The 140,915-nt window shown below is 37.9% G+C and overlaps 1 protein-coding gene across 6 annotated transcripts; it reads left to right on the forward strand.

The window, feature by feature from the left end:
- The first annotated feature begins 30,594 nt into the window (after positions 1–30,594).
- DDHD1 (DDHD domain containing 1) lies at positions 30,595–120,028 on the forward strand. Of its 6 annotated transcripts, XM_068545390.1 has the most exons (14): positions 30,595–31,639; positions 69,278–69,451; positions 76,984–77,085; positions 79,334–79,462; positions 80,548–80,695; positions 89,858–89,964; positions 95,175–95,281; positions 102,436–102,698; positions 104,210–104,285; positions 107,524–107,673; positions 110,071–110,323; positions 111,333–111,524; positions 114,120–114,203; positions 119,151–120,026. In XM_068545390.1, exons 1-14 carry the CDS (start codon positions 30,784–30,786, stop codon positions 119,330–119,332), a joined length of 2,823 nt encoding a protein of 940 aa, XP_068401491.1. In that variant the 5' UTR covers positions 30,595–30,783; the 3' UTR covers positions 119,333–120,026. The 6 variants fall into 6 exon arrangements, with proteins under 6 accessions (XP_068401491.1, XP_068401496.1, XP_068401497.1 ...); XM_068545395.1 differs by lacking the exon at positions 114,120–114,203 and having other exon boundaries at positions 119,151–120,025; XM_068545396.1 differs by lacking the exon at positions 76,984–77,085 and having other exon boundaries at positions 119,151–120,023.
- The last annotated feature ends 20,887 nt before the right edge of the window (positions 120,029–140,915 follow it).

Consider the following 140,915-nt stretch of genomic DNA (forward strand, 5'->3'; position numbering starts at 1 on the left):
TTCACACTCAGCATCTTTTAAGTCATCCCAGTGTCATCTTATTCTATCTTTTCCATCCACTTATTTTGCATCTGAGCTTTCCTCTAATATATGACCTATTATACAATCTTACAATAATGTAAATTTCTTTGCAAATTCCTCTTTATTTTACCTAGGCTTTCAAAAGTCTTTAAAATGTCTCTCGGGTCAGAGTGAGACTAGGGAATAAAATCAACCACAAGTGATTTTTCCTGCTCTCAGTTAAGGGTTAACTGGTGTTTGGGGGGTTTCTGGCTGCCCAAGAGAGAAGGGGAGCCTATCAGGAGATACAGGGGCAGAGGGAAATGGAGGAGTAGAAATAGTAGGATAAAGCCCATTAGATTATCTCCTGATTTGTTTAGATTACTTTATGTTTTTCAGAGTTTTGTTTTATGCCATGGTCAAGCAATCCTTTCAGGAAGCAATTTTGGAATCTGAATTTCTTCTGGTGCTTCTTCATAACAACCAAAAAATGTAGAACCTTGGATGTTTTAGATTTTGTTCTCTTTTTATTCTAAGGCACCTCTAAAATGAACAATTTTGTCCATATCAAAGGGTCCCCAAAATAGCCACTGTAATTCTAAATTATCATTGATGAAATTGTGCATTTAGAAAGATAAGTATACAAGACTGTGTTATAGCTTAAACGTACATAAGAAATAGGAATCTGGCTCAAAGAATGTATTAACTCAAGTTTAGACCAGAGTGGGCAGCTCATTGGCTACTTATATAAATAAAGTTTTATTGAAACACAATCTTGTCGATTTATTTACACATTGTCTATGGCTGTTTTAACAGGACAGTGGCATGGTTCAGTAATTAGAACGAGACTGCATGGCTTACAAGTCTGTAATATTTGCTACTTGACCTTTTACAGAAAAAGTTGGCAGGTCCTCAGTTAAACTAATTTAAACCCACAAGAGCCTGGAAATGGTCAGCTGTCATTGCAATTAGGGCTTCCCTGGTGGCGCAGTGGTTGAGAATCTGCCTGCCAATGCAGGGGACACGGGTTCGAGCCCTGGTCTGGGAAGATCCCACATGCCGCAGAGCAGCTAGGCCCGTGAGCCACAATTACTGAGCCTGCGCGTCTGGAGCCTGTGCTCCGCAACGAGAGGCCGCGACAGTGAGAGGCCCGCGCACCGCCATCAGGAGTGGACCCCGCTCTCCACAACTAGAGAAAGCCCTCGCACAGAAACGAAGACCCAGCACAGCCATATATAAATAAATAAATAAAAATAAATAATTAAAAAAAAAAAAAAGTGAATGGGAAAATTCCTCTTAAAAAAAAAAAAAAAAGAAAAAGCAGAGGATGACCCCAGATCCTGCATCTCTCATGCAAATCACTAATTACTACCTCTGATATCTTCCCCACTTCCATTCTCAGTCATTTTGTGGGGTAGACAGATGTCACCTGGTTAATGGACGGACAAACAGGACATGTTGGACTGACTGCCTTCAGACAGTTCCTCCAAAAACAAGGATTAGACTCAATTACTGGAACTAAACTGGGAAACTTAAGGCCTGCCAGGTGACAATTACTGTACATGGAGGTGCTGTCAACCTGTGCACTGGACTGAGGTAAGTCACACTTGGAGGAACCTAACAACCATAAACAACATTTTCCCTCCAGACACACCATGTGAGCCTCCAGAACTATATTTCTTGTGCAGAAGCCAGGCATTAACTTGCCTCTCTCTCAAAATCAGGGTGACTTTGCCCCTGAGGGGTTGTCTCAAGCGACCTTTGGGTTTTTAAGGAAACATCACCAGTAGATCATGTAGCCCTCAGATGACTGTGAAGATCTGTCCAAAAAAGAGGCTGCCCTTGCTTACTGGGAGGAGTCTCCCAGAGGGATGACTGACTCGTTTCTTACGTGCATCCTTTTAGGCATTATCCCTACAAGGGGTATCATTGAATTAGAAAAGGTTATGTAAAATTTGTCCCAGACTTTAGCTGACATGATCAGTGACAGGCCGGGGTTGAGGCTGTAGACCCCTATGGCCTGTGCTCTTTCCATGCAGGGTGGCGCTGCTGACCTTGCTGGCATGAGGGGTCCAAAGGTTGTGTGCTAGGAGGTCTGACCTTATTAGCAGGTCTGGGATAAAAATCACAACAGGTAATATTTAGGAGGTCCAGGTGTGCATAGAGAGAGAGAGCTGGAGGTATAAGTTCATGAAGTTGGCCAACTAGTAATGAGTCAAGGAATCTTCCACCTTGTAGCAAAGCCAAGTACAATGAGTATGTTGAAACGTTGCCCTTGACCTGGCTGTCCTCCTACAGAGTGTGTTCATATGCTAAGGCTGAACAGCTCTCCCAAGTCTGTCTATAGATATTGTAGGCATGTAGCTCATCAAGGTACTGGTCAGTGGCTGCATACTTGAGAGAAGAGACTAAAAGAATAATAATGCAATCCATAGTTTTAGTAGAAGGATTTGTTCTAGGTAAAATTATAGAGAGAATCACAGATGGGTAGCGGGTGATTCATCTGGCAGGGAAGTAAGGTCTAGTACACAGGCACTCCTCTACTATGTGGTTAAATCCATTTTTCTCCAGCAACTGGACTGGGGGAATTATGGTAAAAGAGTGGATATGTATTTGGGAAGCCTTGAAACTGATCTCCAAAACATGACTAAAAATTAGAGATCCTGGTCTTAGATGATGGAGTTGGGGAAACCAGTGACTTGAAAGACCTTTGATAGGATCTAGCCATGATATCTAGAAGTTACAGGGTTATCAAGCAACAAATGTGGCCATTCTGACCAATTCGTCAACAAAGACCAGGTTGGCATTGTGGCCCTGGCCTGGGCAAAGTGAACAGAGAATGCTTGCTCTCCTCTTCTCTCTGGAAATCTGCTGGAGGTTCATCTCAGAGAGCTCGGACCACCAAGGCAGTCATCACAGTAGAAGCTGGTAGTAGAAGAGAAGATCCAGGCAGAAAGCACAACCTAAGATAACACTTCCTGGCAGACTCCATCCTACAGCCATGAGGGCTGTGAAAGAAATCCTGAATGTTACCATTTCCAAGTAGGGAGCTGGAAGTGAGAGCGAGTGAGCCTGCCATGGGCCATGTGAGGAGGCCCTATAGCTGAGGCTGCAAAGGGCTGGCCCCAAACCAGGACCAGGCTGGAGTATGAGCAGGGCCAGGGCTGCCCAGTTAGCTGGGGAAGGCTGACAGCCTCCCCTTGAGCAGTCTTGCTGCATTGTCAAGGCTGAAGTCATAGACAAGTACAAGAGCAGTGGATGTCAGCAAAAGGAGCAGCCACAAACCAGACACACACACACACACACACACACACACACACACACGCACAGGCACCTGGAGTAACCCCTTAAGAGACAGCAAGAAGGGAGAGAGAGGGAGACCTGAACATGCCTGGGTCCTAAGACTAAGTTTAAACCAGGAATGACTAAGTACACTTAAATGACACAGAACCATCAGAGGAAAAGAGATCAGAGAGTAAAAGACAAAGTCTTGGCTGTTTCTTGAACACACCAGGCACATTCCTGCCCCAGAGCTTTGCCCAGATTGCTGTCTCTGCTCTTTCCCGAGGTATGTACACAGGACTAACTTGCTGACCTCCCTCAGACTTTGCTTAACTATCACCCTTATGGGCCCACTCTGATCACCCTGTTTAAAACCAAGGTCCTCCCATCCCCTGAACTCCTCATGTGCTTCAGCCCGCTCTAGTTTTTCCGTGGTACTTTTAACCTTCTAACATACTATGTCATCTACTTCTTTATGGTGATTATGGTTAATTGTCAATCTGCTCACTCCCCAAGAGCAGGAAACTTTTCTGGTTTTTTTTTCACTGATATATCCAAAACACCTAGAAGAGGACCTGGCACATCACAGGTGCTTTAAAAATATCTATTGAACAAGTAAAGAACTTTAAAAAGTACCTGGCTTGTCCAAGTCCATCCAGGCTGCTATAACAAAATACCACAGACTGAGTAGGTTATAAACAACAGAAATTCATTCCTCACAGTTCTGGAGGCTGGAAGTCTGAGATCAGAGTGCCAGCATGTTTGGCTGAGGGCCTTTTCTGGTGGCAGACTTCTCACTGTGACCGCACGTGGCCAAAGGGACAAGGGAGCTCTGTCAGACTTTTTTTTATATGGATATTAATCTCATTCATGAGGCTCTGTCTTCATGACCTCATCACCTCCCAAATGCCCCAACTCCTAATACCATCACTTTGGGGGCTGACATTTCGACATATGAATTGTGGGGCAGGGGGCCACAAACATTCAGACTATAGCATGGCCCATAGTCAGTGCTATGTAAGTGTTAGTTCTCAAGGAGGAATATCTAGAGGAAAAGAAAGAAGAAGAAAGAATTTTTGAACATAAAAATAAAATTCTCAGTTGTTAAATTAGCAAACCTAACCCTTCCTTAATTCACTTTAATTTAGGAGAAGCCAGTTGGTAAAGTTACATTTGCATGTAATTTAAAAGAGTTTTGTTTCTTACAACCCTAAATAACAATTCTTTTAACAGAATGTCCAGGCAGCAGTTCCTCTGGATCTGCCTTAATGACACATTTTAATTAGCAGATATTGGCATATAAACAGGAACAGAGTCAAAGCCCTTCATAACATTCCTCTTCAGATACAGAGGAAAAGTTGATATCTTAAAAACATCATCTCTACAGCTACTCTAACCGTGTTAGTTTGCTAGGGCTGACATAACAAAGCACCGTAGACTGGGAGGCTTGAACAACAGAAATTTATTTTCTCACAATTCTGGAAGCCAAAAGTCTGAGATCAGGGTGTCATCAAGGTTATTTTCTTTTGAAACCTTTCTTCTTAGCTTGTAGATGTCTGTCTTCTCCCTGTGTCTTCACATGATCTTCCTTCGTACGTGTCTGGGTTCAAATTTCCTCTTCTTATAAGGATACCAGTCATATTGGATTAGGGCCTGCCCTAATTTTAACTTAATTACCTCCTTAAAGACTATCTCCAAGTACAGTCATATTCTGAGGTACTGAGGGTTAGGGATTCAACATATAAATTTTGGGGAAACATAGCTCATAACACTAGTAAAATTTAAAAAGAAAGATATTTGTATTGACAAGGGATAAAATTAAGCAAGATCTATGCTTAGCTAAGCCTAAGAGGACAAAGAATATTAGGTACAACACAGGGCTCTTTTGAAATCTGTTCAAAGTAGTCAACTTCAAAGTACATATTTGGAACAAATATAAAATTTCTTCCACATTTTTTGCCTTTTACTGTACATTGTACCTAGGCAATGCTACTTTTTAGGAGCATTATTTGAGCAGCTTCTGAAATTTTGAAGAAGGGACTGTTATTTGAGGAAGAGAATGCTTTTTGTAAATGCCATACAGTTTTTTCTCTATTAAAAAATAAAGAAAATGGATGATTTTGAAATACCACTGTTTCCTGAGTTTACACACTTTCATAAGAAATCAGGCATTTTAAAATTATCTTTTGATTCAAGAAGTGTGGTTGTCTTTTTTAAAGTCATTATTAGTGAGTAACATATCTTTAGCCCTCTAACCATTAGTGATCCGTAATCTCTAGAGTAATTATATATACTTCCCTATAATGAAAGGAAATGACATAATAACTGTATAACTGTAGTGAATCCCTATTTGATCGTCTGCCCTGTCCAGTCCCCTTTCTTGGAATTGCCCTTTTCCCCACTTCACATGGTTACACAGGGAGCAATTGCCAGTGTTGCTTTATCATCTGAGAAGTAGACAGCTGTGCAAACTGAACCAGTGATCTGGCATCTGGATCAAAAGTCTATTCAGGGGACTTCCCTGGTGGCGCAGTGGTTAAGAATCCGCCTGCCAATGCAGGGGACACAGGTTCGGGCCCTAGTCCAGGAAGATCCCACATGCCGCGGAGCAACTAAACCCGCGAGCCATAACTACTGAAGCCCGCACGCCTAGAGCCCGGGCTCCACCAGAAGAGAAGCCACCACAACGAGAAGCCCGTGAACCACAACGAAGAGTAGCCCCCGCTCACTACACTTAGAGAAAACCCTAGAGAAAACGTTGCACCTAGAGAAACACCTAGAGAAAATGTTGCACGCAGCAATGAAGACCCAACGCAGCCAAAAAAAAAAAAGTTTATTCAGGTGTCAAGAAATAAAAAGACAACCCCCAGAATGGGAGAAAATATTTGCAAATCGTATATCTGTTAAGGGGCTTGTATCCAAAATAAAGAGTTCTTTCACTCAACAAATATCCCATGGGAAACAGATTTCTATAGATATTTCTCCAAAGAAGATATACAAATGGCCAATAAGCACATGAAAAGATATCAAACATCATTAGTCATCAGAGAAATGCAAGTCAAAACCACAAAGAAATACCATTTCACACCCACTAGGATGGCTATAATCAAAAAGACAACAGTAACAAGTGTTGGCAAGAATGTGGAGAAATAGGAACCCTCATACGTTGCTGGTGGGATTGAAAAATGGTGCAGCCACCTAGGAAAACATGGATAAACCTTGAAAACATTGTACTAAATGAAAGAACCAAGACACAAAAAGCCACATATTGTATGATTCTATTTATACGAAATGTCCAGAATAGGCAAATCCATCCTTCCTATTTTTAATTTTCCTAGAGAGAGTTAGGGAGCTTCTCTTAAGAGCTTTCTAAAGCACTAGGTATATCTCCTTTCAAAGTCCCATGACATGACATACCAATTGAAAGAAACCTGTTCCCTCCTGAAGCATCTGCCTGATTGCTATGTAATGTGAGAATAGTTCCTTAATGAAACTGGTACGTTCAAGCCTCACATGAATATTTTATGCCACATCCTTTATCAAGTAGTGACTCCCCTCCCCTTAGGTTGATCTTAGAGATGGAATTTTCTGATACTCCTTTATGAGTACCTACTATGCACAAGGTACCAGATTAAGGGCTATGGGAGCTGCAGATGCCTAAATGTACTGGCCACAATGCATTTATATTACACAGTGGAATTAAGAGTACAAAGTAGAAGATGGCCTGTGGCATTAGGAGGGCATGGGCAAAATTCTATCAGGGTCTGGAAGTGGTCACATTTTGAGGAGGGAATTGTGGATAACTTCATTGCGTGGCTTTTTTTTTTCCTTAAGGTTTTGAGCTTCTGGAAATTTGGCCCTCTGTCACCTGGTGTTTAGTGCTTTTTATGATATTATGAATGATTAATCTAACATTAAGTATAACATTGTCTCTCTAAGAAATAAAAACAGAGATAGCTGCGTAGGACCAAAGAAAGCAAAGGGCTACTTACCAAATAAGAACTGGGAAGTGATAGTAAGGTAACTGGTTACCCTTAGTAGTTCAGTGGAACTCCCTTTTCTAACTTTGTCTCTTCCTCTTCCATCTCTCTCACACACACCTCCACCCACATTGACAGTTATCAGCTTATCCATGGGCTAAGCTAGCTGGGCAATTTGCAGTTTTAGAAAGGCCAGAGAAAAAGAGCATAAAAACACGTTGCTCACCTTATAATTTGGAGCTGTTGGAACAAACATACTTGCAATTCCACTGTGACCTGCGTTTACATTTAGTGTTAGAATAAATAGCATTATGCATACCAGTCTCGAGTATTTCAAGACAGATATAAGTAAGAATGTGTGTGAAATCCAAACTGTGACAAAACTTTCCACTTAATATGTATTTAGTTCAGTTAGATACAAGTTTCTGATCATACTTAAATCTGAGAAGGAGGGAAAAGTATCTTAAACTTTTTAATTAAGATATAATTGATATATTTAAAGATTAAATATCTTTAATTAAGATATAATTATATCTTTAAGATATAATTAAAATTGTATTAGTTTCAGGAGTTCAACATAATGATTCAAAATAGGTATATATTGCAAAATGATCACCGCTGTAAGTCTAGTTAATACACATTACCACACAGAGTTATAACCTTTTTTTGTGTGTTGAGAACTGTTAGAACTTACTGTCTTAGCAACTTTCAAATATACAATACAGGATTATTAACTGTAGTCACCATGCTGTACATTGCATCCCCAGGACTTATTGATTTTATAACTGGAAGTTTGTACCTTTGACCCCTTTACCCATTTTGCCCCTCCCCCACCCCCCTCCAGAAACCGCCAATCTGTCCTCTGTACCTATGAGTTTGTTTGTTGTTGTTTTTTCAGATTCTACGTATAAGTAAGATCATATGGAATTTGTCTTTCTTTTTCTGACTTATTCCACTAAAAGTATCTTAGATTATTTTAGCAGCAGGTGGGGGGAAAAAGGTACTTATACCAAATTATTATAAGATAAGGAAAATTTTAAATGCGCTCTTAATACACAATGCTATGTTTTTTAAAAATTTTATTTAACTACTCTATGTATATTTCATTTCAAAAGTCAGAGTAGAGCAAAAGAGACTGTAGTGTGATAAATCGTTAGTTCTGTTTTTTAAACCAAGTGAATGATCTTTCAGTTTCCTTTTAATTCCACATCCTGAGAGACTGCACCAGTGTACCCCAGTCTTTTATTTAAGTGATTTTTTGAGGCATTTATGATCTTACCTCCTAACTGCTGCTTCTGATTAGGCATACTGGTCCATTCAGAGCTAAGCTTCCCTCTTATACAACATCCAAGAAGAAATTATTTTTTTTTTTAAGAAGAAATATTTTTAAATTATTTATAGAGCTGTGTCAATGGAATTGAGGCTACGGTAACCTTTGCTGAAATATGGAAATCTATGTGATATAATAGAAGGCACAATACTAAGTTCTGTCACTAACGAGCTATGAGACTTTGAGCAGCTCACTTCAAATCTCCGGGTCTTAGTCTCTTCATCTATAAAATAGAGTGACTGGACTTCATATGTGGTTCTGAGCTAGAATCATCTGGAGAGCTTCTTAAAAGCATCCATGCCCAGTCTCCCATGCCTAGCTCCTATACTCTAGATCACCCCATCCAAGTCCAGCAGGTATGTTCTGAAAAAGCTCTCAAGGTCATTCTGGATGGTCTTCTGGATCCTCCCGCCTCCCTTTTCTAGGATTCTCCAAGGCTATGAAATATATCTTTATTTTTTCTAATTTTATCTCAAAGTGGAGCCAAGTAAGAGAAACACTTAAAGCACTTCAATAAAAACTTGGATATTTATTTTTAAAAGATGCCTTCCTGTCTTATTTGGATTGAAACCTTAGAATTTCAAGCTCCCAGAGGCCATTATAAATGTAGGCTACCCCCAGAGCTTTAGAAATGAGACATAATTCTATATTGTTTTAAAACTGTCCAAACTTTATTGGCCTTAACACTTGGCTTATTTTCATACTGGAATGTCCTCTCTTTTTTTTCTTAACTTTGTTAAGAAAAAGAGTATCCTTTCTAGCTTGGATTTAACCATAATCAAAATAACATTTGTTAAATACCCTTTTGTGTCTGATACAGTGCTAGAGGATACGTAAAGCCAGTGAGAAAGAAATCATTGCTGCTCTCTGAAAACACATTCCAAAATCAGTAGCATAAATAGCAAACCTTGAAGGTTTATGATTTCATGACTCAGGTATAGAATTTTGTCTTGACCCATCATGGATTCCTTATTTTCCAAAACACTTGAATGTTTATAATCTTTTTTTCCCCACAGATCAATAAATAAACTAAAATTTATTAGTTTTTTTTGATAAATAAACTAAAAAACAGGTCCTAGTTTTGTCTTGCAGGTTCTTTAGTTGTGGCCTGTGAACTCTTAGTTGCAGCATGCATGTGGGATCTAGTTCCCTGACAGGGATTGAATCCCTGCCCCTGCATTGGGAGCACAGAGTCTTATCCACTGTGCCACCAGGGAAGTCCCTGGATCCCTTGTCTTCTGTGAGCAACTTGAGTTCAGGAAATGTGGATGATCATTGTAGCCTCAATGCCTAGCGCACTGCCAGGCACAAAGTAGGTGCTCGATAAATGTTTGAATCCATGATGTGTTGCCTCCTTCCTCCGGCCAGTTCTCCAAGGCAAAGGTAGGGGAAGCAATTGAAGCAGCAGGTTGCCTTGACTGCTCTGAATCTTCACACAGGGCACCGGGAGGGTGAGCAGCCACTTTTCCTCGGTCTGAGTTCCTAATTTCTGGGGTTTCCTTCCAAGTGGTGATGCTTTGAAAAAAACAGGTGAGATACTATGGATAGGCAACCACATGACTGATTATTTTCATTGACTTTGACTTCAAGGATTCTTTTAATTGCCTCCTGATCTCTGGGGCTGCTCAACCTTGCTTGCTTTTGTAGCAACTGCAGCAGTGACAGCTTTGGAATAATTCACAGCTGCTAACTGCTGTTCATGCCTACTCAGCTTTGTACACCTGGCATCTCACAGAGCGCCTGTATTTAGGATCAGTAGGGTTTAATAGATGTTTGTTAAATTCAGTTGCAGAGGCTGCTGTGTCTGAAAAATACAGATGCTTGGTTCCCAATTAAATCAGGTTCTGGTTTAATTGGGCTTGAGTGCCGCCTTGCATCAGAATGTTTAAAAGGTTTTCAGGTGATCAGAAGACCAAGGCTAAGAACTATTCAACAGACTTCCCCCACGCTGCCCCTTATTAAGAGATGAGTTGTTCATCAAAAGCCACAGGGTGGGGACTTCCCTGGCAGGCCAGTGGTTAAGACCCCGAGCTTCCACTGCGGGGGACACGGGTTCAATCCCTGGTAGGGAACTAAGGTCCTGCATGCTGCGTGGCATGGCAAAAAAAAAAAAAAAAAAAAAAAAAGCCACAAGGTGTTGAAGAGAGATTAGCACCTAATAGGAATTTTCTCTTTGATGGAGTCAGAATTCAAAGCTTAGAAATAGGGGTTGGTACAGAGAGAAATGGTCACCATTGCCACACCCTTTAAGTACACCTCTCAAGGGCATCATGTTGATCCTGAAATAAGATCCCAAATCCTTAGCATGGCCTGCAAATCTACCAGGACCCCAACCTGGCTTTCCCACCTCATCTGGTGCTCCCTCCTCGCTCACCTTCTCTGTAGCAGCCTTCTTTCAGCTCTTGACTACCACACCTCTTCTCACTTCAGACCCTCCCAGCTCTTGTACCCTCTTCCTGGAATAGTGCCCTCTCCTCATCCTGACTCCCAGCCCACCCATCCACTCATCCCTTTGCCTCGCTAACTCCTACGCAGTGTCAAGGCTCACAACTGAACTCACTTTGTCAGGGAAGAATGTTTTCCTTGACCCTCAGACTAGAGGTCATGTGTTCTCAGCACCTGGCAGGACACACCTCACAGCTGTCATCAATCATTTATTTAGTTAATTGTTCAATATCTGTCTTCTCTCTGCAGAGCTGGGATGGAATCTATCTGGCTCACCCTTCAATAGGGCTCTGTTGGCCAAATCATTCTGTAATTTTTGGCATATTATTTAACCTCTTCAAGCTTCAAGTTTCTAATTAGTAAAGTGATAGTGTCAATAGTACCCATCTCATAGAATTGCATAGGAATTAAATGAGGTCATTAGTGCAGAGGCTTGTGATCTGGTGCCAGTCACGTAGTAAGTGCTAAGAAAAATGCTAAGGATGATTATTTTGTGCAAGTCTTTAGCTTAGATGTGGTTCCAGATGACCTCTTAAGGTTCCTTCCAAATTCCCTCTTACAATTGTATGATATCACGCAGTGCTGGAGTTTAGGGACTAAATAAATAAGAGCTCCTTTCTTCCTTTCCAAAATCTGCAACCAAATAAGAAATAAAACCCGAGACAGAAACATAAATATCTGTTAACTTTATAACAGATAAAGCTGATAAAGTGAGTTTAGATATGAAGCCAAAGGGGTTTATAAGACCCTCCCCAAAGTGAATTTACCCCAACTCTGAAACAGCAGACCTCGTCTCAGGTGCAGAGACGCCTCAGTGAGTGAACCACAGAGAAGAGCAGAAGAGGTGGGCATCCCGGAGACAGACTGGCTCTGAAAGATAAACCCAAAAGGCACAGAGCCAAGCCAAGCCCCCAATGGGGCAAGTTATCCCATCTCCCTGGGGGAGGAGTTGGTGGTGGGGAGCAAAAGATAAAAGGAGTCCTGACATGACTATTCCTCCTGGCAAGGAAGTGGATCATCCATCCCTGTGTGGAAATATGAGGAGTGGGAAATAAGTACTGTCTCCCTCACAATAGAGTTTCAATGCCAGAATGGTGTTTTTCACAAAATAATTGCACACTTTACTTGGAAAAAAGTCAATTCCAAGTGCACTATGGGTGGTATGTAAAAAGAAGTTTGGTGAATGACTGCTTTTGTTTGTCTTTTAAACCAGTTGGTGTCTCTTTGTGTCTATAGGTATAGCAATATTTGAAGATAGCATCAAAAGTCTAAAGTTGAGGCCCCTCATGGAGCTCAGGCCAAAGCCTACACTGGCCCCCTACTCTCACCACCCACCTCTTGCCCCTTCCTTGAGAGATAACCTGATTTTTAGGCGAGAGCAGGTCTGTGACCAGGTTTTCATCTGTTAATATCAAAATCAGAAAAATAAGTTATGTAACCTTTGTTTTTTTTTTTTTTAGTAAAACTAAGTCTTTGTGAGGACTTACCAAGACTTATCACATAGTTTTTGAAACCATGGACTCTGGAGAAATGAATCCAAAGTCTACCCTTCCTATGTTACTTTAGACACATTACCTCTTTGTACCTCAATGTCCTCATCTGTAAAATCGGAATAATAATAGTATCCATTTCACAAGGTTGTATGAATAAAATAGTACATTCAAATGGCTTAGAACAGTACCTTACACGTAATAAGTGTTTAATAATTGTTATTCACTGTTATTCACTTTGAAAGACCATTCCTTATTCTGAAATGATATCCACCCTTTTATTTTGGTATTCAGATGTCTTTCTTCATGAAATGATAACAATAGTTTATAGTCAATCTCATTTTTAATTTCCTCACTTGACAAATCTGCGAAAAAGTTAGTATCCTTATATTAGTCCTTCCAATTCTTGTTTTTAAATTTAACTGATTCATGAAAAAAAAAATCTAGAAATCACTAAACTATAGTACCCTATCTCCCACTTTCCTTTTTTGAAGACCTTTAAGGTAAAAGGATAGAGAACTATATTTTTTAATTAAATAACTTAGAATATTACCAACTCTCCTGCCCCTTTATCTACATAATTTATCTTTGTTGCAAATTAACAAAGACCCATTTGGCTATTTACACTAGGGTCTGGAGGGCTCTGGGAAATTATCTGTGTGTTAAGCAGGCTTGACCCATGGGCAATTTTTCGCCTATCTGTCTTGCCTTGGCATCGTGCAGTGGTGAATTTATGATAAATACTACTCAGTGGTGATGGTGTCTGGAGTGACAGTGATTCTGATATTTTCTGTCACTCGACTTGAGGCAGCAGAGGCACTGAATGAACAAACTATTCATACACGACTGACTGAAAGACAGTGGACGACATCGAGTGAACACAAACCTCATTTCTGTCTCCAGGCCTGACCTTATGAAATCGCTATCACCTTGATGGTCACTAGTAGGAGGTAAACTCTTATATTAAAATAAGTTGGTAATTAAATAAGGAAATGAGAACCCATGTAGTACGGAAGTGAGAATCCATGTCAGCAATAACACCCAGAAGTTCTACACATTCTCTTGAGATAAATTTGAAAAGTCCAGGACACTTTCCCAGGACCCCCTATTTGCTTACACTGCAGCATTGCAGATTAAAATTGTGATTAACGGACTTCCCTAGTGGCGCAGTAGTTAAGAATCCACCTGCCAATGCAGGGAACCCTGGTTCCAGCCCTAGTCTGGGAAGATCCCACATGCCACAGAGCAACTAAGCCCCTGTGCTGCAACTACTGAGCCTGCGCTCTAGAGCCTGCGAGCCATAACTACTGAGCCCACGTGCCACAACTACTGAAGCGCACATGCCTAGAGCCTGTGCCCTGCAACAAGAGAAGCCGCCGCATTGCGAAGCCCGTGCACCGCAACGAAGAGTAGGCCCCGCTCATCGCAACTAGAGAAAGCCCACGCACAACAACGAAGACCCAACGCAGACAAAAATAAGTAAATACATTTTAAAAACAAAACAAAACTGTGATTAACTCTGGCCATAACCACACTTAAGGGGTAATATTTATCATACAAACATATCAGCCTTTCCTTAAAACTAATGTGTGGAAGTATCCACTACTGTGAAACTATCTGGGCTCCTCCAGCTAGCTCTGAACGCCTGGCCCGTCTCCACAAGTGAGCAAAGGAGTGATGCCAAAGCAGCAGGCACGTTCATTCAGTGTCCCCCTTGTTTGAACTCTTGATCTGCCTTCCCTGACAGCCTTCTTGGAGAGGAACAGAGAGATAAGGGAGATGCCTGGCTTCTGGGAATGTGACAAGTGACAGTTTCTATCAGCATTTATTGGTACTTGGCAAAAATAAGGGAAGTCTAAAAACAGACTTCTGTGGAACATGCTGGCAATCACAAACCACTCTGAGCTGTGCCTTCGAATCCAGGAATGTATGCATTTCATCTGTCATAACCAGGTAACAAGCTTTATGAGCTACTGCAATTTGACCTTCCTTCACTGAGATAAAAGCTGTCATTTATCAACCAACAGATTTATATGCATTATCATTAATCACTACAATAACCTCTCACATGAGTATTACTATCCCTGTTTTCTGGCTGAAGAAAACCAAAGCTGAAGAAGATTTGCTCATCTCACACAAGAGCACACAGCTGGTAAACTGGAGGGCTCAAAACTTCAACTCAGGCCTGTCTGGCTCCCAAGCTCAGACTCTGTCCACTGTGCTAATGGACCTCTTGCTGTCTGAGTAAGCCTGGGTAAGGTAAGACTGCTCTCGGCAAGATAGGACTGTGTTTGTGAAACTTTCTAATTAACCTCTGTCCTGAAATGTTTCTCAGAAAGGACCACACCATCAGGGATTCTTGTTTGTTTGTCTGTTTTGTTTTTTTGGCCGTGTTGCATGGCATGTGGGATCTTAGTTCCCTGACCAGGGATAGAACCCACGTCCCCTGAAGTGGAAGCATGGAGTCCTAACCACTGGACTGCCAGGGAAGTCCCGCCATCAGGGATTCTTTTTTTAAAAAATTTTATTTATTTAATTTATTTATTTTGGGCTATGTTGGGTCTTCGTGGCTGCATGTGGGCTTTCTCTAATTGGGCGAGCAGGGGGCTACTCTTCGTTGCGGTGCGTGGACTTCTCATTGCAGTGGCTTCTCTTGCTGCGGAGCACGGGCTCTAGGCACACAGGCTTCAGTAGTTGTGGCACGTGGGCTCAGTAGTTGTGGCGCAGGGGCTTAGTTGCTCTGCGGCATGTGGGATCTTCCCGGACCAGGGTTCGAACCTGTGTCCCTTGCATTGGCAGGGGGATTCTTAACCACTGTGCCACCAGGGAAGCCCCATAAGGGATTCTTAAGTATTTGGCTTGCTTGTTAGCTCCTGTCATTTTGCAAAATCTACAGCTAGGAATAGTGTGTGTATTTAATTCAGTGTATCCATTTCCTCCTTGGTCTGAAGTTGATTCATCTTAATTCTCACCTCACCTCAAGAGAGTCTCCCAAGCAAGGTTCGTCAGCCTTCAGTCAATAATCCCTCTTGCTAATAATTCTTAAGAAGCACTTGACTCTAGGGACTTCCCTAGTGGTGCAGTTGTTAAGAATCCGCCTGCCAATGCAGGGGACATGGGTTTGAGCCCTGGTCGGGGAAGATCCCACATGCCACGGAGCAACTAAGTCCATGGGCCACAACTACTGAGCCCACATGGCACAAATACTGAAGCCTGTGTGCCTAGAGCCCTGCTCCACAACAAAAAGAAGCCACCGCAATGAAAAGCCCTTGCACCGCATCAAAGAGGAGTCCCCGCTCGCCGCGACTAGAGAAAGCCCGTGCACAGCAACAAAGACCCAACGCAGCTAAAAATAAATAAATAAATTTATTTTTTTAAAAAAGGAGCATCTGATTCTAAAGGTGTATTCTGCTGGCTTGTCACCCAGAAAAATGGAAGCAAAAAAAATTATTTGTTTTATTTTAGTTAACTAACTATCAGTGATGATAGGACTACAAATAAATTATTGAAAAGAAGTTTTGTAGGATTACAGTTAGTATCCCAAGTATAGTATCTTTTTCAATAACTGAAGACAAGTAGGGGAAATTCAATTATAGCTTAAATGTATTTATTTGGGTTCTACTCCCAATCCTGCCCTCCGTCATACTAATAAATTTAATCAAGGTCCTCATGTCTGGACAACAATATACCAAAGGGTGGCCCTGGGTCTTGGCACATGCATCCAGATCTGGCCAAGAGTGAAGACCTGCAGTCAGGAAAGCAGGAGATTGGTGCCAGAGTCCAGAATCATAAGCAGCCAATCAGCTGAGGGTTGACTAAACAGACACAGATGCATTGGGACAAGCTAAGTCTTGTAAGGAGACACTGAACCAGGTGTGGGCAGGTCAGGCCAGACTGTGGGAGCCTGACAATATTCTAGGTGATTCCTTGTGTACTGACCCTGGCCCACTTTGCTGGGCCAAAGTTGAAATGAAAGGATCCAGCTACACTGGAAGATCTTAGAAGTAAGACTTTGTTATGGACTGATTGTTTGTGTCCCCCTAAAATTCATTTGTTGAGATCCCAACCCACAATGTGACATATTAGGAGATGAGGCCTTTTGTACGTGATTAGATCATGAAGGTGGAGTCCTTATGAATGGGATTAGTGCCTTTATAAAAGAGGCCCAAGAGAGCTCTCTCACCCCTTCTACCATGTGAGAACACAACAAGCAGATGGATGTTTATGAACCAGGAAGCAGACCCTCACCAGACACTGAATCTTCCAGGGCCTTGATCTTGGACTTCTTGGACTCCAGAACTGTTAGAAATAAATTTCCATCATTTAAAAGCTACCCAGTCTATGGTTATTTTGTAATGGCAGCCCAAAAGACTATGACAGACATTTTTTTACAACTTTTGCAGAGAATATAGGTAATAAGATACATCTGAAAGCCATTATATTAAGAACTTTGCTTGGTACTTAAGGAATATGCCAAGTACCAGCTCTTGAAAATGAATTCTGACTGTATTACAAAACACAGGAAACAGGACACTTGCATGGTAGGGACTTTCCAAGAACACTAAAGAGAGTCTACTTCCCACATCTTTTCGTCATGATCACTAACCAGTCTGGCTCTGTATCTTTAAGCCCACAGCAAACGTCAAGCACCACATAAAGCAAACATCTTTTCTCATTCTGAGTTTTAGACTGACTCACCTGGGAAACCCTCAGCCCCCACCGGTACTTCTCAACCCATCCTGATGTTCCAGTGTACCAGCCAGGTTCCATGCCTGCCTGTCTCTGATTGGCTCCTTCTGACAGCAGCCTTGCAATTCTGCCCCCTACAGCCTTGCAGGTACTCCCTCACATCAGCTCATTCTGCCTCCAGGGCTGCTCCTTTATCTGAGTTTTCCTCCCTTACCTGATTTGTCCCCGCCTTTCAGTGAGGGAGGAGAGAGTACCCATTCCTTTCCCCTGAACCATGGAATGGTCACTCCCGTAGTGAAAAAGAGGTAAAAATCTCTCCCCTATGATTATCTTAAATTCCACTTATGGTGATCCATTCCTTTGTGTTAAACATTGACTTATCTCTACTACCCTTTTTAAAATTTTAAATACTCCTACGGACAGAGACTTTCAGCATGAATGATCTCATTTTTCCCCTGTAACAGAAGAAATCAGATAGCAGAAGCAATTCAGAAGAGGAAGCACTGAAAGACAGAAAAAGAGAGAAGAAAAGGAAAACAGAAGCACCAGGCAGCATCAACCCTTTGTAAAATCACTGTTACTGTGGACAGCATTGGACTTTTGAATACAATATCCTACCTTAGCTACATCTTTAGAATGAAAAAGTCAAAATAGTTTATAGGTTTATTATTGTTGTGCCCCAACTCAAGGATTAAATATAGACTCATTAATATTGATGTAGTGGGATAATATTTTGCGATATTAACCTAGAGTTCTCCCCCTTACTCTCACCCCTCTACCCCTCCCCCACCCCTCCACTCAGTAGTGCCTGGTATCCCGAGGCCCTTCCCTGGGCCCTGCAGTAGGTCCTTCTACATTCAATGTCTCCAGGGGTACCTAGGGAGCCTGCTAGGTCCTTCACCTCTGCCCACTTGGCCTAGTGTGGGAGAGTAGAAATGGCTGCACAAGGTCTCCCCTTGCCCAGAGGGCCTGAGACAGCTTCGCAGAGTTTTCCATGTACCACTGTGGCCTTCAAGCTGAACAATGCCCAACATACAACTGAGAGAGGACCAGCAGGCCTGAAGATGCCTTGAGACTGGGACAAAGGAGACACAAGAGTGACCCACTGACCAACCGTCAAAGATCAGAGAGGAAAGCTGACAATCTTGGCAGATGCCAGGATGGATAAATGATGACAACATAAAACACATGTCCCGGCTCCCCACCTCCAGTCTGGCGCCTGGCAGAGGTGAGCACCCCAGAACTCAGACCCTGAGATGAATTTTGACCACCTGGCAGAATAGAGAAAAAAGAGGGTACATCCCTTGCATAACTGCATATGTAGCCCGAAATGTGTACACTCTACGTTGGTTAATAGAAGTTGCAATTTAAACAGAGAGAGAAGTGTTTTTAAAAAACAAGGAGATAGGGCACAAGGTTAACATGGACAGAAGCAAATCGAGAGCCTCTACCTCATGCCGTGGGAGTCACATGGCACTTGTACTTGGATGACAGGTATAAGGGTCCTCTCCAGAACCCCAGTGCCAGGAACTCCTCTAGGGGCAGCGCCACCCACACTCACACTCCAGAGGCTTTGCCCAGTGTGAACTGATGCATGAAGTTGGCCAGGATTATATTTCATTTAGCAAGAGTTACAATATGACATTTCTTTCAGACCCTGAATTCTGAAAATTCTTTTGCAAGAACACTGAAACCTGAATACTGTAAAGGAAAGAAAAGGGACAGAGTTGGGAGAGGAATATAAAACACTGTAAAACACAAGAATAAGGTAAGAAAAGAATGAAAAAATGAGAGAAGCATAGAGAAGAGAGAGAATACATAAGACCATGTAAGCAGTTACTAAGCCACATCCAATGTCCCCCCAACCTGTGAGACATTTCCACTATTTCAATAGCTTTAGTTCCCTCTGGGTGAACATAACATATCAGTGTAATTGCTTACATCTTGGTAGGTGCTAATAATGGCATGCCTGATGCCCCCATTTGGCAAAAGAGCCAAAAATCTTATGTAGTCATAGACACCGAATTTGGGAGTAGGAAAAATAATCATAGAGGATCATAGCTAGAAACAACCTTAGCTCTATTTCCTCCTATTGCATATCAGAAAAGTCACACCCTGTGAGACTAAAAGGGTTGCCAGAGGTCACATGTCTAGCTGGTGGCAGACCTGAGTCTAGAATCCTGGTTTCCTAATTTCCTGTCCCATGCTTGTTCCACTCCTTCATTCCCATATGCTGCTATTCACTCTACATCTTGAAACAAAGATGCTTTCCCTGATCTCTGTTAATAGTACGAAATTTTTTCCTTCCATTTCTATGAAGGACCCTGCTAAGGACTTCCGGGATCCACAAGGCCAACTGTACCCACCTACAAAAAGAAAGAGAAAGTTACTATAGCCCAAATATTATTTTTCCAAACCCAGAGCTCTTCCTGGAAAAGTTCTGAAGAATACTTCCATGCAATAGTTATTAAAACAAAACAAAAACAGTTAACTGGCTCTCTAGTCACTTGAGTACAGCTGATGGGCCAGATGACAGCAGGCCTCCATTGGGCAAAGGGTAAGCCATCATTGTATCATCATGTCCTTGGTGAGCTGTGGGGAACATAGTTAAAACATAGGAAGTAAACAGAAGAAATCTAGACAGGAAAATGGGGCTTTGCTTAATGTTATTGCCAATCAAACAGAATTGCTGTTCTGTTATTTCTTTGAAAGAAGGAAGCAATATTTATGTTCATTTGGGGAAGGGCATCTTCTAAGAAGGTTGCAGTATTTGTTAAAATATGTATCTGAAAACTCTTTGTTCTTGGAGTGAAGCCAAACTTAAGGAAGCCTCGTTAAGGTAGGCTATCTTTGCAATGAAGCAGGACGATTAAAAATGGATGGCATAGCCATTTTAAGGAGGCCTAGAAAATTGTTCCTCATGGGTCATGGACATTGAGAAGGAAAAAAAAAAAAAGCACTTTCTGAAAATGGAAATCCCCTAATTCTTGATGCTGATGCCTCCTAATTTTTGTGGAAGGACAAAATTTCTTTAAAAGGACACCTCTGTTCAATTTGAAAAAACTGAGTTCTGGGCTGTTCTTGTGTGATATCCACTTATACAGAGACTCATGATACATTAGCATCACTTATCAAGCAGCAAGTTCTACTGAGAGACAGTACAATGGATGGAAGAAGTCAGTGCATAATTCAGTCCTTTCTCATGGGTTTTGCCAAAGCTAGATTTCCAACAACATGCCTGTGCAGATCATTTCTAGAACTGTTCCTTCATCTTTACAATTATGGTAGGCAATCTCATTTTCTCTAATCCATCCTACACCCCACTGACTAATTAATCTTCCTTTTAAAAAGAGGGAAGGGGCTGAGATGATGTTACTCTTCTACTAAAAAAACAGTCTGTGTGTTCCTAGTATTACAGAATAAATTCTAGCCTCACGAGCATGGTACTGGCTCTGGGGCCTCTGTGATCTAGCACAAACAAACTTTGCTTGGCACAAAATAGAATACAAATATTGTTTCACTTTATATTTGGTTTTGTTAATGTGCCAAATAAAACTTTTATCCAATTCTTTCAACCATTTTTAAGTTTTCTTTCCCTCTTCAGCTAATTTTCTGTTCATAACCTCTGCCCAGTTTTTTGACAGGGGTTTATTAGTTTTTCCAATCTATGAATAGGAACTCTTTATCTATTAAGATTTATAATCTTATGTCAGTCATCTTTATGACAACTTTTTCAGTTTGTTGATGATACTAACTTAAGGGTGAATTTAGAAATTCAAAACATTTATCACTTAATTGATAGGGCCAGAGTTTTTCTTCCACACAACTCATGTCTAGAATCTCTTTCTGGAAGTTTTTCCTCTTACCCTCTGTCCTTCCTGTTTTCTACCAGATTCATATGGAACTACCCAGTGTTTTCTGGCTCCAACTCTTTCATACACTGACATTGATTGGTCTTAAGAGTTTTAACCCTTTGTGCCTTTACCAATCTGATAAACTATTGTGACTTTATTGGGTTAATGGAGAAAAGCTATCTTTTTCCTTCTGGATGGCAGAGCTTCCATTGTACACAGGATGCCCTAGCTGGGCCTGGGCCTTAAGAGTTTTCAAACCTGGGTGAGTGGGAGACTATAGAAAATACAAAATATTAGAAAATACCAAAATATTGGTCCCTGCTGCCAGCTCCTGGCACAGAGCTCCTGAAACCCTTGTAATTTCCTAGGTGATAGGAGTGTCTTTTGTTCTAATGAAGTGACTCTGATTCAGCTCCTGGATGGCTTCTGGGTGAGGGCTGGTTACCCTAAAGACCAAGCCTTGATTGGAAGCTTAGAATTTTCAGCCCTGCCCCCTCCCCCCCATTCTCTTGAGAAGGGAGAAGGAATGAAAATGGAATTAGTGATTGATCATGTCTGCGTGATGACGTCTCCATAAAATCCCAAAAGTATGCGGTTCGGAGAGCTTCCCAGTTGGTGAACACATGAAGGTGCCGGGAGACTGTGGGCCCATAGAGGGCACGGAAGCTCTAGGCCCTTTCCCACATCCCTTGCCCTATGTATCTCTTCATCTGACTGCTCATCTGTAGCCTTTATCATATCCTTTAATAAACTGGTAAAAGTAAGTAAGTGTTTCCCTGAGTTCTGTGAGCCACTCTAGCAAATTAAAACTAGGAGAGATTGTGGGAATCTCCATTTGCAGCCAAGTTAGACAGAAGTGGTGGGTAACCTGGGAACCTACTACTTTCAGTTGGCATCTGAAGTGTGGTGGGAGGGGCAGCTTGTGGGACTGAGCCTTAACCTGCAGGATCTGACACTATCTCCAGGTAGATAGTGTCAGAATTGAGTTAAATTGTAGGACACCCAGCTGGTGTCATGGAGAATTTCTTGGTGTGGGGAAAAACCTCCACGCATTTGGTGACCAGAAGTGTCAGAAGTGAAGTGTTCTGTATGAAGGTAAAGGAGACACACAGGGGAAAAAGGCAGTAGGGAAGAACTGGGTTTTTCCCTAACAGGAGGAAGGGGAAAAGTTGCGGGTTTTCCTATACAGTGAGTATAAGTGAGAAAGTTGTCATTTAAGAGTTGTAGTTTCTTTTGTACCCAGAAGCGGAGACTTCTTTCTTTGCCTTTGACAGAGACTATTCCTTTGTTCTTGGGAGAAGCTATTAAGGTGCTTGACCTTTTCAGTGTATTAACTTGACCACAGATGCTAGATGTTCCAATCTGAGCACATACTGTTCTGTGCTAGTTGACCCCAAGCTTTATCTTCATCTTTTATGTTGGGAAGGGGAAAGACAGGAAGAAGAGGGGAGCTGAGAGTTGGCCCTGGGGACTGGAAATTGAAGGGAGAGGTTGAAGGGGAAGCTTTGTGACTCTAGGCAGAGTCTCTAAGTTTCAGGTGAAAGGTGTTGCTCAGAGCCCAGAAGAGGGCTGATCTCTCCTCCTCCCAACTCAGCCTGGCACTACTCTGGCACCTGGATGGTGGAGGTTCGGGGAGAGTCTGAATACAGCAACTTGGCAAAGCTACTGCCAATATCAGGAGAGGATGGCGCCACTAGCAAGGTGACAGTGAGGTTCCTTCAAGATACTTGGAGGCCAGTAAGAGCACGTGGGTAGACACAGTGCTACCAGAGCAGTAGAAATAGAATGTGGTGGGCGAGGATGATTATTGTAGTGGACAGAACAGATTGTGAGCAGATGTAAGCCATCATTTTGGGGACAACAGAAAACACTTGGGAAATGTTTGACTAGCAATCAAGTCAGTGGGAGCTCAAGTAATAATTTGTGCATTAAAAACTTAATATGACCTCATTTATACTTAGTGAAAAGCCTGGCCATACCAGTTACACACATTTTAAGGGTACATATACAAGAACAATACTCCTACCTTTATTATATAACTCAAGAAAGTGCCTCAAATTACGGGTGTATATCAGACCAGGTAGAAAGGAATGACTCACCATCGCAGGCTGTTGAAGAAATATCAATATTTTGAAGCAGGTTGAGCTTTGCAATGTCCTTCCCATCAAAACTGAACAAAGACTTACACAGGATAAGCCCCTGGTGGGACCATATGAGAAAGATGATAATATCAGTACAGTAATTTTTTAATTATACAAGTAACATACAAATGTATGCTTATATAAAGTTCAATTAATATAGAACTTAAGGTCCAACTTCATTTTCTTTCCACCATACAGAAGTAACTATGTGGGTCATTTGCAGCTTATTCTTTCAAACTTTTACCAATTATTTACACAGATGTAGGTGAATATATACAAACATGTGTCTATATACACATATAGAGTGTGGGTTTGTGTTTTTAATGTAAAAACGCAATCAAACCATAGATAATTCTTCTGTAACTTGTTATTTTCACTTAGTAATACGACTTGGAGATCTTTCTGTGCCAATACATTCTTTTTAATTGCTCTTTGCCTAATGTTCCATAGTTTCATAGATGTACGATAGATTATTTAACCATTCTGCTATTTTTATTCCAATGCCAAGATACTTCCTACTCTGGGTTAGTTTTTTGTTTTGTTTGTTCTTATTGTATTGTTTTCAAAATAGAGATAATACAGTTTGAATTGTATTTTCTAGTACTATGTCTCTGTAAGGGTTTAGGAAAGATACTCTATCCCATTGCCCACCCCCCAAAATGTTCTGTAGAAAACCCATGACTTCTCTGAGAAATTTCGGAGAGGAATATCCATAGTAAAGTATTACAATAATATATTTATCATCTAAAATTCTAAAGATGAAAATAAGTAATTCCCTTTGCTAAATAATGTTTTATTTCCTTGTTTATATATAAAGAAAGATATCAATAACTGTTTCATTTTATCAAGACCATGGATCATATAACTAATATACTGGAAAGCTCAGAGCCAAACTGTGGTCCATCTCTATTTCACAAATACATGAGAATTTATCCTGTATGTTTTATTTGCTGACTTCTTATTTGTCTAAACTCACTTTTCCCCTTTATCCAATTTTTTCACTTATATTCATTGTTTTGAATGTACTTCTAGAAATCACCTTAAATTCTTTTTGAGTAGGTGAGAAGAGGAACAGATAATTGGATGGGCAGAGAATGGAAATGGCCGAATGAGTCAAAAGCCACTTTTTCTGGAGCAACCTCTGCAAATATCATTTTTGTTTTGTAATGAATAACTGCCCTTACTGTAGTAAACATTTTGCAAAATCTCCTTTGTACCATATGCTTTTCAGTATCTGGAATGTTGAAACTCCCGCGTCTGTATTTATGATTTTACACTTACCATTTTAATTTACATATACAAGAGTTCTCCGAGTAAAAATTAATCTAATCATTGTTTGTATATATGTTCAACAAAGTTGTTTAAACACTTGTGTTTGCATATTCTAAAATTCTTGTCCACCTGGAACATTAAAATGTGACCCTTTTTGGAAATAGAGTCTTTGCAGATGTAATTAATTAAGATGAGGTCATACTGGATTAGAGTGGGACCTAACTCCAAAGACTAGTGTCCTTATAAGGAGAGGACACACAGCGACACAGACACACAAGGAAGAAGTGTGTCTCTGTGATGACAGAGGGAGAGATTGGAGTGATGCAGCTATAAACCAAGGATTGCCAGCAACCATCAGAAGCTAGGAGAGAGGCATGGAACAGTTTCTCCCTCAGAGCCTCCAGAAGGAACCTACACTGACTTTGGACTTCTAGCATTCAAAACTATGAGAGAATAAGTTTCTATTTTGTTAAGCCACTCGGTTTGTGGAAATTTGTTATGGCAGCCCTAGGAAAATGATACGCTGTCCCTCTATGCCTTTATTAAAATTATCTCAAGAGCACCTGTGGATTATAGTTTCTAACCTGGAAGTACAGTTATATGAGTGATCAAGGTTTATCATTTCTAACTTGAGAAGCATGGTATATGAATAATCAGATGAAGGACTATGTGTATGCTCTCATCGATGATTAAGTATTAGTTTGAATCAAACTAATCGAACAGAAGTGAAGAAATAATGAGTGTAAAGGCAAGGCCGTTGTTACTTGTTTCTTGTATTCAAAATACAAGCTGTTAAATCTTGAAGAAGATTGTATTCCTGAAGAACTTTGCTTTCCTACCATCCCATTTTAATTCATCAATGACCTTACCCTAACAGCTGTTTAGTGTGGTTCAAAAAGCCGGTGGGAAAGCTGTGAAAGAGCTTTTATCGGTGGGCTTGTGAGTCTAGAATTATATATTATTCAAACTGAAACCTTATATTTGAAATGCTGACTTTATGGTGTAAGGATAAACACTCTTAAGCAGCAGTTGCAAAAACAGCGAATCGATTCTGCCATTCAGTCCTTTAAAAACTCTGCGAATTACCCAGAGTTGCTCTAATGGAAATCCCTACTGAAACATAACTTCTTTCTTCTCTCCTTTTTCTCTTGTTATATGAAAACCAGAATAAACTACACACATACATGATGCTGCTTTTAAGTCTTTCTCAGCCTAATATTATGCTTATCAATTACTTTGTGTTGAATGAAGGCCCATATGAGTTATATACTATATAACTGCTGTATTTCCAGTTTATATACTAAATTTTCAGTTTAGCCCCGGGGTGAGATAGGAAAGAATCCTGAAGCACAAAAGTCATCAAATGCATCTATAATGCATGCATAATGTAGACCTCACAGCAGCCTGTGATTATGGTCCAACTCACTTTTCTATAATGAAAGGTCAGGGAGATAGCTAAATCTGCTCTTTCTGATATATAAACAAGCTGAGGATTTTGTGACTGCCTCCACTGAGCATCAGTATTGTATTGATTTACATTTTCTTTCATTTGAATATAAACCTTCAATACCATTGATCTTTATTTCCAGAAGGAATATAAAAAAAATTTTATGAGGTTTTGATAAATACAGTTTAGTGGGCAGACTTCTTGCAAATCTTTAAGTCAATGCATTTAGTAATTCTACATCTTAAGTGTGACTTCAATTAAACATAAAAACAACAAACCATCAGCAAAATAGCACTAGACAATAAATATTTGTTGAAAGAATAAACAAAAGGATGAATGACTTTATTCATTATGTATTCCTACGTTATTTCTGCTTGCCTAGCTACCTTTTGATTGTAACTTGGCTTCCTCTTTTGATTTGTCTTTAGGGAAAGAATGACTCCTGTGGTCATTCTGGCATTACAGTTATCAATATTTTCCTCACAGGAACTAAAAAGTTGGCATTCTGGGTTTATTTAAAGATACCTCTAGATTGTTGAATGCTTCACTGCAGGGCCTAGGATAATGCCTGAAACTCTGTAGACATCTTATACAGGTTCAATGAATGTTTCCTGCTTCAGGCTAGGTTATCATTCCATTTAGTCTATGACCAAAGACACTGTCTGCTATGGTCTGAATGTTTGTGTTTCTCCAAAATTCATATGTTGAAATCCTAATCCCCAAGGTGATGGCATTAGGAGGGTAGATCTTCATCTGTGAAGATCTTTGGAGGATGATTATGTCATGAAGGCCCTTATAAAGAAGCCTCACAGAGCTCCTTAGCCCCTTCCAATAAGTGAAGACCCAGTGAAAAGATAACCACCTATGAACCAGGAAGCTCTCACCAGACACAGTATCTGCCAGCACCATGATCTTGAACTTACTAGCCTCCTGAGCTATAAGAAATAAATGTTGTTTATAAGCCACCCAGTTTATTATATTTTGTGATAGCAGCCTGAGACTAAGACACTCACATTTTAAGAAACTAAATAAAAAGTAATCCTAAAAATAAAAAATTTAAATGTAGCAGATGGCTTATCAAATAGGAAATACAGCAGACGGAGGGTATTGTTATATGACTTTCTTCACGCTAAACATTCTGCCATATACTTTGGACATAGCCATTTCAAGTGCAGGTGTGGGTTATTGGCTCATAATAAATTACACGGCATAAGGCTAACCCTAATATTTTTACACAGGTGAAAATGGATTAAAATGGACAACAGGGACAACCTTTAAGAGAGAAGAAGAGGGAAGGGTAGCACAAAATTGCACCATGTAACTTTTGAGAGGTGGCGAGGGGAAGATGGCTGTTATTGCTAGATAGCCCCTGCCATGTGCCCAATAGTAAGTGGAGGATGGCAGGATGTGCAGCTGAGATGCTTCAGTCTCTTATACTACAAACCAGCTGGCTTTGCCTCTTTTTCTCTCCCACACCAATGAGAACTTTCCAGGCTTGGCTCCACATCCACCTGGTTATTGCAGCAGCATGGGTCCACAAATGCCAAAAGTCTGAATCGATCATACTTATTTGGCTCATGTGAAGAAGGCTTGGTCTTGGGTAATTATTTTTAAAAAATAGAATGCTTTGCATACAACCATGGAAGTTCAGATACTGCTGTGTGAATCGCATACACTAATAATGTAGAGTGGCGAGGACCCACCTGACACCTGTTCCAACAGGTTGGGACTGGAATAGAGGAACCCTTCCCCCTCTTGCCAGGATCATGTGATCTGAAAAGATGCTCTAGAAAGCAAAGGTAGGATAGTGGTAGCAGGAAGAATCAGATAAAAGATGACTTCTTAAAGCAGAAGACGTTGAATAGAGCAGCTTTGTGGCTTTTGCCTTGATATGGCTAAGGAATAACAATGAAATAAACACATACAGTTATGTGAAATTAGGTATTATACTTTCAAATATCTTTTATTCACTGTCAGCCTGAGGTTGGCTACATGGCTCTGTCCTTCTGGTCCCAGCTCATTTCCAAGGGACAGAGGCAATCTTAACTAACTCCCACAAATACTGATTGATATCTGCCCTCACCAAGGTCTAAATCAAGATAGTGAGGTCAGGAGAGAACCTGAGGTTCCCTACTCCTGCCAAGTGGATAGTGATTTTGTTCATCATCTCCGAGGAGCAACATTTTCTACAAGAAAGATCATGCTACCTAAAAAATTGTGGCCTTATGCAATGATCCCCAAGAGGATAATCTTCTCAGCATAACCTAATAAGCACAACATTTAAACAATAGGAACATTCATTCAATACAGGGAAGGGAATACTTTTTTTCTTTTTTTTTTCTTTTTTTTTTTTTTACAGAGGATAATACTCATTAGTGGGAATTGTACTGTTCTTAAGAGTTAGAATTTGGCTAAAATACTCTGACCAGGTAGCTGTACAGGTAGTCCATCAAGAAACCTAAGGGATAGAGATATTTTAAATGTTGTGATATTCCTTATATTAAATAACCTTTATAGTACTTTGCACGCTGTACTATAATGTATCTGTTTACTTGTATGTATCCCCCACTAGTCAGTAATGTCCTTGAAAAAGGAACTGAGTCTCTCCCATTCTCTTTTGTATTGGAACCTAGCACAGAGATGCCTGGCACATAGGTGACCATCAAAACACTGTAGAATGAATGCTGTTATGGTTAGCAAATAGATCAAAGCTCAGACCTAATTTCAGATTCTGAAAGTTGTCCATAGAAAGACTGGAGAAGAAATTGACATGCAGGTACTCAGAAAGTAATATAAACAGAAACAAGGGCTCTGATCTTACGTGCTTTGAGTCAGGGCTGCAGTGTCCAGTTGGGCGGGTTGTTCACTGTGCAAGATTATCCAGCCAAGGGCACAAATTGGAGCAGAAATCCAGCCTATGCTCTACTTACCAAGCCATGAACCCCAACAGCGTTTTGTATCTGCCCATGGGAAGCAATGCCTTTTTTCAAATGCATACAACCTAGAGATTGTCCTTTTTTTGTTGTTTTGTTTTTTTTATTTTTGGCGGCGTTGGGTCTTCGTTGCTGCGCGTGGGCTTACTCTAGTTGCGGCAAGCGGGGACTACTCTTCGTTGCTGTGCGCAGGCTTCTCACTGCTGTAGCTTCTCTTTGTTGCGGAGCACCGGCTCTAGGCGTGTGGGCTTCAGTAGTTGCAGCACACAGGCTCAGTAGTTGTGGCTCGGGGGTCCTAGAGTGCGAGGGCTTCAGTAGTTGTGGCATGTGGGCTTAGTTGCTCTGCGGCATGTGGGATCTTCCCAGACCAGGGATCGAACCCGTGTCCCCTGCATTGGCAGGAGGATTCTTAACCACTGTAACACCAGGGAAGTCCCAGACTGTCCTGTTTTAAATAATGGCAATCTCTGACAGGTTAGATCCCAGCAGCAAGAAAAAAATGCTCTATCAATCTGATTCCACCACAAATGGAGGAAAAAGAAACTGAATATTGTCTGATCTTGAACTGAGAATACTGACGTTGGAGATTGTTTTTCTCTGGATTTTTAACATAGGGTGATTGGCTTATAAAACTTTTTTTGTAATATAAAAGAACAGCATAGGGGAGCCTCAGCATTCAACCTGATCCCAGGAAATAAGCTACAGAATCAGAGATGCATGGAGAACAGGTTCGGGTTCTGCAGGGGGTCCAGGTTCTATCCTTGGTTAGGGAACTAGATCCTGCATGCCACAACTAAAAAGATGCCATGTGCTGCAACTAAGACCCGGTGCAGCCAAATAAATAAATAAATATTAATTTTTTACAAAAAGGTTATAGAATTCCATTGCTATAAGAGACTTTAAGAGAGCATCTAGTCCAATAATCATTTAATTTTACAGATGAGGAAACCAAACAGATGGAGATTAAGTGACCAGCCTACATTTAGTTATCAAAACTAAGTCTAGAACCTGGTTTTCTGGTTTTCAATCCAGTAATCTATCACAGCTGGCTGTGCTTGACACCATTATAATCAACACTGACAGTGCATCCACTGTGTGGGAGAGATTGAGACATATAGACTTTGTCTCCAACAGAGGCCTTACAATGAGGTTGAGAAAACAGGAAATAAGTATTGCAAGACAAGCAGTAATATGAGATGGCATATGAAGGGCGATTTAGACTTGGGTTTGAGTGGGAGTGGTGGCGCCACATTAGCAATCAGTGGGCAAGGGGTGGAGTGCCCTCGCGTGGGCCGACAATTCTGGAGGGACCAGAACCAGGTGATTGATAAGGTCCAGCTGGGGCTGCAGGCAGGCCTAAGGTCACAAAAGCAGTGTCAGGAGAATCCAATTTCCCAGGGCCCTCTCGACGGGTAGCTTAATTAAGCCTTTGGGCTCGAGACCCGCATTGCAAGGATGAGTCGGCTAAAGCTTCTCCACACCTGGGCTCTGACCCTCATAAGGGCGGGGTCCGAGGCAGCAGCACCGCAGGGAGAAGGGAGAGGAGGCGAAGGGAACTGAGGAATCATGAGCTGACCCCTCCCCCGCGGCAGGAAAGGCAAGAAGAGCGGCTCCCGCACTGCTCGGGCTGAAAAGGAACTTCCGGGACTGCACACGCGGCCGGGGGGGCGGGGCTCCGGGCCAAGCACCACCTACGTCGAGCTGCGTGACAATGGGGCGGGCGGCGGAACACGACTGCGGCGGCCGGGGGCCTCGGCGGGGGGGCGGAGCCGCTGCCGCTGCCGCCGCCGCCGCAACCCCGGTCGGGATTTGAAAGATTAAACACTCCTGGTGGAGAGGGCGGCGGCGTTGAATGTGTGGCGGAAGCGCTGGGGGCCACGGCTCGGCGCCGGGCCGGGCAGCCGGCAGCATCTCCACAGCATGAATTACCCGGCCCACGGGCCTCCGCGAAACCCCGAGCATAACGGCCGGGGCGGCGGCGGCGGCGCCGCCGCCGCTTGGGAGCTGGGCTCGGATGCGGGGCCGGCGTTCGGCGGCAGCGTCTGCTGCTTCGACCACCTGCCCGCCGGGGACCCGGGCGACGACGAGGGGCCCCTGGCCCTGCTGCGCGGGGAGGCCGGTCTGCATTTGGCGTCGGGAGCGGAGGACCACAACCACCACCTGGCGCTGGACCCCTGCCTCAGTGACGAGAACTATGACTTCAGCTCGGCCGAGTCGGGCTCCTCGCTGCGCTACTACAGCGAGGGCGAGAGTGGTGGCGGCGGCAGCTCCTCGTCGTTGCACCCGCCACAGCAGCAGCCGCTGGTCCCGACGAACTCGGGGGGCGGCGGGGTGGCCGGAGGGGGGCCCGGGGAGAGGAAGCGCACCCGGCTTGGCGGCGCGGCCGCCCGGCACCGCTACGAGGTGGTGACGGAGCTGGGCCCGGAGGAGGTGCGCTGGTTCTACAAGGAGGACAAGAAGACCTGGAAGCCCTTCATCGGCTACGACTCGCTCCGCATCGAGCTCGCCTTCCGAACCCTGCTGCAGGCCACCGGAGCCCGGGCCCGGGCGCAGGACCCGGACGACGACCATGTGGGCGGCCCGGCCTCCCCCGCGGGGCCGGCCTCCGGCTCCGTGGAGAACGACGCCGAGGACCGCGTCTGCGGCTTCTGCCCGCGCATTGCGGGGCACGGGCGCGAGATGGAGGAGCTGGTGAACATCGAGCGGGTGTGTGTGCGGGGCGGCCTCTACGAGGTGGATGTGACCCAAGGAGAATGCTACCCGGTGTATTGGAACCGTGAGTAGCCGGCCGGGGGAGGGAGCGGGACGGGCTGCCTCTGCGGGGGCCGACACGCACCCGGGTGGGTTTGGAACTTGACCGCGGGGAGAGCGAGGCGCGTGAGGCCTGGCGTTTGGTCCGAGTAGGGTGGAGACCGTTGCAGGCAGCGTCGGCAGGTGAAGGGTAAAGCGAGCAGATGGCAAAACCCCAGCTGCCTGGGGGATACTGCCGGGGTAGCGCCCCCTGGGTCAGCCGGGTGCTGCTGCCATCCCCTGGAGGTGATCCAGGAACGGATGGCCAGCGCTAAAGCTTTAATTTCGTGATCCTACCTGAGCTTCGTCCACCCCGGGATCTGATTCGGTCTCATTTACCCTGAACTGCCTATGATTTAAATACCAGTCTGCCCTCTGGATTGGGAACGTTTGAGAGAATCTGAATCAGCCGTTCAGTTACGGACTTGGGAAAAGAAAATTAATCCCTGCCGGGAAGGAGAAGGAGATAGGTTGTTCCCAGTGGGTGCGTTCGGGAGAGGTGGAAAGCACTGGTCGAAGCGTTTGTGGCAAGTGGAGTCCGCTCACTCTCTCTATGTGGAATACTCGTTTTTCTCTCTCAGGTCCTTGTTTACATCTTTTAATTTTTGCCTCTTAACCTTGAAAAGGTACAAGGTTTATGCCTTGGTTTTCTCCTCTGTAAAATAGGGATTACTGTATCTACTTCGTAGGGTTGTTGTGGAGATTAAATGAGGCAATATACCTAAGGGCCTTGGAACTGTGCTTGGTACACACGTGTGATGTAGGTGTTAACAGTAAGTCCTTATTCATTAGACAACAACACAGTTAGGCTTGTAATTAGGTTAAGGAGGAAGACCGTCAGAAATATCCACCATTGCATGTAGCAAATGTTTTATATATATACATGTATATAATATTCTATAATAGCAGAAGCTATTGGCCCCCAGTAATTTGTAATATATAGCTATAATTTTTTTGGTGCCAGTGCTCTAGCTCAGATGTCTTCCGTACATCTTACAACATTCTGCCTTGTATTAATTATATGTATTGATGACTTAGCTTCCTTTCTGTATGTTTAGCATCTTATGGGCAAAGTCCATCACCTTTGTCTTCATATTCTCATAGGGCCTAGTGCAGAAAATATTTTTTAAAATAGGTATTGAATTGCATAAGCGATTCTATAATGTTAAAACATTCACGTTAAGCATGAGTCACTAAGATAGCAGTTACAACATGTATCAAATCACCAAACAAAATAAGCATAGCAGGAAATTCAGTTTCTTACTACACTTTAAGATGACACTGAAGGCATTTGTTACCACTTTCACAAGGCCAGATTCATATGGGACCTGTCATATCACTCACTCCTTTTGATTATAAGCTCACTAAGGACAGGATATGCTTGTATTCACTCATTCATTCATCTTTTTCCTTTTTACCAGTATTTGTGCATCACGCAGTACTCTTGTGAAGGCAATAGGAAAGGTGAAAAAAAAGGACAATCCTTACCCTTGAGGAGCTTCCCACTAAGTCTTTTCTTCAGATGACCTAGACATCATGATAGATTTTTTTTTTTCCTTTGAAGATAGAAGCACAAGGACTTAATTGGAGTCATAAAGTTGGATAAAATGCAGGGCATCCTTGGAGAGGCCTGGAAACCAAGAGATGAATCTTAACTTTAGATCAACTGAAGTATATTCACCTAGAATACTGTGTGCTCTTTTGGTTTATAATAAGATTGTTAATGCTTACACAGTGCTTGACTGTCTACAGAGTGATTTTTCACATTCATTATTTCATAGTGATAGCAGCAAATGAATGCTAATGTTCTTTATATGAAGAAGCGGGCTCAGTGAAATTAATGAACTTGTCCAAGGTCACTCAGCTAGAAAGTGGTAAAGCAGTTCATAGTCTAGTGGGGGAATACAGCCCAGTGTCCAAAGAGCATCAGACCCACCTAGGGATGAGGATGTCAGAAAAGCTTCTCAGATTATGTGAGACTGAGTCTTCAGGGATGAATTTAATCAGACAGAAGAACCAGGGAGATGGAGAGAAAGGCATACCAGCCAGATGGAATAACATATGCAAGGGTACAGAAGCATTAAACCTTATGGCACTTTGAGGAAATTAGGGCTATACCTGCAGGGGTCAAACCACACAGCTTAGGTTTGGGATTTGACCACCACAGAGACAGACGTGTTTGATTAGGGACATGAGGTGATTGTGAAGGAAGCATCTGCCTGTGAATGGTGCATTTGGGAGAGTAGCTAGAAAAGGAAGAGGGTAGGCATACAGTGCTAAGGAGTTTGGACTTTACCCTGTATCTGGGAACCAAACACTTGAAGGTTCTCTATTACTTAGATGATTAGTGACAACACAAGGTTGAATTGGACAGTTGGAGAATATCATTAGAATGCTAGTGTCATAAATCGAGAAACAGTTAGGGCCTACAAAAATTAACCGGAAAGGAAAAGTGGACTTAGTCTTCTCAAATCTTCTTTCCTAAATCAGATCACCAATAGACCAATTATAGCTTACAATTTAATTTTTGTTTACTGGCATAACAGCAACACCTATTTTGACTCCATTTTAGCATTTTCTAGATAGTTTTCTGCAAGATACAATCCTGTGGGTGTCCCAAGCCTCCGTATGAGTTGAAAGGAAAATAGTGCTTTTTGTCCATAATTTACTACTTCTTACAAAATCCCACGTAACTTTGTTCTAATTGGCTCTTCAGGTCTTTTTGTATTATGTAAGTTTTCACACCCTCTCAGGAGGGTTCAGTCCCAGTGTGGTCTCTTCAGCCTTTCTTCAAATGGAAGGACTCTCATGAACTTTGCAGCTTTTCACCGTCCTCCTTTTTACTTTTCTTTTTAAACCTTTCTGGAAATTTTCCAAATAGTGGTAATGAAAGGTTAAAAAAGAGTCCAATATGTTCCTACATATAATGGTGGTAGGATTCCAGTGACTTTTGTGACCTAAGTACACTTTATCTGGGTATTGAAGCCAATACGTTAGCTATCTATGCCTAGTCTAAAAGAAAGACGTTAATTTAATTTATATTTACTTTTCCTTTTGAATTCTTACTAACAGATAAAATTTGAACCAACTTGGGGTACATGAATTGGAAGGGGAATAGAATTTTTGTCTACCACAGCTAGGAAGCCAATATTATTACATGTGAAAACTTTAATTATAGGAAACTTATTTTTGTTTATTGACTGTTCAGATATTTTTCTCAATGCATGTGGACATTTTAGATAAAAACTGATCATTGCTGATAATGGCTAAGTGAACTCCCTTGCTCCCTGTGTTTTAACTAAGCTGCTTGTAGCCACCTTATAGGCTTGTTTTGAGAATTATTATTATAACATGCTTAGAACAATAGTGACACAAAGTACTAGGTGTTAACTATATCTGTGTGGATCTCAGAAAACTTTATACCTTACTTGTAGAAACTCACACGAAGGTTAATAAGACTGGGTATTCAAACTGTTGAGTACCCGGGGTTTGTTGTCACTGACCTTTACCTCATCACAGGTGAAATGTTTGTCAAGAATAATAACAAGAAATGGCCGAAGCATTTAGTAGTATGCTATGGGAAGGCATTTGGAACATTATAGAGATATTTGATGAGTTAAGAATAGTTTTAAAGCAATTTTGATAGCAGTGATGTGTGCAGTGTGCACTAGGGAATATGTAATATCCATTCATTGACTAAATTAGTTATTTTTTAAACTTTATTTTATTTTTATTTTGGCTGTGTTGGGTCTTCATTGCTGCATGCAGGCTTTCCCTAGTTGCGGTGAGCGGGGGCTGCTCTTCGTTGCGGTGTGCGGGCTTCTCATTGCGGTGGCTTCTCTTGTTGCAGAGCACGGGCTCTTGTCGCACGGGCTTCAGTAGCTGTGGCGTGTGGCATCAGTAGTTGTGGCACACGGGCTTAGTTGCTTTGCAGCATGTGGGATCTTCCCAGACCAGGGATCGAAGAAGCCGTGTCCCATGCATTGGCAGGCGGATTCTTAACAACTGCGCCACCAGGGAAGTCCTAAATTAGTTAAGTTATTTAATTGACCAAATATTTATATGAATGTGTAGTTTCCAGAAGCAGTCATTAATTATAAGCCACAGCTTCCCTCACCCCTGCCCTTCTCCCATTTTGTGTACTATCAGGCCTATGTACGTTATTATAATTCTAAACCATTTGCAGTTTCAAACACTTCAGAAATTAATCAGTCTTCATGATATGTTGAAGAGAAAATATTATCCCAATAAAATATTGGGAAGTGTTATCCTAATAGAAAGGTAGAAAAATTAGGGCTTTTTCTGCAAGTACCCAAATTATATGATTTTTATTAACTTGGCATAGGTGTAACCATCTCTTACGTCTTTTTCATTCAAGGGTTAATAACCTTAATAAGTAATAATCCTTTATGAAACATAAGGCATCAGGGGAAAGTAATAGAGTCCAAGCTGGTAGAAAGTACTCTTTCTTGATCAGCTTCTACCTTCAGTAAAGCAGAACTATAGGGACTAGAGATGCCTGACTCTGAAACACTTGGGAGACTTTTATCTTTTACTCTTTTTAACTGCATTATCCCCCACTAGCTCAGCCTGGAAAGCAGCCTCCGGCTGCACTGGAATTCTGACTGTTCAGGTTTAGAACAGGGTTCAGAATTCAGGGTTTAGAATCTTCTGAGAGCTCCATTCCAGATCAAGCCTGCTTTAGACTTTGTTTCAGAGACCTACTGAAATAGCACAAAGATATGAATGACTAGTGGGTGACTTGTATGGAGGGCAGGACTTGGCACTACCTGACCAAAGCATTCAGGACTTTTCTTTCCCTTTGCATTGTACCATTAGTTTAAAAACTGATCTAATATCAGTTATTGATCCACCTTGTTTGTGTATGGCTCAAATGTGATAATGCATGTTGTACAAGTTACTTTATGTAAATGTTCAGAGTGATTAGTATGCTTTTCTTTCCTCCATCTGTCATCACCCTCTTGTTTCCTCCTTTACTATTTTGCCATAAAAAAAGACTTTTTCTACTCTTCCCTCTTCCAAATTTTATTTCCTGGGTCTTTTATCTTCACATTACACCCTGTAATTTCTGCTTTGCTAAGATATTTGATGTCTGAAACCTTACGGCTGATTCTTTTCTGTAGAGAGCAAGGAAAGGCTGGATATTGCTGTGCTGGTCATGGAATCCTCTGAGAATTATGGTCACTGGGTGAGGAGAGTAGGGGGATAAAAAGGAGAGAGGGAAGTATGGAATGTGTTCACAGGAAGCCTAAGATGAAGATTCCTGGCAGAAGAGATGGGGAGGTAGCCAGTTCTAGAATCCCTGATGGTTGGGCAATCTGATCCAAAACCTTTATCGTTTCATGAGTCTGATGAAATTTAAACTGCATGTTATCAAGAAGAACTTCAACACTGATGAAGGGTATAGATACAGTCTCTTCTTTTTTTTGCCACAGTACATTCCTAAAAGCTCAGTTAAAAAGTAAAACAAGGAAAAACATTTTTACAGCCACTATATTTAACCTACAGTTCTACTCTTTTGAGTTTGCCTTGGTAAAGGGAAATTGTGCCTACAAAAGATGTTGAACCACTGACACGAGAGTGGATTAATGGGCTGAAAAGCATAATACAGATACTTTTTTGATATCCCTGGATTAGGGGACATGTGGAATTCAAAGTGGTGAAAAGTAGAAATTGCCTGTGCTAGAGAACTAAGGGAAAATGGTAGAAATATTGATATGATCATATAAAAGTAATTCTATGTTGTGTGCTGCTTTCTAATTTTGCCAGATTACCATATGATAAGAATAAACTATACAATCATTAATATTTGTTCTAATATCTTGTTACATTTAACTATATCTACATAATCTTTATAATCATTACACTTGTGTTTTCAAATAAACTCTCTTCACTGACTGTTGGGGGCAAGGCCAGTCTTTGGAAATTACAATGTTATTAGTATTTCTGTACCTAAGGACCTCAGATATCTGGAATCTTTGAGAAATATAAATTCCATCTGAATGGATGGCTTTTCCAAATAGTTCAGAGTTAAGCTTTTATTTGCTATCGTATAATTTTAACTATATGAACAGAAAACTCTCTAATATTACTATTCCCCTTTTGGCTACTTCTCAGTGAACCATCATTCTGAACATCGATGCAGATAGTCCTTGGGACACATGATATAGGACAAAGAACTGGATGAACTATGCTAAAACATAAGACTCTAAATCACATGCCGTGGAAGGAGCTGCAAAAATAACTTTAGGTGAAGCACAAGGAGCAGAGTTGGAATTACTTCTGAGCCTTGATATACACAGTTAAATGCAATCCCACCTTGTATTTTACTACTTGCTACAGATAATCAACTTTCAGTTAATATTTTATCGACTGAATACATTATTTTCTTCTCATTCTATAGAATTGCTTATAGGTAGGCCCAGGGTATCCCATTTCTACACCCATGTAGATCTTCAGGAAAACTTGCATTTTAACAGCTGATACATATTTTAATGTTGAGTGCCCCCCACGTTTGTTTATGGTTTGGAAAATGAAATCTTTGCTGTGAATCCAAAAATATTGCAAGGAGAGTCTACTTCAAAGAGATTGTCGAGGACCACTCAGCCTGAGAAAAGCACAGTACACTGCTCAAGCGCTTGCAATGGCACTCCGTCTTCCATGCTGGCTCTCCAGTACTGAAATGAACCCGTATATATGTCTGGCACTAAATGAGACAGGTGTACGTGTCTGTAATGTTTATGAATAGATTCTTGCCTTTGCTCGACATTTTCATTGTATAGCCACTGTGCTTACTCTTCTTGTTTAAGACTAGCACCACTACCCATGGTTCTGCTCTTTGCCTTTCACTAGAAAAAAATTGGGACCTTATATTTTAGAATATCTTTGAATATAGTTGCAGTTTATTCTTTAATCTGCTTACTATTTAGCCTCATATTATTTTGTGTAAACTACATTATCTGTTACACTTTTTTGATGGGGGAGAAGGGTGTAACTGTACCTCATATATAGTGAATGTCCCTAATCCTAGAATACTGTATTGAATTTTTTAGAATTATGCTAGCCTGCCAGGATTCTGTCTTTTATGGACAGACCTAGAACCCATCAAAGTGTATGGTAGATCACAACATAAAGGGTGGACCTGATTCACAACATTTGTTTTCGGATCAGCTCTTACCCTACCTCAGCTCATCAATTTCATCTCTGCCACCTCTGTTTCAGTTCATACCAGTTTTTCTAGAGAGGCAGTGTTGTATAGTGATTATGAATGTAAATAACCACTGGAGGCAAACTAGGTCCAAATCGCAGCTTTTCTATGTACTATCTGTGTCACTTTGGGCAACTTAAATGCTCCATGTTTCTTCTTCTGTAAAATGTGGATGAGAGTACCTGCCTTTTAGAATTGTTGTAATAAGTTAAAATATTTGAAGATCTTGAAACATCCATGAAAACAGTAAGTTATATATAACAGCTGTTTTTATGTCTTCATTTTCCTGCCTCTTCTATCCTTTCAAATTTACAACTCACTTGTCATTCTTGACTTTCAACTCTCCTGTTACAGTTTGTAGTCTCTTTCCTGACATAGCAATTTCTTGGTCTGCTATCTTGATAATCAACTCTGAGGTACAGCCCTAGAACTTGTATAACTGTTGCCTTCTCTTGTGAGAAACTGTGACTGATTTTTGCCTAGTCTTTCAGACCCGTGAAAGAGCTGTACTATCTTTAGTCTTCCTGGCTTGGACCCCAGAGAAGTGCACCAGTCATTCTCTTAGAAAGCTACTGCCTGTGTAAAAGGAAGAATTCTTTCCCATAAAAGCATTCTAAATTCTTAAGCATCTACTATTTTTTAGTGTGCAGATCTTGTCACCAGATGTAGGGAGTGCTGAGTCCACCCCAGAAGCTCATTTAAAACATCTACCAGCTATCAGGATTTTTGATACACTAGAGAACTTTACAGCTTTCTTAAAGGTGGCTCAGTTTTCAGTCAAGGCAGAGCTAGTAGTGTTCTGGATTTTCTGCCACATTGACAAAAAAGAAGTGGCCCATAATTCCTCTTACAGTGCAGACCTCAGCTTGAAAACTTTGAGGAATTTCTCTTAATTGACCTGCAGTTGAACCAGCAGTGGTAGGGATGGCAGCTAGATTTTGGCACCTAGTACAAGTTCTAGCTTCAAATATGAATCTACCCTTACTCCAGGGGTCTGAAGTGGCCATTCCTTACCCAGCATTAACAGTAAAAGCCAAGTGGGCTCAGAGAAAAGATCTTTGTTGTCAAATTCCCTTAGTTTGAATCTTTGATTTACCGTAACTGTATGACTTTGGGCAAATTATAATTGCTGTGTGGCCCAGCTTCTTTGTAAATGGGGATAATAATTCCTGCTTCACAGGGATATTTGAAGATTCTGTTGAAATACACATGTAGAGCGCCTAGCACAGAGCCTGGCTTTAATACGTGTTAGCTGTTGTATTTAAGTCAGGCTGGTATACTGGCTCTTGAACTAGAAGCCAAGCCTAGCTTCTGGAAATTAAAAAGTGTGTGGTTGACCTGTTGTATTTTTGAAAAACAAGAGTAGGAGGCTATGGTTCTACCAAAATTACTTCAGCCTAAATTCGATGACCATATATGCACATGACACATACATACACACATATTCCTCCCCCTCCCCCCAGCTCCCACCCCCCTCTATGTATACATCTATGTGCTCATCTTAAACCAGCTTTATCAACCCTGAGAGTTCAGGGAATCACAGTGAAGTATCACACTGCAGAAACCTTAATTCCTTCTGTAGACTCTGAGGTTGAACAATATGAATAACTTTCCAGGTGAACTAAGGACAGCGGAATACTCTTCAGCCTCTGAATCACCTCTGCTGGATTCCCTTGCCAGTGGAATGGCATCCTGTCTTAGACTAGTAGTTTGTAGATTTCATTGAGCCTAACGGTCACTGGGAGGATTGTTAAAAATGTAGATTCTCAGATCTCATCTTTGGAAATTAGATTCAAGAGATCTGAGCCTGGGGCCTAAGAGTCTACCTCTTTAATAGGCATCCCTAGTAATTCTGATTGAAGAGGGTTATAGACCTCACATTGATGACACTGTTAGTTCATTAATTCCTCCAGTCTAAATGGCTCAAAGCTGCCTCACCTTGAGTTGTCTTCACATACACTCAGAAAATTACCAGTTCAGCCAATCCAAAGTTGCATTTGAAAGGGTTCTAGAGGAAGTAGCCCTCAACCCACATTTTGTATTTTATTTCATCTCTGTTTTCCTTTTACCTACTTATTTTTGCTGTCCTTCCAATTTAAAACTTCTGTGTCCTTAGTGATTTTTCTATCTACTCATTCTATAAATTATTGAGACAGAGGATGAAGTCCCCCACTGTAATTGTCGATTATTTATTCATTTTAGTTATATTGGTTTTTGTTTCATGTCTTCTGTGGGTTTAAAAAAAATTTTTTTTATTGAGGTATAGTTGATTTACAATATTATGTTAGTTTCAGGTGTACAACATAGTGATTCAACATTTCTCTAGATTATACTCCATTTAAAGGTACTATAAAATAATGGCTATATTCCTTGCGCTGTACAATATATCCCTGTACCTTATTTATTTTATAAGTAGTAGTTTGTACATCTTAATCCCCTACCCCTATCTTGCCCCTTCCCGCTTCCCTCTCCCCACTGGTAACCACTAGTTTGCTCTCTATATCTGGGAGTCTGTTTTTGTTTCGTTTTATTTGTTTGATTTTTAGATTCCACATGTAAGTGATAACAGTATTTATCTTTCTCTGTCTGACTTCAATAAGCATAATACTCTCAAGGTCCATCGATGTTGTTGCAAATGGCAACACTTCATTGTTTTTTATGGCTGAGTAGTATTCCATCGTGTATATGTGTGTGCATGTTATTACTACATCTTCTTTATCCATTCATTTGTTGATGGACATTTAGGTTGCTTCCATGTCTTGGCTATTGTAAATAATGCTGCTGTGAACATTGGGGTGCATGTACTTTTCAAATTAGTGTTTTTATTTCCTTTGGCTATATACCCAGGAGGGGAGTTGCTGGATCATATGGTAGTTCTATTTTTAGTTTTTTAGGAACCTCCATACTGTTTTCCACAATGGCTGCAACAATTTACATTCCCACAAAATGGCTTCCTTTTCTCACATTTGCAATAAAGTTTGTTATTTATGATCTTTTTGATGATTGCCACTCTGACAGGCATGAGGTGCTATCTCATTGGTTTTGATTTGCATTTCCCTGATGATTAGCAGTGTCGAGCATCTTTTCATGTGCCTGTTGGCCATCTCTGTGTCTTCTGTGGAAAAATGTCTGTTGAGGTCTTATGCCCATTTTTTAATTGGGTCTTTTTTTTTTTTGATATTGAGTTGTATGAGCTGTTTATATATTTTGGATATTAACCCTTTATTGAGCATATCATTTGCAAATATTTTCTCCTATTCAGTAAGCCATTTTTCATTTGTTGATGGTTTTCTTTCCTGTGCAAAAGCTTTTAAATTTGATTAGCTCCCATTTGTTTATTTTTGTCTTAGGAGACAGATCTAAAAAAATATTGCTACAGTTTATGTCAGAGTGTTCTCCGTATGTTCTCTTCTAGGAGTTTTATGGTTTCAGGTCTTACACTTAGGTCTTTAATCCATTTTGAGTTTATTTTTGTACATGATGTGAGAAAACATTCTAATTTCATTCTTTTACATGTAGCTTTCCATTTTTCCCAGCACTACTTATTAGAGAGACTCTCTTTTCCCCATTGTATAGTCTTGCCTCCTTTGTTGTAGATTAATTGACCATATGTGCATGGGCTTACATCTGGGCACTCTTTTCTGTTCCATTGATCTATGTGTTGGTTTTTGTGCCAGTAACACTGTTTTGATGACCATAGCTTTGTAGTATAGTCTGAAGTCAGGGAGCATGATTCCTCCAGCTCTGTTCTTCTTTCAGCTATTTGGGGTCTATTGTGTTCCATACACATTTTAAAATTATTTGTTCTAGTTCTGTGAAAAATGCCTTTGGTATTTGGATAGGTGATTGCATTGAATCTGTAGATTGCCTTGGATAGTATAGTCATTTTGACAATATTGATTCTTCCAATCTAAGAACATGGTATATCTTTCCATCTGTTTGTGTCATCTTCTTTTTCTTTCATCGACGTCTTATGGTTTTTGGAGTACAGGTCTTTTACCTCCTTAGGTAGGTTTATTCTTAGGTATTTTTTTCTTTTTGATGCAATGGTAAATGGATTTGTCTCTTTAACTTCTCTTCTGATCTTTTGTTGTTAGTATATAGAAATGCAGCAGATTTCTGTGTATTAATTTTGTATCCTGCAACTTTACCAAATTCATTGATGAGCTCTAGTAGTTTTCTGATGGCATCTTTAGGATTTTCTATGTGTAGTATGTCATATGCAAACAGTGACAATTTGACTTCTTCCTTTCCAATGTGGATTCCTTTTATTTCTTTTTCTTGTCTAATTGCTGTGGCTAGGACTTCCAATACTATGTTGAATAAAAGTGATGAGAGTGGACATCTTGTCTTCTTCCTGAACTTAGAGGAAATGCTTTCAGTTTTTCACCATTGAGTATGACATAAGCTATGGGCTTGTCATATATGGCCTTTACTATGTTGAGGTATGTTACCGCTGTACCCACTTTCTGGAGCATTTTTATCGTAAATAAGTGTTGAATTTTGTCAGAAACGTTTTCTACATCTATTGAGATGATCATATGGTTTTTATTCTTCAGTTTGTTAATGTGGTGTATCATATTGATTGATTTGCCAGTGTTGAACCATCCTTGCATTCCTGGGGAAATTCCACTTGGTCATGTATTGTTCGATTCATTGTGTTAATATTTTGTTAAGAATTTTTCTATCTATGTTCATCAGTGATGCTGGCCTGTTATTTTCTTTTTTTGTGTGATATCTTTGTCTGGTTTTGGTATCAGAGTGATGGTGACCTCATAGAATGCGTTTGGAAGTGTCCCTTGCTCTGCAGTTTTTTGTTTGTTTCTGTTTTATGGAGACCTTTATAAGTCTCAATTCACCTGATCTAATTTTCAAGGCTTTTTTTTGGTGATTAGTTTTTAAATTTTTATTTTATATTGGAGTATAGTTTTTTGGTTTTCTGGGGTTTTTTTTTGGTTTTTTTTTTGTCTGTTTGTTTGTTTGGCTGCACTGTGTGGCATGTGGGATCTTAGTTCCCCGACCAGGGGTCGAACCCGCACCCCCTGCAGTGGAAGTGTGGAGTCTTAACCACGGACCACCAGGGAAGTCCCTGTATTGGAGTATAGCTGATTTACAACGTTGTGTTAGTTTCAGGTGTACAGCAAAGTGATTTAGTTATACATATACATATATTTTTCAAATTCTTTTCCCATATAGGTTATTACAGAGCATTGAGTAGAGTTGCCTATGCTATACAGCAGGTCCTTGCTACTTATCTGTTTTATATATAGTAGTGTGTATATGTTAATTCCAACTTCCTAATTTATCCCTCCCCCTCAACCTTTCCCCACTGGTAACCATAAGTTTGTTTTCTAAGTCTGTTTCTGTTTTGTAAATACGTTCATTTGTACCATTTTTTTAGATTCCCATATAAAGTGATACCATATGATATTTGTCTTTCTCTGTGACTTCACTCAGTATGACACTCTCTAGGTCCATCCATTTCACTGCAAATGGCATTATTTCATTCTTTTTTTATGGCTGAGTAATATTCTGTTGTATATATGTACTACATCTTCTTTATCCATTCCTCCACTGATGGACATTTAGGTTACTTCCATGTCCTGGCTAGTGTAAATAGTGCTGCAATAAACATTGGGGTGCGTGTATCCTTTCAAATTATGGTTTTCCATAGGCAGAACACTGTATGACATAAATCACAGCAAGATCCTTTTTGACCCACCTCCTAGAGTAACGGAAATAAAACAAAAATAAACAAATGGGACCTAATGAAATTTAAAAGCTTTTGCAGAGCAAAGGAAACCAAAAACAAGATGAAAAGACAGCCCTCAGAATGGGAGAAAATATTTGCAAACAAAGCAACGAACAAAGGATTAATCTCCAAAATATACACGCAACTCATGCAGCTCAATATCAAAAAAACAAACAACCCAATCCAAAAATGGGCAGAAGACCTAAATAGACATTTCTCCAAAGAAGATATACAGATTGCTAACAAACACGTGAAAAGATGTTCAACATCACTAATCATTAGAGAAATGCAAATCAAAACTACAATGAGATATCAGCTCACACTGGTCAGAATGGCCATCAAAAAATCTACAAACAATAAATGCTGGGGAGGGTGTGGAGAAAAGGGAACCCTCTTGCACTGTTGGTGGGAATGTAAATTGATACAACCACTATGGAGAACAGTATGGAGGTTCCTTAAAAAACTAAAAATAGAACTAACAAATGACCCAGCAATCCCACTACTGGGCATATACGCTAAGAAAACCATAATTCAAAAAGAGTCATGTATCACAATGTTCATTACAGCACCACTTACAATAGCCAGGACATGGAAGCAACCTAAGTGTCCATCGACAGATGAATGGATAAAGAAGATGTGGCACATATATACAATGGAATGTTATTCAGCCATAAAAAGAAACGAAACTGAGTTATTTGTAGTGAGGTGGATGGACCTAGAGTCTGTCACACTGAGTGAAGTAAGTCAGAAAAAGAAAAACAAATACCGTATGCTAACACATATACGTGGAATCTAAAAAAAAAAAAGAAAAGAAAAATGGTTCTGATGAACCTAGGGGCAGGACAAGAATAAAGTCACAGGTGTAGAGAATGGACTTGAGGACACGGGGAGGGGGAAGGGTAAGCTGGGACGAACTGAGAGAGTAGCACTGACATATATACACTGCCAAATGTAAAATAGATAGCTAGTGGGAAACAGCTGCATAGCACAGGGAGATCAGCTCTGTGCTTTGTGACCACCTAGAGGAGTGGGATAGGGAGATGCAAGGGAAGAGGGAGGGGATATGAGGATATATGTATACATATAGCTGATTCACTTTGTTATACATCAGAAACTAACACAACATTGTAAAGCAATTATACTGTAATAAAGATGTTAAAAAAATATATATGGTTCTCTCCAGATATATGCCCAGGAGTGGGATTGCTGGATCATATGGTAGCTCATTTTTTTTTTTTTTAGGTAATCTCCATAATGTTCTCCATAGTGGCTGTACCAATTTACATTCTCACCAACAGTGTAGGAGGGTTCCCTCTTCTCCACAGCCTCTCCAGCATTTATTGTTTGAAGATTGTTTTGATGATGGCCATTCTAACCAGTGTGAGGTGATACCTCATTGTAGTTTTGTTTGCATTTCTCTAATCATTAGTGATGTTGAGCATCTGTTCATGTGCCTCTTGGTCATCTGTATGTCTTCTTTTGAGAAATGTCTATTTGGATCTGCCCATTTTTTGATTGGGTTGTTTTTTGTTTTTTTGATACAGAGCTGCATGAGCTGTTTGTATATTTTGGTGATTGTCAAGTCGCTTCATTTGCAAACATTTTCTCCCATTCTGTGGGTTGTCTTTTTGTTTTGTTTATTGTTTCCTTTGCTGTGCAGAAGCTTTAAGTTTAATTAGGTTCCATTTGTTTATTTTTGTTTTTATTTTCATTACTCTAGCAGGTGGATCAAAGAAGATATTGCTGCCATTTATGTCAGAGGGTGTTCTGCCTATGTTTTCCTCTAAGAGCTTTAGAGTATCCAGTCTTACATTTAGGTCTTTAATCCATTTTGAGTTTATTTTTGTGTATGCTGTTAGAGAATGTTCTAATTTTATTCTTTTACATGTAGCTGTCCAGTTTTCCCAGCATCACTTATTGAAGAGACTATCTTTTCTGCCTTGTATATTCTTGCTGCCTTTGTCATAGATTAGGAGACCATGGGTGCATGGGTTTTTCTCTGGGCTTTCTATCCTGTTCCGTTGATCTATATTTCTGTTTTTATGCCAGTACCATACTGTTTTGATTGGGTGCATATATATTTACCATTGCTAAATCTTCTTGTTGGCTTGATCCTTTGATCATTATGTAATGTCCTTCTTTGTCTCTTGTAAAAGTCTTTGTTTTAAAGTCTATTTTTTCTCGAATAAGTATTGCTATCCCAGCTTTCTTTTGATTTCTATTTGCATGGAATACCTTTTTTCATCCTCTCACTTTCAGTCTGTGTGTGTCTTTAGATCTGAAGCAAGTCACTTATAGGTAACATATATATATGGGTCTTGTTTTTTTAATCCATTCAGCCACTTTATGTCTTTTGATTGGAACATTTAGTTCATTTAGATTTAAAATAATTATTAAAGGTATGTACTTACTGCCGTTTTGTTAATTGTTTTGGGGCTGTTTTTGTAGTTCTTTTTGTTGTTGTTGTTCCTTCTTTTGTTCTCTTCTCTTGTGATTCAATGACTATCTTTAACGTTATGTTTGTATTTCTTTCCCTTTTTTTGTATGTGTATGTATTATAGATTTTTGGTTTGTGATTACCATGAGGTTTATATATAGCCATATATACAGAGTGTGTGTGTGTGTGTGTGTGTGTGTGTGTGTGTGTGTGTGTATGTGAGATTATTTTAAGTTGCTGATCTCTCGATTTCAAATGCATTTTAACAACCCCCCATTTTTGCTCCCCTCCCCTCACAATTACTGTTTTTGACATATTTTCATCTATTTGTTTTGTGTTCCCCTTAACTACTAATTGTGAGTATAGGTGTTTTACTACCTTTGTCTTTTAATCTTCCTGCTAACTTTGAATTTTGATTGGTTTACTAACTTTATATTTGCCTTTATAGATGAGCTTTTTCCATTCATAATTTTCATGTTTCTATTTGTGGCCTTTTCTTTTTCAGTTAGAGAAGTCCCTTTAACATTTCTTGTAAAGCTGGTTTGGTTGTGCTGAACTCTTTTAGCTTTTGCTTGTCTGTTATATTTTTGATCTCTCCAAATTTGAATGAAAGCCTTGCTGGATAGAGGATTGTTGGTTGTAGGCTTTTGCTTTTCATAACTTTATGTATGTACTCCCTTCTGGTCTGCAGAATTTCTTTTGGGAAATCAGTTGGTGGCCTTATGAGAGTTCCCTTGTACATAACTTATTGCTTTTCTCTTGCTGCTTTTAATATTCTCTCTTTATCTTTAATTTTTGGCATTTTAGTTACAGCATATTTTGGTGTAGTCATCTTTGGTTTGATCCTGTTTGGGAATTTCTGTGTCTCCTAGTCTTGGATCTGTTTGCTTTCCAGGTTAGGAAGGTTTTCAACTATTATGTCTTCAAATATGTTCTCTGCCCCCTTCTCAGTCTCTTCTCCTTCTGGGACTTCTATAATGCAAATGTCAGTACACTTGATGTTGTCCCACAGGTCTCTTAAACTGTTTTTATTTCTTCTTATTTTTTATTTTTCTGTTTAGCATCAGTGATTTCCACTACTCTGTCCTCCAGCTTGCTAATTCTTTCCTCTGTATCATTTAATCTACTGCTGATTCCGTCTAGTGTATTTTTCTTTTCAGTTACTGTATTTTTCATCTCTGTTTGGTTCTTCTTTGTATTTTCTAAATATTTGTTAAAAATTTCTAACTTCTTCCTCTGTTCATCCATTCTTCTCCTGAGTTCTTTGATCATTTTTACAGTCATTACCTTGAACTCTTTCTTGGGTAGATTGCCTATCTCTACTTTACTCAGTTTTTCTTCTCAGGTTTTATCTTGTTCCTTTTTTTGGAACATGATCCTGTGTCACCTCACTTTGCTTGATTTCCTTTTTGTGTTTTTATGTATCTGGTAAGTTGGTTATGTTTCCTGACCTTGGAGAAGAGGCCTTTTGTAGGAGACGTCCTATGTATCTCAGCAGCTTACTCCCTTCTGGTTACCAGAGCTGTATGTTCTAAGGGTGCCCCCTATGTGGGCTGTGTGGGTCCTTTTTGTGTGTGATGGGCTATTGTGGGCAGTTTGATATGCATGGCTGGCCCCTGCCTTGTGCAGAGGCTGCCAGCCACTGGTTGGTGGGGCCAGGTCACAACACAACTGGCTGTGGAACAAACCCAGGGGGGCCCTGGGTCCCAGTGTGTGTGAGACTTTGTGTGAACCCTTTAAGAGTGAAGTTTCTATTTTCCACAACTTTCTGGATCTCCTGAAAGTAAGCCTCGCTGTCCTTCAAAGCTAAATGTTCTGGGGGCTTTTCTTCCTGGCACTAGATCCCCATGCTAGGAAGCCCAACGTGGGGCTCAGACACCTTGCTCCTCAGGGAGAACCTCTGCAGTTGTAGTTGTATGAGCCTTGACTGTACTGCAGCTCTGTCCTCCTACCCATCTCGTGGTTGTTCCTTCTTTATATCTTTTGTTGTAGAGGGCCTTTTCTAGTAGATTCTGGTCCTTCTCATCAATAGTTTCTCTATTAATAGTTGTGATTTTTGTTTGCCATGAGAGGAGTTGAACTCGGGGTATTCCTACTCCACAGTCTTGGGAACTACCTTGTTTCATGTATTTTGAAGCTCTGTTATTAGGTGCATACACATTTAGGATTGTTATATCCTTTTGATGGAATAATGCCTTCATCATTTTGAAGCATGTCCTTTTATCTCTGGTTTATTTTTTGTAGTGAAGTCTACTTTTATACTAACTTTGTCTCTCCTAACTTTCTTTTGATTAGTATTTGCGTGTTATATCTATTCCTGTCCTTTTACTTTTAAACTTGCAAGTGTCTTAATGTACCTATTGGATGTTGCTTTTTAAAATCCATCTGACAATCCCTGCCTTTTATTTGGTGTTTTAGGCCTTTTGTATTGAATGTGATTAATGCCACATTTGAGTGTAAATTTACCGTCGTCCTAGTTGTTTTCTATTTGTCCCATTTCTCTTTGTTCCTTTTTCTCCTCTTTTGCTGCCTTCTTTTGGATTGAGTTATGATTCTTTTTTATCTTCATTATTAACTTCTGGGGAAACCTTTTTCATATTTATTCTGGTTTGTGTTTTCTGAGCTATTTGTGTCTTAATTTCACATATATTAGATCTTATGATACTGTTCCCCACCTCCTGCATGCTCTGTTCTGTTTTTTAATTTTTCCACTGCTGTGTGTGTGTGTGTGTGTGTGTGTGTGTGTGTGTGTGTGTGTGTGTGTTTCAGTTTGGGTAACTTCTTTTGATTTACTTCAAGTTAACCGATTCTTTCCTGTGCTGTGTTGAGTCTACTGATGAACCCATCAAAAGTATTCTTTTATCTCTCACTTTTTTAATTTCTAGCATTTTTGATTTTTGTAGTTTCCACCTCTGCTGGAATTATCCATTTGACCATGCATGTTGCCCACCTTTTCCACTAGAGCCTTTACCATATTAATCATAGTTATTTTAAATTCTCTAATATTTCCAACATCTGGGACGTCTCTGGTCTAGTTCTGTTGATTGATTTGTCTGTTGATGGTCTGCTTTTTTCTTTTCTTCCTCTTCTTTGTACATCTCAATTATTTGCGGAAAGCTGGACATTTCATGTTGGACAGTAGAGTATTTATGCCTAGAATTAGGCACACCTGGTCTTTTGTTAGGCCTTTAGTTGGGGAGGTTGATCAGTCTAATTGGGGATTGAACTGGGTTTGGATCTTATTACTACAATAGTTACAATCAATGCACTACAGGCATAAAATTGCCTTCTTCACCTTGTGTTTAGATTGGTGGCTGGTTTACCAAAGGGTTTTTTTCCATGCGCTTACCCTTCCCCAGCAGTAGATTGAATGTTTGCTGTATTGATGATAATGGTGGGAGTGGAGAAAGGGACATTCTCTGTTGTTCTGATGCATTTTCATTCTTAGGGGCAATATGTTTGAGTCTTAAGAGTGAGGTCTTCTCAGTGGTTTTACCCCTGCCCCAGCTGTAGGATCTAGACCCAGGACAGCATCCTGCCCCTACACCAGCGGTAGTTTTTTTTTTGTTTTTGTTTTGTTTGTTTGTTTCTGTTGCCTTTTCCCAACTGATATGAGTCTTCATCTGTACCCTAAACACAACAGAATTTGCTGCCCTTCTAGCAGCAGCTTAACATTTTTGCTCTATAGGTGAGATAGGAAGGCTCCAGGCAAGGCTTCATATCTTTCCCCACAACTACTGGTATCCCTCTCCCCTAGGCTTGCACCGTGAAAGGATACTTTTTCAGGTTTCTCACCCTTCCCCCAGTCTTTCTTAATGAGCTCCTGGTGAAGTTTTTGGAGAAGGGGGTGCAAAGGGTGCAGTTTCCCTTTGTGTCCCTTCAGATACAGTTTCCTTTTGTGTCTTCCAGGGGTTCTGTTTTCTTGATGTAACCCACACTTGAACTTTTGCAATTTGTTAAAAATTTTAGCTGAAATTTTTTTACTGGCTTGTATGGCATCTGGTGTCTACCCTCAGTAAGTAAGTGCTCACATTTTGTTTCTCCCTATTTTTCCTTAGATATTGTATTAGTTAGTTGCCCTGTGTCCTTAGGTCTCTGAAGGGTGTAAGAAGACATAATGTTATAAATGTGTGTTTTTTTGTTTTCAGGGTAGGAATAACTGTCTTTCAGCTTTCTACATCCTAAGCAAAGGCTGAAATTCAGTTGTACTTCTTTGTATATATGTGGTTGCTTTAGGATTTTCACTAAACATCTTTAATTTGTCACAGTCTAACTTCAAAAGTTATATTTCATTTCACGTAGAGTACAAGAAAAACCATATTATTGTACTTCCATTTATTCCCTCATAGCCTTTTTGCTATTGTTTTATACATTTTACTACTACATATGTTATAAACAACAAAATATTTTTGCTTTAAGCAATTTTTAAAAGAGATTTCTTTAAATGAAAGGAAAAGCCTTTTTTAAAAAAAATTAATTAATTAATTTATTTTTGGCTGTGTTGTGTCTTCGTTTCTGTGCGAGGGCTTTCTCTAGTTGGCGGCAAGTGGGGGCCACTCTTCATCGCAGTGGCTCACGGGCCCAGCCACTCCGCGGCATGTGGGATCTTCCCAGACCAGGGCTCAAACCCGTGTCCCCTGCATTGGCAGGCAGATTCTCAACCACTGCGCCACCAGGGAAGCCCAGGAAAAGTCTTATATTTACTAAAACTTATCATTTCTATTATTTTTCATTCCTTTTTGTAGCTTCAAATTTTCATCTAGTTCTTCTGCTTAAAGAACTTTTTTTTTTGTTTCTCATACTGTGAATCTGCTGGTGATAAATTCTTTTAGCTTTTATTTAAAAAGTCTTTATTTCTCTCTCATTTTTGAAAGATAATTTTGCTGGATATAGAATCCTAGGTTGACATTTTTCCTTCAGAACTTTAAACGTGTCACTCCACTGTCTTTCACTTGTGTAGTATTTGAGGAGAAGTATGCTGCTACTTTTATCTTTCTTCTAGATGTCATTTTCTTTTTCTGACAGCTTCCCCCACTCCACCCTTTCCCACTTTATTGACGATTTTCTGCAGTTTGATTATGATGTGTCTTGGTGTGTTTTTTTTTCTTCCTGCATTGGGTCTTTGTTGCTGCGCACAGGCTTTCTCTAGGTGCGGCGAGCAGGGGCTACTCTTCATTGTGGTGCACGGGCTTCTCTTGTTGGGGAGCACAGGCTTTAGGCGCGTGGGCTTCGGTAGTTGTGGCGCGCAGCCTCGGTAGTTGTGGCTCGCAGGCGCTAGAGCGCAGGCTCAGTTGTTGTGGTGCACAGGCTTAGTTGCTCTGCGGCATGTGGGATCTTCCCGGATCAGGGCTCAAACCTGTGTCCCCTGCATTGGCAGGTGGATTCTTAGCCACTGCATGGGAAGTCTGGTATATTTTTCATTTCTGATGTATTTTCCATGTCTAGAAGTTCAGTTTTAGGTATTTTTTTGTCCTCCATTTTCTTCCTCATTAGGTTTGTTTTCCTCTGCCTTCTGGAATCTAGGGAGTGTGTGACTGTTTTAACATCTTTGTCTGATAACTTTACCATCTGTGCTGTTTCTGAATCTGTTGCTGTTGACTGACTTTTCTCCCTGCCTAAGGGTTGAATTTTCCTGCTGCTTTGAATACCTGTTCTTTCTTTTCTTCTCTTCTCTCCTCTCCTCTCCTCTTCTTTTCTCCTCTCCTCTCTCCTCTCTCTCCTCTCTCTCTCCTCTCCTCCCTTCCCCTCCCCTCCCCTCCCCTCCATTGGACTTTGTTTTAGTACACATTTGTCACTTCAGATTAGTTTGATCCTATCAAGGCTTTCTTTTGAGCTTTATTAGAGTGGTGAGAGCAGCCTTTAGTTTGGGGATAATTTATCCCTGCTACTGAAGCAGTACCTTTCTGAGAACATTACTCATTTCCCCATGGAATAGGTCTTTTTTGCTCTGGTTGATTAGAACTTGAACTGTTCCTAGCTCTGTCTGAGCTCTGGAGATTGTTCCACCTACCCCTTTCCAGTGGTCCTTTTCCCTGACCTCAGGTAGTTTCCTCCCATGCATGCATAGGTGAGTATTCGACCAAAGACTCAAGGGAACTCCTCTTGAGAATTCCAGCACTTTCTTTCTGGATAGCCCTTCACTTTCCAATATTTTGCCTCACACATTCTAGCTATCTTGACCTCCCTGAACTGTGAGCCATTTCACTACTGAGCAAGACCGCTAGACCCTGTGGGTTACCTCTTCCTGTGCTGTAGCCTGGAAACTCCAGGCACAAAGCTTGGGCAGTTGTAGGAGTTCTCTCATGATCACTGTCCTCCCCTGCCTATTGTGCAGTATCTGAAAACTCATTGTTCCGTGTGTTCTGTCTGATTTTCTAGTTAAGGTAGGATAGTAAATCCAGTATGTGTTGCTGGAAGTAGTAGTCTACTTCATGGCTAGAAGTAGAAGTCTGTCCTTCCAATTTAGCAAACTGATTTAGTCTCTCACTTCTTGATCTTTATTTCTCTTTTCATTAGGCACAACCTACTACTCTCATATCCTGCGTGCCTTCCTTCCCAGGAATGTTGGAATGGACAAAGATAATACCTTTAGTAAGCTAATATGGATCAAGTGGCTGTTTGTCACACAGACTAGAATTAAGATGTCTTCTGCAGCTGTTTTTATGGGCTGTAGAATAGAAGTGATTTGTACATCCGAACTCTTTGCTGTTGCCTCTTTTTGCTGGTATACCACCTGTAGCCTAACAAACCGGTTGTTGCATTTAATTTCTCATGCATCCTAGTCTCCACCTTTCTTTTACCATCTTATTTCTTCTAACTCAATGTAAAAACAGACTCTTGAGGATCTGTTTTCACATTCGAAGGACACACCTTTTATTGATATCACCAGGAAGTAAATTGGAACACTGGATTAAGCTGCCAGTCACGTGTGTCTGTGATCTTATCTGCAGGTCTTAGCTTATACTTTGTTTTTGGTTTTCTTTTTTACATATATATATATATATATATATATATTTTTTTTTTTTTTTTTTTTTTTTTTTGGCTCTGTTGGGTCTTCACTGCTGCGGGCTTTCTCTAGTTGCGGCGAGCAGGGGCTACTCTTCGTTGCAGTGTGCGGGCTTCTCACTGTGGTGGCTTCTCTTGTTGCGGCACACGGGCTTCAGTAGTTGTGGCACGTGGGCTCAGTAGTTGTGGTCCACAGGCTTAGTTGCTCTGCGGCATGTGAGATCTTCCCAGACCAGGGCTCGAACCTCTGTCCCCTGCATTGGCAGGTGGATTCTTAACCACTGTACCACCAGGGAAGTCCCTAGTTTTTGGTTTTCTGAGCCTGCTTTTCTGGTTGTCATAGTGTGAGGTTTTCATTTTGGTAGAGATGATAGGGGGAAAAGGAGATTAGGTAAATCAAATGGCTGAGGATTCTAGAAAGCTAGTCTTGACATAGTCAGATTTAACTGCTGTGTGTGGTTTTAGATATTGTGTGTATACAATAATGCCATAATTTGGAATGGGATTTTATAGTTTACAGAATGCTTTCATATAAGTTATTTTATTAATCACTATTATAACTCTGCAGTGAGATAGAATATCCTCATGTTACAGATAATAAACTGAGGCTCAGAGAAGTTAAGGATGGAACTGGAATTAGAGCCCAGGCCTTCTGAGTCCTTAACCAGTTCCTTTCTGCTGTGTCACAGCATCCATGATGTCACAGCTTATGCCATGGAAAGTCAGATGTGAAGATTATATGCCAACAATACCTAATATCCTGGAGTATTTTGTAACCTATGTGAAAGTAACTTGCCCATTTTTACTGCTACTTATTCCTTCTATTTGATGATTTTCTGAATATGTTCCTCGTATAAGTTCCTTGTGACTTTAGTCTTAGGAATTTCTCAAATGTTTTCCTCAGCTTTAGTTTTTCTTTTGATTTTGACCCAATATAGAGCTTAAATTCTGATGATCACGTTTCACTTATAGCTAGTTAACCTGCCTGAAGAGAAACTGTTTTGACAGTCTGACATTTGTTTGCCAGCTTCCTAAATTTTGTGCTACTCTTTTATAATATGAATTGTTTTCTTTCAGTACTTTTTTTTTTAAAATCAGCAGGTTACATTTTATTTCATTCCACAATACTCATATAATGTCTACTAGATAAAAGGGAGTGATCACCTCTACCTCAAGTTTATAAAAAGCTTTCCAGAGAAGTGTATGCTTGATTTGGATCTTAAAGAAGGGTGTTATTGGCAGAGGAAATAGCATGTTTAAAGGCCTGGAGTTATGAAGGAAGATAATGCATGCAGAGGACACAGGCTCTCTTTGGCAGGAGCATTGGAAATAAGGTAGAAAAGAGTGAAAGAGGGAAACTGGGTAGATAGACAGAGACTAGATCAGGACAGGCCCTTTCATACTGAAAATTTTATCCTATGAAAATGAAACATTGGAAGGTGTAAAATGGAGAAATTACTTGATCAGTTTTGCATTTTAAAATTATCATTCTGACAGCCATGTGGAAGATAAGTGGAGAGCCAGGTTGGGGGACGGGATAAATTAGGAATTTGGGAGTAACATAGACATACTAGTACATATAAAAGAGATAAACAAGGACCTACTGTGTATAGCACAGGTATATGGTAAAAGAATCTGAAAATGAATATATGTATGTGTAAATCACTTTGCTGTACACCTGAAACTAACACAACATTTTAAGTCAACTATACTTCAATAAAAGATAAGAAATTTAAAAATGTAAAAAAAAAAAAAATAAGTGGAAAGCCAGAAAAGTGATATATCATAATCAGGGAGACTAGTTAAGGAGTTAGTTACTGCAGTACTGCAAGTGAGAAACCGTGAGGGTCTAGGGCAACCATCCCCAACCTTTTTGGCACCAGGGACCGGTTTCGTGGAAGGGTAGGGAGGGAATGGTTCAGGCGGTAATGAGAGCAGTGGTTCAGGTGGAAATGTGAGCGATGCAGGGAGGATGGTTCAGGCGGTAATGTGAGCGATTCCGGGGGTGTGGTTCAGGAGGTAATGTGAGCGATGGGGAGCGGCAGATGAAGCTGCGCTCACTCTCCTGCCACTCACCTCCCGCTGTGCGGCCCGGTTCCTAACAGACTGGTCTGCGGCCCGGGGGTTGGGGACCCCTGGTCTTAGGGCATCACTCTTTGAATGGTTATTGAAGGGGTGGAGGAAGATATTAAAGTAGAATGTACACTATCAATGCAATATGGGTAAAAGGAAGAGTGGGCCAGGTTATCGCTGATGTTTTTAACTTGGGTGGGTTGTGGAAGAAGAACAGGTTTCCCACCCAGGTCCATGTTGGGGTGGCAGAGGGAAGTTAAATAACAGTTTATTTTGACATTGCACTTAAGGTGCCTATTGTACACCCAGGTAGAAACATTCACTAGGCATTTGGATAAATAGGTCTGGAGCTCAGAAGAAAACAGTGCTGCAATTAAAGATGCAAAAATCCTCATAATTTAAACCGGTGGTCTCTAAAATGGGGTATGCAAACTCTATATTAGGTGTGTTACGACAAAAATGTTTGAATACATATTTACTTTCTGTTTCATCTTTTCAAATTTTCTATTTTTGTATGTTTTATAATGTATAAAACATTTTAGAACAGTAATGCATATGCATGATTTATAAATAAGTACATATGTATGAGAATATGCTTAAAATATTTTTGGAGATACTAATTTAAACTGGTTGGAACTAGTTATCAGTCTGAACATTTTGCTTTACAATAATAACCTGGAGGACTTTTAAAAAAATACATATTTCTAGACCTTATCTCCAGAGACTCTGATTTATTAAGTGTGTAGCAGGAAATATGAAAAGTTCATCTTTTAATTTAATTCCACAGGTAATTCTGATAACTGGCCAAGTTTGAGAATCACACATTAAAACTGGAAAATATGTAGAGTATAGAAAGAGAAGATAAGGAAAAGATAGACAGGTTTGAATGACACTTTGCTGATTCTAAAAGCTCCAACTATGTTAATTCTTATTCTTTTGATTTTAATAATCTGATAGAATGGCCAGAGTCAGTATTGAATTATCTCATCTCCAATAAGCTAAAATTAACATTAAAAATTCAAAAGTCTGTTTTAATGTTATATATTCCATTTTTGGCACAGGTTTCTCTCCCGTATCTATGCAAATTATATCAAACATTCAAGTACCTAGAGAGAATATGTTCCTTAAGTGTGTAAAATTCTGCATTACTTAGATCTTAGGTCCTTCAGAATATTAACCTTGGAAGGCTAAGGGCAAAAGGGTATATGAATTAAAGCCTATTCTCCATTTTGAAATGGAGAGATTGCTAACAACATCTAAAAACTGCCTTCTGTGAATGAAAGTATGAGAAAAGGATGAAAGTGTAATGTGAATTCCTGGAAGGATCATGTAGTAAAATCTTTTGAGGACTGTTATGGGCTGAATTGTGTCCCCCCACAAACTCATATGTTAAAGTTCTCACTGCCACCACCACAGAAGGTGATCGTATTTCAAGGTAGGACCTTTAAAGAGATGATTAAGTTAAATGAGGCCATTAGGGTTGGCCCCAACCTAATCTGACTGGTGTCCACATAAGAGGAGGAAATTTGGACACACAAAGAGACACCAGGGATACACATGCACAGAGTAAAGACCATATGAGGCCATAGTAAGAAGGTGGCCATCTGCAAGCCAAGGAGAGAGGCCTCAGAAGAAACAAAACCTGCTGACATTTTGATCTTGGACTTCTACCCTCCAGAACTGCGAGAAAATAAGTTTCTTTTATTTTAACTACCAAGAATGTGGTATTTTGTGGGACTTCCCTGGTGGCGCAGTGGTTGAGAATCCGCCTGCCAATGTAGGGGACACGGGTTCGATCCCTGGTCCGGGAAGATCCCACATGCTGTGGAGCAACTAAGCCCATGCGCCACAACTACTGAGCCTGTGCTCTAGAGCCCGTGAGCCACAGATGCTGAGCCCACGTGCCACAACTACTGAAGCCTGCGTGCCTAGAGCCCTGCTCCGCAACAAGAGAAGACACCGCAATGAGAAGCCTGTGCACCACAACGAAGAGTAGCTTCCACTCACTGCAAGTAGGGAAAGCCCGCGTGCAGCAATGAAGACCCAGTGCAGCCAAAAATAAATAAATAAACAAACAAATAAATAAAATAACATTAAAAAAAAGTCAGTGTATTTCCCAAAGGCAGTAATAAATACTATCTTTAAAAAATAATAATAATAATGTGGTATTTTGTTATGGTAGCTCTAGCAGACTAATAGAAGGACAGTAAACCACTTATTCAACTTTACAGTTACACTAATGAAGAAATAAGAAATATATGCAGGTTTTAAAACTCTTATGGTCTTGTTTCTCGAATCAAAAGAAGCAAAAAGTATTTAAGGTATAATTATATTACCCAGAGTTTCTTACCCCTATGAAATTGATTTAAACTTGGTGAGTCATAAATATTAATAGTAGCTCTTGCCTAAACATAATTTAGTATTTTTAGTGTAATTGTTACTTTCAGATGGGATCCCCGGTATGTTTTGAGGTATAGGTATTTCTTTCATAAGATAGAATTTTTTATGATTGCTAGCAGCTAATGTAATTTTGCAATTATAACATTTGTAGCTAAGTTAAATGATGATTAGGATAATGACTGTTTAGTTACCTTTGTCCTACAGTATTCCTCCAGATTATAGTTCTTGTCTAGTGAATGAGCAAGTCTTCAGGTATTAGAATGGAAGGTAGCATTTTGTTATCCAGTTCCTAATTTACTACCTTTCATTCCATTTACCAATTAAACATTATTATTTTCATGCATAATGTTTTCTTTTATCACCCACATTTTGAGAAAGTCAGTTTGTTACTTTTAATATTGATTTTTATTATGAATTATCTCAAGTATATACAAAAGTCTAGATTATATAACCACCAATCAGTACTCCCCCTTGCTTAGCTTTTTAAGCATTACAGATATAATAAAAATCTCCTCTGCAACTTCTCCTGTTCCCTTTTCTTCAATCCAAAAGTAATCACTCTCTTAGATTTGCTGTTTATTCCCATATATTTTTTAGATTATTAGATTAGTATTCACATCAACATTTTTTGGTCTGTTTTAATAACTTTATAGTGCCATTCTGTTGCCATTCTGTGCCTTCTGCAATTTGCTTTCTGGTTCAGATTAGGATTTTGAGATTTATCCATGGTGACACATGTAACTCCAGCTACTTGTTTTCTCTGTATATAATAATATTCCACTGCATGAACTTACCACAGTTTGTTTTCCTCTTTGGGCACTTGGGATGTTTGCAGTTTTTTGCTATTATAAACAGTGCTGTAATAAAAAATTTTCTATACATCTCCTTGTACAAATGTGCCAGAATTTCTGTAGAGTATATACCTAGGAATGGCACTGTTTCTCTGATTACCAGTGAATCTGAGCATATTTCATGTTATAGTTTTATTGGCTATTTGGATTTCCTGTTCTGTGAAAATCTTGTTATATCAGAGTCCAGTCAGGAGACAGAAACCACACAGTAATTTCAACAAAGTGTAACATGAAGAATTATTAACAGAGGAATGAAGTCACAGGACAAGGGGAACTCTATGAAACATACAGAAATAGCAGATGCAGGTAGCAGCCACCATCCCTAGGACTGAGATAGGGCACTCAAGGAAGAGGCTATTTCCTCTTGTCAGTGCTGAGATTCTGACCCAGGGAGTGTGACAGTAGTCACTGAGGTGCTACCCCTCTGAGACTGCTGGAAATCTGCCCTCTGGGGTGCTGGGGGGAAGACTTCCACAGGAACTCAGCACAGGCTGCCTGAGGTGGTGTGGAAGAAGTATTTCAAGGGGAGGTGCCTGGCAGGTGACGTTCCACAGTGAAACTGCCTGCAGGGTTGTGGTCCTGGGCAAAGCTGCCCATGGGAGGGTGCCACTGCTGTTAGCTAGCACCTGGGCACTAAAAAATAAAACTCACACCCTGCAAGAATTCAATAAGTTGAGCACACTGGAACCAGAGAGAGAAACCCCTTCCTCTTCCATTGTAAAGGACAGTTTGGTAGAAGTAATTCAGCAAAATGTTAGCCACATAATGGTTTAAGTGGGCCTCTGTGGGGCTGATCTAGAACCCTAGCCACGATTTATAGCGTTAATTCTATGAGAAGTATATTCAGAGTACTAGATAGTAAGTACTAGGTATTAAGTATTTTTCTTAATCTTCCACCTCTTTTCTATCCTCCTTGTCTCTCACATCTCCTTCCCCTTTTCTTATGTCTTCTAATTTTCTTATATCTCATCCTTTCTTATTTCTTCTTCCTCTGAATAGCAATACTCCACCATTCTTATTTTCTGTTACTCTGTGACTTCCTTCATCTTTAAGTCCTCTGTGGTCAGATGTGCTCTCTAAGTTTCTAGAGCAGTGAATTATAGGCATGCTTTGTACCCAAGTGTGTAAAGCTGTAAGGGCATAGTGAAGCTGGAGGGAAAGTGTCAAGACTTTCTCTCTATACATATCATACATTGCAAAGTACAATATGGGTTGAAATAGTTCTTGAAAATAGTCCTTTAGAAATCTTATAGTTGTTCCCTCTGCCTTCTGGTATAAGTCTAGCTTTTTAATACATAAAATCCCCCCCGTTTCTGGGTTTTTTTTTTTACTATGTATGTATGTATGTATTTATTTATTTTTGGCTGTGCGTGCCAGGTCTTAGTTGCAGCATGCGGGATCTTTTTTAGTTGTGGCATGCGAGATCTTTAGTGCGGCATGCGAACTCTTAGTTGCAGCATGTGGGATCTGGTTCCCCAACTAGGGATCGAACCTGGGCCCCCAGCATTGGGAGTGTGGAGTGTTAGCCACCGGACCACCAGGAAAGTCCCAATACATAAAATCCTTACTGCCAGAATTCCCCTACCCACACATAAGAGATCCACTCAGGCTTTTGCTTAAATGAAGGAAGTGTTCATAGTGGAAAATGGACCTTGTAATTGTTTTCTAGTCAAGGAGAACCCACATTTTTCTTTTGATTCCAGTAAAGGCCCACCTTTTATCATGATTTGCCTAAGAGTTATAATTAGGATAATAACTTGGTTATTTTCTTCCAGGCAGGTGGTAATGATAAGTACTAGTCTTTATATTAAGTTTAAATTGACTTTCAATGAGTGTTTTATAAATGAAACGTAATTCTTTATTAATCTAGTTCCAGCATATTAATTTGATCCATTAGCCCTTTGAAAAATTTGTCTCTGGTCCCTGTCTACATACTCTGTTGTATAACAGATGTATCCAGATCTTTCCATTCCATAACTACAAAGTGAGGTGACATTTTAAATATATATCTGTGCAAGTCCCTATCAGCATGAGATTCTGTTGCATATGATTTTTAAAAGCCAGAATAACAGTGGCTTTAAACACAAAAGGGTCTATTTCTCTGTACCTAAAGGAAATATGGATGTCTAGAGTTCAGGGCTATGTGACAGCTCCACTGTAATCAGGGACAGAGGCTCCTTCTGTTATTCAGCTTTCCATTCTTTGTAAGTGACTTGATCTAAGAGAGTTTCAGGAGCTCAAGACATAGGTAGCAGAAAAGAAAGAGGGGAAGGTCAAAGAGCTGTACCACCAGTAATTTCTGCTGTATCCTATTACCCAGATTCAATCACATGACCAAACCTAGCTGCCCAAGGAGACCAGAAATAGTCTTTTTACTGAACATATTACTGCTCTGAATAAATTGGTATTCTGCTATAAGGAATAGGGGGAGGATAGATATAGGACGGGCATCTAGCAGTTTCTTCCAAAATATGTGATCTTTATTTTTGCTGAATGTATTAGGATTCTCCTGAGAATAACAGAGATTATAAGGAATTGGCTCATGCAGATTTAGAGGTTGGCAAGTCCAAAATTTGCAGAGATGTCGCAGTTCAAATCCAAAGGCCAGCCGGCTACTGTTAGAGCCAGGAAGAGCCAGTGTCCCTGTTCAAATCACCAAGCAAGAAGAGCTTAATATTCCAGTTTTGAAGGCTGCTGGCAGAATTCCTTCTTATTTGAGGGAGGGTCAGCCTTTTGTTCTATTCAGGCCTTCAACTGATTGGATGAGGCCCACCCACATTATGGAGGGCAGTCTCCTTTCCTCAGTCTATGGATTTAAATGTTAATCTCATCCAAAAACGCCTACACATTGACATGTACACACTGCTATATTTAAAATAAATAACAAGGACCTACTGTATAGCACAGGGAACTGTGCTGAATATTCTGTAATAACCTAAATGGGAAAAGAATTTGAAAAAAGAATAGATACATGTATATGTATAACTGAATCACTTTGCTCTACACCTGAAACTAACACAACACTGCTAATCCAATGTACTCCAATATAAAATAAAAATAAACAAATAAATAAATAAAAACAAAAACACCCTCACAGAAACAGCCAGAATGTTTGACCAAGTATCTTGGTACCCTGTGGCTCAGTCAAGTTGATACATAAGATTAACCACTCTGCCTATAAAACTAAAACATGTATATTATCGACATGCCAAACATTATAGATATTTATAATATGGAAACAGAAAGATCCTTATAGTCCCATGTCCCCAAGATATCTGTTAATAATAGCTCAGTGTATTTTTCTCCACTTATTTTCAGTACATATGTATACTTTTATAAAACAGGATTATACTATTTATACATATATATGCACATGCACAGATATATATACATGTAGTATTATGATTTAATTTTTTCATTTTTATTTTAGACATTATTCCATGTCTTCTGAGCATTATTTCACTATGGATTATTATCCATTCATTCATATTTTGATTTATTTAATGAATATTTTTAACACCTCCTGTGTGCCAAGCATCATTTACATAGTCAATCATCTGTTGGTAGAAATATAGGTCATTTTGTTTGTTTGTTTTTATTTGTTTTCTATTGTAAAATGAGATAAACATCTTTGTACTGTATCTTTAGGCATTTTTGCAAGAGTTCCTGTAAAGTGTATTTCTAGAATTGATCTGTAAAAGATAGAAGTGTTTTTAGGTTTTAAAAGGTACTGCTAGGCCAGAGTTTCTCAGCCTCAGCACAGTTGACATTTTGGGCCAGACAATTCATTGTTGGCTGGGAGGGGTGATGTGGGGTGGGGGGAGCTGTCTTGTGCACTGTAGGATGTTTAGCAACATCCCTGGCCTAGATGCCGGCAGCACCACCACCCCAAACCCTGATGAGTGAGGGATGAATCTGAGGGTGACTTAGGAGATAAAATGAATAGTCCTCAGTGTGTGTCCAGCTATAGTTGTAAGACACATGTAAGGAGGAGACATCTTGGATGACTCCCAGATTTCTGTCTTGGGTGACCAGCTAAATACTGTCAGCACACTACTTGCCATGATAGGGAATACAGATGGAGTAACAGGTTTGTGTTCTGTTTTGTTTGTTCCAGGAACCTAATGTGTTCCATGGCTATTTGTGATTCTGGTAACTTGATCTTTCTACTAGGAGATGTTTAGTTGGCAGTTGAATGTTTGGATGTAGAGTTCAAGACAGAGGCCTGAACCAAAATGATGTAGTACTTGACCTCATACTGCTGGAATTTAAAGCTTAGGTGTAAAGCTCCCAAGACATCTATCCAGAGGATACATGCTTAGATTTATTGGGCTGGCCAAAAAGTGCCTTCGGTTTTTAAGTTAAAGACACATTTTAAATTTTCACCAAGAAATTTATTGAAGAACATATTCACCCTTTTCTTCCACTGCCTTCTGCCATTTTTCAGGCAACTACATAAGTCCATCTTCCCCAAATTTTTATCTTTTTGAGAAAAAAACGATTCCAAGGTGCCTTTTATAGTCTTCCAGGGAATTGAAATTTTTTCCATTAAGAGAATTTTTTTTTTTTTAATTTTTAAAATTTTATTTATTTCTGGCTGCATTGGGTCTTCGTTGCTGTGCCTGGGCTCCCTCTAGTTGCAGCAAGCAGGGGGCCCCTCTTCGTTGCGGTGCACGGGCCTCTCACTGCGGTGGCCTCTCCCGTTGCGGAGCACGGGCTCCAGGTGCGCAGGCTTCAGCAGTTGTGGCACGTGGGCTCAGTAGTTGTGGCGCACGGGCTGAGCCGCTCCACAGTATGTGGGATCCTCCCAGACCAGGGCTCGAACCCGTTTCCCCCGCATTGGCAGGCGGATTCCTAACCACCGCACCACCAAGGAAGCCCAAGAGAATTTTGTAAAGACCTAAATAAATGGAAATCCGGAGGTGCAATATCTGGTGAATACAGCGGATGAATTGGAACTTCCCAACCAAGCTGTAACAGTTTTTGCCTGGTCATCAAAGAAACATGCGGTCTTGCATTATCTTGATGGAAGATTATGCGTTTTCTGTTGACTAATTCTGGATGCTTTTTGTCAAGTGCTGCTTTCAGTTGGTCTAATTGGGACAGTACTTGTTGGAATTAATCGTTTGGTTTTCCGGAAGGAGCTCATAATAGAGGACTCCCTTGCAGTCCCACCATATACACAACATCACCTTCTTTGGATGCAGACTGGCCTTTGGTGTGGTGGATGGTGGTTCATTTCGCTTGCCCCATGATCTATTCCATTCCACATTATTGTATAGTATCCACTTTTCATCGCCTGTCACAATTTGTTTGTAAAATGGAACGTTTTCATTACGTTTACGTAGAGAATTGCATGCAGAAATACAGTCAAGAAGGTTTCTTTTTTTGCTTAACTTACCTGGAACCCAAACGTCAAAGTGATTAACATAACCAAGCTGGTGCAAATGATTTTCAGTGCTTGATTTGGATATTTTGAGTATGTCAGCTGTCTCCCGCGTGGTATAACGTTGATTGTTCTCAATTAATGCCTCAATTTGATCGCTATCAACTTAAACTGAGCTACCCGACCGTGAAGCATTGTCCATCAAGAAATCTCCAGCACAAAACTTCTCAAACCACTTTTGACACGTTCGATCAGTCACAGCACCTTCTCCATAGGTTGCACAAATCTTTTTTTGCATTTCAGTTGCGTTTTTACCTTTCTTGAAATAATAAAGCATAATATGCTGAAAATGTTACTTTCTTTGGTCTTCAATATTAAAATAGCTACACAAAAATTCACCAGTTTTGGTAAGTTTTTTTAAATGCACGCTGATATGACAGCTGTCACATACAATCTAACAAAATTGTTTTGAATGAAGTTAAAGGCAACTAAGTGCCACTAGAGTCATCGTATGAAAAAAACCGAATGAACTTTTTGGCCAACCCAATATTAGGCTCAAGAGAGGAAAAGATTTGAGAGTGTAGATGTGTGCTAAAACTTGTTTTACTCTTTTTAACTCTGCTTTTTACTTCCATGGTTTTTATGGGGAGGCATGCTTGGCTCTGGTTTGTAAGTCCCGTAATAGCCTGGCAATGTAAAATTTCCCAAATTGTTTATTTAAAAATTACAGACACAACTAACTAGCCTGTATTTCTTGGGGAGAGAGATAAAAAGGGACCTTTTCCTGTTTGAGAATGTAGGTTGCATTGTGTGGTAGAAAGAGTTTGAACTTTGGAGTCAACTTTGGTTGGAATCTTGGTTCTCATAATACTTGTTTGCCTCTAGGCAAATTATTTAGGTTCACTAAAAGTCATTTTACTCATTTGTAAAACTGGGGAAGTCATAGCTATCTTTAAGATTACTGTTAAGGTTAAATGAGATGAGCTTTTGGATGTGGAGGATAATGGCAGCTGTCCAAATCTAAATCTCTCCACACATTCTCCCCAAAAGCCACGTACACATAAACCATACATAGCTGACACCTATAGCATTACTACGAGAGAGACAGTACCACAAATTTTAAATTACTTGTAAGTAAAGGAACTGCAAGTTACAGTAGCTCTCGTTACTGCTATAAATCTCTGAATCTGGAGACTGGGGCAGGGAGAGGCTTAAGAGACAGTGAAAAAAGAGAGGAGATTAGAGGTTAAAATGAAGCACAAAAGCACCCTCAGAAAGAAAATGTTCTCCACACAGCTGGCAAAATACGAACACAGGCTTGGGACTTGGTAATTCATAGCACTAACTGTAGGGATGGTGTGTGAAAGTGAGAGGGACCAGAAGTAGTAGCATCAGAGAAACATTGCTGGTGGGAGAGGAGAAAGAGAAAGGATACTGCGCCTTGGAGCCATGGCAATAAGAGGAAAGAAGTAAGGAGAAAATGAAGGGTCCTGGAGAAATGAAAGAAGAACAAGGCACACCAATCCAGTCTTCACTCACCACTACCACCACTGCCACCACCATAACATCCATCCGTTAAAGGAGCTGCTCTTAATAATCTGCAGCAGCAGACACTCTGGAACTAAGAAGTCCATCCATAAAATGCTCATGAGCAGAAATAAATCAAATGCCATACAAAGCTACTCTAAGAGGAATACAGAAAATGTGAGATCAGTACATTTCCACTGATTACAGTTCTTCCGCCAAAAGCAAACACAAAACAAGGAGAAACTATATTGTAGCACTCCAACCAAATATTCTCAAACAAACTTAGGGACATACTAATAGGGGCATTGATGAAAGGAATGTTGATGTAAGGGGCACTGATGAAAGGAAGGAAAACAACCAAAAGAATGAAAATGAGATGCAGAAAGAAGTAAAAAGCTTCATAGAGAAAGTGGTTGAAATGCAATACAAGCAAAGGAAGACCCAACATACTTATAATTGGAGTCTCTGAAGAAGAAATCAGTGGAACAGAACTAATCCAAGGAAACTTTTGAGAAATAAGAGGAAAAACTGAAATCTACAAATTAAAAGGACCCACCTTGGCAAATTGATTCAGAACAATGAACTCTGAGTCATAAACTGTTAGAATTTAAAGACTAGTAAGACTGTTAGATTTTAAAGGCAAATTTTTTTCTGGGCCTCCCGGTGGGGGAAAAAAAAATCACATTACTAGTTAAAAAAATTAGGCTTACATCAGACTTCTCTAGAATGATATACAAAGGAAGGCTACAGTAGAGCATTTTTTAAAACTCAAGGAAACAAAGTTCAAGCTAGCCAACCTGTCCTTCAAGTATCAAGGCTATATAGATAAGCAGTTTTGAACATGAAAGAATTTAGGAAATCCGTAGTGAGAATTTAATATATTGTAGATCCAAGACTAAAACAGTGGTGGGGACATGGGTGTAATTGTTATATGTAAGTGGGTAGAGAGAGAAAGGGAAAAATAGAATAAGATCATTCTCTATTATATAAGTAATAAGTGGGAATTTTGGATACCACTTAAAATGGACAGACCAGGTAATAAAAGTTTAAATAAACAAAAAAGAGACTTAGGACACTGTAAAATACATTCATACTCACGCACGCATGTGTGAAGGTAACCCCTAGAACCAAAAATGCAAATATTCATAAATACCAAAAGATATTTTTGAAAAGCAAAATCATCAACTAGAGAGAGTAAGTAAAATCATCAACTAGGAGAGTAAGAATAATAAAAAACAGTAATTATAGAAAAAGAGAGTTCAAACATATCAGTTATATCAATAAGCATAAATGGGCTTAACTCACGTATTAAAAGAAAAAGATTTTAAATGGCTTCATAAAGCAAAACCCAATTCTGTGCTGTATACAAGAGACACATCTAAAACAGAGAGAAAGGTTAAAAATAAAAGGATGTACAAAAACATCACAGGCAAATGGAAGCAATAAGAAAGCAGGGGTTGTAATCTTGATAGACAAAGTAGAATCTAGCACACACGCAAAAAATCACCAAACACAACAGAGTGTACTTTATAATGTTAAAATCCAAAATTCTCAACGAATTTATATTTTTGATATCTATCCACCAAATAACACAGCAAACACCTGACTATAGCAGAACTGCTATAGCAGAATAAAGGATAATGCAAGAAGAATTAGAAACACATAATAGGAGATTTTGAATACATCACAGTACAAGTCTGGTACAAGATGTTTCAGGATCATCTAGTAAATTTTCTGTTTCAAACCAGGAATTGGCCATTTCTTTAAGGAAATGATATTTAGAGATCACGATCTTTATATCAGGAGTGCTCGCTTATACGGGGTTGGTCTTTATTTCTAGGCCTTTTTGGCACACAGAGCTTAGGGTAATTTTTTTTTAATAGAAAATATACATCATTATTTCATGCTGACATTTCTAATTGAAATTTAAAATATAGATTGATTTCTTTGATTTTTATATTTGTATGTCTTTTTACCTGTGCTGAAAATCTTGGTTTCTAATGATATTAATTTATTCTAATGATGAATGAAATTAATATATTCATCTTAATCTACAGTTTCAAATTAGCAGTACCAATATTATTACAATTATAACAGTGTAGCTACTGCAAAAGGTTTAAGATATGTTTGCAGTTCTTTTTGTACATAGGGTATATCCTAATATGTATATACAAATTACTGTGTTTTGAATCCTCTTGAAATAACTTCTCTATATGTGGATAAACCACCAACTCTGTATAGTAAGGTTCATTTTTTTTTTCATTTTGCTTTTTATTTTTAGGGTTTTGTTGTTTCAATTTTATTTTTGCTTTATGGGTTTTTTAAAAAATTATTTTAAAGGATTCAAGATAACTTAGCTAACAATTGTGGTTTATAAATAGCAAGTAAAAGTCTTAGGTTTATGGGACACTGTTTAATCAAAGAAATGGTCAGTTTTTCAAAGAAATTTTTTCTCAATTTTTTTTCTGAAATGGATGAGGAATTTACTGTAATTAAAAGTTTCACTTATTCCCGTATACTTGCTGGGAGCCCTTGACCTCCAAGGCAGCCCTAAAAAATGTACCACACTACGACAATACACATTATTTCTAAACTACTTGTGGAAATTTATCTCAGTATTTTCTAAGACATTGGAACTATCACTGGAGTCTAGCATGAAGTTTGTCAACCCCTTAGCCTACTAATTTTGGTTACTTGGGGCCTCAGTTACATAAGTAACGCCCCTCTCCCTTTCTAATGCCAAAGTACTTTTTACGTGTAATATTTAATACAAGTAAAATTATATGTTGTAAACAAAATTATATACTGTGGCTTGATGTCTGAAATTTAAAACTTTAAATGATTCTGTTGGATCACGAAAGTCTGTTTTTGCCATAGCAGTAGCAAAATATAAAATTGTAGTTACTATTTCACTTCCTGAGAGGTTGGATCCTAAAATGTGTAATTCTGTGATTTCCCTTTTCAGAGTCCGATAAAATACCAGTAATGCGTGGACAGTGGTTTATTGATGGTACTTGGCAGCCGCTAGAAGAAGAAGAAAGTAATTTAATTGAGCAAGAACATCTTAGCCGTTTTAGAGGTCAGCAGATGCAGGAAAGTTTTGATATTGAAGTGTCAAAACCCATAGATGGAAAAGATGGTAAGACCAGTTAATATATTTTAATATGTTTTGTAAACCAAGTAAGTTGTTGATAAAGTTTAGAGTGGTTCCTAAGTTTGCAATAGTAATTCAGAAGTGTTAGAATTTATACAATTTGATTATTTCAAATATTTGATTATTATTTTAGAATTTAAAACTGCTGTAAATTTCTGAACTATTTCCATTTTTATTTTACTTAATATGTGTTTTCACTGACATGACACTAACATGATTTACTATAAATGTACAAATTGTTATAATGTGCTCTCTGAATTAGTCCTTTTGAGTAGCTTTTTAGTCATCAAAGAAAATTGAACTTATGAAAAATCCCTTGTCATTACATCAAAAGAGCAGTTTTGCTAATATTTTAATGTTGGTTCTTTTCCTGAAGTTTAAAAAAACTTTAATTTCTTTTGTATAAGTCCCTTTTAGGTGTCTCCATATTGATAACCATATCAACTTTTAATTTGAAACAGTCTACTCCTTATATTTCCTTATTTGGCATTTGGATACTTTTTCTTTCAATAGTTTAGTATACTTATATACTAGCTAAGATTGCCATGTTTCATTATGTGTCTAATCTTGAGTAAAATTCAAAATGTGTGGTAAAGTTAAAAATACTCCTGTTGTTCCATTTACTGCAGGCAGTGGGATCAACTATTCCGGTGAGTATAACAGTACAGGTAGATTAGAATTTGTGGATTTCTCTAATTTTTTTTTTCCTAAAAGTGTTTCTTCATCCATGCTTGCCTTTATTTGGGAAGTTTCTTGGCAAGCCCTACTTAATCTAGTGAATTAAACTATGAATTAAGTGATTTTTTTTCCTTCTCCTTGTAAAAACATCTATCTATAAGCAGGAAAACTCAATATTGATCAAGTAATTCACAGAATGCAGCTTGGAAAAAATGAATTATGTGGTTGGAAGCAATTGATTATATAACATAATCAATTACAAAACAATAAGCTTTAAATTGGCTTTTTTTCCCCCTTATTGTTAATAACATTCCAAGTCTTTTCTCTCTCCTATTCCTTACTCTTTTATCTCTCTGAACACACACACACACACACACACACACACACGCAGGGAAACTGTATACTTTAGCTTATACCAAGTAAAAATATCTTTTGAAAAAAAAAATATATCTTTTGTACCTTTAAAAGTCTGCATAATTGAGGAAAATGGTGGCTTCTAAATAAATTGGTAATTAAATCTAAGAAATGTCTATTATGTGCCAGATACCATATTCTAGGAATTTTAAATATTTCATTTTGCTAATCCCTAGAGTCAACTGTGTTCTTATTTCACTGTGAAATTCAAGCTCAAGGTTCTTACATATCAATATATAAAGAACAGTTCAGTATCTATAAAGCAGAGCTGTATCTATATTCCTGCAGATTGCCATAAAGACAATACTCTGGTTAAAGCACAGATAGCAAATTTTGTATATCTCTGATCTTTTATTAGTGACTGAAATATTTTGGAACCTCTCATCACCACTATCAAAATAATCACAAAAGCCTACTTTATAGTAGTTGAAAGGCTGAACTCTTTTCGAAACTTCATTCCTAGTGGGAAAGGCTGAGTTCTGGATTTTTTCCTTTCTATTAATTCTCCTTAAGTCTTGCCTCAAAAATGGCAGTTCACCTTAACAAACCCAGTTCATCCACCCAGATTCTTTACTGTTAATGCAAGGAAAAAAACCCAAGAGCTTGGAGGAGGAAAAGGATGAGTATGAAAAATAAAAATATAAGTATATTGTCCCCTTTCTCGTACTGTGTTCAAAGCATTTCTTTTCCACTTGCTAATTCTCCCTGTGGAAGTTAGTCATCAGCTCTGTTTCATCTCTAGAGCCCATCTACTTGGAATCTGAAACGTTAAATGGAGCACCATACTTTAGTTTTCTTCAAAGTGCCCTCATTTTATGATCCAGTCACTTAAATAAGTCTGATAAAAGAACGTAGTTTATTTGTATGAGTAGATTTTTTCAGTATATCTTTGAGTCTGTGTCAGTTCTTGAGTATCAGTCTGGGAGATTATAGTATTATTTTTTGCTAGCTTTAAAGATACACATTGAGTGGTAAACTTCTAATTGGTAGTAACAGAAAATTGTTAAGCTGTTAGAACACTTTTGTACTGTAATCTTTCAAAATGATGATCTTTTGAGGTTCATTGGAAGAAAAATTGATTTTTTAAATATACTGTGACATAAAACATCAGCATGTTTTGTTATCAACAAAGATTGTAAATTCAATTCAGTATATATACTGTTGTCATGAATTTCCAGCCATCTTATTTGTTATTTAGTATTATGTAAAGCATACATTCATGTGTTAGAACGTGACTTTTGACTTTGAAGACTATGGGAAATTCTGTAGTACATTTGAAAATTATCACTGGTCTTAATGAAAGAACATTTGCTGCCCAAAAAGCTACCGTTGGAAAAATAACTCAAATTTATAATACAAAGATAAAAAGTGTTATAATTTTTTGATTATTTTGCTTCTTACCTCCAAGCTTCTGAAATTTCATATTTTATTAATCTGAGGGGGGAAAAATAACTTTTCCACCTAAATTTTCTCATGTACATAGGATAAAGCCTTGACTCTTCATATTGTTAGAAGATTTTGTATATTCCTTGAGCAGATAGTACTGTGCCAGTTACTTTTGTGAAAGAAACAGACAGGGTTTTGGCCCTCAGGGAGTTTTAAACCTTTGGGGATGACAAAGCCTGCAGATGAGAAGTTACAAAGAGTAAGTACAAGATAACAAAGTGGACAGTGCATGTTAAACATTCTGAAAAGGGATGTACAATAGAGTATTTATTGTACAATAAATTGTACAATATTTTTTGTACAATAAATTGTACAATATTTTTTGTACAATTGTACAAAATTGTACAAATTGTACAATACAATTATTGTATTGTAGAGTGTACAAAGGAGTACAATCCCGTATTTAATAATTTAAAAAAAATTTTAAGTACTATATTCAAGAACTCTTTTTAAGTGCTCTGGGGAATTCCTAAGAAACTTAACAGAGTTCTTGCCTTGAAGGACATAAAATACTAATGAAATAAAATGAAATACTAATTCCTTTTCCTTCTGACCTTATCTATGTCTTGGTTAGGGTAGTTATTGCCACAAATACACTGAATATATTTATTATTCTCTCCTTCTTAATTATTCTACTAATCTCAAAGTAAGCATTGAATTAAAAAGATTGATTGGGGCTTCCTTGGTGGCACAGTGGTTGGGAATCCGCCTGCCAATGCAGGGGACATGGGTTTGAGCCCTGGTCCGGGAAGATCCCACATGCCGCGGAGCAACTAAGCCCGTGTGCCACAACTACTGAGCCTGCGCTCTAGAGCCTGTGAGCCACAACTACTGAGCCCATGTGCCACAACTACTGAGCCTGCGCTCTAGAGCCCGTGAGCCACAACTACTGAAGCCTGCATGCCTAGAGCCCATGCTCCACAGCAAGAGAAGCCACCGCAATGAGAAGCCCGCGCACCGCAACGAAGAGTAGCCTCCGCTCACTGGAACTAGAGAAAGCCGCGTGCAGCAATGAAGACCCAACATAGCCATAAATGAATGTGAAGGAATGAATGATCGATTGAAGTTTAGCATAACTTTTTTACCATTCAAAGAAAGATAAACCCCCGAAGTATAATCATATTTTGTGATTTAGATTTCATTTTCTCTGAGAGTTAAAATTAAAAATGATTCTCTTCGCACCCCACCTCCTAGGCTAGGAAATGTTTATCTAGCAGCCTAACAAATGAAAGCTAGAAGTTCACCGGGGATGAATCATACAAATAAAATCAGGCCTTCAAATAAGTAATTTTGTAAATACTTAAAAGTACTAGAGTAGTATTTCCCTCATTTTATAATTTATCTATGCAAGCAGTAATCAGTAAAAAAAAAATGGTTGAACTAAATGGGTAGTTCTGCACCTGCTCTGGTCAAAAAATGCATAACCTCAATCCAGTTATGAGAAAACAGACAAACTCAAATTGAGGGACATTCTACAAAGTAACTTACCAGTATTCTTCGGAAGTGTCAAGGTCATAATTAACTAGATGGGGGGAATCCTTTCACAATGTATGTCAAATCAACACAGTATACACTTTCAATGTCTTATTATATTGGCAATTGTACCTCAGTAAAGCTGAAAAAAATTTTTAAGTGTCAAGATCATGAAAGACAAGGAAAGACTGAGGAATTTGTCGTAGTTTAGGGGAAACTAAGGAAACATAACAGCAAAATACAACATGGTACCCTGGATTGGATCCTAGGACAGAAAAGGACATTAATAGAAAAACTGGAGAAATCAGAATAAAGTCAATATTTTAGTTGATAGTATTATACCAATGTTAATTTCTTCGTTTTGATAATTGTACTATAGTTATGCGAACATTAGGAGAAGCTGGTGAAAGATATATATGATAACTCTCTGTACTATTTTTGCAACATTTCTGTAGGTTGAAAATTATTCCACAATAAAAAGGTGTTTTGTTTTTTCTTAAGGCCAGTAGAGAAATTAAAATAGTAAAAAATATTTAATCAAAAGAAACAACAAAAGGAGAAACAAGAAACACAGATGGAACAAAGGAAATATATGGGAAATGGTAGAACTAAATTCACCCATATCAAAACTATAGTAAATATAAGTGAACTAACACTCCAATTAAAAAACAGAGATCGACAGATTTGCTAGGAATGCAAGATCCAACTGTATGTTGTCTAGTAGAGTCACATTCAATATAAAATCACAGGTAGGCTGAAAGTAAAAAAAAAAAAAAAAAGGACTTTTTACTGTTCAAGCTAATTTGGGGTGCTATGACAGCACAAGTGTTGGTGGATCTCTAACGATTTACAGCATTTAACAATTTGGCATGTAGTGTATATGCTTTACTGTTCAAGCTAATTTGGGGTGCTATGACAGCACAAGTGTTGGTGGATCTCTAACGATTTACAGCATTTAACAATTTGGCATGTAGTGTATATGCCTATCCTATTGCTGGATAAGGATATCCCAAACTGTGAATATATCATTTCAGAAGTCTAAAAGGGGGAGGGCCGGGTTGGGGAGAGGGAAGGAGTATTAACCCTTTCTAACCAGCTTTTCTTTTCCTTTCTCTTTGGTGACTAAGAGGATTCCCACCTTCTAGCTTTTAGTTATCAATTTTTATAAATATATTTAATTTAATTTCTCTGAGATCTAAGAAGATTGACAGAAGTTTTCTCATTATAGTTGGTAGGTTTGAGATGTGCAAAACTACTTCCCTTGCAGTTGAGATTATCTAGGTTGCCAGCTTTTATAGAGGGAAAAGTTATAGAGTTATTCTATTCTAGGGAGTAGTATATCATCAGCAACCCCCTTTTTTGATACTCTGCTTTCAGAATTATATAATGAAGAACATTTCTTTAAGAGATGAATTATAGTAAGGAAATTTATTGAAAACACTCTTATTTTAGTACTTAAAAGTCTTTTTCATTGCTTTGTAAGACTTTAATACATAAATGAAAAGTTTTATTAAATGTTAGCATTTAATTAGCATTTTAGTTGCAGTTTGTGTTTATGCATACTTCTGCTAACACTATATAAGAATTCTTAACTAAAACTTTATTTTAGTGATCCTTGTTGGAATGATAGTAAACCCTTTTTGTCTCTGCTGTACTTATGATGGTACTTATCCTTTGCTTTGGGTTGAAAAAAAAGTTAAGCTCCCTGTGCTAGAGGATGTTGTAACAAAGCAAATGATTTTCAGGTGAAAATAAGAATTAAATATGAGAAGAAAGTAAAGAAGCATGTCTATCTAATTTTGTAAAAAAATATGCTTCTGCGATTTTAGTATATTGGGGTGTTTGGCTTTATGTTAATCCTTAAATTAGTATTCCTTTAGGGGAAAAAAGCCTTTCATTTTTGTATCTTGACTAGCTTTTAGAAAGTGTTTATGTAATTTTAAGTGTGATCAGGTGGTCCATGTGTTTCCCACTAGTTCTTTTTTAGTAAATGTGGAATTGTTTCATGTTAGTTTTACTAGTAGACCTATAAAATCTAGGTTTTGTTTGAGCAGTAGTCTCAAGTTTATGCCAAATTTGATCTACTTGGTTATGTTAGCTTTTTCCTAAGGATTTTTTTGTGTGTGAAAATGTTTCTTGCAAGTGGTACATCTACTCCTCAGTAACTGACCAGAAGGCACATGAAAGAAGAAACATGTTCAGTGAAGAAAATTACTTTGGTTGTCATTTTCCACCCCTCTATGACAATGAAATGTTTTCATAATCCTAATTTTACAACCCAGTTTTTAATTCTTGTCTATACTTTTTTATAGTCATCTAATTACATACAGTTAAAGTTATTAAGTGCCTCGTAAGCATTTCTCAATTACCTTTATCACATATATCTTTAAATATACCTTATCTGTATATAACAGCAGGTTTCTTTTTTAACTTCTAGTACTATTCAGCGGGAATTAAATATTTTTGTATTTGAGCAGTATTTAACCTTTGAATGTCACATTAATGTAGAAGGGAGTGAGGATGAAAATCAAATGTATTAGAACATAAATTTGAACTAAATCATAAAGATTCTGTGATTAACTGAACGGTAAGGAAAATGATTGTAAGATTCAATTCTAAGTGGATTTTAAAATAATTGCTCATTTAAAATGTAAAGAAATTTATTGATATATAACTAGCAATATTTGACAGGGAAAGTTGTTGACTTTAAGGTTATCTACTGATTTACCAAATATCAAGTCTATGTCTGGCTTTACTCTGTTGTCTGCTTTACTCTGTTGTCTGTTTTACACTTACAAGATGTCACAGCATACATTTTTACTAATGACTTTTTTTTGTCATTCTATTGCTAACAAATCTTTCATTATTTTGTTACTAATAAGTCAGTTCAAAGTAGAGCTTTCAACTTAATTTTTTTTGAGAAAAGTTTCATTTTTAAAAGTATTTTAACAACTTGAACAGAGTTGTGAAAAGAATATTTTGTTTCTGTGGGAAGGCTCTATTTACACTTCAATAAGGGAAAGCATCTAGTGGAACGTATACTGTGGTATCTTCTTAGGAAAGCTGCATTAGATGTTTATGTTATTTATTGCATTTTCAATTTGCACATCAGATGTTGGCTGTGTCATAGTCATAAATTTGGTGAGAGTAAATAACCTTAGTATTGTAAAGATGTGGTTTATAAATCTCTTATGCATACAAAAATGCCGTGTTCTATTTTTTTATTCCATCTATACAAAGACATTAAAAATGGTGATCACGTAGTTGTCTTTAATTGATAAATTTAGATATCATTTGCCTTTTTTACTTGCAGTAAAAGTAGAACATATATTTGATAAACATTATTAAACTAATATTTTGCTGCACTGATTTTTAATTAGAAATTATATAAATAAAGCATTTAGAATAATGTTTGTCAAATACAACTCATTTTTTAAAGTTAATACAACAAAAAGGCAAACCTCATTTAAAATTTACTTTGAAGCTCAGTGTTTTTGCTTTCTTAGTTGTCTACCACCTCCCTCCCTTCTCCCTCCCTTCCCTGTTCAAATGGAGAGGATATAAGGAGAGTACAGATGCGGCAGGTCTTAAACGAAAGCGTTCCCAAGGTACAGTAATTGTAGTTTTACTTCTCCATGTAGTTATATTCCTGGCTTGTAGCTTTCAGTTGTGTTTATAGCATTCGGTTGTATTTAGAGCATAGAAATTACTAGTATTTTAGAAATGTATCCATTGTGTTATTTTGCTTAGTGTTAATTATGTGGTGTAAACATTTGCAAACAATGTGTATAGTTCAATAATGGGATATTCGCCAATATTAAGATGCTTTAAGACAACATGAATGGTTTAGAGAGAAACAAAATTTTGTTGGCTTAATTTGGTCTTATAGTTTTAATGTTTTAAGCATATGTTGCTCAAAACTATTTTAACAAAATGCAGTTTCGAAACATTGGATTAAGAGGCTTAAAGTACTGACTTGGATCAGACATAGAAGTAGAAAAGTAAATAATTATTAAACTCCTGGAAAAGATTTTTTTAATTTATGAAAAGTTCTTTTATTTAAAACGCTGAGTTTGTACACTGGTTTTGTGTTTTATTTGCAACTGAAGATGTTATTCATGTTTGTTTTGTTAATTTCATCTTGGTCTTGTGTTCAATGTTAGTAATGTGTCCTGGCAGGTAAGTAAGATATAAATAGGTTTTTCGTAAATTTTTGAAGTGGCGTTTGTACCATAACTCAGAAGTACATTTTCCTGGCAATGATTTGCTTCTCTATGTATTCTAGTAAGGAATACCTTTTCACAAAAATGTCTTATGATCTTAGATCTTGACCAGGACTCCATCCTTTCATAGTTAGCGTCTTCAAATCAGAAGAGTTGGACTCTGTCACTAACTAGCTTTGTGGCAAGTCACTTAATCCCTTTGTACCTCTATGTCTTTATATATAATGGGAGATAATATTTTTGCCTAAAGAGGATTTTAAGAAAATAAATTAGGCTTAGTGATTTGAAGGTGGCTGGTTTTCTGAAGGTCTGTGAATTTTTCTTACCTCTATACAAGAGATAAAGAGGAAAAGTTTAAGTCCTTCAGACTATAAGACATCAAACTGTGAATTGGTGGACATGTTTTGACAATTTTCTTAATCTGTTGCTTCCACAAACATTACAAAATTGGTGATATGTGGCAAGCACTGTGCTATGACTGTGTTTGATGCTAGTGCTACAAAATGACCAAGGTATAGTCCCCGCCTCACAGAGTTTGCGTATTCCTGAAGAATATAGGTTTCATTTTTTTTTTTTTTTAAGAGCTCATTTTCACCAAGCATACCTCGGTTACAGAAATGAAATAACCATGCTAATTTGAACATAATAGTAGGAAAAAATTTATTTCTTGTTAAAAGATCTTTCAACCTTGGAGTTCTGTTATGGTGGGCAATATTCAGTGATAACTGGCTTTAGTATCCATTCCAAAAATACCTTATATTCTAATAAATTAGATGATTCTTTTCCCAGTTTAAAGATAATTTTTTTTCATCTGAGTCTTGTTTTATCTTGTGCTGAGTGAAATTTTCACAGATCAAAAAATAAAATCAACAGAAGAAATGAAACTTAAGTTTCTATGTCAAAGGTACTGAGAACTTTCATGAAGGTGTATATCCCTTAGTCCTAAGGAATGGCCACATCACCTGGGAAAGCAGTTCTTTAATAATCAGAGCAGGTGGGAGGGAGGGAGACGCAAGAGGGAAGAGATATGGGAACATATGTATATGTATAACTGATTCACTGTTATAAAGCAGAAACTAACACACCATTGTAAAGCAGTTATACTCCAATAAAGATGTTAAAAAAAAATAATCAGAGCATATTTCCTATAGAGGTTAAAATTATGGTAGTTAAGCCAGTTTATTCCATGTTGTTCCAGCAAGTTGCCTTTTCCTGTAGCATGCTTAATCACTTATAAAGTACCTATCCATTACTTGGTTCACATCAATATATGTTTCAATGAAATAGTTTTTTATTGAACTGAGTTAAAATATTGATTCAAAAGATCTGTGTAGGGACTTCCCTGGTGGTCCAGTGGTTAAGAATCCGCCTTCCAATGCATGGGAGTTGGGTTCGATCCCTGGTCAGGGAACTAAGATTCCACATGCTGCGGGGCAACTAAGCCTGCGTGCCGCAACTAGAGAAGCCCGCATCCTGCAACAAAGATCCCGAGTGCTGCAATTAAGACCCGAGGCAGCCAAATAAATAAATAAATATTAAAAAAAAAAAAAAAAAAAGATCTGTGTATTATAATTTTCACACAAATGAGGTTTGTCTTGGAGACCTTCAAATTAGTTTTTCCTTTTTGCAACAGCTATTCATAGTTTCAAGTTGAGTCGAAACCACGTGGACTGGCACAGTGTGGATGAAGTGTATCTTTACAGTGATGCGACAACGTCTAAAATTGCGAGAACAGTTACTCAAAAGCTGGGATTTTCTAAAGGTATTTGTTAAATAGTACTAGAGTTTGTCAAAATGTTGGGAATCTAACTTATTCTCTTATGTGCAAAATAGATGATTCAGGTTTTATGTTTAGTATTTTTTAAGTATGTATTAAATGTAGTGACAGTTACTACCCTGTTAAACTTTTTTTAAGGTGACTGAGTTAACATGTATTCATTAATGAATAATTATATATTTAGAATGGTCTGGCAAGATTAATAAATACACTTTTTACTTCTAAAAGCACAAAAGCAGTCAAACCTGAGGCAGTGATGTGAAATAAAACATGGCAGTTGAAATATAGTGTCAGTAAAGATGAAGACTGGAAATTTTTCACTGGATTTAGTGAGATGTAGCTCATCGGTGACTTAGAGGCATTGCTGGGACAGAACCAGATTGGCATGGGTTGAAGTTTAAGTAGAAGTTGAAGAAATGGAGGCAGTGAGAATAGGTAGCTCTTTAAACAAGTTTGACTAAAAGAAAGAAAAGAGGGACTGGTACTTGGGGAAGAGGTGAATGCATTATCAAAAAATAACTTCTTTCAAAAATTTTTTCTAAGTCTGATAATTTTTTTACTGTCTCATTTTTAATTCTTTGATAATAGATGTGCTTGAATATTTACATGTTCATTAGTCAGTTGTATTTGTTTTGTGAGTTACTTTATCAACATCTTTAGCCCGTTTTGCTATCTGGATGATTCATTTCACTTTTTGATGAATAAGTTCTTTTTGTATACTTACGTAATTAACTTATTACTGTGTGTCATATTTTGCAAAAACTTTCCCAGTTTGTCATTCATCTTTTATCTTTGTTTCATGATACATTCATTATAGAGAAGTTTTTAATTTTTATGTGTTCAGTTCATCCTTTTTTCTTTCCTTTTGCCTTATGGTTTCTGGCTTCACTGTCATGTCCAGTTCAGCAGTTTATATTAGAACTGATCAATACTTACCTTACAAATTTTATCCCCCCCAACCCAGTGAAATTTTTTCATAGTATTCCTTTTATTTCTTTATTTTTTCAATATATTGTGAAAATGCTATTTCTGTAATAAACAACAAACTTAGAATCATAATTTTCCTACAGCGTCAAGTAGTGGGACCAGACTTCATAGAGGTTATGTAGAAGAAGCCACATTAGAAGACAAGCCATCACAGACTGCCCATATTGTATTTGTTGTGCATGGCATTGGGCAGAAAATGGACCAAGGAAGAATTATCAAAAATACAGCCATGTGAGTTCTTTGATGAATACATTCTCCATCTAGTCTGAGTCCAAACTTTTGTCCAGGGTTATAATAGAGTTTAATCATTATGCCACATGCTTCTCCAGTGCCAACTATTCTATCTGTTTAAATTGTAGAGTAAGTTTCTGGACCAGATTTTGAGAGTGATTATATCTAGATGATGATGATGATATTTATTTGATTCTTTTTCCTCCATAACATGGAGAAGAGGGTTAAGAAAGCCTTTTTAACTTAATATATTGTTAGTTTACATTAAACTGAGGTCGAAAGCAAGAAAAAAGTCTGGTTTTAAGTTTGTATGTTACTCTCTGCATTGCAGAAACTGATAATACTGTATAATTCTGAAAAAGCTAAGAATTGTTTAAGTTGCCAGTCAGCAGCTTAACTTGTCCAAGTAATTACAACCAGAGGAAATTGAACTCTAAATTTTACACGGAGAACGAACAGTGGGTGCTTTGCCAACATACCAGGCCGGTTATTTACCTTGTTTATTTATATTCAGCTTTATTCTAAAAACTTTTTAAGATGTTGTTGGGGGGAGGGATGTTTGTATTTGTGCTTCAAAAATGTTTAGGACTGTGTTAAAAGGAAATTTTAGAGTTAAGGGTTCCACCACAAACTTGGCTCTGAACTAGCAGCCAGTATAAAGAAAAATCTTATCAGATTTATAATATGATGAGAACAAATCAGTTGTTGAGAACAGTTTATCAGGTTCTGAAGCTTCAAGTAAATGTATTTCTTGAGTCCTTATAAAGCAAATACTGTGTGATACCAGGAACTATGTCCTCAGTAATATCTCTATAATAATGCAGTGTTCTGTTTCACTTTTTATTGTAATACCTCTTAATGCCAGCTCATGGATTAAAATAAAAATACAGTTCAATTTGGAAAAAAAAAATCTTTGTCAGATACTGCCAGGCCATCCTGATCCTTGTCAATCTCCATAGCTTGTATTACAGAGATCTCTTCCCTCTGATTCTATTTTCTGATGATCTGCACATTACATCCCACAATATTTTTATTATATTCTGTGTCAAGATGCTAATTTTTTGCTTGGTTATCTAAGGAACGTGAGAAGTAGTTTTAATAACATGTTCTCTCTGGAGCTATTGATAATTGGAAAGGTACCAGCAGCTATTGATAATTGGAAAAGGTACCAGCTTGATTTCTTTGGGTGCAAGTGAGGGAAAACTTAACTCAAAAGGAGGATTAGTAGCGCATAAAACTGACAAGTCTAAGATTTGCCAAACAAGTCATCAGAATCCAGTTTCTATCTGTTCTACTTGCCTTCATTTTTGAGCTATTTTCAGACATCTCCTGTGGTTCCAGATGTGGTTTATATCATCTTGTGTTCGAGTTCAAGAAGAAAAGTCTTTTTTTCCAGAAGTCCCTGCTAGTCTATGCATTTCAGTGACTGATGGTGTCACCTCCAACTGCCTGAATCTATGCATGGCCATGATCTGATCTGCAAAACCTGTCATCTTTCTACCCTAGAATCAGATGGAAGTTGGCTTCATCATAACCATAGGGAGAGGTAGAGCCACAGATAAAAATCAAGAGCTACCATTGGAAGTAGGATGAGTGAATATAAGGTGGCTCAAAAAAAAGTGTTCACTACAGACAAGGTGGCCATCATTTCTTCAGAGACAGGTTAATTTGATGGGAAACTCCTCACATAAATTAGTAATTGATGGAAAATATTCAAACAGAAAGGAATTCTGCTCAATAATAGATGGGAAAGCTCAGAGGATTTCTTACCCTTCCCCGGCTTTCTACCATTCCTAAGTTAGTTGTCCAGGACTTTAAAGAAAGTAAAATTAACTTCATCCTTGTCATTGCTACTCTGAAGCTTGTTTGTACTTGTGATCTGATTTGTGAGACTACTGTGGAAATGAGCAACATAGAATAAGGGGTTACCACACTCCACTTCTTTGGCAACCTGCTGTTCTCTGTGGATCTCTTGAAATCATGTCCCAGAGGCCTGGAAATAGAGATTTTCGCCTCTTACCTTATTTTAGTGAATGTGCAAATGAATTCAAACTGGATTTAATCAATTTTGTTCCAGCAAAATATGTTTATTATTTAAATGAGTTGAGAAGAAAGTTTATAGACAACTTCTAGGAATATCAGAATTGGTTTACTAAAAGGGATGAATGTATTTTAAGTACAATTGGATTTACTTTTTGTGGCATTTTATTACAAGGGAAATCTTTACTGAACTTATATATCTAATAAAATAAATTAGTAATTTTATTTTTTTAATATCTTTACTGGATTATAATTGCTTTACAAATTAGTAATTTTAAAGCTACAATTTTAGAAGAGTAAAAAGAGACTTTTAGTTAAGCCTGGCAGATTTAACACATAGCTTATCTTATTACCTCCTGAAACCTCACTGAAAATGATAGCAAAATAATTTTTTAAATAAATTGGTGTAGACCCATATGTACAGAAAAAAATGGGAGGACACAGCAAACAAGAATGTCAACAAGATTTATTTTTTGAATAAGAAATACATTCACATGGTTCACAAATCAAAATAGGAAAATGTATAGAGTGAAAAACGCCTGGGCTTCCCTGGTGGCGCAGTGGTTGAGAATCTGCCTGCTAATGCAGGGGACACGGGTTCGAGCCCTGGTCTGTGAAGATCCCACATGCCGCGGAGCAACTAGACCCGTGAGCCACAACTACTGAGCCTGCGTGTCTGGAGCCTGTGCTCCGCAACAAGAGAGGCCACGATAGTGAGAGGCCCGCGCACCGCGATGAAGAGTGGCCCCCGCTTACCGCAACTAGAGAAAGCCTTCACACAGAAACGAAGACCCAACACAGCCAAAAATAAAATAAATAAATAATTAATTAATTTAAAAAAAGATTCATGCTGAAAAATCTAAAAGTAACCTGATGAAACACATGTAGGAAGTGAGTTTAAACGAACCTCAAAATTATTAAAAAAGTCTGACTCTCTTCCTGTCTCCATCTTCCCCCAGTGTCATTCATCCTTGTGTCTCAGAGCAATGTTATTTATCTTTTATTCTTCTGGAGTTTCTTTAGACAAATACAGATTATTTTCACTCACAAAGCAGCATACTATATACACTCTAGACGTTGCTTTCTTGTGTAAAAAAATGTATCTTGGATATTAATTTGCATGATTTTCTATTGCTCTCCTTTCATATATATATATATATATTCTTTTTTAATTAATTAATTTATTTATTTTTACTTTTGGCTGTGTTGGGTCTTCGTTTCTGTGCGAGGGCTTTCTCTAGTTGTGGCAAGCGGGGGCCACTCTTCATCACGGTGCGCGGGCCTCTCACTATCGCGGCCTCTCTTGTTGCGGAGCACAGGCTCCAGACGCGCAGGCTCAGTGATTGTGGCTCACGGGCGTAGTTGCTCCGCGGCATGTGGAATCTTCCCAGACCAGGGCTCGAACCCGTGTGCCCTGCATTGGCAGGCAGATTCTTCTCAACCACTGCGCCACCAGGGAAGCCCTATATATATTCTTAAAACCAGTTAGTTTATCAATTGATTGTTTTCCTAATTGAGAAGAATTATAAAGACTTTTTTTTTCAGAACTATTTAATGATCCTTAATTAAATGGTAATTCTCAGGTGCTATTAATCTCTTCCTTCCTTTTTCAAAATATGACCTAAACATTCACTGCCTAGCGGGAGAACATGGAAGTTTAATAAGCTTAGAACTGAAATTATGAGTTTAGTGCATGGCATTACAGCTGCACAGTAATGGGTTAAGTCTAAGCTGTAAGATAATATTTTTAAATCATTCCTTTTTCTCGTTTCCTCCATCCCTCCTTGGTCTCAGTGTTTCTCATGTAGTCAAGACCTATATGTTTAGGAAACAGATTTTATTATTTTTAGTAAGGCAAGAGTAGGGACATAGCGTGTGCGCTCTCTCTCTCTCTCTCTCTCTCTCTCTCTCGCTCGCTACCTATCTGTCTATCTCTATCTCTGTCCCTCCCTTTTTTCCTCCATCCCTGATTATCTTCTTTAATCTTTCTTTCCTTTCCTTCCCCTGCCCCTCTTTTGTGTGTGTGTGTGTGTGTGTGACTCCAGTTAATTACAGCCAAGTGATTTAGTAGACATACCTGCTTGCCTAAAGTATCTACATATGTGGCCATTTGAGAACTATGATAGTGATCCTATGGAGTAGAGGAATGTCTCAGTTTACTGTAGAAGAGGACAGTATTTTAAACAAATGTAGTGTTTGAGTTGATAAGTCAAAATCAGGGTTCTTCAACCTCATCACTATTAACATTTTCGACCAGGTAATTCTTTGCTATGGTGGCTAACCTATACATTGTAAGATATTTAGCAGCATCCCTGACCTCTACCCACTAGATGCAAATAGAACCCCTAGCTGTGACAACCAAAAATGTCTCCAAAAAAAAAAAAGTCTCCAGACATTGTCATTGTCCCCTGGAGGGGGGAAAAAAAAAGTATATGCATGTTTGAGACCCACTAGCCTAGATGAACTTCTTTATTTTTTTGTAAATTCAGACAGCAACACACATACCACCTCCTGATTATTATATCATAATGAAATATATATGAACTATACAGCCATCAGAAATGAATAAGTGCATAGAATAATATTAGAAATCTTAAAATATATTCTTTCTTGTATATGTTCAAATTTGTTAAAGCTGAACACTTGAAAGATGGCAAAAAAAACTTTAAAAATGTATCTGTAACCATTACTTGAGTATCTGCTGTAAAAAAAAAAATACTTTTTAGAATGTGGTAATAAAGGAGTCTGAAGTTTTGGCTGTCATCTTTATTTTCAGTGATGTTAATGGAAGCAGATTTTCTTTTTCACAACCTAGAATCTATATAGACTTTTTAAATGGCAACTTTGGTGGTAGATAAGCAATAAAATATAATCATATTGTAAATAATGTTTTAAAAACATACCAGAAGGACTTCCCTGGAGGCGCAGTGGTTAGGAATCCACCTGCCAATGCAGGGAACACGGGTTCAATCCCTGGTCTGGGAAGATCCCACATGCCATAGAGCAACTAAGCCTGTGCACTCCACACACCACAACAAAGAGTAACCCCCGCTCGCTGCAACTAGGGAAAGCCTGTGTGCAGCAATGAAGACCCAACACAGCCATAAATAAATAAATAAATAAACAAATAATTTTTAAAATAAAAATATACTAGAAATGGAGAAAGATAGACTTTTAACAAATAGTGTGTTGGGATAGCTAGGCAGCCATATGGAAAAAAATTAAATTGGGCCCATTTTTCACACTAAGATAAATTTCAGTGGGATTACATTTGAACCTAAGAAATGAAACCATACAAATACTATGGATTTAAAAGGTAGGATTGAGGGGAGTTTGAATTCTTATGTACCTTAGTAATAGAGAAAACTGTCCTAACTATAACTTGATCCAGAGACCTTAAGAGAAAATATTGATAAATATATCATCCCAAAAAAGCCATATGGAGAAAAAAAAAAAAAAGGACAAACTGAGAAAATCCATTTGCATATTGTATCACAGATGAACAGTTAATATCCCTAAATATAAAGAACTTCTAAAAATAGAGGGAGGGCTTCTCTGCTGGCACAGTGGTTAAGAATCCACCTGCCAATGCAGGGGACACAGGTTCGAGCCCTGGTCCGGGAAGATCCCACATGCCACAGAGGAACTAAGCCCATGTGCCACAACTACTGAGCCTGTGCTCTAGAACCCATGAACCACAACTACTGAAGCCTGTGCACCTAGAGCCTGTGCTCCGCAACAAGAGAAGCCACCGCAGCGAGAAGCCCATGCACCACAACGAAGAGTAGCCCCCGCTGGCTGCAACTAGAGAAGGCCCATGTACAGCAACAAAGACCCAATGCAGCCAAAAATAAATAAAATTTAAAAAAAAAAAGATCCCACAAGCTGTGCAGTGTGGCCAAAAAATTAAAAAAAAAAAAAATCAATTGTATTTCTACACTAGCAATGAAAACTAAGTTAAAGCATTTCCACTTACTATAGCATCGAAAAGAATAAAATACTTAGGAATAAGTTTAACAAAAGAAGTGTAAGATTTGTACACTGAAAACTATAATACACCATTGAAAGAAATTAAAGAAGACTTAAATAAATGGAAAAGACAACCCACATTTGAGGATTAGAAGATTTAATGTTGTTAAGATGCCAGTACTTCCTAAATGGATCTACAAATTTCACCACAATCCCTATTAAAATTTCACCTATCATTTTTGCAGAAATTGACAGGCTGATCCTAAAATTCACATGTAAATGCAGGGGACCCAGAATAGCCAAAACAGTCTTGAAAAAGAATAAAGATGAAGGACTTACCCTTCCCAATTTCATAATTTGCTACAAAGCTATACTAATCAAGACATTGTGGTACTGGCTGGCATGTAGATAGACCTAGATCAATGGAATAGAATTGAGAGTTCAGTTGATTTTCAACACGAGTGCCAAAATAACGCAATCAGGAAAGAATAGCCTTTTAACAAATGGTGCTAGGACACCGGGATATCCCCATGCAAAAGAATGAAGTTAAACCCCTACCTTACACCACACAGAAAAATTAATTCAGAGTGAATCAAAGACCTAAATAATAAAAGTTAATACTATAAAACTCTTAGAAAATATAGGAGTAAATCTTTGTGATTTACAACCATTGCCTTGGGTTAGGCAATGGTATCTGATATATAACACTAAAAGTAAAAGCCACTAAGGAAAAAGAAAGATAAATTGGGCTTTGTCAAAATTTAAAACTTTAGTTCTTCAAAGAACACTATCAAGTAAGTAAAGACAACCCACAAAATGGTAGAAAACATTTGTAAATCGTATATCTTATATGGGTCTAGCATCTAGCATATATAAAGAACACCTACAAATTCAATAATAAATAACCCAATGTTTTAAATGAGTGAAGGATTTGAATAGACATTTGTCCAAATAAAATATACAGATGGCCCATAAGCACATAAAAAGATGCTCAGTATTATTAGTCATTAAGGAAATGCAATTCAAAACCACAGAGACATACACCACTTCATGCTGACTAGGATGACTCATCAAAAAGATGGGAAATAACAAGTATTATCAAGGATGTGGGAAAATTAGGACCCTCATATGTTGCTGATGGGATTGTAAAATAGCATAGCTGCTTTGGAAAACAGTTTGGCACTTCGTCAGAAAAGTTAAATGTGAAGTTAGCATATGAGCCAACAATTCCACTTCTAGTTATATACCCAAGAGAATTGAAAACATACATCTACGCAAAAACTTGTTAATATTTATAGCAGCATTATTTATAATAGCCAAAAAAAAAAAAGGAAACAGTCTAAATGTCCATCAGCTGGTGAATGGATAAGAAGAAACGGTGTATTCATACAGTAGAATATTATTCAACCATAAAAAGCAAAGAAGGTAGTGACTCATGATACAACATGGACAAACCTTGAAACATTGTGCTAAGTGAAAGAAGCCAGACACCAAAAGGCCATGTATTATAGTTCCATTTATCTGAAAAAAATCCAGTATAGGCAAATTCATAGAGACAAAGTAGATTTATGGTGCCAGGGCCTGGAGGTAGGAATTATCAGAAGTGACTACTCTGGGTATGGTGTTTCTTCTGGGAGTGATGAAAGTGTTCTGAACTTAGATAATGGTGATGGTTGTACAACTCAGTGATATACTAAAAGCCACTGAATTGTTGAAAAAAAAAAAACAAACTAGTGAGGTCGTGTCAAAAAGACACAAGTCAACTTGAAGAGACTCACTGACCAAAAAAGGAAACAATTTGAGCATCCGTAAGGATAATAACTACAGTGGGTTGGAATACTTCAAATATGTTTAAATCTATGAGTTAGTAATGAATGATGTCAAAAAATATAAAACCTCTAGCAACTCAGTATTTAATTGTTAATAAAAGAGAAGAATTAACCATATAGCCTGCCTTTTCTCAGTTCACACACAAACTATTTGATTGTATCACAAGGCAGCCAATACTTGATGTGAGGAAATTTCTCTTTCCAGAAGTATAAGGAGTGATGGGATTTAAAAAACACTTTTTTGCAATCATAGTAAATTAACGGATATAAGCAATGATCGTAACAACTGCTAGTATCACCAAAAAGAGAGAAAACCAGGTATATATACCTATGGAGTAGTAGTCTTGCCAAAACAATAGAACTTGAACCTTATCAGGCCCCTATATCTCACTACCAAATAGGGAGCAATGAACATGTTAAATAACACTTGGGGATGCAGTCATTAAAAATCAGACTCTCAGAAACTCTACAGAACGTAAACAGAATTACAAAGCCAAAGAAGAGAGAGAGCAATCTATAGATTAAAAGACACTTGAGAAACATATCTTCCAATTGCAATGCATAGGCTGTATTCGGAGCTCAATTCAAAAGTATAAAAAAATATTTTTTATGTTATTATAAAATAATATTTATAGTCTAACTGGGAAAGTGGGACCACTAAACATAATTGTTGAAATGAAAGATTGGTATGATAATAGTTCTGAATAGGTTATGTTTTCCTTACATTTTAGAAATATATACTGAACTATTTATAGATGCACTGTTGTGATATCTGGGATTTGCTTTAAATATTATGGGGGAAGAGTGCTAACATAAAGGGATAGCATGAGGGAGTTTTTTTTGATAATAGAACTATTCTGTATCTTGATTGTAGTGGTGCTAACCACGAATCTATACAGTTGACACTAAAAAGGAAAAAAGTCAATTTTGCTGTACCTTAATTTTCAAAATAAAATTTAAAAATCTATATTGTGGGGAGAGCAAGTGGAGGAATAGATGAAATGACAGGTCACGATGTGCTAATTATTGGAGCTGGGGTATTTTATTATACTATTCTCTCTTCTAAAGATGTATACATATGATTATTTAGAATATAATATCGAAGCTTGTAATATTTGAAATCGTAGATGGCAAATTTAGGAAAATAGTTTTGAAATGAAGGTGTCCTAGTATTACAAACTGTTGCACAGTGTAGCAGTAATTGAAACATAATTGGACAAAGTTATAAGCAAGTGAAAGTGTTATGATTAAAGACATTTTATACCATGTAAATACATATGGGAAGTTACTCTGATAAAGTTTTGTTTTGGTTTGGTTTTTTTAGGATGAGAGAGGCTGCAAGAAAAATAGAAGAAAGGCATTTTTCCAACCATGCAACACATGTTGAATTTCTGCCTGTTGAGTGGCGGTCAAAACTTACTCTGGATGGAGGTACATTTTGTTTAAAAATTAAATGATTTAGTCAGTGGCAACAAAGTGTTGCTCATTGGGAATGAAGTGTCTTTAATTTATTTGTCTTGAGTTATACTCACTCTTTGTTCTAGATTATTTAAGAAAATAAAATCCATTGATTTAAAAAAAAATAATTACATCAACTTATGTCATTTTGGACCACCATATAGATTTCACAGATAACACAGTTTTCATGCATGCCCTCTGTGGATGGGGGAAAGGAGAGGGACAAGTGAAGGGAACAAAATGTTTTCTAAAGTTTTTGACAGAGAAGTGACTTGTCAATGCTTTTAAAATATTTGTTGTCCACAGTTTTATATAAGCTTACATTTTCTTCCTAATAATTTTCTTCCCTTATATTTGGAAGACAAAAATCTCAGGCCTTTTGTTTTATTGTTGTTCCTGCATTCCTTGGGCTGGTGAATTATAATCTAACATAGAGAAATTATATAATATATGCATCTTTCTTTACACAAAGTTTTGTCCTTTGAATATTAAGACCATTAAAATAGAATGTCTAGGTTGATTATTTACATAATCTGAAAGGTGAGAGAGTTGTACTGGACATTGTAGCAGCTGCTGTTTGTTGAGCTTTTACTATGTGCCTGGCACTCTGTGGTTCATTTTACTTGGAGTATCTCATTTAATTTTCTCACAAATCTATGAAATACCTACTTTTGTTTTCTCTTTTACAAATAGGGAAACTGAAACTCAGTAAAATGTGAATTTAATGAAGAATGGCAGGCAAAAATCTAGGTCTGCACAATACCAGAGCCCTTGTTCATCTGAACTGCCTCCCTGGATGATTTCCAAAGTTTCTTCCTAGTCTGTGATTCTGCCTCATAGTCAGTTAGGAATGTCAGTTATAGCTTATAAACCAAAGGGACATCAAAGTTGTAATGCGTTTAACAACAACAAAAAAAAAGATTGTGACCAAAGAAGACTTCTCAGCAGCAACAGCTCATATGTAAAGTTCTGGTGTAGTAACATCTTTTGAGCTTTTTCCATTCATCCAGATAAATATTTTAGGCTGCTCAGGAATGTATCAATAGATAACATGGATGAATTAACATTTAATAAAACCCCTACGCCTGTAATTTTCTGTTAGGTGTAAACTACCGCAATGGAATCTTGAAGGCATTATGCTGAGTGAGAGAAGCTAAAGGAAGAACACCACTGTTTCTCTCTCTTCTCAACACTTCTGACACCAAATATGTTGGGGATTTTCCCACACCAGCCAATTCTTTAGTTCTTGGTGGACATCAGTGGGGTGTCCTACAATTTAATTCATTTCTGACACTAACTGCTCAGAGATGGTATAGACAGATTAAGGTCTCAGTCTCACAAGACTTCTGCCCACTTCAGATGCCAATCACAAATTCCAGATTGTCCCCTGTAGTTGTGACTGACTATAAATTGGGGGGTGTAGGGGGTCCCACGATCCCCTCCTGAGCTTCAGTAATTTACTAGAACAACTCACAAAATTCAGGGAAACATTTACAGTTGACCTTTGAACAATGTGGACATCAGGGGCACTGACATCCCCCTCACCCCCAGTCAAAAATCCAAGTATGAACTTATAGTCCAACCCTGTATTCACAGTTCCCCATCTGCAGATGCAGCCAACCACAGATGGCCTAGTACTGTAGTATGTATTTATTGAAAAAAATCTGCATATAAGAGGATCCACAGAATTCAAACCCATGTTCAAGGATCAACTGTACTTACATTTACTGGTTTAAATTAGATTTATTCGTTTAAAGACTATTACAGAGGATACAGATGAACAACCAGATGAAGAGCTACATAGGGCAATGTATGGGGAAGGGGTGCCGAGATTTCATGTCCCCTTCAAGTGCACAATGCTTCTAGTACTTCCGTTTGTTCAACAACCTAGAAGCTCTTCAAACCCTGTTGTTTAGGGTGTTTATGGAGGTTCCATCATGTAGGCATAATTGATTAAATCATTGGCTATTGGCAGTTGAACTTAACCTCCAGCCCCTCTCCCCTTCCCAGAGGTTGGGGAATGGGACAGAAAGTTCAAAATTGGTTCCTCTGGCAACCAGCCCCCATTCTCTCTAAGAGTCAGCTCATTAGCATATACTCAGTTACGATTGGCAGAGGCTCATTATGAATTATAAAAGACATTCCTTTCACCCTATCACTCAGGAACTTAAAAGGTTTTTGGAACCCTGTGTCAGAACCAGGGACAAAGACGAAATATGTATTTCTTATATCACAACATCACAGAAGTGAAACCCAAAGGTTATATAATTTATGCTTCCATTTATATGACGTACTGCAAAAGACAAAACTATAGGGATAGAGAACAGATCAGTGGCTGCCAGGGTTTGGAGGTGGGGAGTTGAGTTATAAAGGGCAGCATGTGGGAGGTTTTTTAGGGTGATGGAACAGTTTTGTGCCCTGATTATGGTGGTAGTTATGCAAAACTATACATGCATTAAAACTGAGAGTCAATTCTATTAATTTTTCTGTAGATTCTTTTGTATATTCTGTGTAGACAATCACATGACCTGCAAATGAAAACAGATCTTTTCCGTTTCTTAAAAATATTATTTCTTTTTCGTATCGTATTGCACTGGCTAGGACTTTAAGTAGAACATTTGTTAAAATAGTAAACATCCTATGATAAAAACTCACCAGGAAATAGGCATAGAGGGAACATACCTCAACATATATAGCCATATATGACAAGCCCACAGCTAACATCGTGCTCAGTGGTGAAAAACTTAAAGCATTTCCTCTAAGATCAGGAACAAGACAAGAATGCTCACTTTCACCACTTTTATTCAGCAGAGTATTGGAAGTCCTAGCCACAGCAATCAGATAAGAAAGAGAAATAAAAGGAATCCACATTGGAAAGGAAGAAGTAAAACTGTCACTGTTTGCAGATGTTGTGATACTATACCTAGACAATCCTAAGGACACCACCATAAAACTGCTAGAGCTCATCAATGAATTCAGTAAAGTTGCAAGGTACAAAATAATATTCAGAAATCTGTTGTACTTCTATACACTAACAACAAACTGTCAAAAAAGAGAAATTAAGGAAACAATCCCATTTACCATTACATCAAAAAGAGTAAAATACCTAGGAATAAACCTACCTAAGGAGGTAAAAGACCTGTTCTCAGAAAACTATAAGACACCAATGAAAGAAATTGAAGATGACACCAACAGATGTAAAGATATACTATGTTCATGGATTGGAAGAATTAATATTGTTAAAATGACCATACTACCCAAGGCAATCTACAGATTCGGTGCAATCCCTATCAAAATACCAAGGGCATTTTTCACAGAACTAGAACAAATAATTTTAAAATGTGTATGGGAACACAGAAGACCCTGAATAGCCAAAACAATCTTGAGAAAGAAGAACAGAGCTAGAGGAATCACACTCCTTGACTTCAGACTATACTATGAAGCTACAGTCATCAAAACAGTAGGGTACTGGCACAAAAACCAACACATAGATCAATGGAACAGAAATAAACCCATGCACTATGGTCAATTAATCTACAACAAAGGAGGCAAGAATATACAATGGGGAAAAGACAGTCTCTTCAGTGAGTGGTGCCAGGAAAACCGGAGAGTTACATGTAAAAGAATGAAATTAGAATATTCTCTAACACCATATACAAAAATAAACTCAAAATGGATTAAAGACCTAAATGTAAAACCACAAAACTAGAAGAAAACATAGGTGGAACACTCTTTGACATAAATCATAGCAATATCTTTTTGGATCTGACTCCTAAAGCAAAGGAAATAAAAGCAAAAATAAACACATAGGACCTGAGTAAACTTAAAAGCTTTTGCACAACAAAGGAAACCGTCAGCAAAATGAAAAGACAGCCTGTGGAATGGGAGAAAATATTTGCAAATGATATGACCAATAAGGGGTTAATATCCAATAGCTCATATAGCTCGACATCAAGAAAAATAAACAACCTAATTAAAATGGGCAGAAGACGTGAATAGACATTTTTCCAAAGAAGATGCACAAATGGCCAACAGGCAAATAAGATGCTCAACATTATTAATCACTAGAGAAATGCAAATTAAAACCACAGTGAGCCATTACCTCGCACCTGTCAGAATGGCTATCATCAAAAAGGACACAAATAACAAATGTTGGAGAAGATGTGGAGAAAAGAGAACCTTCATACACTGACGGTGGGAATGTAAATTGGTGCAGCCACTGTAGAAAACAGTACAGAGGTTCCTCAAAAAACTAAAAATAGAGCTACCATATGACCCAGCAATTCCACTCCTGAGTATATATCCGAAAAAAACGAAAACACTAATTCGAAAAGTTACACGCACGCCAATGTTGATAGCAGCATTATGTATTTTTAATAGTGAAGGTGTGGAAGTAACCTAAGTGCCCATCAACAGATGAATGGATAAAGAAGATGTCATGTATATATACATACACAATGGAATACTACTCAGCCATAAGAAAAAGAATGAAATTTTGCCATTTGTAACGACATGGATGGACTTGGAGGATATTATGCTAAGTGAAATAAGTCATACAAAGACAAATACTGTATGATATCACTTATATGTGGAATCTAAAAAACAAAGCAAACTAGTGAATATAACAGAAAAGAAACAGACTCACAAACTAGTGGTTAGCGGTGGGGGGGGGAGAAGATAGGGGAAGGGGGGGATTGAGAAGTACAAACTACTATGTATAAAATAAATAAGCTACAAGGATATATTGTTCAACACTAGGACTATAGCCAATATTTTATAATAACTGTAAATGGAATATAACCTTTAAAAATTGTGAATTACTGTTTGTACACCTGGAACTTATATAATATTGTATATCAACTGAACCTCAATAAAAAAATTTTTAATTATAAAAAAAGAGTAGATATCCTTAGCTTATTCCTGATTTAGAGGAAATGTTTTTTAACCTTTCAGCACTGATGAGCGCAGTGATGTTTGTGGTAGGTAAATACCCTCCATCATTATTTTTAAATTTACAAATAGTAAAATTTCAAGAAGGTAAGGTTCATTAGATTCAAAGCTAGTCTTGAATATATAAATGTTAATTTAAAGCAGTTATTTCAAGGAATGTAACTTTTTTCACAGTTTATTCTTTCCCTAAAATGAATCTTCTCTTAAGTTTAATTTTTTTTTTTACCTCGTAGACACTGTTGATTCCATTACTCCAGACAAAGTGCGAGGTTTAAGGGATATGTTAAATAGCAGTGCAATGGACATAATGTATTATACTAGCCCACTTTATAGAGATGAAGTAAGTATCATGATTATCTTATTGCTATTGGGTATTTTTTTCAGTGGTAACATGTGTCCTGAATTTTAACATTTTATGTTCTTTTTTTACAAGCAAGTGAGAAATTATAGGAATCCATTAATCTATAAATAGCCTGTATTTCATAGTGCATTTGCAGTCTTAAACTGCACATTGGGATGCTTAATAAAATGGATAACCTTGGAAGTGAGAGGTTGGTTAGAAAATAGCTCTTTGAAAAATAAGTTTTCATAAGTCTGATTAGTAATATCTATGAGTATTATCCTCACAAAAGAGCTTTTTAAAAATTATTTATTTGGCTGTGTCAGGTCTTAGTTGTGGTATGCAGGATCTTTCATTGTGTCACACGGGCTCTTCGTTGTGGCGTGCGGGCTCTCTAGTTGTGGCATGCAGGCTCTAGAGCATGCAGGCTTAGTTGCCCCGACCAGGGATCGAACCCATGTCCCCTGCATTGGAAGGCAGATTCTTGACCACTGGACCACCAGGGAAGTCCCACAAAAGAGTTTTAAACACTTAGAAATGTCCTTCAAGTGTTTTTGTATATAAAAGACTTGCTTTTATTGTGTCATTTCTATAGTGGATTTGTGTAGTTCTCAAATGGTAATTTTGCTCATGCATCACAAAGATAACCCTAAAGGGGGGCAGATCGGAAGGGTAGGTGAAGGGAGATAGTTTATTCAGAGGGATGAGGGAATCTCTACCAATGCAATTTGTCACTTTATTGGTAAGAGAAAAAGAATTTTGTTTCATGGGAATAACCGCGTTAATTACCTAACATGTATTAACTTGTTTAATCCTTACCCTATGAAGTAGATATGATTAGTGTCTTCATTTGAAGGGTAAAGAAACTAGTACAAGGAGTAATTACCAATAGAGCAGCTCTGCTTGCTCTGTGCTACTCCAAGCCAATCCGTTGCTGATTTTGTTCATTCAGAGTCATTCCCTAACTTAATCCAGGATATCTTTTACATATCGACAGAAATATGTTTGGTTAGTTGCCACAGAAAATTCCTTCTCTTCCAACTACCATCCCCTTAGGATTTTTCTTCATTCCTCTTTCTATATCCCCTCATTGCCATATACCAGTATTGGGCAAGATCTGCCTTGATCTGATTGAGAACAAACAGTAAAAGAAGCTACAAGGAGAACTGCTATTCTGAGCTTAATTCTAACCAAAAAGGAAGGCCTAGTCGGTGAAGTAGAACACTTTATTAGTTCATAGTCCTTTATAGTGTACAATGGGCATCGTTAGATATGCCCTAAAGGTTAGAACACTGAACTATATAGTATTGCAAGTAAACCAGTGAGGGGGGGAAAAAAAGGAAAGACAAGGGCTGAGAGCATATTACTATACACACGTACACACACACACACACACGCACGCACACGTGGTTGGTAGTACTCCTAAAACGGTATCCTGAGTCTTCAAGGCTAAAATGTGCTGAGTCATGTCCCCCAAAAGTAATAAGTGTTTTTTAAAAACTTTAAGTTGGCGTTAATATCCAGAAAAACTGAAAAGAGAAAAGTGCCAGACTCAAACCTCTGGCCGTTGGTGAATGATGACTGAGAAAGTGATCACTTTTTATTTTGCTCTTATAGTCAAAGATAATCTTCCTCAGAATGGAACTGAATAAAACATATTCGGGAGGAAAAAGGAACTGATCGTTAAGATAAATGAAATGGAAGGAGAACACCCAGTGTTTTAAATTAGTTGGTTTTTTGATCCAGTTGAATTTCATGGAAAAGCACTGAGAACTTGTGTCTGAGATTCACCAGCAATCTTCAGCAGTGTATCCCAAACATCCCTAATTAGAACAATCACTTGTGGTGCTCATTAAAAATGCAGGCAAAAAAAAAAAACCCCATGGGGGACATTGGAATTGAGGGTATTAATGTGAATTTATGATTTTGAAAATAAGCCAGTGTATGTAGATAACATCTATATATTTAAGCATATATGTTTAAGCACAGAAGTATATATATGCATATATTTCCTACCTCTGTCCGCTGAAAGGACCAAGAAGCAGAGACCCCAATCCAACGAGTATACCTAGCACCCAGATCTTTGCCTCTAGTATTGTTATTCTCCACTAAGAAAAAGTAGAGTTCCTTGGAAAAATGGCTGATTCCAGGGCTGGGGCAGGATAGGTCCAAGTCAAAGCTGGAAGAATTTGTTTTGACGAAAGGTAGAAAAATGCTCAAAAGAATGATGGAGCAAGATACAAGGACATAATAGTCAAATTAAAGAAGCATATCCCACTGACCAAATAATTAAGTAATGATTACTTATTGTAAGGAATTATTAATAGTACTTTTGTATTATAATAAGGATAATGTACTAAAGAATTCTAAATCACTGAAAAATTTGTAAGTCCTTATCAATGATAAATAGATAAACAAATTGGGAAGAAGGGAGGTCCTTTGCTTCAGTAGGATGCCAAGGGCCTACTAATAAATGTGGAAGGAATGCTGGAGTTGGAAAGTCTCATTTTGCAGCCATCATGGTAGGATCAGGTAGGGGAGAGGACTGGGCAAGAATCATCAGTGGATGCTAAAATGAGGGCAGATTTTTTGATGAGGAACAGAATACTTGCATGGTCTTAAAGTGTATCCTCTCAGACTGCTTTTAGTTTAAAAAATAAAGGTATACAGTGGAGAAATCAAGCAACAACTTTATGGGGTGTTCCTGAGGGACACCCAGAGAAGGACACAGCATTATTTATGCAGTATTCCAATTATGAGGAAACATCAGACAAACATAAAATGAGGAAGTTGTAATAAAAAAGTAGGAATGAGACTGTATTCTTTTAAAATGTTGGCATAATAAAAGAGAAAGAATGGCTGTGGAAAATGTTCCAGATAGAGAAGATTAAAGAGACGTGATAGCTAATTATAATATCTCATCCTAGACTGTATCCTGTACTGGATTGGGGGAAATGCTACAAAGGATAATATTAGATCAACTGACAAAATTAAAATGTGAATGGTAGACTAGATTAGATGAAATATATCAAAGTGAATTATGAAGTTGATAACAGCACTATGATTGTGGAAGAGAATATTCCTAGTCTTAGGAAATATACACTGGAATATTTGGGGATAAAGGACCGTGACACATGTAATATATCCTTAAATGGTTCACAAAAAAGTTGTGTGTGTGCTATAGAAACAGAACAAATGATAAGGCAAATTTTAGGAGGAAATGCTAACATTAGGTGAATTTTGGATAAAGCCTATGTGAGGATCTTTGTACTATTTTTATTTTGTAACATTTTATAAATTTGAAATTACTCCCAAATAAAAAGTTAAGAAAAAGAAACTAAAAAAATACTTTCCCAGGTCCCTCCTCTGGAGATCCTGATTTAGTGGGTCTGAGATAGAACCTGTGAATTTGTGTTTTTAACAGTTCCCCAGGTGATACCATCAGGGAAGTTTGGGAAACATTGCTTAAAGCATTGTGAAGAACAAAAGAAAATAGAAGAAAAACTTAGTGAGAAGTGGGCAAAAATTGTTCTTATTCTTTAAAAAGGAAAGCTGATTCTGCGAATCAGAGTCCATTTAACACAAGGTTGGTGTTAGGCAATATTTAGACTAAATTATTTTTCAACAATATATGTTTCCTAAGGGACGTAGTGATAAGTAACAGCCAGCAGGGGTTCTGTAGGATTGTCATGCCTGGTGAATTAACCTTGTTAGGTTTATTTGATAGGCATAAATAAGAGCCTTTTTTCTCTTCCTCTCAGCCTTTGGAGTCAAACAGATGCAGATTCAAAACCTGCCACTTAACTAGCCTAGATCAAATTTCTCACTTTCTCAGCTTCCTCACTTATATAATGGACATAAAATACCTAGTTGATAAAGATTGTCATGAGGATCAAAGATATTATGATATATAAATTCCTTGTGCTTAGATTTTCAAGTTGTAACTAAGTATATATCTGTCTTTATATATTTCAAGGGCTACAATTTAAAAAAAAAGGAATAGACTTACTCTGTTAATTCTAGAAAGTAAAATAAGGATCCGTGAATTTAAAATACGGAAAGGGACATGTTTGGTTACTAATGAAGAACTGTGTAATAAGCAAAACTGCCTTAAAAATACAGAAGTGTTACAATGAAAAAATTTGTAAATAATATAAGGTGATGGATTTTAACTAAACTTACTGTGATAGTCATTTCACAATATATACCTATATCACATCATTACATTGTACACTTTAAACTTAAACAGTCTATCTCAATTATATCTCAGTAAAACTGGGGGGAAATTTTTTTTTAAATAGAAGTGACCACTTCTGGATGAAGATACTCACTGGGGTAGATGCTGAGCTCCTTATCCCTTAAGAGGGGTGTTACTGAAGGGACTTTTATCTTCATAGCAGTTTAAGTTAGATCATCTCTGAGGCCCCTTTTCACTCAAGTTTCTGAGATGCACATGGGAGGACCCTAATTAGTGATTGTGCACTAAAAAGCTGTGCTTTTTAGGGAAAAAGTTTTGTGTATCAATCAGTACTTCTCAGGTCATACTTTCTGAGGACCAGTTTTTAAAAAAGAAACTAACTCCAGTCTATCAAGACATCATCAGAGAGCCTTTGGCTCTTTCTTCAACCCTAAATAAAGTAACATGAAAAATCCAGAGAGAACTGTATATCTTTTGTACATCTGAACTCTCTTTTCAATGGCTTTTAAAAATGAAGAACTATAAAGAGAATTGTCATGACCCTATCTTGCCATTGTTATTTGAAAATTGTTTAATTGATGTATATGACTAAAACTCTCTAAATTACTTTTTCTGATTAAAATTTCCTGTAACAGGGAGAAGGACAAATGACTAATTATATTCTTCAGCCCTATTTTGGGTGTTTGGATTCTCTCTTGAAGCTGCTGGGTTTTTTTCCTCTTCGGTTGACTTCATAAATTTTAATTTGGGGGCAGTGGTTATGAGAATTAGAAACTTTTAAACTTTTGAAGAGCCATCCAGTGCCTGCGTGTGTAAGAGGTTAGCTGAACTGATTAGGTAATATTGTAGAATTAATAAAATTCAGATCACAGGGTATATCATTATTCTTGGTTCAGATATCCCAAATGAATATAGTTGGTCACAAAGGGATCTAGTGTTTCTGTACTTACATGGTAGGAGTCTTAAAATCAAGGCCTTCAAAAGTAAAAACTATTAACAAATATTGCTTTTAAAGGAATTTATTTTATTGAAACATTAGTTTTTTCTACACCTCCCTTCATGTAGATTATAAATTAGGAAAATAACAAAATTTTAAGGGTTGGTTCATATTCTTATCAAAGCCAAGTCCAAAGCATTACATTATAGCTCCCTTTGAAAAGAGCATGTAATTTGACATCACACTGCCTATTTCTTAAATTCTGTTGACTAGAATTACCTACAACCCATGTCTTGGGAGATTTTTATATGCATTTGCCACTAGTGTGGTCCCCAGAACTGCTGAGTCTGAAACTCTGGGATGGAGCCCAGCAATCTGTATTTAACAAGCCCTCCAGACCCAATACATGGTTTCAGTAGCTTTAACCAGACCTCAGTATTGCAGTGTAGAGCTCTGTGATGTCAGCAATCAGAAAGAACATTGCACCTTCATTCACGTCACTGCTAACCCAGCCAAGCATGAATGCTCAAATAATTTCCAGTTTGTATCTGCTAAAGATTGTTCAGTGAAACCTAAAGATTGAAAATGGAAGCAGTATATAATTAATGTTTGTTTGTCTGAATAACAGCTGACATATTAAGAAGGACTGAAGTGCGAAATTTAATATCAGGCAGGAATTTTATAACTAAATAGTAGTAAGCAATGATAGGAGGAGGAGAGGACTGCCTTAAAAATCAGGTCAGGGCCCCCGTATGAATGAATTTGAGTAACAAAAGAACCTTGTTCTTCTCACTTCATAGAATATGTCAGTAATATTTGTTAAAGCTAAATTTCAAGAAAGCAGTTTTACAAAGAAAAATGGCTATGGTACTCCCCACATTATTAACCTCTAAACCTTAAAAAAGTCCTGCTGGGCTTCCCTGGTGGCGCAGTGGTTGAGAGTCTACCTGCTAATGCAGGGGACACGGGTTCGAGCCCTGGTCTGGGAGGATCCCACGTGCCGCGGAGCAGCTGGGCCCGTGAGCCACGGCTACTGAGCCTGCGCGTCTGGAGCCTGTGCTCCGCAACAAGAGAGGCCTGTGCACCGCAATGAAGAGCGGCCCCCGCTTGCCGCAACTAGAGAAAGCCCTCGCACAGAAACAAAGACCCAACATAGCCAAAAAAATTAAGTAAATAAATAAAGTTATAAAGAAAAAAAAGTCCTGCTTTTTAAAAACAACTTTTTGCTCTTATCTATATTACCAACTTACTGGGAATTTTGGAATATCAAGTAGATCAACACAAGCTTTTTCTTTTGTCACACAATGGACTTTCATTACATTACTCTTATCTAAATGCATAAAGTGGGACTTCCTGGCAGTGCAGTGGTTAAGACTTCGCCTTCCAATGCGTGGGGTGCGGTTTCCATCCCTGGTCGGGGAGCTAAGATCCCACATGCCTCATGGCCAGAAAACCAAAACATTAAAAAAAAAAAGCAATATTGTAACAAATTCAATAAAGACTTTAAAAATGGTCTACATCAAAAAAAATCTTTAAAAGAATGCATAAAGTAATAGTATATATATGTTGCATATACAATATGTTAGTCACCCTGTTACCATAAACTCAGATATTCTTTCCCTAAAACTTACTGTGGCTTAAAAACTACAAGGTACAAGACTTTAGAATTGCATATGAGTCCGTTGCAATGAAGAAGAAATATCCAGGACTCTGGAAATCTACTAGAATCTGCATGGAACTTTTTTTTAAATCTCTGGAACTGCTGGCTTAAATAATTGGTTTAAGGACTATGAAAGGATCTGTGTGGGTAACATCTGCCTTTATTCGTTAGTGTTGATATGGATTATAATATTACATATACCTTTACTTCATTTCCTGTAGGGTTCTGAGTTAATTTTAATGACCTAGATATATTTGGCCAGTAATGTGTGTTTTTCTTCCTTAATGTATTTGAGTTTAGAAATAAAGTTTATAGTAGTCAGTGATTACTCTAATTTGATGTTTTCTTATTTCAAACAGCTAGTTAAAGGCCTTCAGCAAGAGCTGAATCGATTATATTCCCTTTTCTGTTCTCGGAATCCAGACTTTGAAGAAAAAGGGGGTAAAGTCTCAATAGTGTCACATTCCTTGGGATGTGTAATCACTTATGACATAATGACTGGCTGGAATCCAGTTCGACTCTATGAACAGTTGCTGCAGAAGGAAGAAGAGTTGCCTGATGAACAATGGATGAGCTATGAAGAACGTCATCTTCTTGATGAGCTCTATATAACTAAACAACGGTAAAATACCCTAATCTCTTGAAAGAATTTAAAATGTCTTCATGGAATCACTGGACTTCTTAGGTGAAAGCTTAAGATTTTCATAATAAAGAAAAAAATACATTGTTTCGGGTACAAAGATTATTGAATAACATGCCTAATCAAGCTAGAGACTTAATTTTCATACTAATTAGGTGTTTTCCTATAGCATAAAATAAATTATTCTTCCATCTTCCTCTTTTTCCTTCTGTCTTTTCTTCACAGTTTATTAGGAGTGAAATCTAAAACTTATTCCAAGCTGATTCACTTTGTAGAATCCTTACTGAAAATGTTTACTAGCTTGTAATCTTTCATAGTTTTACTAATCTTAGAGATGGGCCTTTACGTTTCTTATTATTCTGAAAATAATTTTAAAGCCCTTTTTTTGTTGACAAATATATTTTTGACAGATTTTATAATTATCTAATCATTTGCAGCCTTCCTGATACTATCTTTTAATTCTTTGCTACATTCCTATCTTCATCTCTAGTTACATGCTCTGTCGTTTGTTCTCTTAATGATCATCTGATTGATTCTAATAGAACAGTGAAAAGTCACTCATTTTGATAGTTAGCATTATATAAAAACAACCAATTTAGCTGACTTAAATTCTTACTCAGGAAACGTTGAATTTATTTTTGTCTTATAGAATTTGTCTAAGGATTTCATTTAGAATTTTATTAAGTACCATAGGAAAAATACATCAAGTTTTTAGTGTCAGAAATAATTGATAGTTTTGAAAGAAAATGTCATGTTGGCAAGCCTCAGAGCTATATTTTAGACACAAAATCCAGTAAAAAAAAATTTGTAAAGGAAAAGAATTTAACAGACTTAGATACAGAACGTTGTAATAGGAAAAAGTTGATATAACCCAAATGTTCACCAGCAGAGGAAGTTTAAACTGTGGTTTGTCTGTATGATGGACAATTACACAGGTGTTATAAAGACTGAAGTAGGTCAGGGGACAAGTGAAAAGATTGCTAAGATTCATTATTAACTGTAGAAAAAGGAAAGATACAGAATAGTGTATGTGGTATGAACATATGCTGTGTTTGTTTTTAAAGGTGTATATATGCTTGTATGTGCCTCACATTTTACTAAAGGTTTCCCCCAAAAAGCTATTAACAGCATGTATTGGAAGAATAGGGGTACTTTTACTAATTATTTCATAAACTTTTTGTTTTAGCCTTTTTTTTTTGGGCGCGCCGTGCGGCTTATGGGATCTTAATTTCCCAACCAGAGATCAAACCTGCGCCCCTTGCATTGGCAGCGTGGAGTCTTAACCACTGGGACTGCCAGGGAAGTCCTTTCATAAACTTTTAGACTTTCTGTACTACAGCACGTACATTTATTAAATTCTGTCAGTAAGGTTTAATTTGAGGGATTGGATGATGGGTCATTATTTTCTTCTTTATGCTTAGTGAACTGGTAAACATCTAATACTTATGAAATTATAAATATGAATGTGTACATAATCTCATACTCCTTTCTAGGCTGAGAGACATAGAAGAACGGCTACACGGATTGAAGGCATCATCTATGACACAAACACCTGCCTTAAAATTTAAGGTAAGGAAAGACAGGTGATATTTTCATTGTTGATCTCAGTTTTTTTTCAAACATCATTTGAAGCATGATGTTAGGGTTCAAATGAAATCCTAATTATTCTTTCAAATGAATTTTTTTTTTTTAACACTTGCGGTGTGTTGGACACTGCTGGTTTCTGGGTTCCACTAAGAATGGACAAGATGGTTTCCCAGCCCTCAAAATATGTAACACAGTGTTACTGGGTCTATTAGCAGTATAAAGAATGATGTATGCATGAGAAGGAGGTTTAATTTTGCCTGTAAATGTTTACAAATGAATGACATTTGTACTTAATCTCAGTAAATTGGATATTGCCAAGTAGAAGAAAGGAGAAATGCTGCTGTGTTCTTGAAAGAAACAGCATAAACAAAGGCATGGAGGGATATACCTTCATAGCACGTCCAAGAAACACCAAATAATCTTAAATAGTGAGAAACGAAAAAGAGAGACAGATCTGGTAAATATCTAATATTTAGAATTTAACAAATCTTTGTGACCAGCTAGTGGTATGTGGCAAGAAAAATAACTGGAATTATATCAGTGATGATTCCAGGGATGGAAAGCTGACATTTCAGTCAATAAGAAGTGTATGATAAAAGCACAAGATGAGGTGCACGCAGTTAGTTTGGAGCAAGGAGAGCAAGCCAGTTTGGCTAAAATATACAGGATAAAGGGCATGGAGGGTGTAGGAAAGCAGGAAGAGCTAGAAAAAGGGACCTTATGTTTGATAGGGGCGGTGGAAAGCTTTTCAGGGTTTTTGAGCATCGGAATAGAGCTGTCGAAAGCAATGGTTTAGAAGAATAAAAAGTTGCAGAGACATTGACATTGACCTGACCATTGGAGAAGACACAGCCTATACCTGAATAACAATTTGTTTGCAATGTTAAATGGAACATGATGTAAGTTTCCTAATACTCATTTCCAGTTGAATATATGCCCATGTCTAGTGTACTATATTGTTTCTTCTTGATATCTTTTATCATGGAAACTTAACATACAGGTTAAGTGATGGAATGATGCAAAAATTCTTATTGAATCTATCTCTATGACTTATAAAGGTTTTTTATTTTTAACTTATACATTTAAAAGCCATATGGTAAAGTTATAAGATACATTTAAAAGCCATAAGGGTGGGAGGGAGACGCAAGAGGGAAGAGATATGGGGATATATGTATATGTATAGCTGATTCACTTTGTTATAAAACAGAAACTAACACACCATTGTAAAGCAATTATACTCCAATAAAGATGTTAAAAAATAATAATAAAAATAAAATAAAAGCCATAAGAGCATGGTCTTTGGAGTCACCCCCCCACCTGGAATTTGAGTTCCATCTCTACCACCATTATTATATATAATCAATGTTAAATATGTAGAATTGATCTGATAGTAAAAGTAAACTCTTCTATTTCATGTCCTGGGTTTTGTACTAGAGAGTTGAGTACGATCCACTAAGTATATTATTATCTCAAAATTCAGTTATCACATAACCAGAATTTATGCCCTATAATTGTGTATCCTTCTAATACATAGTCATGTAGTCTAATAATATGAATTTTTAATTATTTAATTACTTATAGAGAAAAAATATAGAAATCTGAAATTTAAAAAGGAACATATGATGAATTAGCAAATTAATATTTAGTACTCCAGAGTTCTAAAAGAAACAGAGGTCTTTCTATGCCTGTTAACTGGCAGATGGATTTACTTCCATAAATAAAAGTGTTAGATTTGTCACACATTACCATTGAACTTTCAAAAGAGGAAAAAAATGTCAACAAACATTGGTCTAGAGAGTGGGAAGCTTTGGTTGTGATCATGAGGCTTTGCCACTAACTAGTTATGTAACAGTAGCCAAGTCAAAATCAGTTAACATCTCTGAATTCATCTGTTTATTCATCCCTAGATGAGGCAGTTAGACTAAATGTCTAAAGCTCTTCTTCACCTTTAAAATTATTTGATGGATATAGATAACCCTAAAGCAATCGTTACTTTTATCTGAGAGAGAATAATTCCTTTGTGTGTTTGTCCACCAAACTGCAAACCAATCATAAACAAAGAAGGAAAAGTTGGCATATCCGATTCTATATTTCTTGTCTTAAATTCTCAATTCAATACCTGTTAGGTATGTTACAGATACCTCAAACTAATTATGAACAAAAACATGATTTACTTAGAGTATCCTGTTAACAATTAATGGATTAATTAATATCTTCCCAGTCAGCCAGACCCAAATCTTGTGAATTGCCTCTGGCTCCTTCCTTATCCCCATCTCCATTCATTCATGTTGATTCCATCCTAATCTCTCAAATTTCCATTTCTGAATGGAACAGCTTGTCCTCCTGGGTGCAGATTATCTTTTGCCTAAACTCTTTCAATAGTTTTCTAACTTGTCTCCAAGTCACTAGCCTCTTAATTTTCCAGTTCATTCACAAGCTACTACCAGATTTACTAACCTCCTAAAACATGGGTCAAATCCTATTCTCTTTCACTACCTGTAAAATAAATTAAGCCCAGCTCTTTTAGTCAAACAGTCAAGGTTCTGTACATTCTCATTCCAAGTTACATTTTCCCCACACTCAATTTTCAACCATATCAGGTTATTTTTATTCTCTAAATTAAGCCAGTTTCTTTCCTCCCTCTGCTTTAGTTCATGTGGTTCTATCAATATGGAATATCCTTCCAGCCCCAGTATATCCCAACCCCAACTTTGGAAATCCTTTTCATCTTTTATGGCCAGTGCAAATGCTTCCTCCTTTATAAAGCCCTCAAAGTTGGGATTAATTATTCCTTTGTCTACTCTCCTGTAGCACGCTTTCCCTCTATTATGCACTATTTTATTCTGCCTCCCCGCAGGATTGTAAACTCTGAGTGCAGAAGCTCTGCCTTATTGGTCTTTATATGTTTTAGAATACCTAATATACTATTACTTTACACAAAATAGTAGCTTAATAAATCTTCCTTCTCCTTACTCTCATTCTTAATTTTCTATTAGATTTAAAGATAATGAAGTTGCTCCTGGATAGACTGTTCAGAATAATTAATGGTTGTTATATAGTTAATAAGTAATGCAGATACCATCTAGACAAAGCTCGTTTAAAAAGATATATATTTGGAGACAAATTTATTATTTGTATTTTACCATATATTATGTTGTGCCCAAATTCTTTGAAAAACACTTCACCACTTTTAAAATTTAGGATGACTTTATCATTGTAGGTTGAAAATTTCTTCTGTATGGGATCCCCGCTGGCAGTTTTTTTGGCATTGCGTGGCATCCGCCCAGGAAACACTGGAAGTCAAGACCATATTTTGCCCAGAGAGATTTGTAACCGATTACTAAACATTTTTCATCCAACAGATCCAGTGGTGAGTTGCAAATATGGACATTTATCTCTCAATATTAAATTTTTCCTAAGAGACTCTGTAAGAAATCTTACAAGGTACTGCTGAATTGATGAGAAAGCTTTCATTTACAGACATCTCTCGCAGATACTGCGTTTTTTTACAAACAAGGTTTGTGGCTACCCTGCATTGAGTAAGTCTATTGGTGCTATTTTTCCAACAGCATTAGTTTTTAATTAAGGTATGTATGTTGTTATTTTAGACATAATGCTGTGGCAAATTTAACAGGTAGACTTAAGTATAGTGTAAACCTAACTTTCATATGCACTGGGAAACTAAAAAATTTGTGTGATTTACTTTATTGCAGTGAGCTGGAACCAAACCTGCGGTATCTCCAAGATATGCCTTTATCTGTTACATTTGCATGAGTTCATATTTTTAAAATATTTGTTCTCTGATTAGTTTAGGGATCAGGAAATAAAATACCTTAAAGATGTTCTGTTTATGTTGTATTTGTAGGATGAAAGCATAATGTAAAAATATTATCTTTAGACAATTAATCCAAAAGACAGGAGTCATCTGGACTTTCAAACCTTAACCAGTTGTAATACCAATAACGTAGCAACCATAAATTTTAAAAATCCCACTTTAAATACTTTTTTCTCTAAAGTATGCTGCAACATTGAAATGTGACTGGTAGATACTCTTAGAAATGAAAATATTTAAATATTATGTATTAAACATAGAAAAGTGGAAGAATTTATTTTAGCTTGGTGGAATTATGACATTTTGGATTTTTACATTCTCTGTTATGTTTGTACTGTAAATAAATTTTTTAATGTAAATACTCCTAGGATCTGTCTGCATCCAGATAAACAGTTTAATGCCAAGTAAGATTTTTGGATGAGAAAAATTCTTCCTTAAATCCTCTTGGGGACAAGGCTAGATATAACTAGATTTAAGACAAACTATTTTAAATAGCATTTATTCTCTGAAAAATAGCTTTATGTAATTCTATAAAGTCTTTTAAAAGATCTTTAGCTAGTACCAAATAAATATAACAATGACTAAACACCAGAATTTTAGAAAATTTCTCATATGTTAAAGAATCAAAACGGTTATATTTAAGAAATTTCACTGAAATGGAATCTAGTATTAGATTCAAATACTGACTGCACGATCTTGGCCAACTCACTTCTGAGACTATTTCTTATCTATATGATGCAGATGATAATATTTTACCTCATAGGGTTGTTAGGATTAAGTAAAACGTGTGCAAAACACCCAGTTAGACCTTGAGTATTTTGTTAATATGCATTCATTTAACTCACTCTCCTATAACTTGAAAGTGAACTTGAGATCATAGGTGAACTCTAAACTTTCAGTATATACCCTATACTTTGTACAGTCTTAAATTTTGTTATTCAATTGGCCCTTGAACAACTCGGGGGTTGGGGTAACCCCTGTGCTCAGTCAAGAATTGGGGTGTAATTTTACAGGAAGCCCTCTGTATCCACGGTTCCGCATCCACAGATTCAACCAACTGCAGATCATGTAGTGCTGTAACATGTAATTATGGGGGGAAATAATCCACGAATAAGTGGGCCCACGCAGTTCAAACCTGTGTTGTTCAAGGGTCAGCTGTATTATAAAGGAGGGTTCCAAACTCATTATTACGAATTATTTTTATTACTCGTTTTATAGTTCTTCTGTGAAATTTTTTTTTAAATAGCTTATGTGAGAATTGTGCTAGGCAGTTTTTCCAAAGTTATCTATTCTTCCCAACATCCTTGTGAGGTAGTAGGAAGTGTTATCTCCTTTCTATAGCTCAGGAAACTGAGGCTCTGAGACCTTGTGACTTGGTGAGTGTCATATAGTTAATAAGTGACAGACGCCAGAATATGAACTCAGGGAATTCTGATGCCAAGTCCATTGCCTTTTCTGCTATATCATCCCTACTTCACATTAGACAAATGGTCTTATACCATCATGTAGTGTTTGTTACTATATTAATCTACTTGAAAGTAGGGTTTACTGAGAGCTTAGATATTAAAAATTGACCTTATTTGCTCTGTTCCAGGTTACTGTTTACTGCTTCAGTTTTGTTTGTGAGACTAATATAAATCTAATTGCTAGATGATATCAGAACATAATAAAAATGAATATTTCTCTGAAAAACTAATTAATGGGCACTATTAGCCTAGACTAATTGTTTTTTTATAGTCTCATCAAGGATCTATAATTGGACAAACTACATATTGTTAACAGTGAAGAAATCAGAACACATGTTAAGAATATCAGGTTTTTAAACATTTGCTGAGGTCTACTGAGCATGCAATAAAATAAGAACGAACAGTTTACTAAAATCCAAGCATTGTACCTTAATGTTTTGTTTCTTTGAATTTTTTTTTTTAAATCAAGGCTTATAGATTAGAACCGTTAATACTGAAACACTACAGCAACATTTCACCTGTCCAGATCCACTGGTATAATACTTCCAATCCTCTACCTTATGAGTATATGAAGCCAAGCTTTCTTCACCCAGCAAAAGAACCTACCTCAATTTCAGACAGTGAAGGCATTTCAACAATACCAAGCCCTGTGACTTCACCAGTCTTGTCCCGCCGACACTATGGGGAATCTATAACAAATATAGGCAAAGCAAGCATATTAGGTAATTTCTTTTCAGTATTCCTTATCAATGAATTTAAGCACTTTTATATAGACATGAAATTTTAAGTACTTGGAAATACTCTATGTATTACAAAACATCCAACAGTTAATCCTCATGTTTAGAGCTAACCTCCTTCTCACTGTTCATATTTGAGGGCAAAAGCACTAAAGTTCTCTTAATTAGATCAGATCCTGTAGTTAAAGAATATGAGATAGCTGGATGCACAAAAGAAGATCGGGGAATCAAGTCTCTCATTTTAACCTTGGCCCCATCACTTAACTGTGAGATCTTGGGAAGTCACATAGTTTTTAATGCTCTGCTTCCTCATCCATGAAATGAGGGAGTGCTTGAGTACTAAGGGTGCCCCTGCCGACCAGTTCTCTGATCCATGTCCTAAAAGTCTCTCAAAATATGTGTCCTTCCTGAGGGCAACAAGGGTATTTAATTTCTCTTTGAATGATCTCCAGTACCAGCCACAATGGTGTAGCACCAGAGCTCAATTCTGTGCCACTTTAGTTTGTCCATTGCTTTTGGTTACAAGTTGCCTTAGTATAAAATGCCACAAGATGGCACTATAAAAAGGCTTTATCTGCTGGACTCATTGATATTTGACTTCGTCATAAAGATTGTTTATTCATAGCTTTTTATAACCACTTAACCTCAGGAGTAAGAATATCAATATTGAATATATGCCCATGTGAATGGCATGGTTCTTTTATTAACATTTTTAATCTTAAGAGATACTTTAAAAAACAATGATCACAAATAAAATAGAATCTTTATTCCTTTGTAAGCTATATTCCTGGAGTTTGTACAACTCTGATTCTATTCAACACCATTTTTATTTAGAAACCTACAATATAAATTGTAATTTTCATATGTTCCCACCCTGGAAAAACATGACTAGGGCTTAGTCCCTCTGCCAAGTGGCTGTAAATATGGGTGGTGCTCTTTAGCCTGGTGTGTGGTGTAATTCAGCAGAATGACTGCCCTGTTTTGTGAAATGTAGGGGCTGCGAGCATTGGAAAGGGACTTGGAGGAATGTTGTTCTCAAGGTTCGGACGTTCATCTGCATCACAGCCATCTGAGGCATCAAGGGACTCTGTGGAAGACGAGAAGAAGCCGGTTGCCTCACCTCCCACGTCCACTGTGGCAACGCAGACCCTTGCACATAGCAGTTCTGGCTTTCTTGACTCTGCATGTTAGTTCATACTGTTCTTTCCAAGTTTATACTGTGCCTTTTTAAAACGTGCTGAGCACAAAGGGTTAAGATATTAACTCTAGCAGTCAACTCTTAATCTAAAGCCTGCCTTAGCTTTTAAAGAAACTGCTTTTTCTTCTACTTACATTTTTAGGAATAATCCCTAGGTAAATGCAGTTTTACTCTCTGCGTTGGTGAATTAAGTAAAGAGCATTAATAATCAGGGCCTTGTGGCACAGAGGTGTTACACATCAAGCATAAAACAAATCTCTTTGTGGTAAGCACTTCCTGATTTTTATAAAGTGTTTTGTTTTTTTTAAAATATGGTCTTCTCAGCCTTAAAAATTCATGTAATTGCTTCAAACCTATGCTGTATTTACTCTTGATACTTTTTAAAACTGCTATGCCAAAGCCATCCTGGTGCTAATCCCTCAGTTCCCTTCATCCAACCGAATTATAAAACCTTCAGAGCTTTAATTGTATTGGATCCACTGTATCGCTTCCAATCCTATCCCAGCTACCTTGTGTAAAATTGATACTCAAGAAATGAGTGAATGAAAGGATAATTATACTGGACTTATATTAGAATGGAGCTTTATTTAATTTTTTCCAGTGGATTTATAAGGTCTAAACTCTTGAATAGTTGTGAAACACTAATACACTTAGTATATATTTACTTCCAAGGATGTAAACTTGAGCCTTATTTTTAAATGTCCAGTAAAATAAGATAATAAGTCAAGTCCTAGTTTTCCATTGACTTACATGAGGAAATGTTGACTCTGAAACTAGCTACTTCCTTTCTGTAACTATAGCAAGAAAATTTTATTTTCTTCCTCTAAAAATCTTTAAACATTTCATTTCAGATATTTAGAGCCTTGTTTTCTTACTGTGTCTGCTACTCTGAATTTTAAAACAACCAGCATTCATTGCCGTGCAACAGTCCTAGGGGCTGGATCTTTCTCCACAGTCACCTCCACTCCATGATGAATTACCCTAGCCATTTCTGAGTTGGACATTCCTATTTGGGCCAATTCCATTTTTTTTAACTTAATCCTATCTATGTCAGACTCTGAGTACTAAAAATTTTATAATTGCAAGCCTTTTGAACACTGCCTAGAAAATTCATTTCAGATTTTGGTATTTGTACAAAATTCATAGTTTTCTTATAAGAGTTCCTATACTATTGCTGACTTAAACTCTCACTTCTGCTTACTCTCAGAAATGAGATTGTGAAAATACAAAATTCTATTATAACATGCAGATGTCAAAAGAAAACTAAACTTCTGAGGAAAAATAACTTCAAAGAATTTTGTAAAATGGCAGGTAAAAAGCCACAGTTCCTTGTAATGTTAATGCACAGCAATGATGCTAGTAAACATTAGGGTGAATGAGGGAACAAGGAGAGCAGGGTATTTTGAGCCCAAGAGACGGCGTAATGAAGACATACGGAGAGAAGTCTATAGGGTCTGAGAGAAGAAACCTATCTTTTAGTTTTTCTACTATTTAACGTAGAAATTTCAAAGTGATAATAAAGAAGAAACCTGTTCTTCCAGTACAAGTGAGTAGAGATGCTTAGCTGTATCACATTATTATATTTTAATATCTTAACAAAATATGTTTTCTGTCATTCTTGCATATAAATTCTTTGTTGGTCCTAATGGTAAATTACTTGCCAACTATAGACTCAGCTAACTGTGAGCTAATCATGATTTCTTAGTTACATGTATTCATCTTTAGATACAGATTTTAAAAGTCCAACTTTTAAAATTGGACCACTACTACGGGAGAATTATGCCTTTTAAATCAAATCCCCAAGATTCACCTTACTAATTCTTGGACTTGCTTCAGTAATACACTCTTCTGTGTAATCCTGATTTAGACAAATTTCTTAAGTCATAATTGCTATTTTGGCTATATGTTGCAAATCATAAAACCTTTCTTCCTTAAATCTTCTTTCTGGAATTTGGTCACTGTGATTAGGTGATTCTGGCTTCCTTTCTTCCTTCCTTCCTTTCTGCTCACATTCGATTGCCTCAGCTCTTCTTGATAACCTTCATTCTGAAGCTACCGACTTTGATTCTCTTGCTCTTTGAGGGTAAGATGGACACAGACTGTGAATTCATGATCCATCAGGGTTTCTCTCTTTGAAGATTTAGTGTTGTCAGTTGAAACCATCTTATTGACATCAATTTGAAGCATCTTATATAGCTACTCTTCATTTCTTTTGGAAAGTATAGGCTTATTTCCAGTGGTTTTACTGTTTCATTTCTTGTACTCCCCTGTGTTTGTAACATATTATGAAAAGAATCTGTTTCTTTCAGCATTGTTTTGCCTCTAGGTTAGAACTTAATTGAACTATACATTTGGGGGATATTTGGGCGTTAACAGATTATGACATTATATTTCAGAGTTAATTGTTCTTACATTTTCCATGAAAGAGCTCTTCACAGAAACCAAAGTGTGTACTTCTTTATGTATCCTAGGTTTAATCAGCTTATTTGGGAGTATTGTTCTAACTTTTGGCCACTGCATCACTGAAGGCCATTTGTAACCATCAGCCAACACTTTACAGCATCTTGTGTTTTTTTTTCACAGATTTCAGACTTCAAGAATCGTTCTTTAATCTCCCACAACTTCTTTTTCCGGAAAATGTAATGCAGAATAAAGATAATACCCTCGGTATGGTATATGTCAGGAATAGCATTCAGAGCACTATGAAAATGATCTACTTAGATTTCTCCTGCTCATTGAAAAATTGGATCAGTTCTATGAGATCAGCTTGAATGTTACCATTAATAGACTATTTTATATGTATTCTCGTCCTGTATTTTCTAGTCTTAAATGTAGTGGTCCAGAAACCCCCGAGTATTGATTAGACACTTAATGTGCTAAAATGTATGATACTCCTATATGCTTCTACAAAGAAGGAACCTTTTAGAGAGGGGAGAAAAGCATTAGGCCATTCTCTTTCTCCTCTATTGCCCTACAGCCTTCAAAGAGGTTCAGTATTCTTTTCATGTAATATACTTAAAAGGATTTCATAGTATAAAGGATTTAATCATTTCTAATTATTTCAGATATTAATACCACTTCCCCTAGGGCTGTTGGTATGCCATAACTGATACTGATTTCAACACAAATATTTAATGTTCTTTAGAGGTGTAGGTTCGCTTTGAAAAAATTATTATTATTGGATGCAAGAGATATTTTCAGTCTCTTAATTTTCAGCAGATTCAAAATGTATCAGTAAAGATTAATCTTAGCAGTTTAAAATTATTTTCATCCTTAACTTCTGGTTCCTTTTTTTATAGCTCCTTTCTCTTTCCTTTTTTTAAGTATCGAATTTTACCTTTAACAAAAAAATAAGTTACAGGTGTTTCCTTGGATTTTTTAACCATATCTAATTTTATAGTTTCTGTATTTATAATTGCTAATTTTCATGCATTTTTTCTATTTTCAAAAAAAAAAAAAAATCTTACTTGATATAGATTCCAAAACAGTGTTTCAGCATAACAAGCTGATTTGGGTTTTTGGCTCTATAACAGCAGTTTGTGTTGATCTAACTCAGTGAAATCCCCTCAAGAAATGATCTTATATAAGTGCTCTCTCTGGTCCCTGTTCATGTAATGGTCACTTCCATAGAGAAATAATTGATGTGTGCTTTTTGCATATTTAGTTGGAGAAAGGAAAATTAATCCACTCATACATTTGTCCTACATTCAAGTAGTCCTTTTTATTCACTACCTTAAAACCATCCCAGCTACCCAAGCAATTAGACCACTAATCATAATTGCACCACACTGATCTGATTCAGATGGTATTATGTATATGGCTTCTATTTTCTCTTTTCCTGTTTTTATTCATTCAACAATTTTACCATGAGCCAAGTAGGTGGCCACTAGAAAAGATACCAAGATGAAACAGATTTCAGTGCTGCCCATAAAGATTTTAAATGCTGGTGTGGAAGTTAAGTATTTTTTAGAGGGCATATATTCTAGTAGGGAAGGTAGATAACTACAGAAATAATTATAATATATGATAGAATGGGATGAGCCACATAACAGAGAAACAGGTAAAGGCCTCTGTCAGGTCTAAGGAATGAGAAAATGATCCAACCTGGAGAAATCAAAAAAAGCTTTGTGGAAGTAGGATTTGGACAAGCAGAGATAAAGAGACAGTGCAGAGAGAACAAACAGCATAAGCAGAAACACAGAGGTGGGAAGCACAGGGTATGTAGAGAGCCAGAAGTTAGTTTTGAGGAGAACCAAGGATGAGTGGAAGGGAGTAGTTCTGAATATGATCAGGAACATTTCTCCAACCAGATGGTAGAGGATCCAATAAATCTGGGCATCTCCAGGAGTTTCTTTATATTCAACCCATGAGCCTGTATTTACCCAAATAGCCCATCTGTTGTCAAATGTTAGGTATATGAATGTCTTTCAGGGTATATTAGTGTTGGGAAATTTAGGGGTTAGAAATGACAGCTGATTATAAAACTCATTATGGAGTTTTTGTTATTTTTTTCAAATAAAGGATGGTTAGAGAATATTCTTAAATATATTTGAAGCTATGATAAGTCACAAAATGTAAATATTCCTTGGATGTCAAACACCTAACCACATGAAATATATAGTCACTCTGAGGCAGCACAAAAATAAGAAGACATAATTTATCAACAAGAACCCTGAGCACAATCTTTCTTATTGCAAATGAATCTTTCACCAGTCATTTGGAAACCCAGTTTCCTTTACCTAGTACTTTAAGTTGTTTTCTTGGTATCGACCTGAAGCAAAAAATCATGCAATTATGACCATAATTGTTATTTACAAATAAGATAACTTTTAAGATTCATTAAGTTTTTGAAAATTTCTCTCCAGGGAAGTTAAGACACTCCCATTAAATAGAAGAAACCTGTCTAGTTAGTACACATTATAATACTAAGATGGTGACTTTCTATTCATATATTTTACTTTTCAACACCATATCCATGTTGACAGGCCCTGTGCACAAAAGAATTCTCTGCTGAAAGCACAGTGCAAATCGTTGATGATTGTTAAAAGCCAACAACCTTTTTTTCATTTTTACCTCTCTTCAATTGTTCAGGAATCTCATTCTTTTTTTTTTTTTTTTTTTTTTTTGTATATAGAGGAATTATAGCACTTAGGCACTCAAGAGAGAGAAAGAAGGACAAAGTAATGATTTTATGTTCTCCTTTCTTTTTGACCTAACTCAGTGAGAGAAACTCGGAAAAAACTACTAACCTGTATGGTGCCACCCCTTCTTGGTATGGTAACAATGAGAAAGTGGGTCCAAGGCAACTCCATGTAGATTTGGGCCAACTTTGGTCAAGAGCACATCTCATAGCACATATATTGATGGAATAGTGCTGCCATGTAGTAACCCCACTCCCTTGGGAATTCTGTGATCTACAGAAAGGGGGAAGATGAGACATAGGCCCTCTTACATCCATCCATCCACCTGCAAAACCAACACAAATGTGAGCTCAGCTGCAGTGGCAGCCAGACTGCCTGGGGTAAACCTTTTAAGGAAGATGAGAGACTAAAATAGGTTCATCAGGTACAAGCTGGCTACCTAATTCCCATTTTGATGGGGACAACCTACAGATAAATAGAAAGGGATAGGGAGGGGCAATCCAGTTAGTGACACTTATTGAAGATCCTCTGGGTGATGAGAAGTACAAGGGCATATAATATAATGGAACAATAAATTTATCATTTGAGTTTATAGTATATGAAAGGCAGTGTTGCACAGTAATAGCATATTAAGAATAAATTTCAGGGACATAAAATCAAAGTGGAGCCAAATAACACTAGTTGAAAATCTCCCTTTCTTTGACTTTAATACAACAGTTTAACCTAAGACTTGGACTAGGAAGACATTCTACAGTGGCATTTAAAAGTGAATTCTTAGAAATAACTTGGTGTGGGCTTCACCAATTTTACTGTGTATGTTTCCCATCTCTTCTGTTTTTCGTCTTATTTCTCCTTTTTTTTCTTTATAACTAACTTCACCTTGACTCCTCTTCATTGTGCTTGAGAATTCATTTCCTCTTTTCATCTTCCTGTCTGTTGTGCCAGAATGTACCTACCAATTTAACACAAATGCCCCATGGAATACAAAAGATAAAAAATTAAGACATTACTATCCCACAGTTCCACATGTGGATTTCAACTATTTCTTATTATGGCTTAGCTTATCATAATTTAAATGAGAAAAATACTTTGTATTTTGTTTTTAAAAAAACTTTGCAACAAGCCTATGTTGATATATTTCATGGGGTTTTATAACCAACTGGGTATTTATGCTGTTTAAGTGTAAACCTTATCTTAAAATGTACAGATATTTTCTGACATTCTTTGTCAGAAAAGCACAATTGAATAGAAAAATAACAACTGTAAATGCATTTTTAAATCACCAAATGGTATTGTCACAAAATACCTGCTTGAAATAAGCATTAGCTAAACATTTATGTGAAATCATTCTCTAAAACGATGTGATTTCCTATATGCAATTACCAAATTGCCAGGGTAAAGCAAAACCCAACTTTTTCTCCCACCTCCTTAGTTTTTGCCAGGTTTTACTTTTCACATCTGCTGGTACTCTTGTGAACAAAGAGCAGACTTCGAGTGTCTGAATAGTAGTGATTTCAGTGCTTTTTATTTTTAAGACAGACCCTTCAAAATATGGCTCATTGACAGTTTTAAAGGAGTTCCTGAAGATCAAATTCTCGTTTTCTAAGTGTTTTATCTCTAAGGATTTGTTAGATGAACCGATCGCAATCTTAGAGCCTTGATTTGGTAAGGTGGTTTTTCTCTAACACGTATTGCAGGGACTTTCTGTGTGTTTAGAAAAGACTTGAGTGAATTCACTGAATTGTTTGAAGACAACACTGTTATAAAATGAAATCCTTCCTCTCAAGGATTACCATTGTTCCTCCCAGTTTAACTTTCCTGGCCACCTAGTGGATTCTTTTATTCAACAAACATTTAATGAGCGTGTATGTCCCAGGTGCATGTTAGGCCCTGCTGACAGGATAGAGACTAGGGTGGGTCGTGGCTGCCTTTGAGGAATTCAGCCAAGTGGAGAGAAAAACGTCGTAGGACTGTAATAGATGTTATCTTCCAACACATCTCTCTGAGCCAGTTGATGTAAAGGGCCTCCCCAGTGAAGGAGCCTTTGAGTGCCCTGTAGCACTCCTGCAGGCATTGTTACGTGTAAGCCTGGCCCATCATTCTGCAAGAAGGCTGCTTGCCTTATTTTACAGATTAGGCCCAAAGGTTAAATAGGAAAGCCAGGATTTGAGCCCAGTTTCTTTATTCCAAATATGCTATGTGATACCAAGCGAGATTTTTGTTTTCTTGCTTTATTATTCCATATTGACCTGAGCATACAAAGGAAAAGGTTCACCAAATAGAATCCTGAGCTGCTGAGGCTCTTGAGTGTTTTTTCCTGTAAGATTAGAGTGGAAAGTCACTTTTTAAAAAATAGTAATAATAATTAGGAGAGTCACTTCTATTTGGTAAATTTTTATTCTCAACTCTAGTAAGCCTATATAGAACCAATCTTGTAATACTTATTCATTTGTTTGACTTCTTTTCTTTTTAGTGGAACTGGATCACAGAATTGATTTTGAACTCAGAGAAGGCCTTGTGGAGAGCCGCTATTGGTCAGCTGTCACATCGCATACTGCCTATTGGTCGTCCTTGGATGTTGCCCTCTTTCTTTTAACCTTCATGTACAAACATGAGCACGATAATAGTGCAAAACCCAACTTTGATCCAGTCTGAACTGTTGAAGGACATTAATGGCCCAAAACTGATTTTTTTCTGTTAAAATATATGTATCAACATGTGGAAGTTTCAGGTTTAAGTATGTTTCACTTTTGTTTAGGGTAAGAAATAATTGAATTTAGAAGCACTTTAATTTTACTTTAAAAAACAAAACAAACGTCCAGTCCGAAAGAAGTTATTTATAGTTTTCATCATTTTAAGTATGAGTCTGACAGAACCCCCTGCAGAGAATCAAGCAAGACCTGGAAGTAAGGAGGACTTGGGTGGACTGCAAGGTTATAGATCACAATCTAATTTCTCCCAAATATAAAGGCATATTAATGGGTTGAATCTAATGTATTAACCAAAATATGTTATAAATCTAAAATGATCAAGGTCCAGGATATTCTACGTAAAGATCACAAGGTGGTATCATTGTTTTCGATCTCCATGAAAGCTTCCATTTCCACAATTTCTTTGAAACATGAGTAACAGATTTTAAATGTTTTGAATTTAACTTGTTTAGAAAAACTAATGCTAAAATAGAAACAACATTTGAACTATTGTATTTATAGTTTATTACCTCTGACTAATTGTTTTATGTCAATGTATGAAACATTACATTTTTTTAAATGTTTCCTTTGAACAATTTAAGAACCACATTTATTTTCTATAGCGTTAAGGCCCTTTTTTCTCAGAACTCCATCTTTGTACTCTTCAGATGAATATATAGACACTGTGGCATACTTTCAGCATTGTTTTCATTAAAAAGTTGTAGTTTTACACGAATAACACTAGTTCAATTATTTTGAAAAAAAATGAACTTTTTACTATGTCACATGTACCTCAGAGAAAGCTAAAGTTTTCTAAACTTGACATGGAATACTCCATAATGGGTACATTTAATAAACTTTACTGGAAAATTAGTAAACTTCTTTGGAGTAGGGAGTATGACAACTAGATTTTAAGTATATAAGCATCTGTGTGCCAAACAATTAACATATGAAAAGGGGATGGAGTGCCACTAACAAATTTTATTTTTAAAGTGTTTAAGGAATCGTAATTGAGACATAGACACAATAGTTCAGGATTCTGAGGCATTGAAAGAGTTTCCTCAGATGTAATTTTTTCCACAGTGCTTTTCATCTGAGGAGCTCAAAGTGCTTTGTGATTTAATAATCTGTGTAGTAGCTTCTTGAGGTAAGTAAATGAGTGTTATTCTCATGTTACATGTTAGTACACTTAAGGCACCAAAACATTTAAAGTGCCTTGAATTAGATTACAGAGCAAATCAGAGCTCAGACTGAAGACAGACCATATTCTTTTATGTGCTGTTCATTGACTGATAATTCACATGACCTCTTGTTTTGCAAACAGTAATAATAACAGAAGTTGCAATTCATAATTTGGAGAAATGACTGTGAAGCCAGTACTTTACCCTACTCGTCATATACATTCTTGGGTTCTCACACTCAAAGGAGGAGTTACTTAGAGGGGATCAGTAGCCATCTCTGCCACAACCAACCCATGCTTCTGAGAGGCTTCCGCTGGGTTCCACTTAAGGTGCTGTCTTTGCTTATCTTAGCTCCCCAGGAATCGTCAAACTGGGAGCAAAGTTGGTCGGTCGTACATCTCACCTTCTCCTTTCTTTTTAAGATGATAGAATCTTTGGATTACTTGTAGGTATTACTCAGCACTGTCAGTCCTCTATCTGTTTTGGCCTTTCATTGAATTTGCACAACATAAAGCACTTCTTTTTAGTGCTTAAAAAGATCCCAAGGCTCCATGCCCAAATACGTGACTCACTAAGAAACTCTTGCTATAAAAGGCTTTTGATGCAATCTTAGCAAAGCTGAAGCAATGTCTTTCGAATTTAGAGATTCCTGTGAACTCAGGTCATTCTCATACCCTGTTTATTTCGTAGGTCTATTTAGTTCTCAGGAGAATTAAACTCATATCCCATATGACTTTATCATTAAAGGTATGTGAGCATTTGGGTGGTATGACACTCAAATGCCTAAGAGTTTTAAGGGATTCATTCTCTCTTTTTTTTTTTTTTTTGGCTGCTCTGGGTCTTCGTGCGGCTTGCAGCTTCTCTAGTTGCAGGCTTAGTTGCAGTATGTGGGATCTTAGTTCCCCGACCAGGGATTGGACCTGGACATCCTGCATTGGAAGCGTGGAGTCTCAACCACTGGACCACCAGGGAAGTCCCAAGGGATTCATTCTTAACCATTAGAATGTGAAGAGCCCCTTTTACCTGAGAAGAGTGAAAACCTAGCAAACCTTTTCATTTGATACAGAGTAAAAAGAAAAGTATATTCCCATAGCTATAGGAATGTATCTGCTTCCCTTTTTTCATATTGAGGGAAAAAATGCAATTTAACCACATGGAAGTTATTTGAGTTCTTGAAAACAGCAACATTCAAAACCCCCTTTTCAAAATGAGATATTCTGGATTATTGGATAGGGATTTTGTTTTCAATTCATTATTTCATCAATAGAGATGGCGATTTTGATTTCACAGTACTCTTCTTGTTTCCATGTCTCTGCATGTTATCATGGAATGTACTTGTATGTACTCAAGTAATATACAGAGTATGTGTAATTCTAGCTTGATTTAGAAGCTAAGTCAGTTACTGAGTAATATTTTGCAACTTTATTCCAGCAAGTACTAAATTTTTGATACCATTAAAATTTTATTCTCTATTTTGTGTACCTGCTATGATGATTCTTCTGAGTACTGGTCAGATTGTTCAAACAATTTTAATCCAGTTAGGTCCCCAAGAATTATTTAAACTTAGAATAAGGAGAATGTTTTGTTAGTTCATAACTTTATTTTCAGCAGTAATTATGCTTGTGTTATAATCCAGTGTTACAGTATATTAGAACATATTACAAAATGTACTCAGTTTCTCATAGCAAGCCTTGGGAATCTTATGTTTGACTTCTATTAAATAGCATCTGTCAGCCTTTGGAAATTCTCACATTGAACGTTCTGTAGAAGCCCTCATCTCATTCTCATTTTCTCTCTGTTGTTTCCTCGTTGGGGGCTGAAGCATTCGGGTCATATCCTTCCCCCAAAGAGTAAACAGAGGAAAGGAAACCATCAGTGGAGTGTCACGGCCAATTCCACAACTCCTTCCAGTAATGACACTTGAGCCCCTTAAGGTGGAATCGGACCAAGCCTAAAAAGTTCACTGTAAGGCCTACAGTAGAGGGAAAAAAACTGAATTGCTTTCTGATTAGGTTAGTTAATATTTCTGTCTTCTCAGCTGTAATGAGTAAGGCATTTGGACAATTGAGAAAACTAATTTGAGTGTTATGTCTTAACAATTGTTTGAATAATCTTTTGTTAGCGTGGAAATGGGGCCAAAAAAGATACGCGATATTAAAGAAGAGTCAAGGCAGAGCTAAAAGGAGGATGTAGCAGTCATTGACTGGAGAAAGAACTAGAACTTGACCAGACAGTCTTGAGTGTTGGGTAGGTAACTTCTGTGGTAACTCTCAAGTGTCTCTTACCCAGATTCTGCTGTCATCCCTGCGCCTCAAGCCCCTGCCAGGAGTCAGATGGTCCTCTGGCTGAATTTGAAACACATGCATTAAATCCTTTTAGGTTAGGTATGAGCAATGCATATAGTTTCCTGACATTTTATAATAACTTACCTACATAGAAAAACTTTTGCTGTATCTACAGCAGATTTGGCAGGAAGCATCCCGACTGAACTCTGAACTCTTGTTACTTCTAGGATGGGTCTAGGAAGGCTGCAGACCACGCTGTCTCCTTTTGCAGTAGTCAGAGGGAAAGGAAGTTGCCAAGGAAATATGTGTAGTATTGAGCTTGGAGCAGTGTACAGAATGGCAGGATATAAAATTTCATCTCAAAGGTCTCATTTAGTAAACGTTACTGCTGGCATGATAACAGCCTGGGTCATATGCATCCTATTTTAGTCTTCATTGGATGTTTGCAATGATTCAAAGGATCCTAAAATTTCAGGGTTCAGATTTTAGAGGTCATCTAGTCCAACCCTGTTTTAGTTTCATGTGAGCATTTAAATAGCATAAAGGTCATGAAAAATGAACTGAGGGGTGGCATGTTAGGTTCAGCCCAAAGACATTGAGAGACTAAATACTCAGCAGTAGAGGAGGGAATTTGATGACTCAGCAGTAGAGGAGGGAATTTGATGGTGTCTCTAAAGAAAGATGTCGTTGACCACAGTAGAATTCTAAAGCTGGAAGGGCTGTAGATACCCTCATTTTCCAAAGCATGTTCTGCGGACTTTAATAGATGTCGGTTCAGAAAATAAGTTTGGGAAATGCCAAATTTAGAAGATTCCTTTACAGCAGGACTTTCAGGAGCCTCTGATGCATTAAATGCAGTGTGAATCTATCTGGTGCTGTGGGATGGAGGAGGGGGAGTTTTTCCAAACTTACTTAACCATAACTTTATTTATATGAATATACTTAGAGAAATGCCATCACATTTAATTCCTGTGTTTTACAGAGATGTATCGTTTTGTTTGACAAGTGACCACTCCCACCCTATAAGGTCACATGGCCAGCCAATGACAGAGTCAGAATTAGAACCTAGTCCCCTGATTCCCAGCTTTGTCTTACACCACAGTGCCTGTTTCCTTCCCATAATACATAGCAAGCTCCTAAATGGCAGAAACTACCTCGGGGTGGGGCGGGAGGGGGGCGCGTGTGTGTGTCTTCCCCATCCCCTCCCCCAGCCCTCTAGGAGCTGTGAGCTCTCCACGAATGGCTCTAGGCTTGAGTTCCCCAGTTGGTCTCCTTTGTTCCCAGGCTCTCCTGAAAGAGTGCCCTACCGGGTCTGGATAGACTTCCTTTGTGTCTTAGATTCAAAATACCCAAAAAAAAAAGAAAAGCAAAAGAGGAAATTTCCTGGCAGTCCAGTGGTTAGGACTCCATGCTTTCACTGCCGAGGGCTGGGTGGCACAATCAAAGAAAATAATAATAAGCAAAAGAATGAAAAAATTAAATAAGAAAAAGCCAAAATGCCCAGGATACATTGTATTAGTTTTCCATTCTAGTGACAAATACAGACTTGGTAGGGAAACAAGTTGCACAGTGTTAAATAATGTTTAATATTCCTTTTGTTTCCTTTCTATACTGTTTATATGTTGACCTTTTATCAATTCATGATAAGTAGAGCCCTTCTAAAACTGTTCCAACATAGGTTAACTAATAGAAATTTTAAAATTCAAGTACTATGTGGAGAATATGAGACGAGTTTCTGGTGTGTGTGCGTGTTTTCCCCAAAAATAGTCTCTTGGCAGGTAGTTAGCATGAACTTTTCCTCGGCCTTTGTGTTTGAATAGGGGTGGGAGTGCACTTAGTATTGTCTGTTACCTTCTGGTTTTTCATTTATGTGTCACAGAGTGCATCTTGCTTCCTTCCCACTGTACAGTTGCCAGGCTGTGTTGGGAAGCTATTCTTTAGGGAGGTTACATCTGGTCCTCTGTTGGAGAGTAAGATGAAAAACAAGTATGTTAGTACTTGACCTTTAGTACTTTCTCCTGGAAGACATCGAATATCTATGAGCTCCTTCATACCTTCCCTTGACGACACCCACACTCACTACCATCTCCGCCTGATCTCTGAAAATATTTGATTCCCCATGAGCATTGTGATGGAAAAGTACAACCATTTTGTGGGTCTGAGGCTGTCATAATAAATCCAAACTCCGCCAGTAAAAGAGCCTGGGAAGGTTTTTGTTTTTTGCTCTTAGGTACAATTCTCAGAGGCAGCTAACACTATGACTCTCTTGCGACCCTTATGTTGTTGCCTTTCTTTCAGCTTCTGTGACCTCTTCTTGCGTTTACCCTCCTTAAGTGCTGTCAGTGACTGCAGTAACAATTCACAGAAGGTGGCCTTTTTCCTTTCCTTTCCTTTCCTTTGTTACCTCTCACTTTCAGTTAGCAAAGCAGGTTTTCTCAGAATGTTCAGTTTTACTGAAGCATTATTCCCGTTTGATCTGTGTAGTGATCAGTTCAGAGGGCAAAAAATATATAACTTTCATTTTAGAATTGTCCAATTTTGATTTTTCTCATTTGGAACTAGTGCATGCACCTTTAATAATTTCAAGGAAGTGAGAGAGAAATGTAGTTCTCTCCTGGATTACACTGTTTCTCTGGCTGAATGATCCATTCATTATCTCATTCACCAAGTGCAAGTACTTGTGCCCTGTAGTAAACAACCTCAAAGACTGTAGGCTGTTCTAAGCATTCTTGGGGACATAGCCCTCCTAATCTTTGATTAGATAATCCAAAAAGTTCATGAAGAGTGAAAATATTAAAATCTACCTCTTCACGAGCAATGGCCACCACACTACCTCCTACTAGGAGGGTCGGTGGCCACTGTGGCACACTGGCTCCCTCAAACGTGAGAGGAAAAGGTTGGCACATTCTGATCCTGTAGAATAAAACCCATTCGCAGCTTCTCAATTGTGAATGGGTCAGAAGATGACCATAGTCCTCAGGCTTTCAGGCTAATATGAATATGTGATAACTGATAGAAAATTAAGTCCAAGAACCCATACAGATTGGGACCAATCACTACGACAGTTCCACTTAACTTCCCATTTGCCTCACCCTTTGGTTGGTGCCAGACTGACTGAAAAGTAGGGTTTGTAAGAATCCAGGAATTTCAGTGCTAGACAAAAGCAATTCCCTCAAGTGGTGTTGACTGTAGATTGGGAAATAAACGGCCAGGATGTAGGGACTACATATAGAATTGAGACGGGACAGTGTATGAACTGGAGAAAGAAAAGGCAAACATGGGGAAGGAAAGAAACTTGATACCTGGTCATGATAGTCTGACAGCTTAGACATTTCATTTTCAGAGAAAGGGGGGTGATAGGGTGGCATGGGTCTAATCACAACATTTCTTGAACTGAAGCCCTTGGATGGTTGCATTTATCATTGGAGACCCTACACCCAGCCCAACTTGCATCTCCTGCCTGAGTTCTCACCGCCTATCTTCAGCAGCATTTCTGTGACAGGCTGCACACCATTCGCCTAAGAATGCATGCATTTTAGTTATTGTAGTGGTTACCTGTTGTTTTTGTCTACCCAACATCCTGTTTCTCCTCCTTTAGGGTCCTCTCCTCCCATCTCCTTATGAAGTACTGCCCTTGCCCTGCCCACTCTGTGTGGTTCTGAGTTGCTAATCCCATAAAAGTCTTCTTGCAGCCTTTCCCACCCTTGGTTAAAATTATTTTGTTTCGCATGCGTCCCTATTATTAAAACAGCTTGATCAAAGCACTGTCTGTACCGTGGCCAGGTGATGGGTACGTGTCTCAGATCAGACCATATTTCCCATCTCATAAGCCACAGTGATTATCCCAGAGATGGGCACATGCCCCAAACTAGACCAAGAAGAGGCCTTCCATAGGACTGAGTTGCTGGCCCGTGTGTGCAGGTAGCCTTCTGTGGCTATTCAGTACAGTCTGGTGGCACATGGTAGCATGCAGCCACCTGTAGTCAAACTCCACCCCTCCCTTCTGCAACATGGGTTATGTCCCTCTGCTATGGGAGAGAAGGGAGCACACACAGATGAGCAGGGCCAAGAGTTCCTGGAGAACTGGAGAACTGAAATGCCACCCCTAGTGTTCCCAATTCCACTCTCCTGTTATTTGCTTAAGCTATTTTGAGATGGGTTTCTGTCCCTTGGGTCCAGAAGAATTCAAGTTAATAATCATTTGACCAAAAATAACCTCCACATCCCTAATGGAAAGTCTGTGTTTAAGGACAGTGTCTTTTGAAGACTTTTCCTCAATCCTCTGGTTGAAATTAATAACAGCTTGTGAGCTCTCATCAGAGTCCATTTGGGCTGCTGTAGCAAAAATACCATCAACTCTGTGGCTTACAAACAAACAGCAAACATTTCTCTCAGCTCTGGAGACTGGGAAGTCCAAGATTCATGGCAATGGCAGATTCAGTGTCCGGTGAGAGACCACTTCCTCATTGACTGCATCTTCCACTGCAACTTCTTTATAAGAACACTGATCCCATTCACGAGGGCTCTACCCTCATGACCTAATCACCTCCCAAAGGCCCCACCTCTAAACACTATCACACTGGGGACTAGGTCTCAACATATGACTTTAGGGGAGACATATTCAGTCCTTAGCACCCCCCATTAACAATGTGTTTGTTGCACTGGTTTCATTTTGCCTTGATTTGGGGTTTGATTACCTGTCGCTTTTTCACTTACAGGCTCTTTAAAGGTAGGGAGCATCGTCGGACTCTCCGTAGGTCACTACATCGTAGGGGCTCAAATTTATTGAATTGTATCTAGACTGGTACTGTGTAAGTGCTAGGAATAACCATGAAAATTACGTGACCGAAATTCATGGGAATTGCTGAATTGGGAGAAGCCTTGAGGATAGGCAAACCCTACGTGGAACCAAGAATCTCTGACAGAAGGGATCTTGCTTTTTCCACAACCAAAGAAAGCAAAATTAATAGCTCCTAGGATGTGGCAGAAAAGAAGTAGGAAGTATTATATGCCAGGGTGAACTTGAAAATAGACCTTGGGTGTACTATTTAAAATACGGTTGTATTTACCTGTGCAGAACAAAAATGCCTAATTAGGCGTTCATAATTACTCCCCAACTTGTGCCCCATAGTAACTCAGTGGTGTTCCCTACAGTGACCAAGCAGTATTTCCTTCTTGTCATATGCTGTTCCCAAAACATAGCAGTGCATGTTCACATCTCTCTGCCTTTGCGCTTGCTGTCCCCTCACCCTAGAATGTGTTCTGCTTATTTCCCATTTACGGAGCTTTTACTTATTTTGAGGTCAGTGATCACTGCATTCATGATTAGGAAAGGAAAATTCTCAGTGCTTTCCCAATTCCTTCCAGCTGCAGACTATTTTCTCTCTATACCAGACAGTAATTTATGATTTACCCTCTCTGCAACTGAAACATAAAGGAAGAGAAAACAAGCAAAGGAGGAGAAGATGGAGTTCATGGGAAATGGTAGTTGGTCAATTAATCTGCTTCTGTGAGAGACTTTATAATGTTCTGTTGTGTTTTGTTTATGAAGAAGGGAATGTTTTCCAGGTTTCATATGAATAGCTGTCAACTTTGGGACCACAACTTTTGTGGAGGGTGAGTTTGTACCTGTACATAAATGTACAAAGTTTTGTGTCAGTACTTACACAAAACTTTTGCCTCTGATGGTTGACTGATCACATGCTGTACTAAAGAGGACCTGTGTGGGGAAAGGATACCGCAGCATGGCAGAGGGGAATGACTGCTCCCACAGGCGGTGACAGTGGAAAGTGACCTAGCAAGTGGGAACAACTGGGGCATCTTATTTGGGGCTGTCTGACTGGCTCCTCATAGTAACCCCAAGTTGGGCAACACTCCAGTTTGACACATTGAAACCTGGGAATTTTTCTCAACTAGATCTATGGTTGTAAAGATTTGCTGGCATCCCCTGTCTCAAGGATTCCCTGCTCATTTTTCCCTTTCTCAAATGTAAGAAGATTTAAGGATATGTCTATATGCATCGGAGGAGGGGGAGAGCTTACTAGCTTGCCAAATTTATTAAACCCCCAATCATGTGGTTTTGTTAAAATTATTGTTAACATTTACCTGTTTGCTCTCTACCTGGCACCGTTCTAGATGCTTTAGGTGAATTCCTTCGTTTAATGTTTACAGTGCCCTCCTGAGGTAAACACTGTTGTCAGGCCTTATTTTTCAACAAGGAAACCAAGACATAGAAAGATTGAGGTAACCAGACCCTGGTCACACAGCTACAAGAAGATGGAGCTGCGGTGTATGATGCTCAAGCCTGTACTGTGTTGCCTCTCCCAGTGCAATGCGTGGGAAGACAGTCCAGAGGGGCCTCAGGACCAGACTCTACCTCACTATCTGTAGGTAAAAGCCTGAGAATTGTAACTCAGTCAAAATTCTAGCTTACTCCCCTGCTTGTGGTCTCAGATGCTGGCTGGTAAAAATAACCACAGTGCTTGCAAGCAGGATAGAAATGAGCATATTTCATGAGAGGAATAAACCAAGGTGATCACATCCTGCTTTGCCCCCTTCAGGGCTAGGAGCAGAAATGGCCGATGTCTTGACAAGTGAGTTGCCCAATGAGTATAATCTTACCTGTGCTCCTTTAAGTTCATGCAACACCTAAATATTATCACCCAGGAATAAAACAATCCTGGGAATGGTTAACTCGCATTCCCTAGGTTTTGAAAGGCTGAAAAATATCCTGTATTGTAATCTGTCATAATCATCCTGGAACCACATTTTTAATGGTGTGAAGTCTATTGCAGAATTCAGACTCTGAAATCTTTCAGACAGTTCTCTACAATGACATGACATATATATATAGATAGATAGATAGATAGATAGATATAGATATAGATATAGATATAGATATATAGATATATACATATATATATACATATACATATACATATATATATACATATACATATACATATACATATACATATACATATACATATATATATATATATATATATATATATATAAAGGCACTCAGGTTCTGAGCTATATAGAGGTCCCTAAGGAGTCCATAAATCTTAAATGAAAAATTGTCATCAAAAAGAACTAGAATTCCCTTTAGTTTTTTTTTGTTTTTTTTTTTTCTTTTTCTTTTTTGGCCATGCCATGCAGCATGTGGTATCTCAGTTCCCTGACCAGGGATCCAACCTGCGTCCCCTGCATTAGAAGCACAGAGTCTTAACCTCTGGACTGCCAGGGAAGTCCCCTCTTTAGTTTAAATCACTTTTTACATTTCTCTAAGAGGTTCGTCAGACTCTCATATGACTTGTTTGACACAAATTCTATTAATATGAGGAGAATCATGAAAGTTGTGTTTAGGAGAATCATGAAATTTGTGTTTATGTCATTTTCTTAGACTTGAAAATGCTGTCCTAACTTTATACACCCTTTACCTAATTTACTGTAACACTTTACTTTTTGCTCCCCATTTTGCCTCACCTTTCGTTAATTTCTCATGTATAAATGGTTAATATGTATAATCTAAGGAGTTGCAGTGATAGTGGGAATAAAAGGCAAGTGATATAAAACACCATCTCATCATCACCATTCTCTGTTCAGAGAGGTCTAATTTCAGAATTTTGGCAACACTCTTAATGCTCAACAAACAAGTGAGATCATTGAATCAAACAACTATCCCATTCACTGCTCATCTTTATACTTTTATTAGCTAGATTTTACAACCTGGTCTCTGCCTTGATAATTGAACATTTCAACATCCATATGCCTTTAACTTCACTGCTTAAAACTTGCCCCACATTTTTGCCTTTAGCCTTTGTCCTACTTTTTTGGTATGTCACTAAACAGGCTGAGCATTCAGTAAACTGTACGCTATTCAGATTCTTGCATAACATTCTAGTTTAGAACACAGTAGTCTTTTTGTTGCAGAGGGACGAGCTAAAGAAAGTTCTCATTTATGCGGTGGCAAAAAGCCTCAGATGTTACCTGAGTATGTGTGTCACACTGCTGTACATTTTTTAAATATTTTACCTAAGGTCTTAATTACACATGACATTGAGGAGAAAAGTGTTGACTAAAAATAAATGATGCAAACAGTACTTGTTTTGGAAATGTAATCCAAAAATATACTCAGATATATGTCGACACATATGTGTGTCCTAAGTAATTCAGTAACTAATGTAGGTGCTTTCTCAGCTCTCTCCATGTTAATTGAACTAGGGTGATGATAGGCAGTGCCCAGGTTACTGGAGATTAGCAACTGTTTATCAAGTCTTGGCTGACCTTTAGTGAGTGTCAAGGGTGGCATCAAAGATAGCTTTTAAATACATTAGATATTTATTTAAAAACTTGACGATCTTTCAGCTGGAACACCAGTGTGCCCAGGTATGCAACTCAATACTATTCACAGTAGAACATTCTCTCACAAGATCTTTGCCTTCCATTAACAATTCACAAACTGCCCTTCCTGTCTGCACCCTTGTGCCAGGGCTTCCTGAGAACTTATTTACAACAGCGGTTTATCTAAAAATTATAGTCCAAAACCCCTTGGGCAGACAAATGCCATTGATCCCAACATAACATTCAAGAAGTCACTGATCCAAGTACCATATTCAGCAAATTCCCAGGCATGACCAAACTTGCTAGAAAACCAAAAAGGGAAAATCTGGGAAGTAAGCCAAGATCCTGGGTGTCATTGTACAGCATTCAAGCCAACTCTGGTTTCAAAATTCTCTTGAGATTGTTACTCCATGATTGGAATGCATTCCACACTGCTTGGCCACAGATCACCGCACAAAAAATACACTGCAGAATTGTGCTTCCATATTGCTCGCTTTTTGCAATAGGAAAATTTAGTTGTGGGTGGAAAAGTTTGTTTTGTTTTTGAATTTTCTTAAAATCTACTTACTGGTGAGGCATTATCAAATAGTAGATATAAAACTGGGTTAAGATCTATCAAATGTAATCTGGGACTAATCCCGTATCTCCTATCTTCCCTGCCTGTTTCCAAAGATGCTGTGAAGAATGAATAAGAAAACATTTTATTTAAGACAGTGTTATAAGCACAAGGAAGACATTATTCAAAAGATATGGACAAGAAATGGTAAGCCTTAAATAACAAGTGAGTAGTGGTATGCCTAAGTAATCTATTGATATGATGCAATCTCAATAAAAATGCAGCAGGATTTTATTTGAAGACAAACTATTTCTCAAATTTATATTGGAAAAATAAACAAGAATAGCAAGGAAATTTCTTAGGGGAAAGAAGAGTAATAAGGGTAATCAGACCTACTATCGAGTAAAACATAGTGTAAAGGTACTGTGATGAAAACACTATAGTGTATGAAGAGACAAGAGAGACCAATGGAATAAACTAGAAAGCCCAGAAAGGAGTCAAATAGATAAATTTAGTCTATGATAAAGTTGACATTTTAAATCGCTCAGTGAGAAGAATCTAAATTAAAAGTATGAGATACCACTTTTCCCCTGTAAGGCTGACAAAGTTCAAAAAGCTTGATAATGTGCTCTGTTGGTCAGGGTCTAGGAAACAGATACTCTCAAATGTTTGCCAGCGGAAACACGAATAGGTGTTTGCCCTTTGGTGGGCAATTCGGCGATAGTTATCAAAATTATAAATGCCCATACCCTTAAATTCAGCAATTCTGCTTCTACAAATGTATCCTTCAAATGTTCTCACATGTGCAAAATGACCTACATATAAAGTAATTCATTGCAGAACTGTTAGTGACAGCACAAGATTAGAACTAAAGTAAATGTCCATTGATTGGGATTGGTTAAATAAATCATGGTACCTCCGTAAAGTGGAATGATGTGCACTTTAAAGATTTAAGAAATTAAAGATAAGGCAGTCCTGGATGTACAGATATAAAACAATCCCCAAGCTATATTGGTTAAGTGAAAACCAAAACGCAGAACAGCGTGTATAGAATGTAGAATGTATAGAATGTAATCTATCGTGAAGGGGGTTTGGGGGTATAAAATACCTTGGAAAGGTAAGAAACTAGTCCCAGTTGTTTCCTCTGCAAAAGAGGATTAGATAGATGAGGGATAGGAGTGGGAGGGAAACTCACTTTTAGGTATATAGTCTTTTATGCCTTTTGAATTTTTAACTGTATGTGTGAGTTACCTATTGGAAAGTATGTGTTTTAAAAAAAAAACAAAACAACAATACAACCACTGATAGCAGAAATAAAATAATATGAAGAATAATCTGGGATACATTTACGTACCACAGTCTAAACACTATGGAATGCAAATGTCCCTTCTTCTTTGAGAGTACTGAGCAATAGAAATATTATTATTATCCCAGAGGAAGATACTGGGAAATTGTAGAATGTTGGAAATAGGAAAGAAATGTCTTCCCCAAACATTTAAAGGAATAGAGGATCAGAATCTTTAAAAGTAGAGTGATCTGTCCCAGTATTCTGAAAGAACTAACTGAAGTGTTGGCAGGGACATGACTTCAAGTCAACCTAATAACCTAAGTAACTTTTAAAATCATAACACTTGCCCATGAATCCTAGCCTTTGAGTGGTCCAAACATTTTAGGAATAGTATTCAAATATGCATAACAGGATTTAGATCTAACACTTTCTCACAGGACCTAGGAGCTCCATAATGAGTTTATTGTTTTGTTTTACCTTTATATTGTTTCTTGTTTCTTTTATGTAGTGAATAATGTTAGGCAAGGAGGAAAATTCTATCACAGAGGCTATGAAATCTGGTCCTTTTTATGATGGAGAAGAAGCAAATTATGTAAGACCAAAACTGACAGTAGCCACTTCTGCCTTCTAAGGACAGTGGAATAGTGATTCCTACCTGTGGCAAAATATCTGCTCCCCACTTCACATAGAGGCCAAAAAGAAAAGTCTTTGCCAGTATTTCTCCTTGTGGCTCAAGGTTCACCTTCCCTTAGATCAGCCATTGTTTTTGCAAAACACACTGGTGAGTTTGGAGATATGCAAAGGCAGGCCTGGAAAAGATCAAAATAGTTCTGCACATAAAGAGAATTGAGCTGATGAGTAGAGAACCCGAGATCCCAGGTAAGCTTAAGGTAAGAAGGTGTGAAAAGGGTCTCAAAGGAAAAGGGAAACCAAGCAACCTTCTGTAAAGTTCACTCCATACATAAATGCCTTGTGTGAATGACAATTTAAGGGGAGATGAGGGGGAAAGGGCTGATGCTCCTCATTGGGACAAAGCAATGCAGAACAATTGATAAATGAAATTAATTCTCCAGATACTGAGGTGATTGGAAAATGCACAGACTACCCCGATTTCCCTGAGAAGGCACTCAAGAGCTCAAACTAATTCCCTTCGAATTTCAAAGCAGAAGGTAATTCACCTGACTTCTGTGTTATACCTCCCTCCACTAAAGACCTGCACAATGAGGTTGTGAAAGAGGCAATACATTTATTTATCAACAGTTTAAACAGGCACAAAGGAAGTGCTTGGAATTCCCCACTCCTACCTCTAAGAGGAAACTTTCAGAAGTTTAAACCAACCCATTCTTCAACTGATGGTCAGAAAATCAGACTTCTTAAAACTTCTAATTTCTCCTGAGACTTTTAAAATGCTTGCTCCTCCAAAGAGCTTCCAAAATTCTTTCTCCAAAGAACTTCCTAAGAATTTAGAATCTCACAAAAATCTTTCCATGTTTTTTTCTATTAGTTTGTTTACTTTTAAATCTGTTGATCTATCTCAAATTTATCTTGGTCTATAGGTGAAGTATTGCTTTTCACATCATCCCTCAGTTAACTAACTGTCCGACAGTTTTTAATTTAATAATCAATCCTTTCCCTATTTAATTAAAATACCACTTTTATCATACTAAAATTCTTCATATATAAGTATATTTCTGTATTCTGGAATCTATTCCGTTGACTTCATTCACAAAGCACACACTGTTTAGACTACTGCAGTTTTATAATGCTATGTTATCTTGTAAGGCTGGTCTTCCTTCACTGTTCTCCTGTTTTTACATAAGGTTCTTGGCTATTACTTTTTTTTTTTTCCAGTAAGAACTTTAAAATCAGTTTTTCTACTTAAAAAAAATTTCTTTTGGTGTTTTCATTGAGATTGTGTTATATTTCTAGATTAATTGGGATGAAGCAGGCATCTTCTTGATGTTGAAGCCTCCTATCTCAGAAAAGGATGTGTTTTTCCACTCAAGTTTTATTTTGTGTCTCTTAGAGCTTTTTTTTAGTTTTCTTTGTATGGATTGTGAACATTTCTTAGTTTTATCCTGTACTGAAGTATTGAATATTTTGTCTTTTTTGTGACCATTATAAATGGCCTCTTTTACCTGTTATGTTTTCTCAGTGGTTGTTATTTGTATACATTATTTAAGCTATATGGAACTGCCATTTCTGTGAGTCTAAAAAAGTTAAATATTGGCAGTTTCATAGAGCTTTCCTAAAAGAAAGGTTAATGATTTTTTACATTTGCTTTGTTCCTAATTACCTTAGTGAATACTCATGTTGTTTGTCATATTTTTTCAGGTGATTTGCTGTCCTGAGTTTTTCAGGTGCGTAATCATATTATCTATTAATAACGGTTAATCTTAATTCTATCTTTACAATCCAATTTTTGTACCTCTTATTTATTTCTGTTGTCTAATTAGGTAGGCTATTACCTCCAGAATGATGATGGTGGGTTATAATTGTGAGGGTAGACATCCTTCTGTTTCCCTATAGAGCATAAGAGCATAGGCTTTCCGGTTGGGACATACATGTATATATATGAATGATATAACATGATTATATCATGTTTTAAGCATTTTAATCAAGAATTATTGAAATTTTTTAAATGCTTTCTAAAAGGCCTTATGAAGATGATCATATGATTTTTCTCTTTTTAACACTAATAGGGTGAATTATATAGATACATATTTCCTCAAATGGAACCATCTTTGCATTTCTTATACGAATCATATTTTATCAAGGTATGCTATTCTTTTTTTTTATTATTTTTTATTGGAGTATAGTTGATTTACAATGTTGTGTTAGTTTCTGCTGTACAGCAAAGTGAATCAGTTATACATATACATATATCCACTCTTTTTTAGATTCTTTCCCATATAGGTCATTACGGAGTATTGAGTAGAGTTCCCTGTGCTATACAGTAGGTTCTTATTAGTTATCTATTTATATATAGTAGTGTGTATATATCAATCCCAATCTCCCAGTTTATCCCTCCTCCCCCTTCCCCCCCTTGGTAACCATAAGTTTGTTTTCTACATCTGTGACTCTATTTCTGTTTTGTAAATAAGTTCATTTGTACCATTTTTTTAGATTCCACATATAAGCTATATCATATGATAATTGTCTTTCTCTGTCTGACTTACTTCACCTAGTATGATAATCTTTAGGTCCATCCATGTTGCTGCAAATGGCATTATTTCATTCTTTTTTATGGCTGAGTAACATTCCCATTGTATATATGTACCACATTTTTTTTAATCCATTCCTCAGTTGATGGACATTTAGTTTTTTTCCATGTCCTGGCTATTGTAAATAGTGCTGCAGTGAACACTGGGGTGCATGTATCATTTCGAATTATGGTTTTCTCTGGATATAGGCCTAGGAGTGGGATTGCTGGGTCATATGGTAGCTCTATTTTTAGTTTTTTAAGGAACCTCCATACTGTTCTCCATAGTGGCTGTATCAATTTACATTCCCACCAACAGTGCAGGAGGGTTCCCTTTTCTCCACACCCTCTCCAGCATTTATTGTTTGTAGATTTTTTTTTTTTTTTTTTTTATGTAAGGGAGTCACTTTTTTTTTTTTTTTAATTTATTTATTTATTTATTTTTGGCTGTGTTGGGTCTTCGTTTCTGTGCGAGGGCTTTCTCTAGTTGTGGCAAGTGGGGGCCACTCTTCATCGCGGTGCACGGGCCTCTCACTGTCGCGGCCTCTCTTGTTGCGGAGCACAAGCTCCAGACGCGCGGGCTCAGTAGTTGTGGCTCACGGGCCTAGTTGCTCCGTGGCATGTGGGATCTTCCCAGACCAGGGCTCGAACCCGTGTCCCCCGCATTGGCAGGCAGATTCTCAACCACTGCGCCACCAGGGAAGCCCTGTAGATTTTTTGATGATGGCCATTCTGACCGGAGTGAGGTGATACCTCATTGTAGTTTTGATTTTCATTTCTCTAATAATTAGTGATGTTGAGCATCTTTTCATGTGCTTCTTAGCCATATGTATGCCTTCTTTGGAGAAGGTATGCTATTCTTTTTATGTGATGTTGAATCTGTTTGGAGTCTGCATTGATACTCATAAATGCTTTTGGTCTGTGATTTCTGTTTTGTGTTCCTTTGTCATGTTTTGCTATCAGTTTTAGGTTGGCTTCGTCAGGAGGATCTGGAGGTTTTTTGTCTTTTCTACATACTCTAGAACATTTGGTGTCATCCTTTAGTTAAAAGTTGGTAAAATTTACTAGTAAAATCATTTGTGACTAAGGTGTTATTTATTTGTTTATTTTTGGTAGGAAATTTGACAACTTTTCACATTTCTCTCATAGTAATTGCTATGTTTTGATTGTCTGTCTCTTCTGAGGACAACATTGGCAATTAATATTTTACTAGAAAATAATCTATTTTGTACATTTAAAAAATTTATTTGCATAGAGCTGAGCAAAATCAGCTTTTATAAGGCTTTTCATTTCCCTTATGTCTGGAGTTATTAATTTATTTCCATTTCCTATTTTTAGTTTGTGTGCATTCTCCATTAAAAAAATAGGGTTAGGGGCTTCCCTGGTGGCACAGTGGTTGGAAATCTGCCTGCTGGTGCAGGGGACACGGGTTCGAGCCCTGGTCTGGGAGGATCCCACATGCCGCGGAGCAACTAGGCCCGTGAGCCACAGTTGCTGAGCCTGCGTGTCTGGAGCCTGTGTTCCGCAGCAAGAGAGGCCGCGATGGGGAGAGGCCCGCGCACCGCGATGGGGAGTGGCCCCCACTTGCCGCGACTGGGGAAAGCCCTCGCACAGGGACGAAGACCCAACACAGCCATAAAATAAAAATAAATAAATAAATAAAGTAATATTTAAAAAAAAAAATAGGGTTAATTATTGGGACTTCCCTGGTGGCGCAGTGGTTGAGAGTCCACCTGCCAATGCAGGGGACATGGGTTCAAGCCCTGGTCCAGGAGGATCCCACATGCCGTGGAGCAAATAGGGCCGTGCACCACAACTACTGAGCCTGCGCTCTAGAGCCTGCAAGCCACTACTACTGAGTCCGCGTACCACAACTACTGAAGCCCATGCGCCTAGAGCCCATGCTCCGCAACAAGAGAAGCCACCACAATGAGAAGCCCGCACACTGCAATGAAGAGTAGCCCCCACTCACTGCAACTAGAGAAAGCCCAGTGCAGCAACGAAGACCCAATGCAGCCAAAAATAAATAAATAAAAACAAATAAATAAATAAATTTATTTTTAACAATAGGGTAATTTTGTTGGGTTTTGGATTTATTTATTAGTACTACTATTTTTCTGTTTTTGAATTCTTTAAAATCTACTTTTATCTTTATGCATTCCTTCCTCTTGCTGTACTAGGTGCAGTAATGCCAGTTCATGCCTAATGTAGCATTTTGGAAATTGTTTAAATAAATAAAAATTAGTATGTCATTTCTATTGCCCTCAATATGAAGAATTTTTTAAAGAGAGAGAATTAAATTTTAGTGAGGAGAAATGGAATAAAGTCCTTAATTTTTTCCTTTGTTTTAGGTAAATATAATTATAAATTTAACTGTCTTGTGATTTTTTTATTTTGGAATTGTTGACAATTTCTCCTAAGTAACAAACCTAATATGACAATAGGAGTAAAAAAAAAAAAAAAATGCTATGCTTATTGACTTTCTTTAAAATGGCCTTCCTCTGTTTTCTTATTTCTTAATAAATTATTCTACAATGGGTCAAGCTATAATATGAAGATCAAGGAAAAATACTTTCCCAGCTTCTCTCCCTGCCAAAACATTGCTTTATCTATTAATTTAATTGTTCAGCTACCTAGCAAGTATTCCTTGTTTGTGTATGGTTTTGATATTATGGGCCAGTTAGTTCCACTCCTTTTAGTTCAATTCAATCCAACAGTCCTTTACTACCTGCTTGTAAGTGTTCTTAAGTGCAAGAGAGAGAAAACTCAGTAAGCCAAGCCTCCCTCTCTCCACACCTTCCCAACCCCACCCTAAGGAGCTCACAGCCTGTTCTGTTGGTACAGATTGTTCTTTAGGCCTCAATCAGACTTTGCTGAAATATGTGTCACAAGACAGGACAGGGAGAAGAAGAGATGGCTTAACCCAGATCATTTGCCATAACTGTAAAAACACGGAACAAAAGTTAGGCTGGTTAATATGCACGCTCAGTAGTCAGAAGGATCCTCACAGCAATATTGCTTTTAGCAGCTCTCATGAGCGTGAATGAAGCTCTTGTTTGACTGTCTAAATCCTGCTGGTATTGAATCGCCAGATTGTATTTCCCCTGGAGAAGCCTTGGTCCTCCGTGCTCTGCCAAGGAGAGTTGAAGGTGGGGAGGCCTTCGTTTCCCCACAACTTTTCTCAATTCCTGATGCCAGTGGATCCTGAGAGTGGTAGAACCAGTTTACATACAAGCTAGCAAAAGAGTTTAATGACCTTCAGAGATTTTTATTTCTTGCAAATGCAAAATAACCTTAATTATTTCAATTCTTACATTCCACATAGAAGTTAGAAGAGATATGCAAGTAATAGATGCACATCAGAGATATATTTATCATTTCTTACTTGAAATAGTTAATTCAAAATAATCACCATTATCCTCAGGGACACACTGATGATGGAAGTGGCCTTAGATTTATTATGAAGTTGCAAGGAAAGAACAGGGTTTGGGGCTTATCACTCACTTTAACACATTAGAAACCAGAAAGCAAAGTGAGAATATGAGAGTATACAATAGTATACCTTTGGAATATTTCAGTAAATTTAGATCTTGTATTTCTTCTATGATGGAAAAGGTGAATCATCTGGAGCCCCTGGACTCCAGTTATTTAGTTATTTTATGAACATTTTCTGGGAGAAAGATATCTGCATCCCATGAGTAAGGGCCTCCAAGAGGAAAGTGCGTGGAACCAGGAAATGGTCCCTCCAGGCTCATTCTACTAGTGATGGAAGTTAGTTGTTCAAACAACACTCGTTTCTCATCCCAGTCCCATCTGGAAAGTTTCGTCTCTCATTTTCTCTCACTTTTTGTGATACCTACCCAGATCCGATATTTGGTGCAGAGAGTGGGTGCTGTTTTTTTAAGGCCATTTTTCATCTGCCTTTGTACCATTACATTTTTATAAAATTATCTCAGTGGTAACATAATTTAAAAGAATCATAGAATGTCTTCTGTATGGCTTTTCTAAGTTAAATTTCTCCGGTTCTTCATATAAAGACTCGTCGCCTTCCTAATCACTCTCCCACTGGACAAGTTTTAATTTGTCCCTGTCTGCATTAAAATAAAATGCTTTAAACAGGAAAATACACTCTAGTTGTAGTTAACAAGAGCAGGAGGATGAGAAAGCAGACCTCTGACCTTCTTTGTCCTACCCGCTGTAGCCTCTGGCAGCCGCGCCACTTTATTGACCCATTATATCGTGGTGCACAAAAATTCCTGTCTGTTTCACATGAATTGCCAAGTATCCAGGTCTTCTCAGTTGATTTGTGAATCCTGAACCCAGATATATTATACTTGTCAGGGTTCTTGATTGTAAATAACAGAAACTGACTACAGTTCCTTAAGTAGAAATGGAATGTATCAGATGGGTATCTGGTGGCTCCTAGAAGCAAAGAAAAGTAGAAATGGATCAGATACTCGCCACAGTAGCAGGCTGCTCAGGACGTGCCACTCACTGACAGGGCACTCAGCACCCCAAAACTGGTATCTGCGCTACTGGACACCTACCATCCTTGTGCTGGGTTCTACTGTCATTGGACATGCACTTTGCCCTTCCAGACTCTCCTCCCTGCACAGCCACCAGGAAGCATCCCTAATTGGCCTGAGCTGTGTTGTCACCCCCTCAGGATATAAAGTCCAGGTGGCAGCAT

The sequence above is a fragment of the Eschrichtius robustus genome, chromosome 1 (assembly GCF_028021215.1).
Source record: "Eschrichtius robustus isolate mEscRob2 chromosome 1, mEscRob2.pri, whole genome shotgun sequence".
Classification (NCBI taxonomy): domain Eukaryota; kingdom Metazoa; phylum Chordata; class Mammalia; order Artiodactyla; family Eschrichtiidae; genus Eschrichtius; species Eschrichtius robustus.

Coding starts and splice junctions, on each gene's coding strand:
- DDHD1 (XM_068545390.1), top strand. CDS start 30,784: ATGAATTACCCGGCCCACGGGCCTCCGCGAAACCCCGAGCATAACGGC. Junction 69,452..76,983: donor ACCCATAGATGGAAAAGATG/GTAAGACCAGTT, acceptor TTGCTTTCTTAG/TTGTCTACCACCTCCCTCCC. Junction 80,696..89,857: donor ATTATCAAAAATACAGCCAT/GTGAGTTCTTTG, acceptor TGGTTTTTTTAG/GATGAGAGAGGCTGCAAGAA.